The sequence below is a fragment of the Aristolochia californica genome, unplaced genomic scaffold (genome assembly GCF_029961685.1).
Source record: "Aristolochia californica isolate CCGP_79_NKW_82.1479 unplaced genomic scaffold, dmAriCali1.0.hap1 SCAF_1, whole genome shotgun sequence".
In the NCBI taxonomy this organism is placed as follows: domain Eukaryota; kingdom Viridiplantae; phylum Streptophyta; class Magnoliopsida; order Piperales; family Aristolochiaceae; genus Aristolochia; species Aristolochia californica.
In genome coordinates, this window is record NW_027181770.1 from 38,404,211 (window position 1) to 38,548,389 (window position 144,179).

A 144,179-nucleotide genomic window follows, 5' to 3' on the forward strand; every position below is an offset into this window, starting at 1 on the left:
ATCTATAGAGAGATATCGATATTTGAATGAGCGCAGGTCAGATTGCAAAAAGGTTCGAGTAGCACCAGCAATCTCCGGAATCCGAGGTATTTTTTGCTATCAAGAGCTAGAATTTATCTGGATAAATATATATCAAAATAAATATCTATAAGTCTATTCTTTTACCTATCTAACCAATTTTTTATCTAAGTTATCTACAAAGGCAAAATTCATATTTGAAGCAGCAAAGGTCAGATTTAAAAAGAGGTTTGAACGGCAGCAGAAAGCCTCAAATTCTGAGATATTTAATCCTATCAAGAAAGAGACTTTATATGGAGAATTATATAGCAAAAAAAAGATCTATAAGTCTATTTTATTACCTATTCAACCAATTCATGGTAATATTCTTTTATAAGGACATATTGATCATGGAAGAGTCAATGGTGGTTCTGGAAAAATAGGAGAAAAAAAACTTAGTTCCCCCATATGACAAAGACCGAAACCTATCAGAATATTTATTCTCTCATAATTATATTTTATGAAGAGATGTTATACTTGTATGAAATTAATTTAATTCTAGTTTCAGAATTAAAAACATTTCCAGTCAATCTGATCTATATTGAATGATACATTGGAATTAGAAGAATCAAAGGTCATGCTGGTGTCCAATTGTATTGAAAAATCCGAATTTATGCCGATTATTTTGCGTCATTTTTTCAGTTGATATATCAGGAAAATATCTCACTTGTCCCTTGTTTGAGGGCTTATTTACGAATCTCTATTATTTGGGAATATTGTTGCTTCTATGATATTTGGTTCAAGTTGGGATCATTGCCATTACCTCCCAGCTAGAGGGGGAGAAGTAGAAGAAGAACAAGCAAGTGGTATTTTATTCCTTAAGTTGTGGATAAGTTTATGTCACATAAATATTCAAGAAATGAGGAGCACAAAAGATGAAGCTTGTGCATAAAAGAAGAAATTTTTATATCAGAATATTTCATGGGTTCTTTGACAAAGTTTACTATTTCGTTCATGTTATATGAGTTGGAAGATGGTTGTGTTATATTCAGCTACAACTATTAGGTCTCTTTGGGGACATTATTATTGAATAAGAGGTGGCCTCATGTCATCATTTACTTCATCCCCATCAAAAAGATTAAAATTATTTGTGGTTGGGAGTCCATGATAGAGGAACTTCATCCCCGTCAAAAAGATGAAAATTATTTGTGGTTGGAAGTCCACGACAGAGGAACTTCATCCCGTCAAAAAGATAAAAATTATTTGGGGTTGGAAGTCCATGACGGAGGAACTTATGATCACATCTATGTTATCCCACCCTCCCCCTCCCCCCCCCCCCCCACGTAATGGTTTTTACGTCTCCTACCACTTGAGAATCATTGTCCTGTGGAGGGACACGATGGTGGACAGTTCAGAGCAATGCCGATAGACACACTACTGATCACAGTGGAGTGTGCCCTACATCCAGCATTAAGACAGGAGCATGAAGCAATTGCTTACCGGCTAGGAGATATTTTTACTCTCACTTATAATGCCACAGGGCCTCATTGAAGGAGGCAACAGCGTGAGGGGGAACGTTGGAAGATGAAGGTATATTGGAAGATGTGCCATTTTATACAAAAATATTTTATACATCATTTGTAGCAAGCTAGGAGTTCATGTTGTTCTCCTACCCCCAACTTGAGGGGAGTGTTGGAAGATAACATCAAGCCCAAACGACAAAGGAAGGCCCACATATGTAAGACTATTATTAGATGGGCCTAATGACCAAGGAAGGCCCAAGCCCAAAAGAAGTAGGACCCACAATGATTACCAAGAGCTGGCATCCTTATCACATTAGTGGGAAGATCAAGGACTCATAAAAGTATCTTTATCTTAGGGTCACAACAGATAAGAGTTTTAGTTCAAGTTATATTTTTCTTTTAACCAAACTTTAAGTTTTTGCTTTACTTTCATCCCGTAATCTAAAAAGGCAAATAGATCACAACAAAATAAAAGTTTTAGAGTTTATGTATGGTAAAAATTTAAAACAACAAAAATTTCAAGAAAAGGAAATTTATTCACACTCCTCAAATGAACACAAAAGTTTTGTTATCCATGTTTGGCAAGTTCCACTAGTTCAACCTAATAGCTTGGAATTTTATAAGAAAGAAATTTCTTCTACACATGTTTAAAAAATGGATATGCATGCTTAAAACATGTTAAAGATACAAATGACCTATGGATCCAAACCATTTAAAGAGAATAAAAAAGCTCATTAAATTTTCAAGTGAACATGCGGTGGGATATTAACCGGAGTCAAACAAGCCATTATTTGGCCCATTTACAAAAAGTAGACCTAACAATCATACATGATTGTAAAGTCACTTATGATGCGTAATGGGATATATATTTTTTGTAATAAATGACTTATGGATTGGGAGTTTACATTCAGTTAAAAATCCCCCGCCTCCCCCTTTTCCCGACGATAGCAAAACCTATTATATAAAAACTCAAAAGAGTTTACAATCCCAAAAAATTAAAGACAGTCTTTGGAATTATCTCTCTCTACTTTTGTGCATTGTGCATTTCCTATATAAAAACTTAAAAGAGTTTACAATCCCTAAAAATTAAAGACAGTCTTTGGAATTATCTGTCTCTACATATGTGCATTGTGCATTTCCATTTTAGATGTATACTTTTTTCTTAAATCAAAATTTTGAGTTTTCGCTCTCCCTTAATCCCGTAAACAAAAAATGCAAATAGAGCACAACAAAATGAAAATTCAAGAGTTTATGAGTGGAAAAAATTGAAAACAACAACAAATGTAAGTAAAGAAAATTTATTCACACACCACAAATGAATACAAAAGTTTTGTTATCCATGTTTGGGAAATTCCACAAGTTCAACCCTAATAGCTTGGAATTTTATGAGAAAGAGATTTCTTCTACACCAGTTTTAAAAATAGATACGCATGCTTGAAACATGTTAAAGATGCAAATGACCTATGGATCCAAACATTTTAAACAGAATAAAAAACGCTCATTAAATTCTCATGTGAACGTGAGGTAGGATATTTTCCCGAGTTAAACAAACCTTTATTTTGCCCACTTACAAAAAGCTGACCTAACAATCATAGATGATTGTAAAATGATTTATCATGCATAACAGGCTATATTTTTCTATGAAATGATTTATGGATTGGGAGTCAACACTCAGTTAAAAATCCCATGCCTCCCCCTTTTCCAGACGATTCCAAACCTAACATATAAAAACGAAAAAGAGTTTACAATCGCAAAAAATTACAGACACTCTTTGGAATTATCTCTCTCTTCATTTGTGCATTGTGCATTTCCATTTTAAATGTATACCTTTTTCTTAAATCAAAACTTTGAGTTTTCACTCTCCCTTCATCCCATAAAAAAAAAGGCAAATAGATCACAAAACATGTCAATTTTAGAGTTTAAGTATGGAAAAAATTTATAACAACAACAATTGTAAGTAAAGAAAATTTATTCACACACCACAAATGAACACAAAAGTCTTGTTATCCATGTTTTCGAAATTCCACTAGTTCAACCCTAATCGCTAGGAATTTTATAAAAAAGAAATTTCTTCTGCACATGTTTTAAAAATGGATATGCATCCTTGGAAGATGTAAAGATGCAAATCACCTATGGATCCAAACCTTTTCAAGAGAATAACAAAAACGCTCATTAAATTCTCAAGTGAACGTGCGGTGTGAAATTTTCCCTATTCAAACAATCCATTATTTTCCCATTTATAAAAAAGTTGACCTAACAATCATAGATGATTGTAAAATCATTTATCATGTGTAACGGGCTATATTAATTTTAATGAATAGACTTATGGATTGGGAGTCAACATTCAAGTAAAAATCTCCCGCCTCCCCCTTTTCCCAACGATAGCGAACCCTCATTTATAAAAACTAAAAAGAGTTTACAATCCCTAAAAATTACTGACACTCTTTGGAATTATCTCTCTCTACATTTGTGCATTGTGCATTTCACTTTTAGATGTATTCTTTTTTCTTAAATCAAAACTTTGAGTTTTCGTTCTCCCATAATCCCGTAAACAAAAAAAGGTAAATTGATCACATAAAAATTTAAATTTTAGAGTTTATGTATGGAAAAAATGGAAAACAAAAACAAATGTAAGTGAAGAAAATTTATTCACACACCACAGATGAATACAATAGTTTTGTTATCCAAGTTTGGGAAATTCCACTAGTTCAACCCTAATAGCTTGGGATTTTATATAAAAGAGATTTCTTCTATACCTGTTTTAAAAATACATATGCCTGTTTGAAACATGTTAAAGATGGGAATGACCTATGGATCCAAACATTTTAAAGAGAATAACAAATGCTCATTAAATTCTCAAGTGAACTTGCGGTGGGATATTTAACCGACTCAAACCAGAAATTATTTTGCCCATTTACAAAAAGCTGACCTAACAATCATAGATGATTGTAAAGTGATTTATCATGCGTAATGGGCTATATTTTTGTGAGGAATGACTTATGGATTGGGAGTCAACACTCAGTTGAAAATCCCTCGCCTCCCCCTTATATCGAAGATTCCAGAACCTAATATATTAAAACTAAAAAGAGTTTAGAATCCCTAAAAATCATAGACACTCTTTGGAATTATCTCTATCTACATTTGTGTATTGCACATTTCCATTTTAGATGTATACTTTTTTCAGGAATAAAAACATTAAGTTTTCGCTCTACCTTCATCCCGTAAAAAAACAAAAACAAATAGATTACAACAAAATGAAAATTTTAGAGTTTATGTAAGTAAAAAAATTAAAACAAAAACAAATGTAAGTTAAGAAAATTTATACTCGCACCACAAATGAAAACAGAAGTTTTGTTATCCAAGTGTGTGAAATTCCACGAGTTCAACCCTAATAGAATGGAGTTTTATAAGAAAAACTTTCTTGTACACATGTTTAAAAAATGGATATGCATGATTGAAACATGTTAAAGATGCAAATCACGTATGGACTGTGGGATATTTACCTGAGTCAAACAAGCCATTATTTTTCCCATCTACAAAAAGCTGACCTAACAATCATAGATAATAGTAAAGTGATTTATCATGCGTAACAGGCTATATATTTTTGTAAGAAATGACTTATGGATTGGGAGTCAACACTCAGTTAAAAATCCCCAACGTCCCCCTTTTCTTGACGATTGCAAAAACAAATATATAAAAACTAAAAAAAGTTTACAACACCTAAAAATTATAGAAACTCTTTGGAATTATCTCTCTCTACATTTGTGCAATTTGAATTTCCATTTTAGATGTATACTTTTTTCTTAAATAGAAACTTTGATTTTTCGCTCTACCTACATCCCGTAAGCAAAAAGGGCAAATAGATCACAACAAAATGAAAATTTTAGAGTTTATGTATGGAAAAAATTTTAAACAACATCAAATTTAACCAAAGAAAATTTATTCACACACCACAAATGAACACAAAAGTTTTGTTATCCAAATTTTGGAAATTCCACTAGTTCAACCCTTATATCTTGGAATTTTACGCTTTTTTAAAGAAATTTCTTCTACATATTTTTTAAAAAGGGATGCCCATGCTTGAAACATGTTAAAGATGCAAATGACCTATGGATCCAAACTTTTTATTGAGAATAAGAAACACTCCTAATTAAATTCTGAAGTGAACGTGCAGTGGCATATTTACCCGAGTCAAACAAGCCATTACTTTGTCAATTTACAAAAGCTGACCTAAAAGTCATAGATGATTGTATAGTGATTTATCATGCGTAACAAACTTTATATTTTTTTAAGAAATGACTTATGGATTGGGAGTCAACATTTAGTAAAAAATCCCCCGCCTCCCCCTTTTCCCATCAATTGTAAAACCTAATCTATAAAAACTAAAAAGAGTTTACAATCCCAAAAAATTACAAAGACTCTTTGCAATTATCTCTCTCTACATTTGTGCACTGTGCATTGCCATTTTAGATGTATACTCTTTTCTTAAATCAAAACTTTGAGTTTTCGCTCAACTTTCATCTCGTAAACTAAAAAGGTAAATAGATCACAACAAAATGAAAATTTTAGAGTTTATGTATGGAAAAAATTTAAAACAACAACAAATATATGTAAAAAAAAATTCATTCAACCACCACAAATGAAAAAAAAGGCTTTGTTTTCCAAGTTTGGGAAATTCCACTTGTTCAACCCTAATAGCTTGGAATTATATAAGAAAGAGATTCCTTCTACTCATGTTTTAAAAATGGATATGCAAACATGGAACGTGTTAAAGATTCAAATAACGTATGGATCCAAACCTTTTAAATAGAATAACAAACGCTCATTAAATTCTCAAGTGAACGTGCAGTGGCATATTTACCCGAGTCAAACAAGCCCTTATTTTGCCCATTTACAAAAAGCTGACCTAACAATCATACATGATTGTAAAGTGATTTATCATGCATAACGGGTAATATTTTTGTATGAAATTACTTAAGGATTGCTCGTCAATACTCTGTTAAAAATCTCCCGCCTCCCCCTTTTCCCGACGATAAATGCAAAAACTAATATATAAAAACTAAAAAGAGTTTACAATCCCTAAAAATTAAAAACACTCTTTGAAATTATCTCTCTCTACATTTGTGCATTGTGCATTTCCGTTTTAGATGTATTCCTTTTTCTTAAATCAAAACTTTAAGTTTTTGCACTCCCTTAATCCCGTAAACAAAAAAGGCAAATAGGTCACTTGAAAATTTAAACATTTGAGTTTAGGTATGGGAAAAATTGAAAACAATAACAAATTTAAGTAATGAAAATTTATTCACACACCACAAAAGAACACAAAAGTTTTGTTATCCATGTTCGGGAAATTTCACTAGTTCAACTCTTATATTTTGGAATATTATACGAAAGAGATTTCTTTTACACCTGTTTTACAAATGGATATGCATGCTTGAATAATGTTAAAAAAGCAAATGACTTATGGATCCAAACCTTTTTAAAGAGAATAACAAACGTTCATTAAATTCTCAAGTGAACGTGCAACGGGATATTTACCCGAGTCAAATAAGCCATTATTTTACCCATTTACAAAATGCTGACCTAACAATCATAGATTATTGTAAAGTGATTTATCATGCATAACGGGTTATATATTTTTGTAAGAAATGAGTTATGGATTGGGAGTCAACACTCAGTTAAACATCCCCCGCCTCCCCCTATTCCCGGCGATTGCAAAACCTAATATATAAAAATTAAAAAGAGTTTAAAATCCCTAAAAATTACAAACAGTCTTTGGAAGTTTCTCTCTCTACTTTTGTGCATTGTGCATTTCCATTTTTAATGTATACTTTTTTCTGAAATCAAAATTTTGAGTTTTCACTATCCCTTCATCCCGTAAATAAAAAAGGGAAATAGATCACAACAAAATGAAAATTTTAGAGTTTATGTAAGGAAAAAAATTAAAACAATAACAAATGTAAGTAAATAAAATTGATTCACACACCACAAATGAACACAAAAGTTTTGTTATCCAAGTTTGGGAAATTCCACGAGTTCAAACCTAATAGCTAGAAATTTTATAAGAAAGAGAATTCTTCTACACATGTTTTAAAAATGGATATGCATGCTTGAAACACGTTAAAGATGCAAATGACCTATCGTTCCAAACCTTTTAAAGAGAATAAAAGAAACTCATTAAATTTTGAAGTGAACATGCGGTGGGATATTTATCGGAATCAAACAAGCAATTCTTTTGCCCATTTACCAAAAGCTGTCCTAAGAATCATTGTTTTATAAAGTGATTTATCATGCGTAACAGGCTATATATTTTTGTAAGAAATGACTTATGGATTGGTTGTCAATACTCAGTTAAAAATCCCCCACGTCCCCCTTTCCTCAACGATTGCAAAACTTAATATATAAAAACTAAAAAGAGTTTACAATCCCTAAAAATTACAAACACTCTTTGGAATTATCTCTCACTACATTTGTGCATTGTGCATTTCCATTTTAGATGTATACTTTAATTTTAAATCAAATCTTTGAATTTTCGCTCTCCCTTCATCCCGTAGATAAGAAAGGCAAATAAATCACAACAAAATAAAAATTTTAGAGTTTATGTGTGGAAAACAATTTAAAATGTTGGAAGATAAGATCAAGCCCAAACGACCAAGGAAGGCCCACATATGTAATATTTTTATATGATGGGCCACATGACCAAAGAAGGAGCACAAGATGGGCCCAAGCCCATAAGAAGTAGGACCCACAATGATTACCAAGAGCAGGCATCCTTATCACATCATTTGGAAGATCAAGAAGGACTCACAAAAGTATCTTTATCTTAGGGTCATGACCAAGAAGGGTTTTTGTTTAGGTTATATTTGTCTTTTATCAATATTGAGTTACTTAATTTTGTTAGGACTTTCCTTAAGTGTTAGAGTTTGGGTGCAATTGGGACAAGGGTAGTATTATTGTAATTGGACTCTACTACCTTCCTCTATTATAAATAGAGGTTCATGTACTCTGATTAAAACAAGTTATTTATGTCGGTGAAGTATTTCACTTTTCCGTAAATTCAACATGGTATCAGAGCAGGTTCTGTGATTTGACATGGTCAACTCACAGAGGTAATGGGATCCTTTTCTCTAAACCCTAAACCATAAGTCTAGCTTCGTAGTTTTTTTTTTTGACCCTACACCTGTAGATTGCTTTGCTTTTTTTCCTCTGTACATAGTCTTTTATATTGAAAATTATATATTGACACAAATATATTTGAGTCTAATTTCCTAATAAATCCTATTTTTTCCATTCAGAGTTATCTATAGAGAGGTATCGATATTTGAATGAGCGAAGGTCAGATTGCAAAAAGATTCGAGCAGCAGCAGCAATCTCCCAAATCCGTGGTATTTTTTGCTATCAAGAGCTAGAATATATATGGATAAATATATATCAAAATAAATATCTGTAAGTCTATTATTTTACCTATCCAACCAATTTTTTATCTGAGTTATCTACAAAGGCAAAATCCATATTTGTAAAAGCAATGGTCAGATTTAAAAAGAGGTTCGAACGGCAGCAGAAAGCCTCAAATTCTGAGATATTTTATCCTATCAAGAAAGAGACTTTATATGGAGAATTATATAGCAAAAGAAAGATCTATAAGTCTATTTTATTACCTATTCAACCAATTCTTGGTAATATTCTTTTATAAGAACATATTGATCTTGGAAGAGTCAATGGTCGTTCTGGAAAAATAGGAGAAACAAAACTTAGTTCCCCCATATGACAAAGACCGAAACCTATCAGATTATTTATTCTCTGATAATTATATTTTATGAAGAGATGTTATACTTGTATGAAATTAATTTAATTCTAGTTTCATAATTAAAAAAATTTCCGGTCAATCTGACCTATATTGAAAGATATATTTGAAATAGAAGAATCAAAGGTCATGCTGGTGTCCAATTGTATTGAAAAATCCGAATTTATGCCGATTATTTTGCGTCATTTTTTCAGTTGATATATCAGGAAAATATCTCACTTCTCCCTTGTTTGAGGGCTTATTTACAAATCTCTATTATTTGGGAATATTGTTGCTTCTATGATATTTGGTTCAAGTTGGGATCACTGCCATTAGCTCCCAGCTTGAGGGGGAGAAGTAGAAGAAGAACATGAAAGTGGTATTTTATTCCTTAAGTTGTGGATAAGTTTATGTCACCAAAATATTCAAGAAATGGGGAGCACAAAAGATGAAGCTTGTGCATCAAAGAAGAAATTTTTATATCAGATTATTTCATGGGTTCTTTGAAAAAGTTTACTATTTCGTTCATGTTATATGAGTTGGAAGATGGTTGTGTTATATTCAGCTACAACTATTATGTCTCTTTGTCGACATTATTATTGAATAAGAAGTGGCCTCATGTCATCATTTACTTCATCCCCATCAAAAAGATAAAAATTATTTGAGGTTGGGAGTCCATGATGGAGGAACTTCATCCCCGTCAAAAAGATGAAAATTATTTGTGGTTGGGAGTCCACGACAGAGGAACTTCATCCCTGTCAAAAAGATAAAAATTATTTGTGGTTGGAAGTCCATGACGGAGGAACTTATGGTCACATCTATGTTATCCCCCTCCCTGTAATGGTTTTTACGTCTCCTACCACTTGAGAGTCGTTGTCCTGTGGAGGGACACGATGGTGGACAGTTCAGAGCAATGCCGATAGACACACTAATGATTGCAGTGGAGTGTGCCCTAAATGCAGCATTAAGACAGGAGCATGAAGCAATGCCTTACCGGCTAGGAGAGATTTTTACTCTCACTCATAATGCTACAGGGCCTCAATGAAGGACGCAACAACGTGAGGGGGAATGTTGGAAGATGAAGGTATATTGGAAGATGTGCCATTTTATACAAAAATATTTTATACATCATTTGTAGCAAGCTAGGAGTTCATGTTGTTCTCTCACCCCCAACTTGAGGGGAGTGTTGGAAGATAAGATAAAGCCCAAACGACCAAGGAAGGCCCACATATGTAAGACTATTATAAGATGGGCCACATGACCAAGGAAGGCCCAAGCCCAAAAGAAGTAGGACCCTCAATGATTACCAAGAGCTGGCATCCTTATCACATTAGTTGGAAGATCAAGAAGGACTCACAAAAGTATCTTTATCTTAGGGTCACGACAGATAAGAGTTTTAGTTCAAGTTATATTTTTCTGTTATCCAAACTTTAAATTTTTGCTTTACTTTCATCCCGTAATCTAATAAGGAAAATAGATCACGACAAAATAAAAGTTTTAGAGTTTATGTATGGTAAAAATTTAAAACAACAACAATTTCAAGAAAAGGAAATTTATTCACACACCTCAAATGAACACAAAAGTTTTGTTATCCAAGTTTGGGAAGTTCCACTAGTTCAACCTAATAGCTTGGAATTTTATAAGAAAGAAATTTCTTCTACACATGTTTAAAAAATGGATATGCATGCTTAAAACATGTTAAAGATACAAATGACCTATGGATCAAAACCATTTAAAGAGAATAAAAAAAGCTCATTAAATTTTCAAGTGAACATGCGGTGGGATATTAACCGGAGTCAAACAAGCCATTATTTGGCCAATTTACAAAAAGCAGACCTAACAATCATACATGGTTGTAAAGTCACTTATGATGCGTAACGGGATATATATTTTTCTAATAAATGACTTATGGATAGGGAGTCAACATTCTGTTAAAAATCCCCCGCCTCCCCCTTTTCTCGACGATAGAAAAACCTATTATATAAAAACTCAAAAGAGTTTAAAATCCCTAAAAATTAAAGACAGTCTTTGGAATTATCTCTCTCTACATTTGTGCATTGTGTGTTTCCTATATAAAAACTTCAAAGAGTTTACAATCCCTAAAAATTAAAGACAATCTTTGGAATTATCTCTCTCTACATATGTGCCTTGTGCATTTCCATTTTAGATGTATACTTTTTTCTTAAATCAAAATTTTGAGCTTACGCTCTCCCTTAATCCCGTAAACAAAAAACGCAAATAGAGCACAACAAAATGAAAATTCAAGAGTTTATGAGTGAAAAAAATTGAAAACAACAACAAATGTAAGTAAAGAAAATTTATTTACACACCACAAATGAATACAAAAGTTTTTTTATCCATATTTGGGAAATTCCACAAGTTCAACCCTAATAGCTTGGAATTTTATAAGAAAGAGATTTCTTCTACACCAGTTTTAAAAATAGATACGCATGCTTGAAACATGTTAAAGATGCAAATGACCTATGGATCCAAACATTTTAAACAGAATAAAAAACGCTCATTAAATTCTCATGTGAACGTGCGGTAGGATATTTACCCGAGTTAAACAAACCTTTATTTTGCCCCATTACAAAAAGTTGACCTAACAATCATAGATGATTGTAAAATAATTTATCATGCATAACGGGCTATATTTTTCTATGAAATGACTTATGGATTGGGAGTCAACACTCAACTAAAAATCCAATGCCTCCCCCTTTTCCAGACGATTCCAAACCTAATATATAAAAACGAAAAAGAGTTTACAATCGCAAAAAATTACAGGCACTCTTTGAAATTATCTCTCTCTACATTTGTGCATTGTGCATTTCCATTTTAAATGTATACTTTTTTCTTAAATCAAAACATTGATTTTTCACTCTCCCTTCATCCCATAAAAAAAAAGGCAAATAGATCACAAAACAAGTCAATTTTAGAGTTTATGTATGGAAAAAATTTATAACAACAACAATTGTAAGTAAAGAAAATTTATTCACACACCACAAATGGACACAAAAGTCTTGTTATCCATGTTTTCGAAATTCCACTAGTTCAACCCTAATAGCTAGGAATTTTATAAAAAAGAAATTTCTTCTACACATGTTTTAAAAATGGATATGCATCCTTGAAACATGTAAAGATGCAAATCACCTATGGATCCAAACCTTTTAAAGAGAATAACAAAAACGCTCATTAAATTCTCAAGTGAACGTGCGGTGGGATATTTTCCGTAGTCAAACAATCCATTATTTTCCCATTTATAAAAAAGTTGACCTAACAATCATAAATGATTGTAAAATCATTTATCATGCGTAACGGGCTATATTAATTTTTATGAATAGACTTATGGATTGGCAGTCAACACTCAAGTAAAAATCTCCCGCCTCCCCCTTTTCCTGACGATAGCAAAACCTAATTTATAAAAACTAAAAAGAGTTTACAATCCCAAAAAATTACTAACACTATTTGGAATTATCTCTCTCTAAATTTTTGCATTGTGCATTTCCATTTTAGATGTATTCTTTTTTCTTAAATAAAAACTTTGAGTTTTTGCTCTCCCATAATCTCGTAAAAAAAAAAGGTAAATTGATCACATAAAAATTTAACTTTTAGAGTTTATGTATGGATAAAATTAAAAACAACAACAAATGTAAGTGAAGAAAATTTATTCACACACCACAGATGAACACAAAAGTTTTGTTTTCCAAGTTTGGGAAATTCCACTAGTTCAACCCTAATAGCGTGGAATTTTATATAAAAGAGATTTCTTCTATACCTATTTTAAAAATGCATATGCCTGTTTGAAACATGTTAAAGATGGAAATGACCTATGGATCTAAACATTTTAAAGAGAATAACAAACGCTCATTAAATTCTCAAGTGAACGTGCGGTGGGATATTTAACCGACTCAAACCAGAAATTATTTTGCCCATTTACAAAAGGCTAACCTAACAATCATAGATGATTGTAAAGTGATTTATCATGCGTAACGGGCTATAATAATTTTTAAGAAATGAGTTATGGATCGAAAATCAACAATCAGTTAAAAATCCCCCGCTTCCCCCTTTCCCCGACGATTCCAAGTCCTAATATATAAAAACTAAAAAGATTTTACAATCCCTAAAAATTACTGATAGTCTTTGGATTTATCTCTCTCTACTTTTGTGCATTGTGTATTTCCATTTTAGATGTATACTTTTTTCTAAAATCATAACATTGAGTTTTCGCTCTCCCTTCATCCCGTAAACAGAAAAGGCAAATAGATCACAACAAAATGAAAATTTTAGCGTTTATGTAACGAAAAAAATTTAAAACAACAACAAATGTAAGTAAAGAAAATTTACTTACACGCCACATATGAACACACAAGTTTTGTTATCTAACTTTGGGACATTCCACGAGTTCAACCCTAATAGCTTGAATTTTTACATGAAAGAGATTTCTTCTACACATGTTTTAAAAATGGATATGCATCCTTGAAAGATGTTAAAGATGAAAATGATCTATGGATCCAAACCTTTTAAAGAAAATAAAAAATGCTCTGTAAATTTTTAAGTGAACCTGTGGTGGGATATTTACCTGAGCCAAACAAGCCATTATCTTGCCCATTTACAAAAAGCTAACCTAACAATCATAGATGATTGTAAAGTGATTTATCATGCGTAACGAGCTATATATTTTTGTAATAAATGACTTATGGATTGGGAGTCAACACTCAGTTAAAAATCCTCTGCATTCCCCTTTTCCCAACGATTGCAAAACCTAATATATAAAAACCAAAAAGAGTTTAAAATCCCTAAAAACTACAGACACTCTTTGGAATTATCTCTCTCTTCATTTGTGCATTGTGTGTTTCCATTTTAAATGTATACCTTTTTCTTAAATAAAAACTTTGAGTTTTTGTTCTCCCTTCATTCCGTAAACAAAAAAGGCAAATAGATCAAACAAAATGAAAATTTTAGAGTTTATGTAAGGAAAAAATTTAAAACACCAACAAATGTATGTAAATAAAATTGATTCACACACCACAAATGAACACAAAAGTTTTGTTATCCAAGTTTGGGAATTTCCACTAGTTCAACAACCCATTACGCTTGGAAGTTTATAAGAAAGAGATTTCTTCTATACATGTTTTAAAAATGGATTTGCATGCTTGAAACATGTTAAATATGCGAATGACCTATGGATCCGAACCTTTTAAAGAGAATTTCAACTGCTCTTTAAATTCTCAAGGGAACATGCGGTGGGATATGTACCCGAGTCAAACAAACCATTATTTTGCCCATTTACAAAAAGCTGACCTAACAATCATAGATGAATGTAAAGTGATTTATCCTGCAGAACGGGCTATATATTTTTGTAAGAAAAGACTAATGGATTCAGAGTCAACACTCTGTTAATAATCCTTTTCCTCCCTCTTTTCCCGACGATTGCAAAACCAGATATATAAAATATAAAAAGAGTTTACACTCCCTAAAAATTACAGACACACTTTGGAATTATCTCTCTCTACTTTTGTGCATTGTGCATTTCAATTTTAGATGTATACTTTTATCTTAAATCAAAACTTTGAGTTTTCGCTCTCCCTTCATCCCGTAAACAAAAAAGGTAAATAGATCACAATAAAATGAAAATTTAAGAGTTTATGTATGGAAAAAATTTAAAACAACAACAAATGTAAGTAAAGAAAATTCATTCGCATACCACAAATGAACTCAAAAATTTGGTTATCCAAGTTTGGGAAATTCCACTAGTTCAACCCTAATAGCTTGGAATTTTCTAAGAAAGAGATTTCTTCTACACATGTTTTAAAATTTGATATGCATGCTTGAAACAAGTTATAGATGCACATGACTTATGGATCCGAACCTTTTAAAGTGAATAACAAAGCTCATTAAATTCTGAAGGGAATATGCGGTGGGATATTTACCTGAGTCAAACAAGCAATTATTTTGCCCATTTACAAAAAGCTGACCTAACAATCATATTTGATTGTAATGTGACTTAACTTGCCTAACGGGATATATTTTTTTAAGAAATGGTTTATGGATTGAGAGTCAACACACAGTTAAAAATCCACTGCCTCCCCCTTTTCCCGACGTTTGATAAACTTAATATATAAAAACTAAAAAGAGTTTAGAATCCCGAAAAATTACAGACACTTTTTGGAACTATCTCCCTCTACATTTGTGCATTCTTCATTTCTATTTTAGATGTATACATTGTTCTTAAATCAAATCTTTGTGTTTTCGCTTTCCCTTCATCCCGTAAAACAAAAAAGGCAAATAGATCGCAATAAATGAAAATTTTTGAGTTTATGTAAGGAAACAATTTAAAAAACAAAAAATTGAAGTAAAGAAAATTTATTCACTTACCACAAATGAACACAAAAGTTTTGTTATCCAAGTTTGTAAAATTCCCTAAGTTCAACCCTAATAGCTTGAAATTTTGTAAGAAAGAGATTTCATCTACATATGTTTCAAAAATGGATATGCATGCTGGAAACATGATAAAGATGCAAATGACCAATGGATCCAAACATTTTAAAGATAATAACAAACGCTCATTAAATTCTCAAGTGACCGTACGGTGGCATATTTACCCGAGTCAAACAAGCCATTATTTTGCCCATTTACAAAAAGCTGACCTAACAATCATAGATCATTGTAAATTGATTTATCATGCATAATGGGCGATATTTTTTTAAAGAAATGACTTATGCATTGGGAGTGAACGTTGAGTTAAAAATCCCTTGCCTCCCTCTTTTAACGATGATTGTAAAACCTAATATATAAAAACTAAAAAGAGTTTACAATCCCTAAATATTACAGACACTCTTTAGTATTATCTCTCTCTACATTGGTGCATTATGCATTTCCATTTTACATGTATATTTTTTTTTAAATCAAATCTTGGAGTTTATGGATGGAAAAAATTTAAAACACCAAAAAATGTAAGTAAAGAAAATTGATTCGCACACCACAAATGAACACAAAAATTTTGTTATCCAAGTTTGGGAAATTCCGCTAGTTCACCCCTAATTGCTAGGAATTTTATAGGAAAGAGATTTCCTGTACACAGGTTTTAAAAATGGATATGCATGCTGGAAACATGTTAAAGATGAAAATCACCTATGGATCCAAACATTTTAAACAGAATTACAAACGTACATTAAATTGTCAAGTGAACGTGTGGTGGGATATTTACCCGAGTCAAACAAGTCATTATTTTGCCCATTTATAAAAAGCTGACCAAACAATCATAGATGACTGTAAAGTGATTTATCGTGCATAATGGGCTATATATTTTTGTAAAAAATGACTTATGGTTAGGGAGTCAATACTCAGTCAAAAATCCCTCGGCTCCCTCTTTTCCTGACTTTTGCAGCAACAAATTTATGTAAAGAAAATTGATTCACACACCACAAATGAACACAAGTTTTGTAATCCAAGTTTTGGAAATTTCACTAGTTCAACCCTAATAGCTTGGAATTTCATAAGAAAAAGATTTCTTCTACACATGTTTTAAAAATGGATATGCAAGCTTGAAACATATTAAAAATGCAAATGACCTATGGATTCGAACTTTTTAAAGAGAATAACAAACGCTCATTAAATTCTCAAGGGAATATGGGGTGTCATTTTCCTTGGTGTCTGGCCACACCATGGCTTCATCCTCCGTCTCATACTCCCACCGCCATAAGGCAGACGGCCTCGTCTGCAACCCCTGGCGATAGTCGGCCACCTCCTTTTCGAACTGCCATAACTCGGCAGCATCTTGCCATGTTGCCTCGCTTTCTGGTTGACCCAGCCACTTGACCAAGTATTGCGTCCTCCGGGGCTTGTCCCTTTGGCGGGATATTTACCTGAGTCAAAAGAGCCATTATTTTGCCCATTTACAAAATGCTGACCTAACAATCATATATGATTGTAATGTAATTTATCATTTATAACGGGTTTAATTTTTTCTAAGAAATAATTTATAGATTGGGAGTCAATACACAGTTAAAAATCCCCCGCCTTCCCCTTTTCAATACGATTCCAAAACCTAAGATATAAAAACAAAAAAGGGTTTACAATTCCAAAAAAATTAGCAACACTTTTTGGAATTGTCTCTCTCTACATTTGTGCATTGTGCATTTCCATTTTAGAAGTATTTCATTCTTAAATCAAAACTTTGGGTTTTCACTCTCCCTTCATCTCGTAAAGAAAAAAGGCAAATAGATCTCACCAAAATGAAAATTTTAGATTTTGTGTATGGAAAAAGTTTTAAACAACAACTAATGTAAGTAAAGAAAATTTATTCGCACACCACAAATGAACACAAAATTTTGCTATCGAAGTTATGGAATTTCCACTAGTTCAACCCTATCACCTTGGAATTTTATACAAAAGTGATTTCTTCTACACATGTTTTAAAACTGGATATGCTGGCATGAATCTTGTTAAAGATGCAAATGACCTATGGATCCAAACCTTTTAAAGAGAACAACAAACGCTCATTGAATTCTCATGTGAACGTGCGATGGGATATTTACCCGAGTCAAACAAGCCATTATTTTGCCCATTTACAAAAAGTAGAACTAACAATCATAGATGATTGTAAATTCATTTATGTTGCGTAACGGGCTATATTTTTGTAAGCAATGAATTATGGATTAGTAGTCAACGCTCAGTTAAAAATCCCCTTCTCCCCCTTTTCCAAACAATTGCAAAACCTAATATATAAAAACTAAAAAGAGTTTACAATCCCTAAAAATTACAAACACTCTTTGGAATTATCTCTCTCTACATTGCATTGTGCATTACTATTTTAGATATATACTTTATTATTAAATCAAAACTTTGAGTTTTTCGCTCTCCCGTCATCCCGTTAACAAAAAAGGCAAATAGATCACAACAAAAACAAAATTTTAGAGTTTATGTATGGAAAAAATTTAAAACAACAACAAATGTAAGTAAAAAAAATTTATTCGCACACCACAAATGAACTTAAAAATTTTGTTATCAAAGTTTGGGAAATTCCACTAGTTCAACCCTAATAGCATGGAATTTTATAAGAAAGATATTTCTTCTACACATGTTTTAAAAATGGATATGTGTGCTTGAAATATGTTAAAGATGCAAATGACCTATGGATCCAAAGCTTTTAATGAGAATAAAAAACGCTCATTAAATTCCCATGTGAACGTACGGTGGGATGTTTATCTGAGTCAAACAAGCCATTAGTTTGCCCATCTACAACAAGCTGACCTAATAATCATAGATGATTGTAAAGTGATTTATCATACATAACGGACTATATTTTTGTAGGAAATGACTTATGGGTTGGAAACCAACACTCAGTGAAAAATCTCTCACCTCCCCCTTTTCCTGACGATTGCAAAACCTAATATATAAAAACTAAAAAGAGTTTACAATCCTTAAAAACTATAGACACTCTTTCGAATTATCACTCTCTACATTTGTGCATTTTGCATTTCCATTTTAGATTTAAAATTTTTTATTTAAAAGAACCTTTGAATTTTTTGCTCTCCCTTAATCACGTAAAAAAATAGAAAGCAAATAGATCATAGCAAAATAAAAACTTTAGATTTTATGTATGGAAATAATTTAAAACAAAAACAAATCTAACTAAAGATAATTTATTTGCACAATAAATTTTAAAAATGGATATGCATGTTTGAAACATGTTAACGACGCAAATGACCTATGGATCCAAACATTTTAAAGAGAATAACAAATGCTCATTAAATTCTCAAATGAACGTACGGTGGGATATTGACCCGAGTCAAACAAGCCTTTATTTTGCCCATTTACAAAAAGTTGACCTAACAATCATAGATGATTGTAAAGTCATTTATCATGCATAACGAGCTATTTTTTGTTTTATAGAAATGAATTATGAATTAGGAGTCAACACTAACTTAAAAATCACCCGCCTCCCCCTTTTCACAATGATAGCAAAAACTAATATATAAAAACTAAATAGAGTTTACAATTCCTAAAAATTACAGACTCTCTTTGGAATTATCTCTCACTATATTTGTGCATTGTACATTTTCATTTTTGATGTATACTTTTTTATTAAATATAAACTTTGAGTTTTTGCTCTCCCTTCATCCCGTAAACAAAAAAGGCAAATAGATCACCACCCAATGAAAATTTTAGAGTTTATGTCTGGAAAACATTTTAAACAACAACAAATGTAAGAAAAGAAAATTTATTCACACACCACAAATGAACACAAAAGTTTTGTTATCCAAGTTCTTGAAATTTTACTAGTTCAATCGTAATAGCTTAGAATTTTTTAAGAAAGAGATTTTTTCTTCACATGTTTTAAAAATGGATATGCATACTTGAAACATGTTAAAGATGCAAATGACCTATGGATAGAAAATATTAAAGAGAATAACAAACGCTCATTAAATTCTCAAGTGAACGTGCGTTTGGATGTTTACCCTAGTCAAACAAGCCATTATTTTTCCCATTTATAAAAAGCTGACCTAACAATCATAGATGATTGTAAAGTGATTTATCATGCATAACGGGCAATATTTTTGTAAAATGATTTATCAAACGTAACGGGCTATATTTTTGTAATAAAAGACTTAGGAATTGGGTGTCAAGACTCAGTTAAAAATCCCCCACATCCCCTTATTCCTGATGATTGCAAAACCTAATATATAAAACCTAAAAAGAGTTTTCAATCCCTAAACTTACAGACACTCTTTGGACTTATCTCTTTCTACATTTGTGCATTGTGCATTTCCATTTTAGATGTTTTTTTTCCTCAAATCAAAACATTGTGTTTTCGCTCTCCCTTCATCCCGTAAACAAAAAAGGCAAATAGTTCACAAACAAAATGAAAATTTTAGAGTTTATGTATGGAACAAATTTAAAACAATAACAAATTTAAGTAAAGAAAATTTATTCACACACAACAAATGAACACAAAAGTTTTGTTATCCAGGTTTGGGAAATTTCACTAGATCAATCCTAATAACTCAGAATTTTATAAGAAAAAGATTTCTTCTACTCATGTTTTAAAATAGATATGCATGCTTGAAACATGTTAAAGATGAAAATGACCTATGGATCCAAACCTTTTAAAGAGAATAAAAAACGCTCATTAAATTCTCAAGAGAAAGCACGGTGGGATATTTACCCGAGTCAAACAAGCCATTATTTTTCCCATTTACAAAAGGCTGACCTACCAATCATAGATGATTGTATAGTGATTTATCATGCGTAACAGACTATATATTTTTGTAATAAATGCCTTATGGATTAGGAGTCAACATTTAGTAAAAAATCCCCCGCCTCCCCCTTTTCCCGACAATTGTAAAACCTAATCTATAAAAACTAAAAAAAGTTTACAATCCAAAAAGTTTACAAAGACTCTTTTCAGTTATCTCTCTCTACATTTGTGCATTGTGCATTTCCATTTTAGATGTATACTTTTTTCTTAAATCAAAACTTTGAGTTTCAGCTCTACCCTCATCCCGTAAACTAAAAAGGCAAATAGATCACAACATAATGAAAATTTTAGAGTTTATGTATGGAAAAAATTTAAAACAACAACAAATCTATGTAAAAAAATTTTATTCAACCGCCACAAATGAAAAAAGAAGTTTTGTTTTCCAAGTTTGGGAAATTCCACTTGTTCAACCCTAATAGCTTGGAATTATATAAGAAAGAGATTTCTTCTACTCATGTTTTAAAAATGGATATGCATACTTGAAACGTGTTAAAGATTCAAATAACCTATGGATCCAAACCTTTTAAATAGAATAACAAATGCTCATAAAATTCTCAAGTAAACGTGCGGTGGGATATTTACCCGAGTCAAACAAACCATTATTTTGCCCATTTACAAAAAGCTGACATAACAAGCATACATGATTGTAAAGTGATTTATCATGCATAACGGGCAATATTTTTGTATGAAATCACTTAAGGATTGCTCGTCAATACTTTGTTAAAAATCCCTTGCCTCCCCCTTTCCCCGACTATAGAAAAAACTAATATATAAAAACAAAAAAGAGTTTACAATCCCTAAAAATTAAAAACACTCTTTGGAATTATCTCTCTCTACATTTGTGCATTGTGCATTTCCGTTTTAGTTGTATTCCTTTTTCTTAAATCGAAACTTTGAGTTTTTGCTCTCCCTTATTCCCGTAAACAAAAAGGACAAATAGATCACTTAAAAATTAAAAAATATGAGTTTATGGATGGAAAAAATTGAAAAAAATAACAAATGTAAGTAATGAAATTTATTCACACACCACAAATGAACACAAAAGTTTTTTTATCCATGTTTGGGAAATTCCACTAGTTCAACTCTTATAGCTTGGAATTATAAGAAAGAGATTTATTTTACACCTGTTTTAAAAATGGATATGCATGCTTGAAACATGTTAAAGAAGCAAATGATGTATGGATCCAAACCTTTTAAAGAGAATAACAAACTTTTGTTAAATTCTCAAGTGAATGTGCCGTGGGATATTTACCCGAGTCAAAGAAGCCATTATTTTACCCATTTACAAAAAGCTGACGTAACAATCATAGATTATTGTAAAGTGATTTATCATGCATAACGGGTTATATATTTTTGTAAGAAATGACTTTTGGATTGGGAGTCAACACTTAGTTAAACATCCCCCACCACCCCCTTTTCCTAGCGATTGCAAAATCTAATATATAAAAACAAAAAAGAGTTTACAATCCCTAAAAATTACAGAAAGTTTTTGGAATTTTCTCTCTCTACTTTTGTGCATTGTGCATTTCCATTTTAGATGTTTACTTTTTTATGAAATCAAAATTTTGAGTTTTCACTGTCCCTTCATCTCGTAAATAAAAATGGAAATAGATCAGAACAAAATGAAAATTTTCGAGTTTATGTAAGGAAAAAATTTAAAACAACAACAAATGTAAGTAAATAAAATTGATTCACACTCCACAAATGAACACAAAAGTTTTGCTATCCAAGTTTGGGAAATTCCACGAGTTCAACCCTACTAGCTTGGAATTTTATAAGAAAGATATTTCTTCTACACATGTTTTAAAAATGGATATGCATGCTTGAAACATGTTAAAGATGCAAATGGGCTATGGATCCAAACATTTTAAAGCGAATAACAAAAACTCCATTAAATTTTCAAGTGAACGTGCGGTGGGATATTTACTCGAGTCAAACAAGCCATTATTTTGCCCATTTACCAAAAGCTGACCTAAGAATCATAGTTGATTGTAAAGTGATTTATCATGCGTAACGGGCTATATATTTTTGTAAGAAATGACTTATGGATTCGTTGTCAACACTCAGTTAAAAATCCCCCGCCTCCCCCTTTCCTCAACAATTGCAAAACCTAATATATAAAAACTTAAAAGAGTTTACATTCCCTAAAAATTACAAACACTGTTTGGAATTATCTCTCTCTATATTTGTGCATTGTGCATTTCCATTTTAGATGTATACTTTAATTTTAAGTCAAATCTTTGAGTTTTTGCTCTCCCTTCATCTGGTAGATAAAAAATTCAAATAAATCACAACAAAATGAAAATTTTAGACTTTATGTATGGAAAACAATTTAAAATGTTGGAAGATGAGATCAAGCCCAAACGACCAAGGATGGCCCACATATGTAATATATTTATATGATGGGGTACATGACCAAAGAAGGAACACAAGATTGGCCCAAGCCCATAAGAAGTAGGACCCACAATGATTACCAAGAGCTAGCATCCTTATCACATCATTTGGAAGATCAAGAAGGACTCACAAAAGTATCTTTATCTTAGGGTCACGACCGAAGAGTTTTTGTTTAAGTTATATTTGTCTTTTATCAATATTGAGTTACTTAATTATGTTAGGACTTACCTTAAGTGTTAGACTTTGGGTGTAATTGGGACAAGGGTAGTATTATTGTAATTGGACTCTACTACCTTCCTCTATTATAAATAGAGGTTCATGTACTCTGATTAAAACAAGTTATTTATGTCGGTGAAGTATTTCACTTTTCCATAAATTCAACATGGTATCAGAGCATGTTCAGTGAGTTGACATGGTCAACTCACAGAGGTAATGGGATCCTTTTCTCTAAACCCTAAACCCTAAGTCTAGCTTCGTAGTTATGTTTTTTTTCAGACCCTACACCTGTAGATTGCTTTGCTTTTGTTTCTTCTGTACATAGTCTTTTATATTGAATATTATATATTGACACAAATATATTTGAGTCTAATTTCCAAATAAAACCTATTTGTTCCAATCGGAGTTATCTATAGAGAGATATCGATATTTGAATGAGCGAAGGTCAGATTGCAAAAAGGTTCGAGCAGCAGCAGCAATCTCCGGAATCCGAGGTATTTTTTGCTATCAAGAGCTAGAATATATATGGATAAATATATATCAAAATAAATATTTGTAAGTCTATTCTTTTACCTATCTAACCAATTTTTTATCTGAGTTATCTACAAAGGCAAAATCCCTATTTGAAGCAGCAAAGGTCAGATTTAAAAAGAGGTTCGAACGACAGCAGAAAGCCTCAAATTATGAGATATTTTATCCTATCAAGAAAGAGACTTTATATGGAGAATTATATAGCAAAAGAAAGATCTGTAAGTCTATTTTATTACCTATTCAACCAATTCTTGGTAATATTCTTTTATAAGGACATATTGATCTTGGAAGAGTCAATTGTCGTTCTGGAAAAATAGGAGAAACAAAACTTAGTTCCCCCATATGACAAAGACCGAAACCTATCAGATTATTCATTCTCTGATAATTATATTTTATGAAGAGATGTTATACTTGTATTAAATTAATTTAATTCTAGTTTCAGAATTTTAAAAATTTCTGGTCAATCAGATCTATATTGAAAGATATATTTGAATTAGAAGAATCAAAGGTCATGCTGGTGTCCAATTGTATTGAAAAATCCGAATTTATGCCGATTATTTTGCGTCATTTTTTCAGTTGATATATCAGGAAAATATCTCACTTCTCCCTTGTTTGAGGGCTTATTTACAAATCTCTATTATTTGGGAATATTGTTGCTTCTATGATATGTGGTTCAAGTTGGGATCACTGCCATTACCTCCCATCTAGAGGGGGAGAAGTAGAAGAAGAACAAGAAAGTGGTATTTTATTCCTTAAGTTGTGGATAAGTTTATGTCACCAAAACATTCAAGAAATGGGGAGCACAAAATATGAAGCTTGTGCATCAAAGAAGAAAATTTTATATCAGATTATTTCATGGTTCTTTGACAAAGTTTACTATTTGGTTCATGTTAGATGAGTTGGAAGATGGTTCTGTTATATTCTGCTACAACTATTATGTCTCTTTGGGGACATTATTATTGAATAAGAGGTGGCCTCATGTCATCATTTACTTCATCCCCATCAAAAAGATGAAAATTATTTGAGGTTGGGAGTCCATGATGGAGGAACTTCATCCCCGTCAAAAAGATGAAAATTATTTGTGGTTGGGAGTCCACGACAGAGGAACTTTATCCCCGTAAAAAAGATGAAAAATTATTTGTGGTTGGAAGTCCATGATGGAGGAACTTATGATTACATCTATGTTATCGCACCCCCCCATCCCCCCCTCTAATGGCTTTTATGTCTTCTACCGCTTGAGAGTCGTTGTCTTGCGGAGAGACATGGTTGTGGACAGTTCAGAGCAATGCCGATAGACATATTACCGATAGCAGTGAAGTGTGCCCTATATCCAGCATTAAGACAGGACTATGAAGCAATGGCTTACCGGCTAAGACTGATTTTTACTCTCACTTATAATGCCATAGGGCCTCATGGAAGGACGCAACAACGTGAGGGGGAATGGTGGAAAATGAAGGCATACTGGAAGATGTGCCATTTTATACAAAAATATTTATACATCATTTGCAGCAAGCTAGGAGTTCAAGTTGTTCTCTCACCCCAGCTTGAGGGGGAGTGTTGGAAGATAAGATCAAGTCCAAATGACCAAGGAAGGCGACATATGTAAGACTATTATAAGTTGGGCCACATGACCAAGCAAGGCCACAAGATGGGCCCAAGCCCATAAGAAGTAGAACCCACATTGATTACCAAGAGCTGGCATCCTTATCACATCAGTTGGAAGATCAAGAAGGACTCACAAAAGTATCTTTATCTTAGGGTCACGACAAAGAAGTTTTTTAATTCAAGTTATATTTGTCTTTTATCAAAACTTTGAGTTTTTGCTCTACTTTCAACCCGTAATCTAAAAAGGCAAATAGATCGCAACAAAATAAAAGTTTTGGAGTTTATGTATGGAAAACATTTAAAAAAACATCAAATGTTTGTAAAAAAATTTATTCACACACCACAAATGAACAAAAAAATTTTGTTATCCAAGTTTGGGAAATTCCACTAGTTCAACCCTAATAGCTTGAAATTTTATAAGAAAGATATTTCTTCTAGTCATGTTTTAAAAATGGATATGCATGCTTGAAACGTGTTAAAGATTGAAATTACCTATGGATCCAAGCCTTTTAAATAGAATAACAAACGCTCATTAAATTCTCAAGTGAACATGCAGTGGGATATTTACCCAAGTCAAACAAGCGATTATTTTGCCCATTTAAAAAAGTTGACCAAACAATCATAGATGATTGTAAAATGATTAATCATGCATAACAGGTTATATATTTTTTTTAAGAAATGAGTTATGGATTGGGAATCAACACTCAGTTAAGAATCCCCCGCCTCCCCCTTTCCCGGACGACGCCAAATCCTAATATATAAAAACTAAAAAGAGTTTACAATCCTTAAAAATTACTGACAGTCTTTGGAATTATCTCTCTCCACTTTTGTGCATTGTGTGTTTCCATTTTAGATGTATATTTTTTATAAAATCATAACTTTGAGTTTTCGCTCTCCCTTGATCCCGTAAAAAGAAAAGGCAAATAGATCACAACAAAATGAAAATTTTAGAGTTTATGTAACGAAAAAATTTAAAACAACAACAAATGTAAGTAAAGAAAATTTACTTACACACCACATATGAACACAAAAGTTTTGTTATCTAACTTTGGGACATTCCACGAGTTCAACCCTATTAGCTTGGATTTTTACAAGAAAGAGATTTCTTCTACACAAGTTTTAAAAATGGATATGCATGCTTGAAAGATGTTAAAGATGAAATGATCTATGGATCCAAACTTTTTAAAGAAAATAACAAATGCTCTGTAAATTCTCAAGTGACAGTGTGGTGGGATATTTACCTGAGTCAAACAAGCCATTATTTTGCCTATTTACAAAAAGCTAACCTAACAATCATAGAGGATTGTAAAGTGATTTATGATGCATAACGGGCTATATATTTTTGTAAGAAATGACTTATGGATTAGGAGTCAACACTCAGTTAAAAATCCCCTGCAACCCCCTTTTCCCAACGATTGCAAAACCTAATATATAAAAAAAAAAGAGTTTAAAATCCCTAAAAACTACAGACACTCTTTGGAATTATCTCTCTCTTCATTTGTACATTGTGTGTTTCCATTTTAGATGTATATTTTTTATAAAATCATAACTTTGAGTTTTCGCTCTCCCTTCATCCCGTAAAAAGAAAAGGCAAATAGATCACAACAAAATGAAAATTTTAGAGTTTATGTAACGAAAAAATTTAAAACAACAACAAATGTAAGTAAAGAAAATTTACTTACACACCACATATGAACACAAAAGTTTTGTTATCTAACTTTGGGACATTCCACGAGTTCAACCCTATTAGCTTGGATTTTTACAAGAAAGAGATTTCTTCTACACAAGTTTTAAAAATGGATATGCATGCTTGAAAGATGTTAAAGATGAAATGATCTATGGATCCAAACTTTTTAAAGAAAATAACAAATGCTCTGTAAATTCTCAAGTGAAAGTGTGGTGGGATATTTACCTGAGTCAAACAAGCCATTATTTTGCCTATTTACAAAAAGCTAACCTAACAATCATAGAGGATTGTAAAGTGATTTATGATGTATAACGGGCTATATATTTTTGTAAGAAATGACTTATGGATTGGGAGTCAACACTCAGTTAAAAATCCCCTGCAACCCCCTTTTCCCAATGATTGCAAAACCTAATATATAAAAACAAAAAAGAGTTTAAAATCCCTAAAAACTACCGACACTCTTTGGAATTATCTCTCTCTTCATTTGTACATTGTGTGTTTCCATTTTAAATGTATACCTTTTTCTTAAATAAAAACTTTGAGTTTTTGTTCTACCTTCATCCCGTAAACAAAAAAGGCAAAATTTTAGAGTTTATGTAAGGAAAAAATTTAAAACAACAACAAATGTATGTAAAGAAAATTGATTCACACACCACAAATGAACACAAAAGTTTTGTTATCCAAGTTTGGGAAATTCCACTAGTTCAACAACCCTTTACGCTTGGAAGTTTATAATAAAGAGATTTCTTCTTCACATGTTTTAAAAATAGATATTCATGCTTGAAACATGTTAAATATGTGAATGACCTATGGATCCAAACCTTTTGAAGAGAATATCAAATGCTCGTTAAATTCTCAAGGGAACATGCGGTGGGATATGTACCCGAGTCAAACAAGTCATTATTTTGCCTATTTATAGAAAGCTGACCTAACAATCATAGATGATTTTAAAATGATTTATCCTGCATAACGGGCTATATATTTTTGTAAGAAATGACTAATGGATTCGGAGTCAACACTCTGTTAATAATCCTCTGCCTCCCCCCTTTCCGACGATTGCAAAACCTAATATATAAAATATAACAAGAGTTTACAATCCCTAAAAATTATAGACACTCTATGGAATTATCTCTCTGTACATTTGTGCATTGTGCATTTCCATTTTAGATGTATACTTTTATCTTAAATCAAAACTTTGAGTTTTCGTTCTCCCTTCATCCCGTAAACAAAAAAGGCAAATAGATCACACTAAAATGAAAATTTAAGAGTTTATGTATGGATAAAATTAAAACAACAACAAATGTATGTAAATAAAATTGATTCACACACCACAAATGAACACAAAAGTTTTGTTATCCAAATTTTGGTAATTCCACTAGTTCAACCCTAATAGCTTGAAATTTTCTAAGAAAGAGATTTCTTCTACACATGTTTTAAAATTTGACATGCATGCTTGAAACAAGTTATAGATGCAAATGACCTATGGATCCAAAACTTTTAAAGAGAATAACAAAGCTCATTAAATTCTGAAGGGAATATGCGGTGGGATATTTACCTGAGTCAAACAAGCCATTATTTTGCCCATTTTCAAAAAGCTGACCTAACAATCATATATGATTGTAAAGTGATTTATCATGCCTAACGGGCTATATTTTTGTAAGAAATGATTTATGGATTGAGAGTCAACACACCGTTAAAAATCCCCCGCCTCCCCCTTTTCTCGACGATTGCAAAACTTAATATATAAAAACTAAAAGGATTTTAGAATCCCGAAAAATTACAAACACTCTTTGGAACTATCTCCCTTTACATTTGTGCATTCTGCATTTCCATTTTAGATGTATACTTTGTTCTTAAATCAATTTTTTCTGTTTTTGCTCTCCTTTCATCTCGTAAAACAAAAAAGGCAAATAGATCGCAATAAAATTAAAATTTTAGAGTTTATGGATGGAAAAAATTTAAAAAACTAAAAATTGAAGGAAAGAAAATTTATTTTCTCTCCACAAATGAACACAAAAGTTTTGTTATCCAAGTTTGGAAACTTCCACAAGTTCAACCCTATTAGCTTGAAATTTTGTAAGAAAGAGATTTCTTCTACATATGTTTCAAAAATGGATATGCATGCTGGAAACATGATAAAGATGCAAATGACCAATGGATCCAAACATTTTAAAGATAATAGCAAACGCTCATTAAATTCTTAAGTGAACGTACGGTGGCATATTTACCCGAGTCAAACAAACCATTATTTTGCCCATTTACAAAAAGCTGACCTAACAATCATAAATGATTGTAAACTGATTTATCATGAATAATGGGCTATATTTTTTAAAGAAATGACTTATGCATTGGGAGTTAACGTTGAGTTAAAAATCCCCTGCCTCCCTCTTTTACCGACGATTACAAAACCTAATATATAAAAACTAAAAAGATTTTACAATCCCTAAATATTACAGACACTCTTTAAAAGTATCTCTCTCTACATTGGTGCATTGTGCATTTCCATTTTACATGTATACTTTTATTTTAAATCAAATCTTGGAGTTTTCACTCTCCCTTCATCCCGTAAACAAAAAAGGCAAATGGATCACAACAAAATGAAAATTTTAGAGTTTATGAATGAAAAAATTTAAAGCAACAAAAAGTTTAATTAAAGAAAATTTATTCGTACACCACAAATGAACACAAAAGTTTTGTTATCCAAGTTTGGGAAATTCCGCTAGTTCACCCCTAATTGCTAGGAATTTTATAAGAAAGAGATTTCAAGTACACATGTTTTAAAAAATGGATATGCATGCTGGAAACATGATAAAGATGAAAATGACCTATGGATCCAAACATTTTAAAGAGAATTACAAACGCACATTAAATTCTCAAGTGAACGTGTGGTGGAATATTTATCCGAGTCAAACAAGCCATTATTTTGCCCATTTACAAAAAGCTGACCAAACAATTATAGATGACTGTAAAGTGATTTATCGTGCATAATGGGCTATATATTTTTGTAAGAAATGACTTATGGATAGGGAGTCAGCACTCTATCAAAAATCCCCTGGCTACCCCTTTTCCTGACTTTTACAACAACAAATGTATGTAAAGAAAATTGATTCACACACCACAAATGAACACAAAAGGTTTGTTATCCATGTTTTGGAAATTTCACTACTTCAACCCTAATAGCTTGGAATTTCATAAGAAAGAGATTTCTTCCACACATGTTTTAAAAATGGATATGCAAGCTGGAAACATGTTAAAAATGCAAATGACCTATGGATTCGAACTTTTTAAAGAGAATAACAAACGCTCATTAAATTCTCAAGGGAAAATGAGGTTGGATATTTACCAGAGTCAAAAAAAGCCATTATTTTTCCCATTTACAAAATGCTGACCTAACAATCATATATGATTGTAAAGTGATTTATCATTTATTACCGGTTTCATTTTTTCTACGAAATAATTTATGGATTGGGACTTAACACTCAGTTAAAAATCCCCCGCATCCCGCTTTTCCATACTATTCCAAAACCTAAGATATAAAAAAAAAGGGTTTAGAATCATAAAAATTAGCGACACTCTTTGGAATTGTCTCTCTCTACATTTGTGCATTGTGAATTTCCATTTTAGAAGTGTACTTCATCCTTAAATCAAAACTTTGGGTTTTCACTCTACCTTCATCCCGTAAAGAAAAAAGGCAAATAGATCTCACCAAAAAGAAAATTTTAGAGTTTGTGTATGGAAAAAATTTAAAACAACAACTAATGTAACTAAAGAAAATTTATTCGCACACCACAAATGAACACAAAAGTTTTGCTATCCAAGTTTGGGAATTTCCACTAGTTCAACCCTATCACCTTGGAATTTTATAAGAAAGTGATTTCTTCTACACATGTTTTAAAACTGGATATGCTAGCATGAAACTTGTTAAAGATGCAAATGACCTATAGATCAAAACCTTTTAAAGAGAATAATAAAAGCTCATTGAATTCTCATGTGAACGTGCGGTGGGATATTTACCCGAGTCAAACAAGCCATTATTTTGCCCATTTACAAAAAGCTGACCTAACAATCATAGATGATTGTAAATTCATTTATCATGCATAACGGGTTATATTTTTGTAAGAAATAACTTATGGATTGGTAGTCAATGCTCAGTTAAAAATCACCGGCCTCCCCCTTTTCCAAACAATTGCAAAACCTAATATATAAAAACTAAAAAGAGTTTACAATTCCTTAAAATTATAGACACTCTTTGGAATTATCTCTCTCTACATTTGAACATTGTGCATTACCATTTTAGATATATATATTTTTTATTAAATCAAAACTTTGAGTTTTCGCTTTCCCTTCATCCCGTTAACAAGAAATGCAAATAGATCACAACAAAAACAAAATTTTAGAGTTTATGTATGGAAAAAATTTAAAACAGCAACAAATGTAAGTTAAGAAAATTTATTCGCACACCACAAATGAACTCAAAAATTTGTCATCCAAGTTTGGGAAATTCCACTAGTTCAACCCTAAAAGCTTGTACTTTTATAAGAAAGAGATCTCTTCTACACATGTTTTAAAAATGGATATGCATGTTTCAATCATGCTCAAAATGCAAATGACCTCTAGATCAAAACGTTTTAAAGAGAATAACAAATGCACATTAAATTCTCAAGTGAACGTGTGTTGGGATATTTACTCCAGTCAATCAAGCCATTATTTTGCCCATTTAAAAAAAGCTGACCTAACAATCATAGATGATTGTAAAGTGATTTATCATGTGTAATGGGCCATATTTTTGTAAGAAATGACTTATGGATTGGGAGTCAACACTCAGTTAAAAATCCCCCGCCTCCACCTTTTCCCGACGATTGCAAAACTTAATATATAAAAACTAAAAAGAGTTTACAATCCCTAAAAATTACAGACACTCTTTGGAATTATCTCTCTCAACATTTGTGCATTGTATATTACCATTTTAGATGTATAATTTTTTCTTCAATGAAAACTTTGAGTTTTTGCTCTCCCTTCATCCCGGAAACAAAAAAGGTAAATAGATCACCACAAAATGAAAATTTTGGAGCTTATGAAAGGAAAAAATTTAAAACAACTACAAAAGTAAGTAAAGAAAATTTATTCGTACACTTCAAATGAACACAAAAGTTTTGTTATCCAAGTTTGGGAAATTCCACTAGTTTAACCCTAATAGCTTGGAATTTTATAAGAAAGATATTAATTTTACACATATTTTAAAAATGGATATGCGTGCTTGAAATATGTTAAAAATGCAAATGACCTATGGATCCAAATCTTTTAATGAGAATAATAAACACTCATTAAATTCCCAAGTGAACGTACGGTGGGATGTTTATCTGAGTCAAACAAGCCATTAGTTTGCTCATCTACAACAAGCTGACCTAACAATCATAGATGATTGTAAAGTGATTTATCATACATAATGGGCTATATTTTTGTAGGAAATGACTTATGGGTTGGGAACCAACACTCAGTGAAAAATCTCTCACCTCCCCCTTTTTCCCGACGATTGCAAAACCTAATATATAAAAACTAAAAAGAGTTTATAATCCTTAAAAAGTACAAACACTCTTTGGAATTATCATTCTCTACATTTGTGAATTTTTTATTTCCACTTTAGATGTATACTTTTTTCTTTAATAGAACCTTTGATTTTTTTGCTCTCCCTTCATCACGTAAAAAAATAAATGGCAAATAGATCACAACAAAATAAAAATTTTAGAGTTTATGTTTTGAAATAATTTAAAACAAAAACAAATGTAACTAAAGATAATTAATTCGCCCAATAAATTTTAAAAATGGATATGCATGCTTGAAATAATGTAACGATGCAAATGACCTATGGATCCAAGCCTTTTATAGAGAATAACAAACGCTCATTAAATTCTAAAGTGAACGTGCGGTGGGATATTTATCTGAGTCAAACAAGCCTTTATTTTGCCCATTTACAAAAAGTTGACCTAACAATCATAGATGATTGTAAAGTCATTTATCATGCATAATGAGCTATATATTTTTTTGTATGAAATGACTTATGAATAAGGAGTCAACACGAAGTTAAAAATCCCCTGCCTCCCCCTTTTCACAACGATAGCAAAAACTAATATATAAAAACTAAATAGAGTTCACAATCCCTAAAAATTACAGACACTCTTTGGAATTATCTCTCACTACATTTGTGCATTGTGCATTTTCATTTTTGATGTATACTTTTTTATTAAATAAAAACCTTGAGTTTTCGCTCTCCCTTCATCTCGTAAAAAAAAAAAGGCAAATAGATCACAACCCAATGAAAATTTTAGAGTTTATGTGTGGAAAACATTTTAAACGACAACAAATGTAAGTAAAGAAAATTTATTCACACACCACAAATGAACAGAAAAGTTTTTGTTATCGAAGTTCTGGAAATTTTACTAGTTCAACTGTGATAGTTTGGAATTTTTTAAGAAAGATATTTCTTCTTCTGTTTTAAAAATGGATATGCATACATGAAACATGTTAAAGATGCAAATGACGTATGGATAGAAAATATTTAAAGAGAATAACAAACGCTCATTAAATTCTCAAGTGAATGTGCGGTGGGATATTTACCCGAGTCAAACAAGCCATTATTTTTCCCATTTACAAAAGGCTTACCTAACAATCATAGATGATTTTAAATTGATTTATCATGCGTAAAGGGTAATTTTTTTTAATAAATGACTTATGGATTGGGAGTCAACACTCAGTTAAAAATCCCCCGCCTCCCCCTTTTCCGACGATTGCAAAACCAAAAAATTATAGACACTCTTTGGAATTTCCTCTACTACATTTGTGCATTGTGCATTTACCTTTTTGATTAATTTTTTCTTAAATCAAAACTTTGAGTTTTCGCTCTCTCTTCATCCCGTATACAAAAAAGGCAAATAGATCACAACAAAATCAAAATTTTAGAGTTTATATATGGAAAACATTTAAAACAACAACAAATTTAAGTAAAGAAAATTTATTTGCACACCACAAATAAACACAAAAATTAAATTTATTCGCACACCACAAATAAACACAAAAATTTTGTTATCCAAGTTACGGAAATTCGACTACTTCAACCCTAATAGTTTTGAATTTTATAAGTAAGAGATTTCTTCTACACATGTTGTAAAAATGGAAATGCGTGCTTGAAACATGTTAAATATGTAAATAATCTATGGATCCAAACCTTTTAAAGACAATATAACAAACGCTTATTAAGTTCCCAAGTGAATGTATGGTGGGATATTTACCCGAGTCAAACAAGCCATTATTTTGCCCATTTACAAAAAGCTTACCTAACAATCATAGATGATTGTAAAGTGATTTATCAAGTATAACGGGCAATTTTTTTGTAAGAAATGACTTGTGGATTGGGAACCAACACTCAGTGAAAAATCCCTCACCTCCCCCTTTTCCCGATGATTGCAAAACCTAATATATAAAAACTAAAAAGAGTTTACAATCCTTAAAAACTACAGACACTCTTTGGAATTATCTCTCTCTTCATTTGAGCATTTTGCATTTCCATTTTAGATGTATACTTTTTTCTTTAATAGAACCTTTGAGTTTTTTGCTCTCCCTTCATCACGTAAAAAAATAAAAGGCAAATAGATCACAACAAAATAAAAATTTTAGAGTTTTTGTATGGAAAAAATTTAAAACATAAAAAATGTAAGTAAATTTAATTTATTCGCACAATACAAATGAGCACAAAAGTTTTGTTCTCCAAATTTTGGGAAATTCCACTAGTTCAACCGTAATAGCTTGGAATTTTACAAGAAAGAGATTTCTTATACACATGTTTTAAAAATAGATAGGCATGCCTGAAATATGTTAATGAATCAAATGACCTATGGATCCAAACCTTTTAAAGAGAATAACAAACGTACATTAAATTCTCATGTGAATGTGCGGTGTGATATTTACCAGAGTCAATCAAGACATTATTTTGCACTTTAACAAAAAGCTGACCTAACAATCATAGATGATTGTAAAGTGATTTATCATGCGTAACGGGATATATTTTTGTAGGAAATGACTTATGTATTGGGAGTCAACACTCAGATAAAAATCCCCCGCCTCCCCCTTTTCTCGTCGATTGCAAAGCCTAAAATATAAAAACGAAAAAAGAGTTTACAATCTCTAAAAATTACAGACACTCTTTGGAATTATCCCCCTCTACATTTGTGCATTGTGCACTTCCATTTTAGATGTATAATTTTTTCTTAAATCAAAACATTGAGTTTTCACTCTCCCTTCATCCCATAAACAAAAAATGCTAATAGATCACAACAAAATGAAAATTTTAGAGTATATGTATGGAAAAAACATAAAACAACAACAAATGCAAGTAGAAAAAAGTTTATTTGCACACAACAAATGAAGGCAAAAGTTTTGTTATCCAAATTTTGGAAATTCCACTAATTCAACCCTAATAGCTTGGAATTTTATAAGAAAGTGATTTCTTCTACACTTGTTTTAAAAATGGAAATGCATGCTTGAAACATGTTAAAGATTCAAATGACCTGTGGATACAAACCTTTTAAAGAGAATAACAAACGCTCATTAAATTCTCAAGTGAACGTGCGGTGGAATATTTACCGGAGTCAAACAAGCCATTATTTTGCCCATTTACAAAAAGCATACCTAACAATCATAGATGATTTTAAAGTGATTTATCATGCGAAACAGGCTATATTTTTGTAAGAAATGACTTATGGATTGGGAGTCAACGCTCTTTTAAAAATCCCCCGCCTCCCCCTTTTCCTGGCGATTGTAAAACCCAATATATAAAAATTAAAAAGATTTTACAATCCCTAAAAATTACAGACACTTTGTGGTATTATCTCTCTCTAAATTTGTGCATTGAGCACTTCCATTTTAGTTGTATACTTTTTTCTTATATGAAAACTTTGAGTTTTCACTCTCCCTTCATCCTATAAACAAAAAAGGCAACTAGATCACAACAAAATGAAAATTTTAGAGTTGATGTAAGAAAAAAATTTAAAACAACAAAAAATGTATGTAAAGAAAATTTATTCACACACCTCAAATGAACTCAAAAGTTTTGTCATCTATGTTTGGGAAATTCCACTAGTTCAACCTTATAGCTTGGAATTTAATAAGAAAGAAATTTCTTCTACACATGTTTTAAAAATGGATATGCATGCTTGAAACATGTTAACGATGTAAATGACCTATGTATCCAAACCTTTTAAAGAGAATAACAAACGCTCATTAAATTCTCAAGTGAACGTGCGGTGGGATATATACCCGAGTCAAACAAGCCTTTATTTTGCCCATTTACAAAAAGCTGACCTAACAATCATAGACGATTGTAAAGTCATTTATCATGCGTAATGAGCTATATATTTTTTGTAAGAAATGACTTATGAATTAGGAGTCAACACTAAGTTAAAAATCTCCTACCTCCCCCTTTTCACAACGATAGCAAAAACTAATATATAAAAACTAAAAAGAGTTTACAATCCCTAAAAAATACAGACACTCTTTGGAATTATCTCTCTCTACATTTGTGCATTGTGCATTTTCAATTTAGATGTATACTTTTTTAATTAATAAAAACTTTGAGTTTTCGCTCACCCTTCATCCTGTAAACAAAAAAGGCAAATAGATCACAACCAAATGAAAATTTTTGAGTTTATGTATGGAAAAAATTTTAAACAACAACAAATGTACGTAAAATAAATTTATTCACACACCAAAAAATTAACACAAAAGTTTTGTTATCCAAGTTTGGGAAATTTTACTAGTTCAACCATAATAGCTTGGAATTTTTTAAGAAAGAGATTTCTTCTACACCTGCTTTAAAAATGGATATGCATACTTGAAACATGTTAAAAATGAAAATGACCTATGGATAGAAAATATTTAAAGAGAATAAAAAACGCTCATTAAATTCTCAAGTGAACGTGCATTGGGATATTTACCCGAGTCAAACAAGCCATTATTTTTCCCATTTACAAAAAGTTGACCTAACAATCATAGATGATAATAAAATGATTTATCAAGTGTAACGGGCTATATTTTAGTAATAAAAGACTTATGGATTGGGAGTCAACACTCAATTAAAAATCCCCCGCATCCCCTTTTTCCCGACCTTTGCAAAACCTAACACATAAAACCTAGAAAGAGTTTACAATCAGAAAAAAATTATAGACACTCTTTGGACATATCTCTCTCTACATTTGTGCATTGTGCATTTCCATTTTAGATGTATACTTTTTTCCCAAGTCAAAACATTGTGTTTTCACTCTCCCTTCATCCCGTAAACAAAAAAGGCAAATAGATCACAACAAAATGAAAATTTTAGTGTTTATGCAAAGAACAAATTTTAAAAAATGACAAATGTAAGTAAAGAAAATTTATTCACACACAACAAATGAACACAAAAGTTTTGTTATCCAAGTTTGGGAAATTTCACTAGATCAATCCTAATAACTCGGAATTTTATAAGAAAAAAGATTTCTTCTACTCATGTTTTAAAATAGATATGCATGCTTCAAAAACATGTTAACGATGCAAAGGACCTATGGATCCAAACCTTTTAAAGAGAATAACAAATGCTCATTAAATTTTCAAGAGAACGTGTGGTGGGATATTTGCCCGAGTCAAACAAGCCATTATTTTTCCCATTTACAAAAGGCTGACCTAACAATCATAGATGATTGTAAAGTGATTTATAATACATAACAGTCTATTTTTTTTAATAAATGACATATGGATTGGGAGTCAACACTCAGCTAAAAATCCCCTGCCTCCCCCTTTTCCCGACTATTACATAACCTAAAAATTATAGACACTCTCTGGAATTTTCTCTCTCTACATTTGAGCATTGTGCATTTTCCTTTTAGATGTATACTTTTTTCTTAAATCAGAACGTTGAGTTTTCGCTCTCTCTTCATCCCGTATACAAAAAAGACAAATAGATCACAAAAAAATCAAAATTTTAGAGTTTATGTGTGGAAAAAATTTAAAACAACAACAAATGTAAGTAAAGAAAATTTATTCACACACCACAAATGAACTCAAAAATTGTGTTATCCCAGTTTGGGAAATTCCGCTAGTTCAACCCTAATAGCTTGGAATTTTATAAGAAAGAGATTTCTTCTACACATGTTGTAAAAATGGAAATACGTGCTTGAAACATGTTAAAGATGTAAATGACCTATGGATCCAAACCTTTTAAAGAGAATAAAAAACGCTTATTAAATTCCCAAGTGAACGTGCGGTGGGATATTTACTCGAGTCAAACAAGCCATTATTTTACCCATTTACAAAAAGCTGACCTTACAATCATACATGATTGTAAAGTGATTTATCAAGTGTAACGGGCAATTGCTTTGTATGAAATGACTTGCCGATTGGGAACCAAGATTCAGTGAAAAATCCCGCACCTCCCCCTTTTCCCGACGATTGCAAAACCTAATATATAAAAACTAAAAAGAGTTTATAATCCTTAAAAACTACAAACACTCTTTGGAATTATCTCCCTCTGCATTTGTGCATTTTCCATTTCCATTTTAAATGTATACTTTTCTTTAATAGAACCTTTAAGTTTTTTGCTCTACCTTCATCACGTAAAAAAATAAAAGGCAAACAGATCACAACAAAATAAAAATTTTAGAGTTTATGTATGGAAAAAATTTTAAAAAAAATGTAAGTAAAGATAATTTATTCGCACAATACAAATGAACACAAAGTTGTAATCCAAATTTGGGAAATTCAACTAGTTCATCCCTAATAGCTTGGAATTTTATAAGAAAGAGATTTCTTGTACACATATTTTATAAATGAATATGCATGCTTGAAATAGGTTAAAGAATCAAATAACCTATGGATCCAAACCTTTTAAAGAGAATAACAAATGCTCATTAAAGTCTCAAGTGAATGTGCGGTCGGATATTTACAAGAGTCAATCAAGTCATTATTTTGCACATTTAGAAAAAGCTGACCTAACAATCATAGATGATTGTAAAGTGATTTATCATGCGTAATGAGATATATTTTTGTAGAAAATGACTTGTGGATTGGGAGTCAATGCTCTGGATAAAAATCTCCCGCCTCCCCCTTTTCTCGTCGATTGCAAAACCTAATATAAAAAAAACTAAAAAGAGTTTACAATCCCTAAAAATTACAGACACTCTTCAGAATTATCCCTCTCTACATTTGTGCATTGTGCACTTCCATTTTTTATGTATACTTTTTTCTTGAATCAAAATATTGAGTTTTCACTCTCCCTTCATCCCATAAACAAAAAATGCTAATAGATCACAACAAAATGTAAATTTTAGAGTTTATGTATTGAAAAAACATAAAACAACCACAAATGTGAGTAAAAATAATTTATTTTCACACAAAAAATGAACACAAAAGTTTTGTTATCCAAATTTTGGAAATTCCACTAGTTCAACCCTAATAGCTTGGAATTTTATAAGAAAGTGATTTCAACTACACATGTTTTAAAAATGGATATGCATGCTTGAAACATGTTAAAGATACAAATGACCTATGAATCCAAAATTTTTAAAGAGAATAACAAACGCTCATTAAATATTCAAGTGAACTTGCGGTGGGATATTTACCTGAGTCAAACAAGCCATTATTTTGCCCATTTACAAAAAGCATACCTAACAATCATAGATGATTGTAAAGTGATTTATCATGCATAACAGGGTATATTTTTGTAAGAAATGACTAATGGATTTGGAGTCAACACTCTGTTAAAAATCCCCAGCCTCCCCCTTTTCCTGAAGATTATAAAACCCAATATATAAAAATTAAAAGGATTTTAAAATCCCTAAAAATTACAGACACTCTTTGGTATTATCTTTCAAAATTTTTGCATTGAGCACTTCCATTTTAGATGTATATTTTTTTCTTATATGAAAACTTTGAGTTTTCACTCTCCCTACATCCTATAAACAAAAAAGGCAACTAGATCACAAAAAAATGAAAATTTTAGAGTTGATGTATGGAAAAATTTTAAAACAACAAAAAATGTAAGTAAAGAAAGTTTATTCACACACCTCAAATGAAAACAAAAGGTTTTTTATCTATGTTCGGGAAATTCCACTAGTTCAACACTAATAGATTGGATTTTTATAAGAAAGTTATTTCTTCTACAGATGTTTTAAAAATGGATATGCAAGCTTGAAACATATTAAAGATTGAAATGACCTGTGGATCCAATCCTTTCAAAGAGAATAACAAACGCTCATTAAATTCTCAAGTGAATGTGTGGTGGGAGAGTTACCAGAGTCAAACAAGCCATTCTTTTGCCCATTTACAAAAACCTGACCTAACAATAATAGATGATTGTCAATTGATTTTTCATGTGTAAAGGGCTATATATTTTTTAAGAAAGGTCTTATGGATTGGGAGTCACCACTTAGTTTAAAATCCCCCGCCTCCCCATTTTCCCGACGATTGCAAAACCATATATATATATGAGTTTTAGCTCTACCTTCATCCCATAAAAAAAAAGGTAAAAAGATCACAAAAAAAGAAAATTTTAGAGTTTATGTATGGAAAAAATTTAAAACAACAAAAAATTTAAGTAAATAAAATTTATTCACACACCATAAATGAACGCAAAAGTTTTGTTATCCAAGTTTGGGAAATTCTACTAGTTCAACCCTAATAGTTTGGAATTTTATAAGAAAGAGATTTCTTCTACTCATGTTTTAAAAATGGATATCCATGCTTGAAACATGTTAAAGATGCAAAGGACATATGGATCCAAAGCTTTTAAAGAGAATAACAAACGCTCATTAAATTCTCAAGTGAACGTGGGGTGGGATATTTACCTGAGTCAAACAAGTCATTATTTTGCCCATTTACAAAAAGTTGTCCTAACAATCATAGATAATTGTAAAGTGATTTATTTTGTGTAACGGGCTATATATTTTTGTAAGAAATATTTTTGTAAGAAATGACTTATGGATTAGGAAACAACACTCAGTTAAAAATCCCCCGCCTCCCCCTTTTCCTGACGATTGCAAAACTTAATATAAAAACTAAAAAGAGTTTACTATCCACAAAAATTACAGACACTCTTTGGAATTATCTCTCTATACATTTCTGCATTGTGCATTTCCATTTTTTATGTATATTTTTTTCTTAAATGAAAACTTTGAGTTTTCAGTCTCTCTTCATCCCGTAAACAAATAAGGCAAATAGATCACTAAAAAATGAAAATTTAAGAGTTTATGTAAGAAAAAAATTTTGAAAAACATAAAATGTAAGTAGAGAAATTTTTTTCACACACCACAAATGAACACAAAAGTTTTGTTATCTAAGTTTTGGAAATTCCACGAATTCAACCCTAATAGCCTGGATTTTTATTAGAAGAGATTTCTTCTACAAAAGTTTTAAAAATGGATATCCATGCTTGAAACATGTTAAAGATGCGAATGACCTATGGATCCAAACCTTTTATAAAGAATAACAAAAGCTCATTAAATTCAACTAAAAAGGGTTTAAAATCCCTTAAAATTATAGACACTTTTGGAATGTCTCTCTCTACATTTGTGCATTGTGCATTTCCATTTTAGATGTATACTTTTTACTTAAATCAAAATTTTGAGCTTTTGCTCTCCCTTCATCCCGTAAACAAAAAAGACAAATCGATCAGAACAAAATTAAAATTTTAGAATTTTTTTTTGAAAAAAATTAAAACAACTGAAAATGTAAGTAAAGAAAATTTATTCGCATACTACAAATGAACAAAAAAGTTTTGTTATCCAAGTTTGGGAAATTCCACTAGTTCAACTCTTTTAGCTTGGAATTTTATAAGAAAGTGATTTGTTCTGAGCATTTTTTAAAAATGGATATGCATTCTTGCAACATGTTAAAGATGCAAATGATCTATGGATCCAAACCTTTTAAAAAGAATAAAAAAGGCTCATTGCATTCTAGAGTAAGCGTGCAGTGGGATATTTACCCGAGTCAAACAAGCAATTATTTTACCCATTTACAAAAAGCTGACCTAATAATCATAGATGATTGCAAAGTGATTTATCATGCGTAACTCACTATTGTTTTTTTAAGAAATGACTTATGGATTGGGAGTCATCACTCAGTTAAAAATCCCCCCTCCCTCCCCCTTTTTCCGACAATTGCAAAACCTAATATATAAAAACTAAAAAGAGTTTACAATCCCTAAAAATTACAGACACTCTTCAGAATTATCTCTCTCTATATTTGAGCATTATGCATTTCCATTTTAGATGTATACTTTGTTCATAAATCAAACATTTGATTTTTCATTTCGCCATCATACCGTAAAACAAAAAAGGCAAATAGATCACAACAAAATGAAAATTTTAGAGTTTATTTATGGAAAAAATTTAAAGCAACTACAAATGTAAGTAAAGAAAATTTATTCACACACCACAAATGAACACAAAAGTTTTGTTATCCAAGTTTGGAAAATTCCACTAGTTCAACCCTTATAGCTTGAAATTTTATAAGAAAGAGATTTCTTCTACACATGATTTAAAAATAGATATGGATGCTAGAAACATGTTAAAGATGCAAATGACCTATGGATACAAACCTTTTAAAGAGAATAACCAATGCTCATTAAATTCTCAAGTGAACATGCTGTAAGATATTTACCTGAGTCAAACAAGCCATTATTTTGCCCATATCCAAAAACCTGACCTAAAAATCATAGATGATTGTAAAGTGATTTATCATGCATAACGAGATAAATTTTTTTACGAAATAACTTATGGATTTGGAGTCAACGTTCATTTAAAAATCCCTCGCGTCCCCCTTTTCCTGACGATTCCAAAACCTAATATATAAAAACTAAAAAGAGTTTACATTATTTAAAATTACAGACAGTCTTTGGAATTCTCTCTCTCTACATTTGTATATTGGGCATTTTTATTTTAGATGTCTACTTTTTTCTCCAATCAAAACTTTGAGTTTTCGCTCTCTCTGTCATCCTGTAAACTAAAAGTCAAATTGATCACAACAAATTGATAATTTAAGAGTTTATGTATGGAAACAACTTTAAACAACTACAAATGTAAGTAAAGAAAGTTTATTCGCACACCACAAATGAACTCAAAAGTTTTGTTATTGAAGTTTGGGAAATTGCACTTGTTCAACCCAAATTGATTGGAATTTTATAAGGAAGAGATTTCTTCTACACATGTTTTAAAAATGGGTATGCATGCTTGAAACTTGTTAAAGATGCAAATGACCTAAGGATCCAAACCTTTACAAGAGAATAACAAATGCTCATTAAATTCTCAAGTGAACGTGCGGTGGGATATTTAGCCGAGTCAAACAAGCCATTATTTTGCCCATTTACAAAAAGTTGACCAAACAATCAAAGATGATTATAAAGTTATTTATCATGCATAAAGGGCTATATTTTTGTAAGAAATAACTTATGGATTGGGAGTCAACGCTCAGTTAATAATCCTCTGCCTCCCCTTTTCCCGACGATTGCAAAACTTAATATATAAAAACTAAATAGAGTTTACAATAACTAAAATTACAGATACTCTTTGGAATTCTCTCTCTCTACGTTTTTGCATTGAGTATTTCTATTTTAGAAGTACACTTTTTTATTAAATATGAACTTTGGGTTTTCTCCCTCCCTGCATCTCGTAAACGAAAAAGGCATATAGATCACAACAAAATGAAAATTTAAGATTTTATGTATTGAAAATATTTAAAACAACAACGAACGTAAGTAAAGAAAATTAATTCACACACCACAAATGAACAAAAATGTTTAGTTATCCAAATTCGTAAATTCCACTAGTTCAACCCTATTTGCATGGAATTTTATAAGAAAGAGATTTCTGCTACACATGTTTTAATAATGGATATGCATGCTTGAAACGTGCTAAAGATGCAAATGACCTATGGATCCAAGCCTTTTAAAGAGAATAACAAACGCTCATTAAATTCTCAAGTGAACGTACAGTGGGATATTTACCTGAGTCAAACAAGCCATTATTTGGCCAATTTACAAAAAGTTGACCTCACAATCATAGATGATTGTAAAGTGATTTATCATGCATAACATGCTATATATTTTTGTAAGAAATGACTTATGGATGGGGAGTCAACACTCAGTTAAAAATCCCCCTTTTCTCGACGATTGCAAAACCTAATATATAAAAAATAAAAAGAGTTTACTATCCCTAAAACTTACATACACTCTTTGGAATTATCTCTCTCTACATTTGTGCATTGTGCATTTCCATTTTAGATGTATACTTTTTTCTTAAATCCAAACTTTGAGTTTTCTCTCTCCCTTCATCACATAAACAAAACAGGTAAATTGGCTAATTTGTTCACCACAAAATGAAAATTTTTGATTTTTCGCTCTCCCTTTATCTTGTAAATAGATAAGGCATATAGATCACAACAAAAAGAAAATTTTACAGTTTGTTTATGGTAAAAAATTAAAACAACAACGAATGTAAGTAAAGAAAATTTATTCACATACCACAAATGAACACAAAAGTTTTGTTATCCAAGTTTGGGAAATTCCACTAGTTCAACCCTATTAGATTAGAATTTTATAAGAAAGTGATTTCTTCTACACATGTTTTAAAAATGGATATGCGTGCTTGAAACATGATCAAGATGCAAATGATCTATGGATCCAAACCTTTTAAAGAGAATAGAAAACGCTCATTAAATTCTAAAGTGAACGTGCGATGGGATATTTACCCGAGTCAAACAAGTCATTATTTTGCCCATTTACAAAAAGATGACTTAACAATCATTGATGATTGTAAAGTGATGTATCGTGAGTAACGGGACTATATATGTTTGTTAGAAATGACTTATGGATTGGAAGTCAACACTCACTTAAAAATCCCCCGCCTCCCCCTTTTCCTGACAATTGCAAAAACTAATAAATAAAAAACTAAAAAGAGTTTAAAATCGCTAAAAATTACAAAAAATCTTTGGAAATATCTCTCTCTACATTTGTGCATTGTGAATTTCCATTTTAGATATATACTTTTTTATTAAATTAAAACTTTGAGTTTTCAGTCTCAATTCATCCCGTATACAACAAAGGCAATTAGATTACAATAAAATGAAAATTTTAAAGTTTATGTAATGAAAAAATTTAAAACAAAAGCAAATGTAAGTAAATAAAATTTATTCACACACCACAAATGAACACAAAAGTTTTCTTATCCAAGTTTGGGAAATTCCACGAGTTCAACCCTAATAGCCTGGAATTTTATAAGAAAGAGATTTCTTCTACACATGTTTTAAAAATGGATATCCATGCTTGAAACATGTTAAAGATGCAAATGACTTATGGATCCAAGCCTTTTAAAGAGAATAATTAAAGCTCATTAAATTCTCAAGTGAACATGCGGTGGGATATTTACCCGAGTCAAACATGTCATTATTTTGCCCATTTACAAAAAGTTGACCTAACAATCTTAGAAGATTGTAAATTGATTTATCATGCATAACGAGCTATATATATATTTGTAAGAAATAACTTATGGATTGGGAGTCAACACTCAGTTAAAAATCCCCTGCATCCCTTTTCCCAACGATTGCAAAATCTAATACATAAAAACTAAAAAGTGTTTAAAATCCCTAAAATTACAGACACTCTTGGGAATTATCTCTCTCTAGATTTGTGCATTGTGTATTTCCATTCTAGATGTGTAGTTTTATTTTAAATCAAATCTTTGAGTTTTTGCTCTCCCGTCATCCCGTAAACCAAAAAGGCAAATAGATCACAACAAAATGAAAATATTAGAGTTTATGTATGGGAAAATTTTAAAACAACAAAAAATGTATGTAAAGAAAATTTATTCACACACCTAAAATAAACACAAAAATTTTTTTAACCAAGTTTTTGAAATTCTGCTAGTTAAACACTAATTGCTAGGAATATAAGAAAGAGATTTCTTGTACACATGTTTTAAATATTGATATGCATGGTTGAAATTTGTTAAAGATGAAAATGACCTATGGATCCAAACATTTTAAAGAGAATAACAAACTCTCATTAAATTCTCAAGTGAACGTGCAGTGGGATATTTATTCGAGTGAAACAAGCCATTATTTTGCTCATTTACAAAAGGTTGACCTTACAATCATATATGATTGTAAAGTCATTTATCATGCATAACGGGCTATATATTTTTGTAAGAAATGACTTATGGATTGGGAGTCAACACTCAGTTAAAAATACCTCGCCTCCCCCTCTTCTTGATGATTCCAAAACTGAACATGTAAAAACGGAAAAGAGTTCACAATCCTTAAATATTACAGACACTGTTTGGAATTATCTCACTCTACATTTGTTTATTGTGCATTTCTATTTTAGATGTATACTTTTTTCTTAAATCAAAACCTTGAGTTTCCGCTCTCCTTTCATCCCGTGAAAGAAAAAGGCAAATAGATCACAAAAAAAAGTAAATTTTTTAGTTTATGTATGAAAAAAATTTAAAACAACAACAAATGTAAGTAAAGAAAATTTATTCACACAACAAATGAACACAAATTTTGTTTTCATCCGTGTATGGGAAATTCCATTAGTTCAACCTTAATTTCTTGGCATTTTATAAGAAAGAAATTTCTTCAACTCATGTTTTAAAAATGGATATGCATGCTTGAAACACGTTAAAGATGCAAATGACCTATGGATCCAAAATTTTTAAAGAGAATAACAAACGCTCATTAAATTGTCAAGTGAAGGTGTGGTGGGATATTTACCCGAGTCAAACAAGCTATTTTTTTGCCTATTTAGAAAAATTTGACCTAACAATCATAGATGATTGTAAAGTGATTTATCATGCATAACAGGCTATATATTTTTGTAAGAAAGGACTTATGGATTGGGAGTCAACACTCAATTAAAAATCCCCATTTTCTCGACATTTGCAAAACCTAATGTTCAAAAACAAAAAAGTATTTACAGTCCCTAAAAATTACAGACAGTCTTTGGATTTATAATCTCTACATTTCTGCATTGTGCGTTTCCATTTTGGATGTATACTTTTTTCTTAAATGAAAACTTTGAGTTTTCGCTCTACCTTCTTCCTATAAACAAAAAAGGCAAATAGATCACAACAAAATGAAAATTTTAAAGTTTATGTATGGAAAAATTTTAAAACAACAAAAAATATAAGTAAAGAAAATTGATTCACACTCCACAAATGAACACAAAATTTTGTTATCCAAGTTTGGGAAACTCCGCTAGTTCAACCCTAATTGCTAGGAATTTTATAAGAAAGAGATTTCTTCTACACATGTTTTAAAAAAAGATATGCATGCTTGAAACGGGTTAAAGATGCAAATGGCCTATGGATCTAAATATTTTCAAGAGAATAATAAACCCTCAATAAATTCTAGAGTGAACGTCCGGTGGGATATTTATTTCCAGTCAAACAAGACATTATTAAAAATCGCCCGCCACTCCCTTTTCTATACGAAAACTAGAAAGAGTTTACAATCCCTAAAAACTGAAAACACTCTTTGGAATTACCTCTCTCTACATTTTTTCATTTTGCATTTCCATTTTAGATATACACTTTTAATTTAAATCAAAATTTTGAGTTTTCGCTCTCGCTTTATCACGAACACAAAAAATGTAAAAATATCACAACAAAACGAAAATTTTAGAGTTTGTTTATGGAAAAAAATTTAAACAAAAAAAATGTACGTAAAGACAATTTAATTGCACACCACTGATGAATACAAAAGTTTTGTTATCCAAGTTTGGGAAATTCCACTAGTTCAACCCTATTAGCTTGGAATTTTATAGGAAAGTGATTTCTTATACACATGTTTCAAAAATGGATATGCATGCTTCAAACATGTTAAAGATGCAAATGACCTATGGATCAAAACGTTTTAAAGGGAATAACAAAAGCTCATTAAATTCTTACGTGAATGTGCGGTGGGATTTTTACCCGAGTCAAACAAGCCATTATTTTTCCTATTTATAAAAAGCTAACCGAACAATCATAGATGATTGCAAAGTGATTTATCAAGCATAACGGGCTATCGTTTTTGCAAGAAATGACTTATGGATTGGCGGTAAACACTCAGTTAAAAATCTCCCCCTTCACCCCCCCCCCCCCCCCCCCCCCCCCCCTTCCCCTTTTTCCCGATGATTGTAAAACCAAATATATAAAAATTAAAAAGAGTTTACAATCCCTAAAAATTATAGACACTCTTTGGGATTATCTCTCTCTATATTTTTTCATTGTGCATTTCCTTTTTAGATTTATAATTTTTTCTTAAATCAATAATTTGATTTTTTGCTCTGCCATCATCCCGTAAAATAAAAAAGCAAATAGCTCACAACAAAATGAAAATTTAAGAGTTTATGTATGGAAAAATTTTAAAACAACAACAAATGTAAATAAAGAAAATTTATTCAAAGACCACAAATGAACACAAAAGTTTTATTATCCAAGTTTGGATAATTCCACTAGTTCTAACCTACTAGCTTGAATTTTTATAAGAAAGAGATTTCTTCTACTCATGTTTTAAAAATGGATATGCATGCTAGAAACATGTTAAAGATGAAAATGACCTATGGATACAAACCTCTTAAAGAGAATAACAAACGCTCATTAAATTCTCAAGTGATGTGCGGTGGGATATTTACCTGAGTCAAACAAGCCATTATTTTGCCAATTTACGAAAAACTGACCTAACAATCATAGATGATAGTATAGTGATTTATTATGCATAACGGGCTCTATTTTTGTAAGAAATGACTTATGGATTGGGAGTCATCGTTCAGTTAAAAATCCCCCATGTCCCCCTTTTCCCGACGATTCCAAAACCTAATATCTAAAAAGAGTTTACAATCCCAAAAAATTATAGACAGTCTTTTGAATTATCTCTCTCTACATTTGTGCATCGTGCATTTCCATTTGAGATGTATACTTTTTTCTTCAATCAAAACTTTGAGTTTTCGCTCACCCTTCATCCCGTAAACAAAAATGACAAATAAATCACAAAATATTGTTAATTTTAGAGTTTATGTATGAAAAAAATTTAAAACAACTACAAATGTAAATAAAGAAAATTTATTCGCTCACCACAAATGAACACATAATTTTTTTTATCCAAGTATTGGAAATTCCACTTGTTCAACCCAAAATGGGTAAGCATGATAGAAACATGTTAAAGATGCAAATGACCTAAGGATCCAAAACTTTTCAAGAGAATAATAAACGCTCATTAAATTCTCAAGTGAACGTGTAGTGGGATAATTACCAGAGTCAAACAAGCTATTATTTTGCCCATTTACAAAAAGCTGACCTAACAATCATAGATGATTGTAAAGTTATTAATCATGCATAACCGGCTATATTTTTTTAAGAAATGACTCATGGATTGGAGTCAACGCTCAGTTAAAACTCCCCCACCTCCCCCTTTTCCTGACGATTTCAAAACATAATATATAAAAAATAAAAAGAGTTTAAAATACCTCAAAATTAAAGACACTCTTTAGAATTATATCTCTCTACATTTTTGCATTGTGCATTTCCATTTTAAATGTGCACTTCTTTCTTAAATCAAAACTTTGAGTTTTAACTCTCCCAACATCCCGTAAACAAAAAAGGCAAATAGATCACAACCAAATGAAAATTTTAGAGTTCACGTATTGAAAAAATTTAAAACAACAACAAATGTAAGTAGAAAATATTTATTCACAAACCAGAACTGAACACAAAAGTTTTGTTATCAAAGTTTTGAAAATTCCACAAGTTCAACCCTAATAGCATGCAATTTTATAAGAAAGTGATTTCTTCTACACATGTTTTAAAAATGGATATCCATGCTTGAAACGTATTAAAAATGAAAATGACCTATGGTTCCAATCCTTTTAAAGAGAATAACAAACGCTCATTAAAGTCTCAAGTGAATGTGTGGTGGGATACTTACCTGAGTTAAACAAGCCATTATTTTTCCCATTTAAAAAAACCTGACCCAACAATCATAGATGATTGTAAATTTATTAATCATGCGTAACGGGCTATATTTTGGAATGAAAAGACTTATGGATTGGGAGTCAACACTCAGTTAAAAATCCCCCGCCTCCCCCTTTTCCCGATGATTGTAAAACCTGAGATATAAAAATTGAAAAGAGCTTACAATCCCTAAAAATTACAGACACTCTTTGGAATTATCTCTCTCTACATTTGTGCATTGTGCATCTCAATTTTAGATGTACCCTTTTTTCTTAAATCAAAACTTTGAGTTTTCGCTCTCCCTTCATCCCGTAAACAAAAAAGGCAAATAGATCACAACAAAATAAAAATTTAAGAGTTTATGTATTAAAAATATTTAAAACAACAACAAATGTAAGCAAAGAAAATTTATTCACACACCACAAATGAACACAAAATTTTGTTTATCCTAGTTTGGGAAATTCCATTGGTTCAACCGTTATAGCTTGAAATTTTATAAGAAAGTGATTTCTTCTTCACATGTTTTAAAAATGGATATGCATGCTTGAAATTTGTTAAAGATGCAAATGACCTATGGATCCAATCGTTTTAAAGAGAATAAAAAACGCTCATTAAATTCTCAAGTGAACGTGCAGTGGGATATCGACCGGAGTCAAACAAGCCATTATTTTGCCCATTTACAAAAAGCTGACCTAACAATTATAGATGATTCTAAAGTTATTAATCATGCATAACGGGCTATATTTTTGTAAGAAATGACTTATGGATTGGAGTCAACGCTCAATTAAAAATCCCCCGCCTCCCATTTTTCCCAATGATTTCATAACATAATATATAAAAACTAAATAGAGTTTCAAATCCCTTAAAATTACAGACACTCTTTGGAATTATATCTCTCTACATTTGTGCAATGTGCATTTCCATTTTAGATGTATACTTTTTTCTTAAATCAAAACTTTGAGTTTTCACTCTCCCTACATCCTGTAAACAAAAAAGGCAAATAGATCAAAACAATATGAAAATTTAAGAGTTTAAGTATTTAAAATAATTAAAACAACAACAAGTGTAAGTAAATAAAATTTATTCACACACGACAAATGAACACAAATGTTTAGTTATCCAAGTTTTGGAAATTCCACAAGTTCAACCCATATAGCTTTGAATTTTATAAGAAATAGATTTCTTCTACACATGTTTTGAAAATGGATATGCATGCTTGAAACGTGTTAAAGAGGCAAATGACCTATGAATCCAAACCTTTGAAAGAGAATAACAAACGTTCATTGAATTCTAAAGTGAATGTGCAGTGGGATATTTACCCGAGTCAAACAAGCTATTATTTTGCCCATTTACAAAAAGCTGACCTAACAATAATAGATGATTGTAAAGTGATTTATCATGTATAACGGGCTATATTTAGGTAAGAAATGACTTATGGATTGCGAGTCAACAGTCAGTTAAAAATCCCCTACCTCCCCCTTTTGCCGGCTTTGCAAAACCTATTATATAAAAACAAAAAAGAGTTTACAATGGCAAAAAATTACAGACACTCTAAGGAATTATCTCTCTCTATATTTGTGCATTGTGTATTTCAATTTTAGATGTATATTTTTTTCTTAAATCAAAACTTTTAGTTTTCGTTCTAACTTCATCCGTTAAAAAAAAAAGGCAAATTGATAACAACAAAATGAAAATTTTAGAGTTTATGTATGAAAAAAAATTTAAACAACAAAAAATGTAAGTAATGAAAATTTATTCACACAGCACAAATGAACACAAAATTTTTGTTATCCAAGTATGGGAAATTCCAATAGTTCAACCCTAAATGCTTGGAATTTTAAAAGAAAGAGATTTCTTCTACACATGTTATAAAAATGGATATGCATGCTTGAAACGTGTTAAAAATGCAAATGACCTATGGATGGAAAAATTTTAAAGAGAATAACAAACGCTCATTAAATTCTCAAGTGAACGTGCGGTGGGATATTTAACCGACGCAAACCAGAAATTATTTTGCCCATTTACAAAAAGCAGACCTAACAATCATAGATGATTGTAAAGTGATTTATCATACGTAACAGGCTATATTTTTGTGAGAAATGACTTATGGCTTGGGAGTCAACACTCAGTTGAAAATCCCTCGCCTCCCCCTTTTTCTGACGATTCCAAAACCTAATATATAAAAACTAAAAAGAGTGGTGGGATATTAACCCGAATTAAACAAGCCATTTTTTTACCATTTACAAAAAGTTGTTCTAACAATCATAGATGAATGTAAACTGAATTATCATGTGTAACGGGTTATATTTTTGTAAGAACTGACTTATGGATTGGGAGTCAACACTCAGTTAAAAATCCCTTGCCTCCCCATTTTTTCTACGATTGCAAAAAAGATTATATATATAAAAAAGAGTTTACAATCCCTAAAAATTACAGACACTCTTTGGAATTATCTCTCTCTACATTTGTGCATTGTGCATTTCAATTTTAGATGTTTACTTATTTCTGAAATCAAAACTTTGAGTTCTCACTCTCCCTGCATCCCGTAAACAAAAAAGGCAAATAGATCACCACCAAATGAAAATTTTAGAGTTTTGTATTGAAAAAAATTTAAATAACAACAAATGTAAGTAACGAAAATTTATTCACCAACCAAAAAAGAACACAAAACTTTTGTTATCAAGGTTTGGGAAATTCCACTAGTTCAACCCTAATAGCTTGGAATTTTATAAGAAAGAGATTTGTTCTACACATGTTTAAAAAATGGATATGTATACTTGAAATGTATTAAAGATGCAAATGACCAATGGATCCAATCCTTTTAAGGAGAGTAACAAATGCTCATTATATTCTCAAGTGACGTGCGGTGGAATATTTACCCGAGTAAAACCTGCCATTATTTTGCCCAATTACAAAAAGCTGACCTAACAATCGTAGATGGTTGTAAAGTGATTTATCATGCGTAACGGGCTATATTTTTGTAATAAATGACTTATGGTTTGGGAGTCAATACTCAATAGAAGATACCCCGTCACCCCCTATTCCCGACGAATGCAAAACCTAATATATAAAAACTAAAAATAGTTTATATTCTGTTAAAATTACAGACACTATTTTCAATTATCTCTCACTACATTTGTGCATTGTGCATTTCCATTTTAGATGTATACTTTTTTCTTAAATCAAAACTTTTAGTTTTCGCTCTTCCTTCATCCCGTAAACCAAAAAAGGCAAATAGTTCACAAAAAAATGAAAATTTACGAGTTTGTGTATGGAAATTTTTTAAAAAAACTACAAATGTAAGTAAAGAAAATTCATTCACACACCACAATTGAAAACAAAAGTTTTGTTATCCAAGTTTTGGAAATTCCACTAGTTCAACCCTAATAGCTTGGAATTTTATAAGAATGAGATTTGTTCTACACATGTTTGTAAAATGGATATGCATGCCTGAAACAAGTTAAAGATGCAAAAGAACTATAGATCCAAACCTTTTAAAGAGAATAACAAACTCTCTTTAAATTCTCAAGTCAATGTGCAGTGGGATATTTACCCGTGTCAAACAAGCCATTATTTTGTCGATTTAAAAAAAGTTGACCTAAATATCTTAGATGATTTTAAAGTGATTTATCATGCGTAACAGGCTATATTTCTGTAAGAAGTGACTTAAGGATTGGGAATCAACACTCTGTTGATAATCCCCCGCCTCCCCTTTTCTCGATAATTGCAAAACCTAATATAAAAAAATAAAAAAGATTTTGAAATACTTAAAAATTACAGAAACTATTTGGAATAATTTCTCTCTACATTTGTGCATTGCGCAATTCAAGTTTTGATGTTTACTTTTTTTTGAAACCAAAACTTTCAGATTTCGCCCTCCCTGCATTCTGTAAACAAAAAAGGCAAATAGATCACAACAAAATGAAAATTTTAGAATTTATGGAATGAAAAAATTTTAAACAATAAAAAATCTAAGTAAAGAAAATTTATTCACACACCGAAAATGAACACAAAAGTTTCCTTACCCAAGTTTGGTAAATTGCACTAGTTCAACCCTAATAGCTTGGAATTTTATAAGAAAGTGATTTCTTCAACACATGTTTTAAAAATGGATATGCATGCCTGAAATGTGTTAAAGATGAAAATGTCCTATGGATCTAAACCATTCAAATAGAATAACAAACGTGCGGTTGGATATTTACCCAAGTCAAACAAGCCATTATTTTGCCCATTTACCAAAAACTGACCTACAATCATAAATGACTGTAAATTGATTTATCATGCATAACGGGCTATATATTTTTGTAAGAAAGGAATTTTGGATTGGGAGTCAACATGCAGTTAAAAATTCCCTCCTCCCCCTTTTCCCGATGACTGCAAAACCAAATATAAAAAACTAAAAAGAGTTTACAATCCCTAAAAATGACAGACAATCTATGGAATTATCTATCTACATTTGTGCGTTGTGCATTTCCATTTTTGCTCTCCCTTCATTCCATAAACAAGAAAGGCAAATAGATCTCAACAAAATGAAAATTTAGAGTTTATGTTTGGAAATAATTTATTCACACACCACAAATGAACACAAGTTTTGTTATCCAAGTTTGGGAACTCCTCTAGTTCAACCCATATAGCTTGGAATTTTATAAGAAAGAGATTTCTTCTACACATGTTTTAAAAATGGATATACATGCTTGAAACATGTTAAAGATGCAAATGACTTGTGGATCTAAACCTATCATAGATAATAAAAAACGCTCATTAAATTCTCAAATGAATGTGCGGTGGGATATTTACCCGAGTCAAACAAGCCATTATTTTGCTTGTTTACATAAAGCTGACTTGACAATCATAGATGATTGTTAAGTGATTTATCATGCATAACGGGCTATATTTTTGTAAGAAATGATTTATGGATCGGGAGTCAACACTTAGTTAAAGATCCCCTTCCTCCCCCTTTTCCCGACTATTGTAAAACCTAATATATCAAAATTAAAAAGGGTTTACAATCCCTAAAAATTACAGACACCTATGGAATTGTCTCTCTCTACATTTTTCCATTGTGCATTTCAAATTTAGAAAGATACTTTTTGCTTAAATAAAAATTTTGAGTTTTCGCTCTTCCTTTTTCCCGTAAACAAAAAAGGCAAATAGATCACAAGAAAATGAAAATTTTAGAGTTTGTTTAAGGAAAAAAATTAAAAAAACAACAAATGTAAGTAAAGAAAATTTATTTGCACACCATAAATGAACACAAAAGTTTTGTTATCCAAGTTTCGGAAATTCCACTAGTTCAACCCTATTAGCTTGGAATTTTATAAGAAAGTGGTTTCTTTTACACATGTTTTAAAAATGGGTATGCATCCCTAAAACATGTTAAAGATGCAAATGACCTAAGGATCCAAACCTTTTCAAGAGAATAAGAAACGCTCATTAAATTCTCAAGTGAACGAGCAGTGGGATATTTACCCGTGTCAAACAAGCCATTATTTTGCCCATTTAGAAAAAGCTGACCAAACAATCATAGATGATTGTAAATTGATTTATCATGTGTAACGGGCTATATTCTAGTAAGAAATGACTTATGGATTGGGAGTCAACACTCAGTTAAAAAACACCCGCCTCCCTCTTTACCCTACAATTGCAAAACATAATATATATGAACTAAAAAGAGTTTACAATCCCTAAAAATTACAGACACACTTTGGAATTATCTCTCTCTTCATTTGTGCATTGTGCATTTCAATTTTAGATGTATACTTCTTTCTTAAATCAAAACTTCTAGTTTTCGCCTTCACTTCATCCTGTAAACAAAAAAGGCAAAAAGATCACAACAAAATGAAAATTTTAGAGTTTATGTATGGAAAAAATTTAAAACAAGAACAAATGTAAGTAATGAAAATTTATTCACACACCACAAATTAACCCAAAATTTTTGTTATCCAAGTATGGGAAATTTCAATAGTTCAACCCTAAGAATGAGATTTTTTCTACACATGTTTTAAAAATGGATATGCATGGTAGAACATGTTACAAATGCAAACGACCTATGGATGCAAACCTTTTAAAGAGAATAACAAACACTCATTAAATTCTCAAGTGAACGTGCGGTGAGATATTTACCTGAATTAAACAAGCTTTTATTTTGATCATTTACAAAAAGTAGACCTAACAAACATAGAAGATTGTACACTGAATTATCATGCGTAACGGGATTGGGAGTCAACACTCAGATAAAAATCCCCCTCCTCCCCCTTTTCTCGACGATTGCCAAACCTAATATATTAAATCTGAAAAGAGTTTACAATCTCTAAAAATTACGCACACTCTTTGGAATTATCTCTCTCTTTATTTGTGCATTATGGATTTATATTTAGATGTCTAATTTTTTCTTAAATCAAAACTTTGAGTTTTTGCTCTCCCTGCATCCCATAAACAAAAAAGACATATAGATCTGAACCAAATGAAAATTTTAGAGTTTATGTATTGAAAAACTTTAAAACAACAACAAATGTAAGTAAATTTATTCACACACAACAAATGAACACAAAACGTTTTTTATCCAAGTTTGGGAAATGCCACTAGTTCAACCCTAATAGTTTGGAATTTTATAAGAAAGAGATTTCTTGTACACATGTTTTAAAAATGGATGTGCATGCTTGAAACATGTTAAAGAAGTAAATGAACTATGGATCAAAACCTTTTAAAGAGAATAACAAACGCTCATTAAATTCTCAAGTGAACGTGCAGAGGGATATTTACCCGAGTCAAACAAGCCATTATTTTGCCCATTTAGAAAAAGCTGACCTAACAATCATAGATGATTTTAAAGTTGTTTATCTTGCCTAACGGGCTATATTTCTGTAAAATGCTACTTATGGATTTCGAAACAACACTCTGATAAAAATCCCCCTTTTCTCGACAATTGCAAAACCAAATATATAAAAAATAAAAAGAGTTTACAATCTATAAAAATTACAGACACTCTTTGGAATTATCTCTCTCTACATTTGTGCATTGTGCATTTCATTTTAGATGTATACGTTTTTCTTAAATCAAAAATTTGAGTTTTCGCTCTCTCATCATCTCGTAAAATAAAAAGGCAAATAGATCACAACAACAAATTTAACTAAATAAAATTTATTCACACCCCACAAATGAACACAAAAGTTTTGTTATCCAAGTTTGGGAAATTCCAATAGTTCAAACCTAATTGCTTGGAATTTTATATGAAAGAGATTTCTTTTACACATGTTTTAAAAATGGATATACATGCTAGAAACATGTTAAAGATGCAAATGACCTATCGATACAAACCTTTTAAAGGGAATAAAAAACGCTAATTAAATTCTCAAGTGCACGTGCGGTAGGATATCTACCCGAGTCAAACAAACCATTATTTTTCCCATATAAAAAAATCTGACCTAACAATCATAGATGATTGTAACGTGATTTATCATGCATAAAGGGCTCTATTTTTTTAGGAAATGACTAATGGATTGGAAGTCAACGTTCAGTTAAAAATCCCCCGCATCCCCCTTTTCCTAACAATTCCAAAACCTAATATATAAAAACTAAAAAGAGTTTACAATCCCTAAAAGTTACAGATAGTCTTTGAAATTATCTCTCTTTACATTTGTGGATTGTGCATTTCCATTTGAGATGTATACTTTTTTCTTCAATCAAAACTTTGAGTTTTTGCTCTCCCTTCATCTTGTAAACAAAAAAGACAAATGGACCACAACAAATTGGATAATTTTAGAGTTTATGTATGGAAAAAATTTAAACAACTACAAATGTAAGTAAAGAAAATTTATTCGCACTCCACAAATGAACACAAAAGTTTTGTTATCCAAGTTTGGGAAATACCACTTGTTCAACCCAAATTCAATCAAATTTTATCAGAAAGAGATTTCTTCTTAAAATGTTTCAAAAATGGTTAAGCATTCTTGAAAGATGTTAAAGATGCAAATGACCAAAGGATCCAAACCTTTTCAAGAGAATACCAAACGCTCATGAAATTCTCAAGTGAACGTGCGGTAGGATATTTACCTGAGTCAAAGAAGCCAGGATTTGGCAATTTAGAAAAAGCTGACCTAACAATCATAGATGATTGTAAAGTTATTAATCATGCGTAATGGACTATATTTTTGTAAGAAATGACTTATGGATTGGAGTCAACGCTTAGTTATAAATCCCCCGCCTCCCCCTTTTTCCGACAATTTCAAAACATAATATATAAAAACTAAAAAAATTTTACAATCCCTAAAAATTACAGATACTCTTTGGAATTATATCTCTCTACATTTGTGCATTGTGCATTTCCATTTTAGATGCATACTTTTTTCATAAATCAAAACTTTGAGTTTTCACTCTCCCTACATCCCGTAAAAAAAAAAAGGCAAACAGATCAGTACAAAATGAAAATTTAAGATTTTATGTATTGAAAATATTTAAAACATAAAAAAATGTAAGTAAATAAAATTTATTCACACACAAAAAGTGAACACAAATGTTTTGTTATCAGAGTTTGGAAAATTCCACTAGTTCAACCGTAATAGCTTGAAATTTTATAACAATGAGATTTCTTCTACATCTGTTTTAAAAATGGATATGCATGCTTGAAACGTGTTAAAGATGCAAATGACCTATGGATCTAAACCTTTTAAAGTGAATAACAAATGCTCATTAAATTCTCAAGTGAACGTGCGGTGGGATATTTACCCAAGTCAAACAATCCATTATTTTGCCCATTTACAAAAAGCTAACCTGACAATAATAGAAGATTGTAAAGTGATTTATCATGCATAATGGGCTATATTTTTTTAAGAAATGACTTATGGATTGCGAGTCTACACTCCGTTAAAAACCCCCCGACTCCCCCTTTTCCTGACTTTGCTAAACCTAATATATAAAAACTAAAAAGAACATACAATCGCTAAAAATTACAGACACTCTAAGGAATTTTCTCTCTCTACATTTGTACATTGTGCATTTCCATTTTAGATGTATACTTTTTCCTTAAATCAAAACTTTTACTTTTCGCGCTCACTTTATCCTGTAAACAAAAAAGGCAAATAGATCACAACAAAATGAAAATTTTAGAGTTTATGTATGGAAAAAATTTAAAACAACAACAAATGTAAGTAATGAAAATTTATTCACACACCACAAATGAACAGAAAAGTTTTGTCATCGAAGTATAGGAAATTCCAATAGTTCAACCCTGAAAGCTAGGAATTTTATAACAAAGAGATTTCTTCTACACATGTTTTAAAAATGGATATGCATGCTTCAAAAGTGTTAAAAATGCAAATGACCTATGGATGCAAACCTTTTAAAGAGAATAACAAACGCTCATTAAATTCTCAAATGAACGTGCAGTGGGATATTTACCCGAGTTAAACGAGTCAATATTTTGACCATATACAAAAAGTTGACCAAACAATCATAGATGATTGTAAAATAAATTATCATGCATAACGGGTTATATTTTTTTAAGAATCGACTGATGGATTGGGCGTCAACACCTAGTTAAAAATCCGCCCCCCCCCCCCTCCCCTCCCCCTTTTCCCTACGATTCAAAAGCTAATATATAAAAACTAAAAAGAGTTTACAATCCCTAAAAATTACAAACACTCTTTGCAATTATCTCTCTCTTCATTTGTACAATGTGCATTTCCATTTTAGATGTTGACTTTTTTCTTAAATCGAAACTTTGAGTTTTCGCTCTCCCTACATCCCGTCAACAAAAAAAGCAAATAGATCACCACCAAATGTAAATTTTAGAGTTTATGTATTGAAAAACATGTAAAACAACAGTAAATATAAGTAAAGAAAATTTATTCATACACCACAAATGAACACAAAAGTTTTCTTATCCAAATTTGGGAAATTCCACTTGTTCAACCCTAATAGATTGGAATTTTATAAGAAAGTGATTTCTTCTACACATGTTTTAAAAATGGATATGCATGTTTGTAACGTGTTAAAGAAACAAAGAACCTATGGATCCAAAACTTTTAAAGAGATTAACAAACGCTCATTAAATTCTCAAATGAACATGCTATGGGATATTTACCCGACTCAAACAAGCCACTATTTTGCCCATTTACAAAAAGCTGACCTAACAATCATAGATGATTGAAAAGTGATTTATCAAGTGTAACGGGCCATATTTTTGTAAGAAATGACTTATGGATTGGGAGTCAAAACTCAGTTAAAAATCCCCCGCCTCCCCCTTTTTTTGACTTTGCAAAACCTAATATATTAAAACTAAGAAAAGTTTACAATCGCTAAAAAATACAGATACTCTAAGGAATTATCTCCCTCTACATTTGTGCATTTCCATTTTAGATGTAAACTTTTTCCTAAATTAAAACTTTTAGTTTTCGCTCTCACTTCATCCCGTAAACAAAAAATGCAACTAGATCTCAACAAAACGAAAATGTTAGAGATTATGTGTGAAAAAAATTTAAAACAACAACAAATGTATGTAATGAAAATTTATTCACATGCCACAAATGAACACAAAAGTTTTGTTATCCAAGTATGGGAAATTCCAATAGTTGAACCCTGAAAGCTAGGAATTTTATAAGAAAGAGATTTCTTCTACACTTGTTTTAAAAATGGATATGCATGCTTGAAAGATGTTAAAAATGGAAATGACCTATGGATGCATACCTTTTAAAGAGAAAAATGAACGCTAATTAAATTCTAAAGAGAACGTGCAATGGGAAATTTACTCGACTTAAACATGCCATTATTTTGACCATTTACAAAAATGTTACCTAACAATCATAAATGATTGTAAACTAAGTTATCTTACGTAACGGGTTTTATTTTTGTAATAATTGACTTATGGAATGGGAGTCAACACACAGTTAAAAATACCTGCCTCCCCCTTTTCCCTACGATTGCAAAACCTAATATATAAAAACCAAAAAGAGTTTACAATCCATAAAAATTACAGACACTCTTTGGAATTATCTCTCTCTACATTTGTACATTGTGCATTTCAATTTTAGATGTTTACTTTTTTCTTAAATCAAAATTTTGAGTTTTCACTCTCCCTGTATCCCGTAAACAAAAAAGACAAATAGATCACCACCAAATGAAAATTTTAGAGTTTGTGTATTGGAAAAATTTAAAACAACAACAAATGTACGTAATGAAAATTTATTCACAAACCACAAAAGAACACAAAATTTTTGTTATCCAAGTTAGGGAAATTCCACTAGTTCAACCCTAATAGCTTGGAATTTTATAAGAAAGAGATTTCTTCTACACATGTTTTAAAAATGGATATGCATGCTTCAAAACTTGTTAATGATGCAAATGACCAATGGATCCAATCCTTTTAAAGAGAATAACAAACACTCATTATATTCTCAAGTGAACGTGCGGTGGGATATTTACCCGAGTCAGACAAGCCATTATTTTGCCCAATTAGAAAAAGATGACCTAACAATCATAGATGATTTTAAAGCGACTTATCATGCGTAATGGGCTATATTTTTGTAAGAAGTGACTTATGGATTGCGAGTCACCCCTTTTATTGACGATTGCAAAACCTAAAAAATAAAAACTAAAAAGAGTTTACTATCCCTCAAAATTACAGACACTCTTTGGAATTATCTCTCCCTACTGTGGTGTATTGTGCATTTCCATTTTAGATGTATACCTTTTTCTTAAATCAAAACCTTTAGTTTTCGCTCTCACTTCATCCCGTAAACAAAAAAGGCAAATAGATCACAACAAAATGAAAATTTTAGTATATGGAAAAAACTTAAAACAACAAGAAATTTAAGTAATGAAAATTTATTCACACACCACAAATGAATACAAAAGTTTTGTTATCCAAATATGGGAATTTCCAATAGCTCTACCCTAAATGCTAGGAATTTTATTAGAAAGAGATTTCTTCTACACATGTTTTAAAAATGGATATGCATGCCTTTTAAAAAGAACAACAAACACATTAAATTCTCAAGTGAATGTGCGGTGAGATATTTACTCGACTTAAACAAGCCATTGTTTTGACCATTTACAAAAAGTTGACCAAACAATCATGGATGATTGTAAACTGAATTATCATGCATAATGGGTTATATGTTTTTAATAATTGACTTATGGATTGGGAGTCGACACTAAGTTAAAAATCCCCCACCTCCCCCTTTTCTCAACGATTGCAAAACTTAATATATAAAAACTAAAAAGAGTTTACAATCCCAAAAAATTACAAACACTCTTACGAATTATCTCTCTCTACATTTGTACATTGTGCATTTCAATTTCAGATGTTTACTTTTATCATAAATAAAAACTTTAAGTTTTCGCTCTCTCTGCATCCCGTAGACAAAAGAGGCAAATAGATCACCACCAAATGAAAATTTTAGAGTTTATGTATTGAGAAAATTTAAAACAACTAAAAATGTAAGTAAAGAAAATTTATTCACAAACCACAAAAGAACACCAAAGTTTTGTTATCCAAGTTTGGGAAATTTCACTTGTTCAACCCAAATAGCTTGGAATTTTATAAGAAAGTGATTTCTTCCACACATGTTTTAAAAATGGAAATGCATGTTTGAAACGTGTTAAATATGCAAATGACTTATGGATCCAATCCTTTTAAAGGGAATAACAAACGCTCATTAAATTCTCAAGTGAACGTGCAGTGGGATATTTACCCGAGTCAAATAACCATTATTTAGCCCATTTAGAAAAATCTGACCTAACAATCATAGATGATTGTAAATTTATTAATCATGCGTAAACGGCTATATTTTTGTAAGAAATAACTTATGGATTGGAGTCAACGCTCAGTTAAAAATCCCTTGCCTCCTGCTTTTCCCGATGATTTCAAAACATAATATATAAAAACTAAAAAGAGTTTAGAATCCCAAAAAATTACAGACACTCTTTGGAATTATATCTCTCTACATTTTGCATTGTGGATTTCCATTTAAGATGTATACTTTTTTCTTAAATCAAAACATTGAGTTTTCGCTCTCCCTACATCCCGTAAACAAAAAAGGCAAATAGATCACAAAAAAATGAAAATTTATGAGTTTACGTATTGAAAATATTTAAAACAACAACAAATGTAAGTTAAAAAAAATTATTCACACGCCACAAATGAACACAAAAGTTTTGTTATCCAAGTTTGGGAAATTCCACTAGTTCAACCCTAATAGCTTGGAATTTACAAGAAAGAAATTTCTTCCACACATGCTTTAAAAATGGATATGCATGTTTGAAACATGTTAAAGATTCAAATAACCTATGGATCCAAAGTTTTTAAAGCGAATAACATACGCTCATTAAATTCTCAAGTGAACGTGCGGTGGGATATTTACCCGAGTCAAACAAACCATTATTTTGCCCATTGCCAAAAAGCTGACCTAACAATCATAAATGATTGTAAAGTGATCATGGGTGACAGGATATATTTTTGTAAAAAATGACTTATGGATTGGGAGTCAACACTCAGTTAAAAATCCCCCCCCGCCTCCCCCTTTTCCCGACGATTGCAAAACCCTAGATATAAAAACTAAACAAAGCTTACAATCCCTAAAAATTACAGACACTCTTTGGAATTATCTCTCTCCACATTTGTGCATTGTGCATTTCAATTTTAGATATTTACTTTTTTCTTTAATCAAAACTTTCAGATTTCGCCCTCCTTGCATCCCGTAAATAAAAAAGGCAAATAGATCACAACAAAGTGAAAATTTTATAGTTTATGTGTGGAAAAAATTTAAAACAACAACAAATTTAAGTAATGAAAATTTATTCACACACCACAAATAAACACAAAAGTTTAGTTATCCAAGTATGGGAAATTCCAATAGCTCAACCCTAAAAGCTAGGAATTTTACAAGAAAGAGATTTCTTTTACAATTTTTTTAAAAATGAATAGGCATGCTTGAAACGTGTTAAAAATCCAAATGACCTATGGATTCAAAACTTTTAAAGAGAATTAAAAACACTCATTAAATTCTCAAGTGAACGTGTGGTCGGATATTTACCCGAGTTAAACAAGCCATTATTTTGAAAATTTACAAAAAGTTGACCAAACAATCATAGATGATTGTCAACTAAATTATCATGCATAACGGGTAATATTTTTGTAAGAATTTAAAAATTCCCCGCCTCCCCCTTTTCCCTACAATCGTAAAACCTAATATACAAAAACTAAAAAGAGTTTACAATCCCTAAAACTTATAGACACTCTTTGGAATTATCTCTCTCAACATTTGTACATTGTGCATTTCAATTCTAGATGATGACTTTTTTCTGAAATCAAAACTTTGAGTTTTCGCTGTCCCAGCATCCTGTAAACAAAAAAGGCAAATAGATCACAACCAAATGCAAAATTTTAGAGTTTATGAATTGAAAACATTTAAAACAACAACAAATGTAAGTAAAGAAAAATTATTCACATACCACAAAAGAACACAAAAGTTTTCTTATCCAAGTTTGGGAAATTCCACTACTTCAACCCTAATAACTTGGAGTTTTATAATAAAGAGATTTCTTCTACACAGGTTTTAAAAATGGATATGCATGCTTGAAACGTGTTAAAGATACAAATGACCTATGGATCCAATCCTTTCAAAGAGAATAACAAACGCTCATTAAATTCTCAAGTGGACGTGCGGTGGGATATTTACCCCTATCAAACAAGCAATTATTTTGCTCGTTTACATTAAGTTGACCTAACAATCGTAGATGATTGTTAAGAGATTTATCATGCATAACGAGCTATATTTTTGTAAAAAATGATTTATGGATTGGGAATCAACACTCAGTTTAAAATCCCCTACCTCCCCCTTTTCCCGAATATTGCAAAACCTAATATATCAAACTAAAAAGGGTTTACAATCCCTAAAAATTACAGACACATATCGAATTGTCTCTCTCTACATTTGTGCATTGTGTATTTCCATTTTAGATATCTACTTTTTACTTAAATCAAAATTTTGAGTTTTCGCTCTCCCTTCATCCTGTATACAAAAAAGGCGAATAGATCACTACAAAATGAAAATTTTAGACTTTGTTTAAGGAAAAAATTAAAACAACAACAAATATAAGTAAAGAAAATTTATTCACACAACACAAATGAACACAAAAGTTTTGTTATTCAATTTTGGGAAATTCCACTAGTTCAACCCTATTTGCTTGGAATTTTATAAGAAAGTGATTTATTCTACACATGTTTTAAAAATGGGTGTGTGTCCTTAAAACTTGTTAATGATGCAAATCATCTAAGGATCCAAACCTTTTCAAGATAACAACAAACGCTCATTAAATTCTCAAGTGAACGTGCGGTGGGATATCTACCTGAGTCAAACAAGCCATTATTTTGTCCATTTGGAAAAAGCTGACCAAACAATCATAGATGATTGTAAGCTGATTTATCATGTGTAACGGCCTATATTTTAGTTAGAAATGACTTACGGATTGCGAGTCAACATGCAGTTAAAAATCACCTGCCTCGCCCTTTTCCCTACAATTGCAAAACATAATATATTTAAACTAAAAAGAGTTTACAATCCCTAAAAATAATAGAGACAATTTGGAATTATCTCTCTATACATTCGTGCATTGTGCATATCCATTTTATATGTATACTTTTTTCTTAAATCAAAACTTTTAGTTTTCGCTCTCACTTCATCCCGTAAACAAAAAAGGCAAATAGATCACCACAAAATGAAAATTTTAGAGTTTATGGATGGAAAAAATTTAAAACAAGAACAAATGTAAGGAATGAAAATTTATTTACACACCATAAGTGAGCACAAAAGTTTTGTTATCCAAGTATGGGAAATTTCAATAGTTCAACCCTAAAAGCAAGGACTTTTATAAGAATGAGATTTTTCTACACATGTTTTAAAAATGGATATGCATGCTAGAAACGTGTTAAAAATGCAAATGTACAGTGGATGCAAACCTTTTAAAGAGAATAAAAAACGCTTATTAAATTCTCAAGTGAACATGTGGTGGGATATTTACCCAAATTAAACAAGCCTTTATTTTGACCATTTACAAAAAGCTGACCTAACAATCATAGATGATTTTAAACTGAATTATCATTCATAATGGGTTATATTTTTGTAGGAAATGACATATGGATTGGGAGTCAACACTCAGTTAAAAATGCCCCACCTCCCCCTTTTTTCGACAATTTCAAAACCTAATATATTTAAACTAAAAAGAGTTTACAATCCCTAAAAATTACAGACACTCTTTGGAATTATCTCTCTCTTCATTTGTTCATTGTGGATTTCAATTTTAGATTTTTACTTTTTTTTAAATCAAAACTTTGAGTTTTCGCTCTCCCTGCATCCCGTAAACAAAAAAGGCTAATAGATCACAACCAAATGAAAAATTTAGAGTTTATGTATTGAAAAAATTTAAAACAACAACAAACTTAAATAAAGAAAATTTATTCACACACCTCCAATAAACACATAAGTTTTCTTATCCAAGTTTGGGAAATTCCACTAGTTCAACCCTAATTGCTTGGAATTTCCTAAGAAAGAGATTTCTTCTACACATGTTTTAAAAATGGATATGCATGCTTGAAACATGTTAAAGATGCAAATGACCTATGGATCCAATCCTTATAAAGAAAATAACAAACGCTCAATATATTCTCAAGTGAACGTCCATAGGGATATTTACTCGAGTCAAACAAGCCATTATTTTGCCCATTTACAAAAAACTGACCTAACAATCATAGGTGATTGTAAAGTGATTTAACATGCACAACGGGCTATGTTTTTGTAAGAAATAACTTATGGATTGGGAGTCAACACTCAATTAAAAATCCTCTGCCTCCCCCTTTTGCCAACGATTACAAAACCTAATATATAAAAACTAAAAAGAGTTTACAATCCCAAACAATTATAGTGACTCTTTGATATTATCTCTCTCTGCATTTGTGAATTGTACATTTCCATTTTAGATGTATACTTTTATCTAAAATAAAAACTTTTAGTTTTCGCTCTCCATTTATCCCGTAAACAAAAAAAGGCAAAAAGTTCACAACAAAATGAAAATTTTAGAGTTTATGTATGGAAAAAATTTAAAACAACTACAAATGTAATTAAATAATTTTTTTTACACACAACAAATGAACACAAAAGTTTTGTTATCCAAGTTTTGGAAATTCCACTCGTTCAACCCTAATAGCTTGGAATTTTATACGAAAGAGATTTCTTCTACAAATGTTTGAAAATGGATATGCATGCTTGGAACATGTTAAAGTTCCAAATGTACTACGGATTCAAACCTTTTCAAGAAAATAACAAACACATTAAATTCTCAAGTGAGCGTGCAGTGGGATATGTACTCAAGTCAAATAAGCCATTATTTTGCCTATTAAGAAAAAGCTGACTTAACAATCATAGATTATTGTAAAGTGATTTATCATGCTTAACGGGCTATATTTTCGTAAGAAGCGACTTATGGATTGCGAGTCAACACACTGTTAAAAATCCCCCGCCTCCCCCTTCTCCCAACAATTGCAAAACCTAATATATAATAACTAAAAAGAGTTTACAATTGCTAAAAATTACAGACACTCTGAGGAATTATCTCTCTCTACATTTGTGCATTGTACATTTCCATTTTAGATGTACACTTTTTTCTTAAATCAAAACTTTGAGTTTTCGCCCTCCCTTCATCCCGTAAACAAATAAGGCGAATAGATCACAACAAAATGAAAATTTTAGAGTTTATGTATGGAAAAAAATTAAAACAACAACAAATGTAAGTACAGAAAAGTAATTCACACACCACCAATGAACACAAAAGTTTAGTTATCGAAGTTTGGGAAATTCCAATAGATCAACCCTAAGAGCTAGAAGATTTATAAGAAAGAGATTTCTTCAACACATGTTTTAAAAATGGATATGCATGCTCGGAACATGTTAAAAATGCAAATGTCCTATGGATGCACGAAAAAGGCAAATAGATCACAACAAAATGAAAATATAAGAGTTCATGTATGGAAAAAATTTAAAACAACAAAAAATGTAAGTAAAGAAAATTTATTCACACACCACAATTGACACAAAAGTTTTTTATCCAAGTTTGGAAAATTCCGCTAGTGCAACCCTAAATGCTAGGAATTTTATCAGAAAGAGATTTCTTCTACACATGTTTTAAAAAAGGATATGCAGCTTGAAACATATTAAAGATTCAAATGACCTATAGATCCACACCTTTTTAAGAGAATAATAAATGCTCATTAAATTCTCAAGTTTGGGTGCGGAGGGATATTTACCCGAGTCAAACAAGCCATTATTTTGTCCATTTACAAAAAGTTGAGCCAACAAACATAGATGATTGTAAAGTAATTTATCATGCGTAACGGGCTTTATATTTTTGTATGAAATGACCTATGGATGAGGAGTCAGTGCTCAGTTAAAAATCCCCCGCCTCCCCTTTTTCCCGATGATTGTTAAACCTAATATATAAAATCTAAAAAAAGTTTACAATCCCTAAAAATTACACACAGTCTTTGGAATTAGCACACTCTACATTTGTGCATTGTGCATTTCCAGTTTAGATGTATACGTTTTTCTTAAATCAAAACTTCGAGTTTTCACACTCCTTTCATCAGGTAAACGACAAAGGTAAAAAGATCACAACAAAATGAAAATTTTAGAGTTTATTCGTGTAAAAACTTTATTCACACACCACAAATGAACACAAAAATTTTGTTATCGAAGTATGGGAAATTCAACAAGTTCTACACTAATAGCTTGGAATTTTATGAGAAAGAAATTTCTTGTACACATGTTTTAAAAATGGATATGCATGCTTGAAACAAGTTAAATATTCAAATGACCTATGGATCCAAATATTTTAAAGAGAATAACAAACGCTCATTAAATTCTCAAGTGAATGTGCGGTGGGATATTTACCAGAGTCAAACAATCCATTATTTTGCCCATTCACAAAAACCTGACCTAACAATCATAGATGATTGTAAAGTGATTTATCATGCGTAACAGGCTATAGTTTTTTGTGAAAAATGACTTTTGGATTGGAGTCAACGCTCAGTTAAAAATCCCCTACCTTCCCCTTTTACCGACGATTGTAAAACCTAATATATAAAAACTAAAATAAGTTTACTATCCCGAATAATTACTAACACTCTTTGGAATTATCTCTCTCATCATTTGTGCATTGTGCATTTCCATTTTAGATGTATACTTTTTTCTTAAATCAAAACTTTGAGTTTTTAGTCTCCCTTCATCCTGTAAACAAAAAAGGCAAAAAGATCACAATAAAATGAAAATTTTAGAGTCTATGAAAAGAAAAAATTTAAAACAACAATAAATGGAAGTATAGAAAATTTATTCACACACCACAAATGAACACAAAAGTTTTGTTATCCAAGTTTGGGAAATTCCACGAGTTCAATGCTAATATCCTAGAATTTTATAAGAAAGGGATTTCTTCTACACATGTTTTAAAAATGGATATGCAAGCTTGAAACATGTTAAAGATGCAAAAGACCTATGGATCCAAACCTTTTAAAGAGAATAACAAATGCACATTGAATTCTCAAGTGAACGTGTGTTGGGATATTTACCCGAGTCAAACAAGCCATTATTTTGCCCAGTTACAAAAAACGAACCAAGCAATCATAGATTATTGTAAAGTGATTTATCATTTGTAATGGGCTAAATATTTTTGTTAGTAATAACTTATGGATTGGGAGTCAACACTCAGTTAAAAATTCCTCGCCACCCATTTTTCTAAGATTGCAAAACAAAATATGTAAAAACTAAAAAGTGTTTAAAATCCCTAAAAATTACAAAAACTCTTTGGAATTATCTCTCTCTACATTTGTGCATTGAGCATTTCCATTTTAGATGTATACTTTTATTTTAAATCAAATCTTTGAGTTTTTGCTCTCCCTTCATCTCGTAAACGAAAAAGGCAAATAGATCACAACAAAATGAAAATATAAGAATTTATGTATGGAAAAAATTTAAAACAACAAAAAATGTAAATAAAGAAAATTTATTCACACACCACAATTGACACTAAAGTTTTTTTATCCAAGTTTGGGAAATTCCGCTAGTGCAACCCTAAATGCTAGGAATTTTATCAGAAAGAGATTTCTTCTACACATGTTTTAAAAAAGGATATGCATGCTTGAAACATGTTAAAGATGCAAAAGACCTATGGATCCAAACCTTTTTAAGAGAATAATACATGCTCATTAAATTCTCAATTTTGGGTGCGGTGGGATATTCACCCGAGTCAAACAAGCCATTATTTTGTCCATTTACAAAAAGTTGAGCTAACAAACATAGATGATTGTAAAGTAATTTATCATGCGTAACGGGCTATATATTTTTGTATGAAATGACTTATGGATGTGGAGTCAGCGCTCAGTTAAAAATCCCCACCCTCCCCTTTTTCCTGACTATTGCTAAACCTAATATATAAAATCTAAAAAGAGTTTACAATCCCTAAAAATTACAGACAGTCTTTGGAATTAGCTCACTCTACATTTGTGCATTGTGCATTTCCAGTTTAGATGTATACTTTTTTCTTAAATCAAAACTTCAAGTTTTCGTACTCCCTTCATCAGGTAAACGAAAAAGGAAAAAAGATATCAACAAAATGAAAATTTTAGAATTTATGTGTGGAAAAAATTTATTCACACACCACAAGTGAAAACAAAAATTTTGTTATCCAAGTATGGGAAATTCGACAAGTTCAACACTAATAGCTTGGAATTTTATAAGAAAGAAATTTCTTCTACACATGTTTTAAAAATGGATATGCATGCTTGAAACATGTTAAAGATTCAAATGACCTATGGATCCAAATATTTTAAAGAGAATAACAAACATTCATTAAATTTTCAAGTGAACGTGCGGTGGGATATTTAATAAAGTCAAACAATCCATTATTTTGCCCATTTACAAAAACCTAACCTAACAATCATAGATGATTGTAAAGTAATTTATCGTGCATAATAGACTATATTTTTTTTTTAAGAAATGACTTATGGTTTCGGATTCAACATTCAGTTAAAAATCTCCCACCTCCTTTTCCCGACGGTCGCAAAATCTAACATATAAAAACTAAAAAGAGTTTAAAATCCCTAAAACTTACAGACACTCTTTGGAATTATCTCTCTCTACATTTTTGAATTGTTCATTTCCTTTTTAGATGTATACTTTTATCTTAAAACAAAACTTTGAGTTTCACTCTCCCTTTATCCCATAAACAAAAAAGACAAATAGATCACAAAAAATTGATTATTTTAGAGTTTATGTATGGAAAAAATTTAAAACAACTACAGATGTAAGTAAAGAAAATTTATTCACACTCCACAAATGTACACAAAAGATTTAGTGTCCAAGTTTGGGAAATTCCACTAGTTCAACCCAAATTGCTTGGAATTTTATAAGAAAAATATTTCCTCTACACTTGTTTTAAAAATGGGTATGCATGCTTGAAACATGATAAAGATGCAAATGACCTAAGGATCCGAACCTTTTCTAGAGAATAACAAACGTTCATTCAATTCTCAATTGAATGTGGGGTGGGATATTTACCCGAGTCAAACAAGCCATTTTTTTCCCATTTAGAACAAGCTAACCTAACTTTCCTAGAAGATTGTAAAGTGATTTGTCATGTGTAACGGGCTATATTTTTTTAAGATACGACTTATGGATTGGGAGTCAACTCTCAGTTAAAAATCCCACGCCTCCCCCTTTTCCCCACAATTTCAAAACTTAATACATAAAAACTAAAAAGAGTTTACAATCCCTAAAAATTACAAACACTCTTTGGTATCATCTCTCTCAACATTTGTGCATTGTGCATTTTCATTTTAGATTTAAACTTTTTTCTTAAATGAAAACTTTGAGTTTCGCTCTCCCTTCTTCTCATAAACAAAAAAGGCATAAATATCACAACAAAATGAAAAAAATTCAGTTTATATATGGAAAAAAATTAAAACAACTACAAATGGAAGTAAAGAAAATTTGTTCGCACACCACAATTGAACACAAAAGTTTTGCTATCCAAGTTCTGGAAATTCCACTAATTCAACCCTAATAGCTTGGAATTTTATAAGAATTAGATTTCTTCTACACATGTTTTAAAAATGGATATGCATGCTTGAAACATGTTAAGAGTTCAAATGACCTATGGATCCTATGCTTTTAAAGAGAATAAAGAACACTCATTAAATTCTCAAGTGAACATGCGGTGGGATATTTAACCGAGTCAAATAAGCCATTATTTTTCCCATTTAAAAAAGCTGGCCTAACAATCATAGATGATTGTAAAGTGATTTATCATGCGTAACTGGCTATATTTTTTGTATGAAATGACTTATGGATTGGGTGTCAGCACTTAGTTAAAAATCCCACCTCCCCCTTTTTCCGACGATTGCAAAACCTGAGATATAAAAACTAAAAAGAGCTTACAATCCCTAAAAATTACAGACACTCATTGGAATTATCACTCTCTACTTTAGTGCATTGTGCATTTCATCTTAGATGTAAACTTTTTTCTTCAATCAAAACTTTGAGTTTTCGCTCTCCCTTCATCCCATAAAAAAAAGTAAATGGATGACAACAAAATGAAAATTTTAGAGTTTATGTACAGAAAAAAATTAACACATTAAAAAATTTAAGTAAAGAAAATTTTTACATACACCTCAAATGAACACTAAAGTTTTGTTATCATAGTTTGGGAAATTCCATTACTTCAACCCTAATAGCTTGGAATTTTATATGCAAGCTTGAAATATGTTAAAGATGCAAATGACCTATGGATCCCAAACTTTTAAGGAGAATAAAAAACACTCATTAATTTCTCAAGTGAACGTGCGGTGGGATATTTAGCCGAATAAAACAAGCCATTATTTTTCCTATTTGCAAAAGGCTGACCTAACAATCATGGATGATTTTAAAGTTATATATCATATGTAAAGGGCTATATTTTTGTAATAAAGGATTATAGATTGGGAGTCAACACTCAGTTAAAAATTCCCTCCCCTCCCCCTTTTCCCGACGATTGCAAAACCTGAGATATTTAACTAAAAAAAGCTTACAATCCTAAAAATTATAGACACTCTTTGGAATTATCTCTCTCTACTTTTGTGTATTGTGCATTTCCATTTCAGATGTACACTTTTTTCTTAAATCAAAACTTTGAGTTTTCGCTCTCCCTTCATCCCAAAAACCAAAAAGCTAAATAGATGACAAGAAAATGAAAATTTTATTGTTTATCTACAGAAAAAATTTAACACTACAAAAAAATTTAGTAAAGAAAATTTATACACACACCTCAAATGAACACTAAAGTTTTGTTATCCTAGTTTAGGAAATTCCATTAGTTCAACCCTAATAGCTTGGAATTTTATAAGAAAGAGATTTCTTGTACACATGTTTTAAAAATGGATATGCATGTTTGAAACATGTTAATGATGCAAATGACCTATGGATCCAAAGCTTCCTAAGAGAATAACAAACACTCATTAAATTCTCAAGTGACCATGTAATGGGATATTTACCCAAGTAAAACAAGCCATTAATTTGCTTATTTGCAAAAATATTACCTAACAATCATGGATGATTGTAAAGTGAAATATCATGCATAACGGGCTATATTTTTTAAAGAAATGACTTATGGATTGGGGGTCAACACCCAGTTAAAAATCCCTTACCTCCCCCTTTTCCCGATGATTGACAAACCTGAGATATAAATACTAAAGAGAGCTTACAATCCCTAAAAATTACAGACACTCTTTGGAATTATCTCTCTCTACATTTGTGCATTGTTCATTTCCATTTTAGATGTAGACTTTTTTCTTAAATCAAAACTTGAGTTTTCGCTCTCCCATCATCTCGTAAACAAAAAAGGCAAATAGATCACAACAAAATGAAAATTTATGAGTTAATGTAGAGAAAAAATTTTAAAAAATAACAAATGTAAGTAAAGAAAATTTATTCACACACAACAAATGAACACAAAAGTTTTGCTTTTCAAGTTTAGGAAATTCCACTAAATCAACCTTAATAGCTTGGAATTTTATAAGGAAGAGATTTCTTCTACACATGTTTTAAAAATGGATATGCATTCTTGAAACATTTTAAAGATGCAAATGACCAATGGATCCAAAGCTTTTAATGAGAATAACAAAAGCTCATAAAATTCTCAAGTGAAAGTGTGGTGGGATATTTACCCGAGTAAAACAAGCCATTATTTTGCCCATTTGCAAAATACTGTCCAAACAATCATGAATTAGTGTAAAGTGATTTATCATGCAAAATGGGATATATTTTTGTAAGAAATGAATTATGGATTGGGAGACAACACTCAGTTAAAAATCCCATGCCTCTCCCTTTTCCAGACGATTGCAAAACCAGATATATAAAAACTGAAAAGAGCTTACAATCCTAAAAAATTACAGACACTCTTTGGAATTATCTCTATCTACATCTTTGGAAATTGCTTTTCCAATTTTGATGTACACTTTTTCCTTAAAGAAAAATTTTAAGTTTTCAATCTCCCTTCATCCCGTAAACAAAAGAGGCAAATAGATCACAACAAAATGAAAATTGTAGAGTTTATGTATGGAAAAAATTTAAAACAACAACAAATGTAAGTAATGAAAATTTATACACACACCACAAATGAACATAAAAGTTTTGTTATCCAAGTTTGAGAAATTCATCTAGCTCAACCCTAATTGCATGGAATTTTATAAGAAAGAGATTTATTCTACACATGTTTTAAAAGTGGATATGCATGCTTGAAACATGTTAAAGATGCAAATAACCTATGGATCCAATGCTTTGAAAGATAATAACAAACGCTCATTAAATTATGAAGTGAACATGCGGTGGGATTTTTACCCGAGTAAAACATGCCATTATTGATCCCTTTTTCCAAACGCTGACCTACAAATCATAAATGATTGTAAAGTGATTTATCATGCATAACGACCTTTATTTTGTAAGAAATGACTTATGAATTGGGAGTCAACACTCAGTTAAAAATCCCCCAGCTCCCCCTTTTCCAGACCATTGCAAAACCTGAGATCTAAAAACTAAACAGAGCTTACAATCCCAAAAAATTACAAACACACCTTGGAATTATCTCTCCCCACAGTTTTGCATTGTGCATTTCCATTTTAGATGTACAGTTATTTCTTAAATAAAAAATTTCAGTTTTCATTGTCCCTTCATCCCATAAACAAAAAATGTAAATAGATCACAACAAAATGAAAATTTTAAAGTTTATGTATGGAAAAAATTTTAAACAATAAAAAAAGTAAGTAAAGAAAATTTATACGCATACCACAAATGAACACAAAAGTTTTCTTTTCCAAGTTTTGGAAAATCCACTAGATCAACCCTAATTGCTTGGAATTTTATAAGAAAAAGATTTCTTCTACACATGTTTTAAAAATTGATATGTATGCTTGAAACACGTTAAAGAATCAAATGACCTATGGATCCAAAGCTTTTAAAGAATAACAAACGCTCATTAAATTCTAAAGTGAACTTGTGGTGGGATATTTACCCAAGTCCAACTTGCCATTATTTTGCTCATTTTCGAAAAGCTAACCTAACAATCATAGATTGTTGTAAAGTGATTTATCATGAGTAACGGGCTATATTTTTGTAAGAAATGACTTATGGATTGGGAGTTAACACTCAGTTAAAAATGCCCCGCCACCCCCTTTTCCCGGCGACTGCAAAACATGAGATATAAAAACTAAAAAAAGCTTAAAATCCCTAAAAATCACTGACACTCTTTGGAATTATCTCTCTCTAAATTTGTGCATTGTGCCTTTCCATTTTAGATGTACACTTTTTTCTTAAATCAAAACTTTGAGTTTTCACTCTACCTTCATCCTGTAAACAAAAAAAGGCAATTAGATCACAACAAAATAAAAATTTTAGAGTTTATGTATGGAAAAATTTTTAAACAATAACAAATGTAAGTAAAGAAAATTTATACACACACTATAAATGAACACAAAATTTTTGTTATCCAAGATTGGGAAATTGCTCTAGTTCAACTCTAATAGCTCAGAATTTTATAAGAAAGAGATTTCTTCTACACATGTTTTAAAATTGGATATGCATGCTTCAAACATGTTAAAGAAGCAAATGACCTATGGATCCAAAGCTTTCAATGAGAATAACAAACGCTCATTAAATTCTCAAATGAACGTGCGATGGGATATTTACCTGAGAAAAACAAGCCATTATTTTGCCCATTTGCAAAAAGCTGACCAAACAATCATGGAAGTTCGTAAAGTGATATATCATGCATAATGGCCTATATTTTTGTAAGAAATGACTTATGGATTGGGAGTCAACACTCAGTTAAAAATCCCCCGCTTCCCCCTTTTTCTGACCATTGCAAAACCTAAGATATAAAAACTAAAAAGAGCTTACAATCCGTAAAAATTACAGACACTCTTTTGAATTATCTCTCTCAAAATTTGTGCTTTGTGCCTTTCCATTCTGAGATGTACACATTTTTCTTCAATCGACACTTTGAGTTTTCGTTCTCCCTTCATCCTGTAAAAAAAAAGGCAAAAAGATCACAACAAAATAAAAAATTTAGAGTTTATGTATGGAAAAAATTATAAACAATAACAAATGTAAGTAAAGAAAATTTATACACACACCCCAAATGAACACAAAGGTTTTGTTATCCAAGTTTGGGAAATTCCACTAGTTCAACCCTAATAGCTTGGAATTTTATAAGAAAGAGATTTCTTCTACACATGTTTTAAAAATGGATATGCATGCTTGAAATATGTTTAAGATGCAAATGACTAATGGATCCAATGCTTTTAAAGAGAATAACAAACTCTCATTAAATTCTCAAGTGAATGTGCGGTGGGATATTTACCTGAGTAAAACAATTCATTATTTTGCCCATTTGAGAAAAGCTGACCTAACAATCATATATGATTGTAAACTGATTTATCATGCGTAACGGGCTATATTTTTGTAAGAAATGACTTATGGATTGGGAGTCAAAACTCAGTTAAAAATCCCCCACCATCCCCATTTCCCTACGATTGCAAAACCTGAGTTAAAAAAACTAAAGAGCTTACAATCCCTAAAAAATATAGACACTTTTTGGAATTATCTCTATCTACATTTGTGCGTTGTGCATTTCCATTTTAGATGAAACTTTTTTCTTTAATCAAAACTTTGAGTTGTCGCTCTCCCCTCAACGCGTAACCAAAAAAGGCAAATAGATCACAACAAAATAAAAATTTAAGAGTTTATGAATGAAAAAAAATTAAAACAATAAAAAATTTAAGTAAAGAAAATTTATTCACACACCACAAATGAACACAAAATTTTTGTTATTCAAGTTTGGGAAATTCCACTAGTTCAACCCTTATAGCTTGGAATTTTATAAGAAAGAGATTTCTTCTTCACATGTTTTAAAAATGGATATGCATGCTTGAAACATGTTAAAGATGAAAATGACCTATGGATCCAAAGCTTTTAAAGAGAATAACAAACACTCATTAAATTCTCAAGTGAACGTGCGGTGGGATATTTACGCAAGTCAAACAAGCCATTATTTTGCCCATTTACAAAAAGCTGACTTAACAATGATAGAAGATTGTAAAGTGATTTATCACGCATAACAGACAATATTTTTGTAAGAAATTACTTATGGATTAGAAGTCAACACTTTGTTAAAATACCCCGCCTCCCCCTTTTTTCTGACAATTGCAAAACCTGAGATATAAAAACTAAACAAAGCTTACTCCCTAAAAATTATAGACCCACTTTAGAATTATCTCTCTCATCATTTGTGAATTGTGCATTTCCATTTTAGATGTACACTTTTTTCTTAAATCAAAACTTTAAGTTTTCGCTCTGCCTTCATCCCGTAAAAAAAAAAGGCCAATATCATTTAAAAATGATAATTTTAGATATAATGTATGAAAACAATTTAAAAAAATAACAAATGTATGTAAAGAAAATTCCACTAGTACAACCCTAATAGCTTAGAATTTTATAAGAAAGAGATTTCTGCAACACAAGTTTTAAAAATGGATCTACATGCTTGAAACATGTTAAAGATGCAAATGACCAATGGATCAAATGATTTTAACGAGAATAAAAAACGCTTATTAAATTCTTAAATGAACGTGGGGTGGGATATTTACCCGAGTAAAACAAGCCATTATTTTTCCTATTGGCAAAAAACTGACCAAACAATCATGGATTATTGTAAAGTGATTTATCATCCGTAATGAGCTATATTTTCGTAAGAAAAGACTTATGGATTGGGAGTCAACACTCAGTTAAAAATCCCCCACCTCCCCCTTTTCCCGACCATTGAAAAACATGAGATATAAAAACTAAACAGAGCTTACAACCCCTAAAAATTATAGACACTCTTTGGAATTATCTCTCACTATATTTTTGCATTGTGCATTTCCATTTTAGATGTACATATTTTTCTTAAATCAAAACTTTGAGTTTCCGCTCTCTCTTCATCCCGTAATCCAAAAAAGGTAAATAGATAACTACAAAATGAAAATTTTAGAGTTTATGTATGGAAAATATTTAAAAAAATAACAAATGTAAGTAAAGAAAACTTATACACACACCACAAATGAACAGAAAAGAGTTCTTATCTAAGTTTGGGAAATTCATCTAGTTCAAGCCTAACTACTTGGAATTTTATAAGAAAGAGATTTCTTCTACACATGTTTTAAAAATGGATATACATCCTTGAAACATGTTAAAGATACAAATGACCTATGGATCCAAAGCTTTTAATAAGAATAACAAACGCTCATTAAATTCTCAAGTGAACGTGCGGTAAGATATTTACCCGAGTCAAATAAGCCATTATTTTGCCCATTAACAAAGAGCTGACCTAACAATCATAGATGATTGTAAAAAGTGATTTATAATACATAACTGGCTATATTTTTGTAAGAAATGACTTATGGATTGGGAGTCAACACTTAATAAAAAAGCCCCCGCCTCCCTCGTTTCCCGACGATTGCAAAACCTGAGATATAAAAACTAAATAGAGCTTGCAATTCCTAAAAATTATAGACACACTTTGGAATTATCTCTCTCTACATTTGTGCATTGTGCATTTCCATTTTAGATGTATACTTTTTTCTTAAATCAAAACTTTGAGTTTTCGCTCTCTCTTCATCTCGTAAACAAAAAAGGCAAATATATCACATAAAAATGATAATTTAAGAGTTTACGTATGGAAAAAATTTTAAACAATAACAAATGTAAGAAAATAAAATTTATTCACAGACCACAAATGAACACAAAAGTTTTGTTATCCAAGTTTGGGAAATTCCACTAGTTCAATCCTAATATCTTGGAATTTTATAAGAAAGAGATTTCTTCAACACATGTTTTAAAAATGGATATGCATACTTGAAACATGTTAAAGATGCAAATGACCAATGGATCCAATGGTTTTAATGAGAATAACAAATGCACATTAAATTTTCAAGTGAACATGCGACGGGATATTTACCTGAGTCAAACAAGCCATTATTTTGCCCATTGACAAAGAATTGACCTAACAATCATAGATGATTGTAAAGTGATTTATCATGCTTAACGGGCTATATTTTTTTAAGAAATGACTTATGGATTGGGAGTCAACACTCTACTAAAAATCCCCCACCTCCCTCTTTTCCAGTTGATTGCAATACCTGAGAAATAAAAAATAAAAAGTGCTTACAATCCCTAAAAATTATAGTAACTCTTTGCAATTATCTCTCTCTAAATTTCTGCATTGTGAATTTCCATTTTAGATGTACACTTTGTTCTTAAATCAAAACTTTGAGTTTTCGCTCAGCCTTCATTCTGTAAACAACCAAGGCAAATAGATCACAACAAAATGAAATTTTAGAGTTGATGTATCGAAAACATTTATAAAAATAACAAATGTAAGTAAAGAAAATTTATTCACTCACAACAAATGAACAAAAAAGTTTTGTTTTCCAATTTTTGGAAATTCCATTAGTTCAACCCTAATAGCTTGGAATTTTTTAAGAAAGAAATTTCTTCTACATATGTTTTAAAAATGGATATGCATCCATGAAACATGTTAAAGATGCAAATGACCTATGGATCCAAAGCTTTTAAAGAGAATAACAAACACTCATTAAATTCTGAAGTGAACGTGCAGTGGGATATTTACCCGAGTAAAACAAGCTATTATTTTGCCCATTTACAAAAAGCTGACCTAACAATCATAGTTGATTGTAAAGTGATTTATCATGCATAACGGGCTATATTTTTGTAAGACATGACTTATGGATTGGGAGTCAACACAAAGTTAAAAATCCCCCACCTCCCCCTTTTCACGACTATTGTAGAACCTGAGATATAAAAACTATAAAGAGCTTACAATCCCTAAAAATTGAAAACACTCTTCTAAACTATCTCTCTCTACATTTGTGCATTGTGCATTTCCATTTTAGATGTACAATTTTTACTTAAATCAAAACTTTGAGTTTTCACTCTCTCTTCATCCCGTAAACATAAAAGACAAATAGATCACAACAAAATGAAAATTTTACAATTAATGTATGGAAAAAATTTAATACAATAAAAAATTTAAGTATAGAAAATTTATTCACACACCAAAAATGAACACAAAAGTTTTGTTATCCAAGTTTAGGAAATTCCAAGAGATCAACCCTAATAGCTTGGAATTTTATAAGAAAGAGATTTCTTCTTCACATGTTTTAAAAATGAATATGCATGCTTGAAACATAATAGAGATGCAAATGACCTATGGATCCAAAACTTTTAAACAGAATAACAAGCACTCATTAAATTCTCAAGTGAATGTGCGGTGGGATATTTACCCGAGACAAACAAGCCATTATTTTGCCCATTTACAAAATGCTGACCTAACAATCATAGATGATTGTAAAGTGATTTATCATGTGTAACGGTCTATGTTTTTGTAGGAAATGACTTATATATTGGGAGTCAACACACTGCTAAAAGTCTCCGGCCTCCCCCTTTTCCCTACGATTGCATAACCTAAGATATAAAAACTAAACAAAGATTGCAATCCCTAAAAATTAGAGACAAATTTGGAATTATCTCTCTCTACATTTGTGCATTGTGCATTTCCATTATATATGTACACTTTTTTCTTAAATCAAAACTTTCATCCCTTCATCCCCTAAATCAAAAAGGTAAATATATCACATAAAAATGAAAATTTAAGAGTTTATGTATGGAAAAAATCTTAAACAATAACAAATATAAGTAAAGAAAATTTACTGACACACTTGAAATGAACACAAAAGTTTTGTTATCCAAATTTGGGAAATTCCACTTGTTTGCAATTTTACATTAAAGAGATTTCTTCTACACATGTTTTAAAAATGGATATCCATGATTGAAACATGTTAAAGATGAAAATGACTTATGGATCCAAAGATTTTAATGGGAATAACAAACTCTTATTAAATTCTCAAGTGAATGTGCGGTGGGATATTTACCCGACTCAAACAAGCCATTATTTTACCCATTGACAAAGTGTTGACCTAACAATCATAGATGATTTTAAAGTGATTTTTCATGTGTAAAATTACTAATGGATTGGGAGTCAACACTCAGTTAAAAATCCCCTACCTCCCTATTTTCCTGACAATTGCAAAACTAGAGATATAAAAACAAAAAAAAGCTTACAATCCCAAAAAAATTAAAGAAACTCTTTGCAATTGCCTCTCTCTACATTTGTGCATTAAGAATTTCCATTTTAGATGTACACTTTTTTCTTAAATCAAAACTTTGAGTTTTCGCTCTCCCTTCATCCAGCAAACAACAAAGGCAAATAGATCACAACACAATGAAAATTTTAGAGTTTATGTAAGGAAAAAATTTATAACAATAAAAAATATAAGTATATAAAATTTATTCACATACCACAAATTAACAAAAAAGTTTTGTTATCCAAGTTCGGGAAATTCCACTAGTTCAACCCTAATGGCTTGGAATTATATGAGAAAGATATTTCTTCTACACATGTTTTAAAAATGGATATGCATACTTGAAACATGTTAAAGATGCAAGATTTTATAGAGAATAACAAACTCTCATTAAATTCTCAAGTGAACGTGCAGTGGGATATTTACCCGAGAAAAAAAGACATTATTTTGACCATTTACAAAAAGCTGACCTAACAATCATAGATGATTGTAAAGTGATTTATCAAGCATAACGGGCTATGTTTTTGTAAGAAATGACTTCTGGATTGAGAGTCAACACTCAGTTAAAAATCCCCTGCGTCCCCCTTTTCACGACGATTACAGAACCTGAGATATAAAAACTAAAAAGGGCTTACAATCGCTAAAAATTATATATACTCTTCTAAATCATCTCTCTCTACAGTTGTACATTGAGCATTTTCATTTAAGATCTACACTTTTTTCTTAAATCAAAACTTTGAGTTTTCGCTCTCCCTTCTTCCCGTAAATAAAAAAAGGCAAATAAATCACAAAAAAATGAAAATTTTAGAGTTTATGTATGGAAATTTTTTTAAAAAATAACAAATTTAAGTTAAGAAAATTTATTCTCACACCAAAAATGAACACCAAAGCTTTTTTATCCAAGCTTAGGAAATTCTACGAGATCAACCCTTATAGCTTGGAATTTTATAAGAAAGAGATTTCTTCTACACATGTTTTAAAAATGGTATGCATTCTTGAAACATAATAAAGATGCAAATGACCTATGGATCCAAAGCTTTTAAAGAGAATAACAAGCACTCATCAAATTCTCAAGTGCACGTGCAGTGGGATATTTAACCGAGTGAAACAAGCCATTATTTTGCCCATTTACAAAAAGCTGACCTAACAATCATAGATAATTGTAAAGTGATTTATCATGTGTAACGGGCTATATTTTTGAAAGAAATGACTTATGGATTGGGAGACAACACTCAGTTAAAAATCCCCCGCCTCCTCCATTTCCCGATGATTGTAGAACCAGAGATATAAAAACTAAAAAAATCTTACAATCCCTAAAAATTACAAACACTCTTTGAAATTATCTCTCTCTACATTTGTGCAATGTGCATTTCAATTTTAGATGTACACTTTTTCCTAAATCAATACTTAGTGTTTTTCGTTCTCCCATCATCCCGTAAACAAATAGGTAAATAGATCCCAACAAAATGAAAATTTTAGAGTTTGTGTATGGAAAAAATTTAAAATAATAACAAATGTAAGTAAATAAAATTTATTCACACACCACAAATGAACACAAAAGTTTTGTTATCCAAGTTTAGGAAATTCCACTTGTTCAAACGTAATAACTTGGAATTTTATAACAAAGAGATTTCTTCTACATATGTTTTAAAAATGGATATGCATGCTTGAAACATGTTAAAGATGCAATTGACCAATGGATCCAAAGCTTTTAAAGACAATAACAAACGCTCATTAAATTCTCAGGCGAACGTGCGGTCGGATATTTTTACGAGTCAAGAAAGCCATTATTTTGCTCATTTAAGAAAAGCTGACCAAACAATCACAGATGATTGTAAACTGATTTATCATGCGTAACGGGCAATATTTTTTTCAGAAGTGACTAATGGATTGGGAGTCAACACTCCGTTAAAAATCCCCCGCCTCTTCGTTTTCCCGACGATTGCAAAACCTGAGATATAAAACCTAAAAAGAGCTTACAATCCCTAAAAGTTTCAGCCACTCTTTGGAATTATCTCTCTCTACATTTTTACATTAAGCATTTCCATTTAAAATGTTCACATTTTTCTTAGATCATAACTTTGAGTTTTCGCTCTCCCTTCATCCCGTAAACAAAAAAGGCAAATAGCTCACAACTAAAAGAAAATTTTAGAGTTTATGTATGAAAAAAATTTAAAACAATAACAAAATGTAAGTAAAGAATATTTATTCACACACAAGAAATGAACACAAAAGTTTTGTCATCCAAGTTTGGGAAATTCCAATAGTTCAACCGTAATGGCTTGGAATTTTATAAGAAAGAGATTTCTTCTACACCTGTTTTAAAAATAGATATGCATGCTTGAAACATGCAAAAGATGCAAATGACCCATGGATCCAAAGCTTTTAAAGAGAATAACAAATGCACATTAAATTCTCAAGTGAACGTGCAGTCGGATATTTAACTGAGTCAAAAAAACCATTATTTTGCCCATTATAAAAAAAGCAGACCTAACAATCATAGATGATTGTTAAGTGAGTAATCTGGCGTAACGGGCTATATTTTTTTAAGAAATGACCTATTGATTGGGAGTCAACACTCAGTTAAAAATCCCCGCCTCCCCCTTTTCTTGACGATTGCAAAACCTGAGATATAAAATCTAAAAAGAGCTTACAATCTCTAAAAGGTACATACACTCTTTGGAATTATCTCTCTCTACATTTGTGCATTGTTCATTTCAATTTTGGAAGTAAACTTTTTTTTTCAATCAAAACTTTGAGTTTTTGCTCTCCCTTCATCCCATAAACAAAAAGGGCAAATAGATCACATCAAATGAAAATTTTAGAGTTTATGTATGGAAAAAATAAAAATAATAACAAATGTAAGCAAAAAAAAATTATTCACAAACCAGAAATGAACACAAAAGTTTTGTTATCCAAGTTTGGGAAATTCGACTAGTTCAACACAAATAGCTTGGAATTTTATAACATAAAGTGATTTATCATGCGTAACGAGCTATATTTTTGTAGGAAATGACTTGTGGATTGGGAGTCAGCACTCTATTAAAAATCCCTCAGCTTCCCCTTTTTCCCAATGATTGCTAAACCTGAGATATAAAAATTAAAAAGAGTTTTTCATCCCTAAAAATTACAGACACTCTTTGGAATTGTCGCTATCTACATTTGTGCATTGTGCATTTCCATTTTAGATGTACATTTTTTTAAAATCAAAACGTAGAGTTTTCACTCTCCCTTTATCCCATAAATTAAAATGCAAAATAAATCACAAGAAAATGAAAATTATACAGTTTATGTATGGAAAAAAATTAAAAAAAAAACAAATGTAAGTGAAGATAATTTATTCACACACCACAGATGAACACAAAAGTTTTGTTATCCAAGTTTTGAAAATTCCACTAGTTCAACCCTAATAGCTTGGATTTTTATAATAAAGAGATATCTTCTACACATGTTTTAAAAATGGAAATGCATGGTCGAAACATGTTAAAGATGCAAATGACCTATGCATCCAAAGCTTTTAAAGCGAATAACAAACGCTCATTAAATTCTCAAGCGAACGTGCGGTGGGATATTTACCAGAGTCAAACAAGTCATTATTTTGCACATTTAAAAAAAGCTGACCTAACTATCATAGATGATGGAAAAATTATTTATCAAGGATCACGGGCTATATTTTTGTAAGAAATGACTTATGGATTGGGAGTCAAATCTCAATTAAAAATCCCTTGCTTCCCCCTTTTCCAAACGATTGTAGAACCTGAGGTATAAAAAACAAAAACAGTTTAGAATCCTTAAAAATTACAGACACTCTATGGAATTATCACTCTCTCAATTTTTGCATTTTGCATTTCCATTTTAGATTTACACTTTTTTCTTAAATCAAAAGTTTGAGTTTTTGCTCTCCCTTCATCCTGTAAACAAATAAGGCAAATAGATCACAACAAAATAAAAATTTTAGAGTTTATTGGAAAAAATTAAAACAATAACAAATGTTAGTGTAGAAAATTTATTCACATACTACAAATGAACACAAAAGTTTAGTTATCCAAGTTTGGGAAATTCCACTAGTTCAACCCTAATAGCTTTGATATGCTTACTTCTACACATGTTTTAAAATGGATATGCTTGCTTGAAACATGTTAAAGATGCAAATGAGCTATGGATTGGGAGTCAACACTCAGTTAAAAATCACCCGCCTCCCCCTTTTCTCGACGATTACAAAACCTGAGATATAAAAACTAAAAAGAACTTACAATCCGTAAAAGGTACAAACACTCTTTTGAATTATCTCTCTCTACATTTGTGCATTGTTCATTTCCATTTTGGACGTAAAATTTTTTCTTAAATCAAAACTTTGAGTTTTCGCTCTCCCTTCATCCCATAAATAAAAAATGCTAATAGATCACAACAAAATGAAAATTTTAGAGTTTATGTATGGAAAAATTTTAAAACAATAACAAATGTAAGCAAAGAAAATTTATTCACACAACAGAAATGAACACAAAAATTTTGTTATCCAAGTTTGGGAAATTCCACTTGTTCAACACTAATATCTTGGAATTTTGTAAGAAAGAGATTTCTTCTACACATGTTTAAAAAATGGATATGCATGTTTGAAACATGTTACAGATGCAAATGACCTATGGTTCCAAAGCTTCGAAAGAGAATTAGAAACACTTATTAAATTCTCAAGCGAATGTGCGTTGGAATATTTACCCCGAGTCAATCAACCCATTATTTTGCCCATTGACATAAAGCTGCTTACAATCATATATTATTGTAAAGTGATTTATCATGCGTAACGGGCTATATTTTTGTAGGAAATGACTTGTGGATTGGGAGACAACACTCTTTTAAAAATCCCCCGCCTCCCCCTTTTCCCAACGATTGCAAAACCTGAGATATAAAAACTAAAAATAGCTTACAATCTCTATAAATTCCAGGCACTCTTTGGAATTTGTGCATTGTGCATTTCAGTTTTAGATGTACACTTTTTTGTTAAATCAAAACTTTGAGTTTCATCTCGTAAACAAAAAAGGAGACTAGATAACAACAAATGAAAATTTTAGAGTTTATGTTTGTAAAAAATTTAAAACAATAACAAATGTAAGTAAAGAAAATTTATTCACACACCACAAATGAACACAAAAGTTTTGTTATCAGGAAATTCCAGTAGTTCAGCCCTAATAGCTTGGAATTTTATAAGAAAGAGATTTCTTCTTCACTTGTTTTAAAAATGGATAATCAAGCTTGAAATATGTTAAAGATCCAAATGTCCTATGGATCAAAAGATTTTAATGAGAATAACAAACGCTCATTAAATTCTGAAGTGAACGTGCGGTGGGATATTTACCCGAGTCAAACAAGCCATTATTTTGCCCATTTACAAAAATTGTACGAAATGATTTATGGATTGGGAGTCAACGTTCAATTTAAACACTGCCGTCTCCCCATTTTTCCGACGAATGCAAAACCTGAGATATAAAAAAAAAAAAAAGAGCTTACAATCCCTAAAAATTTCAGACACTCTTTGGAATTATCTCTCTAAATTTGTGCAATATGCATTTCCATTTTAGATATACACTTTTTTATTAAATAAAAACTTTGAGTTTTTCGCTCTCCCTTCATCTTGTAAAAAAAAAAAAGGCAAATAAATCACAATAAAGAGAAAATTTTAGAGTATATGTATGGAAAAAATTTAAAACAGTAACAAATGAAGAAAAAAAAAATTCTATACACACCACAAATGAACAACAAAGTTTTGTTTTCCAGGTTTCAGAAATTTCACTAATTCAACCCTAATAGCTTGGAATTTTTTAAGAAAGAGATTCTTCTATAGATGTTTTAAAAATGGATGTGCATGTTTGAAACATGTTACAGATGCAAATGACCTACGGATCCCAAGCTTTTAATGAGAATAACAAACACATTAAATTCTCAAGTGAACGTGCGGTGGGATATTTACCCGAGTCAATCAAGCCATTATTTTTCCCACTTACAAAAAGCTGGCCTAACAATCATAGATGATTGTAAAGTGATTTGTCATGCGTAACGGGCTACATTTTTTTGTAACCTATTGGCGCCCAAAGGTACTCTTTGTTCTCTTCAAATAAAGGCGGTGGGCTCGAATAAGTTGAAAAACCTTTTGGAGGTGCTGCAAATGGTCTGGCCAGGACTTGCTGAATATGAGAATGTCATCAAAAAATACAAGAACAAATTTGTGGAGATAATCTGTAAATACCTCGTTCATCAATGCCTTTAATGTGGATGGGGCGTTAGATAGGCTGAATGGCATGACAAGAAACTCGAAGGGCCAGTGATGAGTACGGAAGGCTGTTTTCTGAATATCTGGACAAAACATACGGACTTGATGATACCCCGAGCGCAAATCTAACTTTGTGAAAAATTGGGCCCCAAATAATTCATCTAACAATTCATCAACCACCGAATAGGGAATTTGTCCTTGACCGTCTTGGAATTGAGTTCTCTGTAATCCACACAAAATCTCCAGGTCTGATCATGTTTCTTGACAAGGAGGACTGGAGATGAAAAAGGAGACGTACTCCTCCTGATGATTCCCTGTTCTAGCATAAGCTTACATTGTCGCTCAATTTCATCTTTCTGTGAATGAGGGTAGCGATAGGGCCTCACTACTACCACCTCAGAGCCTGCCTTCAAACAAATCCTGTGGTCACTTCTTCGTAGTGGAGGAAGTCCCGTAGGTTCCTGGAAAACATTTGAATAGTGCTCCAGTAAATCTTCCAATGACGCTGTCTAGGGGGGTTGTTTCTAGAGTAGATGCATTTGCGGGTGAAAATCTGCCTTGCTCCCCTGTAACTGTAATTGTTTGTCTACCCACTCAAACGTCATGGTTAATGTGGTGAAGTCCCACCAGATTGGTCCCAAGGTTTGCAACCACTTAATGCCAAGAACCATGTCAAAGCCAACTAATGGAATAATTAAAAATTCTGCTTCAAACTGAGTACCTTCACAGAGAATAAGACAGCCTTGCTGATTCCATAACTCGGAAGTCTCTCCCCATTGGCCACTAACACGGAGGTCATAGGGCGAGGCTGCACGTGCAATTGTAGTTGCTGCTGCACTACTACTAATGAAGTTATGGGTGCTCCCGGAATCAACCAAACTGAGGAGAGGCTGATCATTGATGATGACGCGCAACTGCATAGTTTTAGTAGATTGGCATGTTATCGCGTGCAGTGAAATTTCAGGTTCCGGTTCGTCGTCTACCTGTTCTGTGGAAATGGGTTCTTCCTCCTCATTATCTTTCCCTTCCAACCAGAATAGTTTCTGGCATTGATGCCCAAAGGTATACTTCTCATCACAGTTATAACACAACCCCCATGATCTGCTGTCTTCCATTTCTGCTCTAGATAATTTTTTAATAAATCCCGGCGTAGGCTGAGCAGCCTTAGGCACTGGAGAAGAGCCTGCAGTGGTGCTGGATCGCCATGTGCTGCTAGGGGCCGACCTGTTGTTTGACCAAGGTTTACGATTCTGGATTTTCTATTTTGCCTCTAGAGTGCGGGCTAAGTTCATTGCTCGGGCTAAATCAGGGGGAGCGAGGAGCTCAACCTCCAACCTCAGTGATTCTAATAAACCAGCAGTAAATAACCCCACCTGTTGGTCCACCCGGACTATCTTACTGGCTCTACTGTGCCCGTCTGATGCAGCAGGACTAGGTCCCCTAATGGATTACTCTGAGCAGGCAACCAAATCGAATCGTGCATGATTCCTTAAATTCCTCCCAGTCGATGTTCGGAATTTCCATTTCAAGTTTATGGCCCCATAGCTGGGCTTCATCGAGCATGTGGAATGTGGCTATTCGAACCTTCTCAGTTTCCACCGTTCTTTGATGGGAGAAAATTTCTCGCATCTGTATAACCAAATTAAGGGGTCCTCGGATCCCTTGAACATAGGAAAATCCAACTTAGTGTATCTAGGGATGGTCCCACCCCCAGACCCCGAGCTCACACCATTCTCTGTGTGATCACTGCGACCCATACAGTGGTCTCCCTGCCTTGCCGCAGGGCTCCTCCTTTGTCCACGAGGAGTAGGGTTTCTTAACCCCAATAACTCATCGAGTTTTTCAGAAATCTGTTGGATTTGAGCATTTACCTGAGATCCTCTGCTGTCCATCCAAATTGCCAGACGTCCCTCAGTTTCGTCCTGGCTCGCTTGAATCATGCTTCTGACGGTAGATACTCAATTTTCGCTATTCAATGGTTCTCCCATTTTGGCCTGCTCTGATACAAAGCTGTTGTGTTCCCGGGCCCTAGCTCAAGTTACAAGCTGAAGGGAGGGATCACCTTGTTGTTTCAGAGTCGAATCTGGCCACCGAGACCTCCCGGGACAACCTATGGTGTCGATTTGAGGAGATGAAGGTCGGGAAAGGTTTTACGGAAAGTCAAAAAGGGATGATGGAAGACAAACGCCACCAGAGGAGGCCGGAGAGTGATTAGGGCTCGTCGTCGGGAGCCGTCACCGGGGGTTCCAGGGGAACGCCGACCCTGGTTCGAAAGGGAGAACTCAGATCCCGATTAATTCTTCCTTTTCTTCATTCATTCCACGGACCTTAAGTTAAGTCCGAAAATTCCAATTATTACAATGTTTCCCTATGGCTTCCATATGCATGACTGAAAATAATTTAAATTACAATTACACCCAAGTCCCTTTTCTGGCCCCTAATTCCCATGCATTTTATGTCTGAGTCAACTCACCTCGTCGCCTCTAGGTGACCCGTCCTGCTATCGAGTCCACAACATAATCATAGATGATTGTAAAGTGATTTATCATGAGTAACGGGCTATTTTTTTTAAGAAAGGACTTATGGATTGGGAGTTAACACTCAGTTAAAAATCCTTTGCCTCCCCCTTTTCCTGACGATTGCAAAATCTGAGTTATAAAAACTAAAAGAGCTGACAATCCCTAAAAATTAAAGACTCTCTTTGGAATTATCTCTCCCTACATTTGTGCATTGTGCATTTCCATTTTAGATTTACACTTTTTTCTTAAATAAAAACTTAGAGTTTTCACTCTACCTTCCTCCCGTAAACAAAAAAGGCAAATATATCACAACAAAATGAAATTTTTAGAGTTTATGTAGAGAAAAAAAATTAAACAATAAAAAATGTAAGTAAAGAAAATTTATACACACACCACAAATAAACATAAAAGTTTTGTTATCCAAGTTTTGGAAATTCCACCAGTTCAACCCTTATAGCTCAGAATTTTATAAGCAAGAGATTTCTTCTACACTTGTTTTAAAAATGGATATGCATGCTTGAAACATGTTAAAGATGCAAATCACCTATGGATCCAAAGCTTTTAATGAGAATAACAAACGGTCATTAAATTCTCAAGTGAACATGCGGTGGGATATATACCTGAGTAAAACAAGCCATTATTTTGCCCATTAACAAAAAGCTAAGCAAACGATCATGGAAGAATGTAAAGTGATTTATCATTGGTAATGGCCTATATTTTTGTAAGAAATGACTTACGGATTGAGAGTCAACACTCAGTTAAAAATCCCCCGCCTCCCCCATTTCCCAACCATTGCAAAACCAGAGATATAAAAATTAAAAAGAGCTTAAAATCCCCAAACATTACTTACACTCTTGTGAATTATCACTCTCAAAATTTGTGCATTGTGTATTTCCATGTTACATGTACACTTTTTTCTTAAATCAAAACTTTGAGTTTTCGCTCTCCCTTCATCCTGTAAACAAAAAAGGCAAATAAATCACAACAAAATGAAAATTTTAGAGTTTATGTAACGAAAAAATTCAAAACAATGACAAATGTAAGTAAAGAAAATTTATTCACACTCCACTATTGAACACAAAAGTTTTGTTATCCAACTTAAGGAAATTCCACTAGTTCTACCGTAATTGCTTGGAATTTTATAAGAAAAAGATTTCTTCAACACATGTTTTAAAAATGGATATGCATGCTAGAAACATGTTAAAGATGCAAATGACCTATGGATCCAAATATTTTAAAGATAATAACAAATGCTCATTAAATTTTCAAGTGAACGTGCGGTGGGATATTTACCCGAGTCAAACAAGTCATTATTTTTCCCATTTACAAAAATCTGACCTAACTATCATAAATGATTGTAAATAGATTTATCGAGCGTAACGGGCTATATTTTTGTAAGAAACGACTTAAGGATTGGGAGTCAACACTCAGTTAAAAATCCCCCACCTCCCCCTTTTCCCGATGATTGCAGAACCTGAGATATAAAAACTAAAAAGAGCTTACAATCCCTAAAAATTACAGACACTCTATGGAATTATCTCTCTCTGCATTTTCACATTGTGCATTTCCATTTTAGATGTACACTTTTTTCTCAAATCAAAACTTTGAGTTTTCGCGCTCCCTTCATCCTGTAAGCAAAAAAGGCAAATAGGTCACAACAAAATGAAATTTTTAGAGTTTATGTATGGAAAAAATTTAAAACAATAACAAAGGTAAGTAAAGAAAATTTATTCACACACTACGAATGAACACAAAAACTTTGTTATCGAAGTTTGGCAAATTCCACTAGTTCAACCCTAATAGCTTGGAATTTTATAAGAAAGAGATTTCTTCTACACATGGTTTAAAATGGATATGCATGCTTGAAAAATGTTAAAGGTGCAAATGACCTCTAGATCCAATGTTTTAAAAGAGAATAACAAACGCTCATTAAATTCTCAAGCGAATGTGTGGAGGGAAATTTATCTGAGTCAAACAAGCCATAATTTTGCCCATTTACAAAAAGTTGACCTAACAATCATAGATGATTGTAAAGTGAGTAATCATGTGTAACAGGCTATATTTTTGTAAGAAATGACTTATGGATTGGGAGTCAACACTCAGTTAAAAATCCCTACCTCCTCCTTTTCTCGACGATTGCAAAACCTGAGATATAAAAATTAAAAAGAGTTTACAAGCCCTAAAAGTACAAACACTCTTTGGAATTATCTTTCTCTACATTTGTCCATCGTTCATTTCCATTTTGGATGTACACTTGTTTCTTAAATCAAAACTTTGAGTTTTCCCTCTCCCTTCATCCTGTAAACAAAAACGACAAATAGATCACAACAAAATAAAAATTTTAGAGTTTATGTATGGAAAAAATTTTAAACAATAACAAATGTATGCATAGAAAATTTATTTACACACCAGAAATGAACACAAAAGTTTTGTTATCCAAGTTTGGGAAATTCCACTAGTTCAACACAAATAGCTTGGAATTTTATAACATAGAGATTTCTTGTACACATGTTTTAAAAATGGATACGCATGCTTGAAACAAGTTAAAGATGCAAATGACCTATGGATCCAAAGCTTTTAAAGAGAATAACAATCGCTCATTAAATTCTCAAGCGAACGTGCAAGGGGATATTTACCCAAGTCAATCAAGCCATTATTTTGCCTGTTTACAAAAAATTCACCTAACAATCATAGAATATTTTAAAGTGATTTATCATGAGTAGCCGGCTAAATATTTGTACGAAATGAGTTGTGGATTGGGAGTCAACACTCTGTTAAAAATCCCCCGCCACCCCCCTTTCCTGACGATTGCAAAACCTGAGATATAAAAACTAAAAAGAGCTTACAATTCCTAAAAATTATAGACACACTTTGAAATTATCTCTCTCTAAATTTTTGCATTGTGCATTTCTGTTTTAGATGTACATTTTTTCTTAAATCCAAATTTAGAGTTTTCGCTATCCCTTCATCCCGTAGAAAAAACATAAATAGATAACAACAAAATGAAAATTTTAGAGTTTATGTATCGACAAAATTTAAAACAATAACAAATGTAAGAAATGAAAATTTATTCACACACCACAAATTAGCACAAAAGTTTTGTTATCCAAGTTTGGGAAATTCCACTAGTTCAACCCTAATAGCTTGGAATTGTATGAGAAAGAGATATCTTCTACACATGTTTCCAAAATGGATATGCAAGCTTGAAACATGTTAAAGAAGCAAATGACCTATGGATCCAAAGCTTTTAAATAGAATAAAAAACGCTCATTAAATTCTCAAGTGAACGTGCGGTGGGATATTTACCCGAGTTGAACAAGCCGTTATATTCCCCATTTACAAAAAACTGACCTAACAATCTTAGATGATTGTAAAGTGATTTTTCATGCGTAACAGGCTATATTTTTGTAGGAAATGACTTATGGATTGGGAGTAAACACTCTGTTAAAAATCCCCCGCCTCCCCCTTTTCCCGACGATTGGAAAACCAGAGAAATAACAACTAAAAAGAGCTTACAATCCCTAAAAATTACAGACACTCTTTGGAATTATCTCTCTCTTCATTTGTGCATTGTGCATTTCAATTTTAGATGAACATTTTTTTCTTAAATCAAAAGTTTGAGTTTTTTACACTCCCTTCATCCCGTAAACAAAAAAGGCAAATAGATCACAATGAAAAGAAAATTTTAGAGTTGATGTATGGAAAAAATATAAAACAGTAACAAATGAAAGTAAATAAAATTTATACACACACCACAAATGAACACAAAAGTTTGTTTATCCAAGTTTGGGAAATTCCACTAGCTCAACCCTAATAGCTTGGAATTTTAAAAGAAAGAGATTTCTTCTACTCATATTTTAAAAATGGATAAGCATGCTTGAAACATGTTAAAGATGCAAATGACCCATGGATCCTAAGCTTTTAAAGATAATAACAAATGCTCATTAAATTCTCATGTGAACGTATGGTGGGATATTTACCTGAGTCAAACAAGCCATTATTTTGCCCATTTACAAAAAGCTAGCCTAACAATCATCGATGACTGTAAAGTGATTTATCATGCATAATGGGTTATATTTTTTGTAAGAAATGAATTATGGATTAGGAGTCAACACTCGGTTAAAAATACCCTGCCACCCTCTTTTCCCGACGATTGCAAAACCTGAGAAATAAAAACTAAAAAGAGCTTACAATCCCTAAAAAATACAGACACTCTTTGGAATTATCTCTCTCTACTTTTTTGCATTGTGCATTTTCATTTTAGATCTACACTTTTTTGTTCAATCAAAACTTTGAGTTTTCCCTATCCCTTCAACCCGTAAAACATAAGGGCAAAGATAACAACAAAATGAAAATTTTAGAGTTTATGTAAGGAAAAAAATTCAAAACAATAAAAAATGTAAGTAAAGAAAATTTATTCACACAATACAAATGAAGACAAAAGTTTTGTAATCAAAGTGTGGGAAATTCCAGTAGTTCAACCTTAAAAGCTTGGAATTGTACATGAAAGAGATTTTTTCTACACATGTATTAAAAATGGATATGCATGATTGAAACATGTTAAAGATGAAAATGACCTATGGATCCAAAGCTTTTAAAGAGAATAACAAACTCTCTTTGAATTCTCAAGTGAACGTGAGGTGGGATATTTACTCAAGTCAAACAAGTCATTATTTTGGCCATTTGCGAAACGCTGATCTAACAATCATAGATGATTTTAAAGTGATTTATCATGAGTAACAGGCTATATTTTTGTAAGAAATGACTTATGGATTGGGAGTTAACACTCAGTTAAAAATCCCCCGCCTCCCCATTTTTCCGACGATTTGAAACATGAGATATAAAAACTAAAAAGAGCTTACAATTCCTAAAAATTACAGACACTCTTTGGAATTATCTCTCCCTACATTTGTGCATTGTACATTTCCATTTTGGATGTACATTTTTTTCTTAAATAAAAACTTTGAGCTTTCACTCTACCTTCATCCCGTAAACAAAAAAGGCAAATAGATCAGAATGAAATGAAAATTTTAGAGTTTATGTATGGAAATTATTTTAAAAAAAAAATGTAAGTAAAGAAAATTTATACACAAACCACAAATGAACACAAAAGTTTTCTTATCCAAGTTTTGGAAATTCCACTAGTTCAACCCTAATAGCTCGGTATTTTATAAGGAAGAGATTTCTTCTACACATGTTTTAAAAATGGATATGCATGCTTGAAACATGTTAAAGATGCAAATGACCTATGGATCCAAAGCTTTTAATGAGAATAACAAACACTCATTAAATTCTCAAATGAACATGCGGTAGGATTTTTACCTGAATCAAAACAAGCCATTATTTTGCCCATTTTCAAAAAGCTTACCAAACTATCATGAAAGATTGTAAAGTGATTTATCATGCGTAACGGCCTATATTTTGGTAAGAAATGACTTAAGGTTTGGGAGTCAACACTCAGATAAAAATCCCCCGCCTCCCCCTTTTCCCGTCCATTGCAAAACATGAGATATAAAAACAAAAAAGAGGTTACAATCCCAAAAAATTACTGACAGTCTTTTGAATTATCTCTCTCAACATTCGTGCATTGTGCATTTCCATTTTAGATGTACACTTTTTTCTTTCATCGAAACTTTGACTTTTTGCTCTCCCTTCATTGTATAAACAAAAAAGCAAATAGATCACAGCAAAATGAAAATTTTAAAGTTTATGGGTGGAAAAAATTTAAAAAAATAACAAATGTATGTAAAGAAATTTTATTTTCACACCACAAATGAACACAAAAGTTTTCTTATCAGAGTTTGGGAAATTCCACCAGTTCAACACTAATAGCTTGGAATTTTATAAGAAAGAGATTTCTTCTTCACATGTTTTAAATATGGATATGCATGCTTTATACATGTTATAGATTCAAATGACCTATGGATCCAAAGCTTTAAAAGAGAATAAAAAACTCTCATTAAATTCTCAAGTGAATGTGTGGTGGGATATTTACCAGAGTCAAACAAGCTCTTATTTTGCCCATTTACAAAAAGGATGACCTAACAATCATAGATGATCTTAAAGTGATTTATCATGCGTAATGGACTATATTTTTGTAAGAAATGACTTACGGATTAGGAGTCAAGCCTCAGTTAAAAATCCCCCGCCTCTCCCTTTTCCCAACGATTGTAAAACTTGAGATATAAAAACTAAACAGAGCTTACTCCCAAAAAATTATAGACATACTTTGGAATTATCTCTCTCCAAATTTGTACATTGTGCATTTCCTTTTTAGATGTACACTTTTTTCTTAAATCAACACTTTGAATTTTTTATTTTCCTTCATCCCATAAACAAAAAAGGCAAATAGATCACAACAAAAACAAAATTTTAGAGTTTATGCATGGAAAAAATTTAAAAGTAAACAAAAAATGCCAATATCACTTAAAAATGAAAATTTTTGAGTTTATGTAAGGAAAAAATTTAAAACAATACAAATTTAAGTAAAGATAATTTATTCACACACCACAAATGAACACAATTTTTTTGTTATCCATGTTTGGGAAATTCTACTATTACAATCCTAATAGCTTGGAATTTTATAAAAAGAGATTTCATCTACATATGTTTTAAAAATGGATATACATGTTTGAAACATGTTAAAGATGCAAATGACCAATGTATCCAAAGCTTTTAATATGAATAACAAATGCTCATTAAATTCTCAAATGAACGTGCGGTAGGATATTTACCCGAGTAAAACAAGCCATTATTTTGCCCATTTGCAAAAAACTGACCAAGTAATCATGGATTATTTAAAAGTGATTTATCATGTGTAACGGGCTATATTTTTGTAAAAAATGACTTATGGATTGGGAGTCAACACTCAGTTAAAACTCCCCAGCCTCTCCCTTTTCCAGACGATTGCAAAACCTGAGATATAAAAACTAAAAAGAGCTTACAATCCATAAAAATTGTAGACACGCTTTGGAATTATCTCTCTCTAAATTTGCGCATTGTGCATTTCCATTTTAGATATACATTTTTTTCTAAAATCAAAGGTTTTAATTTTCGCTCTCCTTTCATCCCATAAACAAAAAAGGAAAATAGATCACAACAAAAATAAAATTTTAGAGTTTATGCATGGAAAAAATTAAAAAGTTTAACAAATGTAAGTAAAGAAAATTTATACACACACCACAAATGAACACAAAAGTTTTGTTATCCAAGTTTGGGAAATTCATATAGTTTAACCCTAATTGCATGGAATTTTTTAAGAAAGAGATTTCTTCTACACATGTTTTAAAAATGGATATGCATGCTTGAAACATGTTAAAGATGCAAATGACCTTGAGATTCAATGCTTTTATAGAGAACAACAAACGCTCATTAAATTCTCAAGTGAACATACGGTGGGATATTTACCCGAGTAAAACAAGCAATTAATTATCCCATTTCCAAACACTGACATACAAATCATAAATGATTGTAAAGTGATTTATCATGCGTAATGACCTATATTTTTATTACAAATGACTTATGAATTGCGAGTCAACACTCAGTTAAAAATCCCCCACCTCCCCCTTTTCCCAACCATTGCATGACCTGAGATATAAAAACTAAATAGAGCTTACAATCCCTCAAAATTACAGACAATCTTTGGAATTATCTCTCTCTACAGTTCTGCATTGTGCATTTCCATTTTAGATGTACACTTATTTCTTAAATCAAAACATTGAATTTTCGCTCTCTCCTCATTCTGTAAACAAACAAAGTAAAAAGATCAGAACAAAATGAAAATATTAGAGTTTATGGATGGAAAAAATTTAAAAAAATAATAAATGTAAGTAAAGAAATTTTATATACACACCCCAAATGAACACAAAAGTTTTCTAATCCAAGTTTGGGAAATTCCACTAGTTCAATCCTAATAGCTTGGAATTTTATAAGAAAGAGATTTCTTTTACACAAGTTTTAAAAATGGATATGCATGCTTGAAACATGTTAAAGATGTAAAATGAACTACGGATCCAAAAATTTTAATGAGAATAACAAACGCTCATTAAATTCTCAAGTGAACATGCGGTGTGATATTTACCCGAATAAAAGAAGCCATTTTTTTGCCCGTTTGTGAAATTCTGACCTAAAAATCATAGATGATTGTAAAGTGATTTATCATGAGTAACGGGCTATATTTTTGTAAGAAGTGAGTTATGGATTGGGAGTTAACACTCAGTTAAAAATCCCCTGCCTCCCCCTTTTTCCTGATGATTGCAAAACGTGAGATATAAAAACTAAAAAGAGCTCACAATACCTAAAAATTATAGACACTCTTTGGAATTATCTCTCTCTACATTTGTACATTGTGCATTTCCATTTTAGATGTACACTTTTTTCTTAAATAAAAACTTTGAGTTTTCACTCTACCTTCATCCCGTAAACAAAAAAGGCAAATAGATCACACCAAAATGAAAATTTTAGAGTTTATGTATGGAAAAAATTTTAAACAATAAAAAATTTAAGTATAGAAAATTTATTCACACACCACAAATGAACACAAGTTTTGTTATCCAAGTTTTGGATATTCCAGTAGTTCAACCGTAACAACTCGGAATTTTATCAGAAAGAGATTTCTTCTACACATGTTTTAAAAATGGATATGCAGACTTGAAACATGTTAAAGAAGCAAATTACCTCTGAATCCAAAGCTTTTAATGAGCATAACAAACGCTCATTAAATTCTCTAGTGAACATGTGGTGGGATATATACCTGACTAAAATAAGCCATTATTTTGCCCATTTGGAAAAAGCTGACCAAACAATGACGAAAGATTGTAAAGTGATTTATCATGCGTAATAGACTATATTTTTGTAAGAAATAACTTATGGATTGAGAGTCAACCCTCAGTTAAAAATCCCCTGCCTCCCCCTTTTCCCGACCATTGCAAAACCTAGGATATAAAAACTAAAAAGAGGCTAAACTCCCGAAACATTACAGACACTCTTGTGAATTATCTCTCTCACAATTTGTGCACGGTGCATTTCCATTTTAGATGTACACTTTTTTCTTAAATGAAAACTTTTAGTATACATTCTCCCTTCATCCCATAAAAAAAATGGCAAAAAGATCACAACAAAATGAAAATTTTCAATTTTATATACGGAAAAAATTTAAAACAATAACGAAGGTAAGTAAAGAAAATTTATACACACGCATCAAATGAACAAAAAGGTTTTGTTATCCAAGTTTGGGAAATTCCACTAGTTCAACCCTAATAGCTTGGAATTTTATAAGAAAGAGATTTCTTCTACACATGTTTTAAAAATGGATATGAATGCTTGAAACATGTTAAAGATGCAATTGACCTATGGATCCAAAGCTTTTAAAGAGAATAGTAAATGCTCATTAAATTCTCAAGCGAACGTGAGGTGGGATATTTACTCTAGTCAACAAGCCAATTTTTACCCATTTACAAAAAGCTGACCTAACAATCATAGATGATTGTAAAGTGATTTATCATGAGTAACGAGCTATATTTTTGTAAGAAATGATTTATGGATTGGGAGACAACACTCAGTTAAAAATCCCATGCCTCTTCTTTTTCCCGTCGATTGCAAAACCTGAGATATAAAAACTAAAAAGAGCTTAGAATCCTAAAAAATTACAGACACTCTTTGGAATTATCACTCTCTACATTTGTGCATTGTGCATTTCCAGTTTAGATGTACATTTTTTGTTAAATCAAAACTGAGGGTTTTCGCTCTCCCTTCATCCAGTAAACAAAAAAGGAGAACAGATCACAACAAAATGAAACTTTTAGAGTTTATGTAAAGAAAAAATTCAAAACAATAACAAATATAAGTAAAGAAAATTTATTCACACATCACAAATGAACAGAAAAGTTTTGTTATCTAAGTATTGGAAATTCCACTAGTTCAACCGTAATCGCTTGGAATTTTATAAGAAAGAGAGTTCTTCAACACATGTTTTAAAGAGGGATATGCATGCTTGAAACATGTTGAAGATGCAAATGACCTATGGATCAAAATCTTTTAAAGATAATAAAAAACGCTCATTAAATTCTCAAGTGAACGTGCGGTGAGATATTTACCTGAGTCAAACAAGTCATTATTTTGCCCATTTACAAAAAGCTGACATAACTATCATAGGTGATTGTAAATTGATTTATCAAGCATAATGGGCTATATTTTTTATAAGAAATGACTTATGGATTGGGAGTCAACACTCAGTTATTAATCCCCCGCCTCCTCCTTTTCTCGACGATTGTAGAACTCCAGATATAAAAACTGAAAAGAGCTTACAATCCCTAAAAATTACCGACACTCTATGGAATTATCTCTCTCTCTGTTTGTGCATTGTGCATTTCCACTTTAGATGGACACTTTTTTCTTAAATCAAAACTTTGAGTTTTCCCTTTCCCTTTATCCCGTAAAAAAATGGCAAATAGATCACAACAAAATGAAAATTTTAGAGTTTATGTATGGAAAAAATTTAAAAAAATAACAAATGTTAGAAAAGAAATTTTTTTCACACACTACAAATGAACACAAAAGTTTTGTTATCCAAGTTTTGAGAATTCCAATAGTTCAACCCTAATAGCTTCGAATTTTATAAGAAAGAGATTTCTTTTACGCATGTTTTAAACTGGATATGCATGTTTGAAACATGTTAAAGGTGAAAATGACCTATGGATCCAAAGCTTTTAAAGATAATAACAAAAGCTCATTAAATTCTCAAGCGAACATGCGATGGGATATTTTCTCGAATCAAACAAGCCATTATTTTGCCCATTAACAAAAAGCTGACCTAAAAATCATAGATGATTGAAAAGTAACTAATCATGCATAACGGGCTATATTTTTGTAAGAAATGACTTATGGATTGGGAGTCAACACTCAGTTAAAAATCCTTGCCTCCCCCTTTTCTCGACGATTGCAAAACCTGAGATATAAAAACTAAAAAGTGTTTACAATCCCTAAAAGGTGTAGACACTCTTTGGAATTATATCTCTCTACATTTGTGCATTGTGCATTTCCATTTTAAAATTATACTTTTTTCTTAAATCAAAACTTTGAGTTTTCTCTCTTCTCTCATCCCGTAAAAAAAAAAGGCAAAAAGATCACAACTAAATGAAAATTTTAGATTGTATGTATGGTAAAAAATTTAAAACAATAACAAATGTAAGCATAGAAAATTTATTCACACACCACAAATGAACAAAAAAGTTTTATCATCCAAGTTTGGGAATTTCCACAAGTTCAACCCCAATAGCTTGGAATTTTACTTGAAAGAGATTTCTTCTACACATGTTTTAAAAATGGATATGCATGCTTGAAACATGTTAAAGATGCAAATGACCTATGGATCCAAAGCTTTTAAAGAGAATAAAAAACGCACATTAAATTCTCAAGCGAACGTGCGGGGTGATATTTACCCAAGTCAATCAAGCCATTATTTTGCCCGTTTACAAAAAGCTGACCTAACAATCATAGATTATTGTAAAGTGATTTATCATGCGTAATAGGCTATATTTTTGTACAAAATGACTTATGGATTGGGAGTCAACACTCTGTTAAAAATCTCCCACCTCCCCCCTTTCTCGACGATTGCAAAACTTGCGATAAAAAAACTAAAAGGGGCTTAGAATCCCTAAAAATTACCGACACTCTTTGGAATTATCTCCCTCTACATTTTTGCATTGTGCATTTCCATTTTAGGTGTACATTTTTTCTTAAATCAAAACGTAGAGTTTTCTCTCTCCCTTCATCTCGTAAACAAAAAACGCAAATAGATTACAACAAAATGAAAATTTTAGAGTTTATTTATGGACAAAATTTAAAACAATAAGAAATGTAAGAAAAGAAAATTTATTCACACACCACAAAGGAGCAGAAAAGTTTTGTTATCCAAGTTTGGGAAATTCCACTAGTACAACCCTAATAGCTTGGAATTTTAAAAGAAAGATTTTGTTCTACACATGTTTCAAAAATGGATATGCAAGCTTGAAACATGTTAAAGATGCAAATGACCTATGGATCCAAAGCTTTTAACGAGAAAACCAAACGCTCATTAAATTCTCAAGTGAGCATGCGGTGGGACATTTACCAGAGTCAAACAAGCCATTATTTTGCCCATTTACAAAAAAATTGACCTAACAATCATAGATGATTGTAAAGTGATTTATCTAGCGTAACGGGCTATATTTTTGAAAGTAACGATTTATGGATTGGGAGTCAACACTCAGTTAAAAATCCCCTGCCTCCCCCTTTTCTAGATGATTGAAAAACCTAAGATATAAAAAATAAAACAGTTTACAATCCCTAAAAGGTACATACACTCTTTGGAATTATCTCTCTCTACATTTTTGCATTGTTCATTTCCATTTTGGATGTACACTTTTTTCTTAAATCAAAACTTTGAGTTTTCCCTCTCCCTTCATACCATAAACAAAAAAGGCAAATAGATCACAAAAAAATGAAAATTTTAGAGTTTATGTATGGAAAAAATTTAAAACAATAACAAATGTAGGCAAAGAAAATTTATTTAAACACCAAAAATGAACACAAAAGTTTTGTTATCCAAGTAATGGAAATTCCACTAGTTCAACACTAATATCTTAGAATTTTATAACAAAGAGATTTCTTCTGCACATGTTTTAAAAATGGATATGCATGCTTGAAACATGTTCAAGTTGCAAATGACCTATGGATCCAAAGCTTTTAAAAATATTAACAAACACGCATTAAATTCTAAAGCGAACGTGTAGTGGGATATTTACTCTAGTCAAACAAGCCATTTTTTGCCTATTTACAAAAAGCTGAACTAACAATCATAGATGATTGTAAAGTGATTTAACAAGCGTAATGAGCTATATTTTTGTAAGAAATGACTTATGGATTGGGAGACAACACTCAGTTAAAAATCCGCCACCTCCCCCTTTTCCCGACGACTGGAAAACCTGAGATTTAAAAACAAAAAAAAGCTTTCAATCCCTAAAAAATACAGAGACTCTTTGGAATTATCTCTCTCTACATTTGTGCATTATGCATTTCCATTTTAGATGTACACTTTTTTCTTTCATCAAAACTTTGAGTTTTCGTTCTCCCTTCTTCGTGTAAAAAAAAAAGGCAAATAGATCGCAACAAAATGAAAATTTTAGAGTTTATGGATGGAAAAAATTTAAAACAATAACAAATGTAAGTAAATAAAATTTATTCAGACACCACAAATGAACACAAAAGTTTTGTTATCCAAGTTTGGGAAATTCCACCAGTTCATTCCTAATAGATTGGAATTTTATAAGAAAGAGATTTTTTCTTCACATGTTTTAAAAATGAATATGCATGCTTTATACATTTTGTAGATGCAAATGATCTATGGATCCAAATCTTTTAAAGGGAATTAAAAAATCTCATTAAATTCTCAAGTGAAAGTGCGGTGGGATATTTACCCGAGTCAAACAAGCCATTATTTTGCCCATTTACAAAAAACTGACCTAACAATCATAGATGATTGTAAAGTGATTAATCATGCATAACGGACTATATTTTGGTAAGAAATGACTTATGGATTTGGAGTCAACACTCAGTTAAAAATCCCCCGCCTCCCCCTTATCCCGACGATTGCAAAACCTGAGATATAAAAACTAAACAGAGCATACTCCCTAAAAATTACATACATAGTTTGGAATTATGTCTCTCCACATTTTTGCATTGTGCATTTCCATTTTATATGAACACTTTTTTCTTAAATCAAAACTTTGAGTTTTTGCTCTCCCTTCATCCCATAAACAAAAAAACGCCAATATCACTTAAAAAAGAAAATTTTAGAGTTTATGTATGGAAAAAAATTAAAACAATACAAATGTAAGTAAAGAAACTTTTTTCACACACCACAAATGAACACAAAAGTTTTGTTATCCAAGTTTGGGAAATTCCACCAGTACATTCCTAATAGCTTGGAATTTTACAAGAAAGAGAGATCTTCTACATATGTTTTAAAAATGGATATACATGCTTGAAACATGTTAAATATGCAAATTACCAAGCAATCCAAAGCTTTTAATGAGAACAACAAACGCTCATTAAATTCTCAAATGAACGTGCGGCACGATATTTACCCGAGTAAAACCAGCCATTATTTTGCCCAATTGCAAAAAACTGAAACAACCATGTATTATTGTAAAGTGATTTATCATGCATAGCAGGCTATATTTTTTTAAGAAATAACTTATGGATTGGAAGTCAACACTCAGTTAAAAATCCCCCGCCTCTCCCTTTTCTAGACGATTGCAAAACCTGAGATATAAAAACTAAAAAGAGCTTACAATCCTTAAAAATTACAGACACTCTTTGGAATTATCTCTCTCTACATTTGTGCATTGTGCATTTCCGTTTTAGATGTATATTTTTTTCTTAAATCGAAACTTTGAGTTTTCGCTCTCCCTTCATCCCGTATGAAAAAAAGCAAATAGATCACAATAAAATTAAAATTTTAGATTTTATGCACGGAAAAAAATTAAAAAAAATAACAAATGTATGTAAAAAAAATTTATACACACACCATAAATGAGCACGAAACTTTTGTTATCCAAGTTTGAAAAATTCCACTAGTACAATCCTAATAGCTTGGAATTTTATAAGAAAGAGATTTCTTCTACACATGTTTTAAAAATGGATATACATGCCTGAAACATGTTAAAGATGCAAATGACCAATGCATCCAAAGCTTTTAATGAGAATAACCAACGCTCATTAAATTCTGAAATGAATGTGTGGTAGGATATTTACCCAAGTAAAACAAGCCATTATTTTGCCCATTTGCAAAAAACTGACCAAACAATCATGGATTATTGTAAAGTGAATTATCTTGCGTAACAGGCCATATTTTTGTAAGAAATGACTTATGAATTGGGAGTCAACACTCAGCTAAAAATCCCTCGCATCTCCCTTTTCCAAACGATTGCAAAACCTGAGATATAAAAACTAAAAAGAGCTTACAATCCTTAAAAATTACAGACACGCATTGGAATTATCTCTCCGTACATTTGTGCATTGTCCATTTCCATTTTACATGTACGTTTTTTTCTAAAATCAAAACTTTGAATTTTCTCTCTCCCTTCATCCCGTGAACAAAAAAGGCAAATAGATCACAACAAAATTAAATTTTTAGATTTTATTCATGGAAAAAATTTAAAAGTATAACAAATGTAAGTTAAGAAAATTTATACACACACCACAAATGAACACAAAAGTTTTGTTATCGAAGTTTGGGAAATTCATCTAGTTCAACCCTAATTTCTTGGAATTTTATAAGAAAGATATTTCTTCTAAACATGTTTTAAAAATGGATATGCATGCTTGAAACATGTTAAAGATGCAAATGACCTTTGGATCCAATGCTTTTAAAGAGAATAACAAACACTCATTAAATTCTCAAGTGAATGTGCGGTGGGATATTTACCCGAGTAAAACAAGTCATTATTTATCCCATTTGCCAAACGTTGACATACCAATCATAGATGATTGTAAAGTGATTTATCATGCATAACGACCTTTATTTTTATAAGAAATGACTTATGAATTGCGAGTCAACACTCAGTTAAAAATACCCCACCTCCCCTTTTCCCGACCATTGCATAACCTGAGATATAAAAACTAAACAGAGCTTACGATCCCTCAAAATTACAGACACTCTTTGGAATTATCTCTCTCTACATTTGTTCATTGTGCATTTCCATTTTAGATGAACACTTATTTCTTAAATCAAAACTTTGAGTTTTTGCTCTACCTTCATCCTGTAAACAAAAAAGGCAAATAGATAAGAACAAAATGAAAATTTTAGAGTTTATGTATGGAAATTTTTTTAAAAAATAACAAATGTAAGTAAAAAAAATTTAGACACACACCACAAATGAACACAAAAGTTTTGTTATCCAAGTTTTGGATATTCCACTAGTTCAACCCTAACAACTCGGAATTTTATAGGAAAGAGATTTCTTCTACACACGTTTTAAAAATGGATATCCAGGCTGGAAACATATTAAAGATGCAAATCACCTATGGATCCAAAGCTATTAATGAGAATAACAAACACTCATTAAATTCTCAAGTGAACGTGAGGTGGGATATATACTTGAGTAAAACAAGCAATTATTTTGCCCATTTGGATAAAGCTGACCAAACAATCATGGAATATTGTAAAGTGATTTATCATGCGTAACGACCTATATTTTTGTAAGAAATGACTTATGGATTGAGAGTAAACACTCATTTAAAAATCCCCTGCCTCCCCCTTTTCCCCACCATTGCAAAACCTGAGATATAAAAACTAAAAAAAGCTTAAAATCCCCAAACATTACAGACACTCTCTTGAATTATCTCTCTCAAAATTTGTGCATTGTGCATTTCCATTTTAGACATACACTCTTTTCTTAAATCAAATCTTTGAGTTTTCGCTCTCCCTTCATCCCGTAAACAAAAAAGGTAAATAGTTCACAACAAAATGAAAATTTCAGATTTTATGTATGGAAAAAATTTAAAACTGTAACAAATTTAAGTAAAGAAAATTTATACACACGCCACAAATGAACACAAAGGTTTTTGTAATCCAAGTTTAGGAAATTCCACTAGTTCAACCCTAATAGCTTGGAATTTTATAAGAAACAGATTTCTTCTACACATGTTTTAAAAATGGATATGCATGCTTGAAACATGTTAAAGATGCAATTGACCTATGGATCCAAAGCTCTTAAAGAGAATAACAAACGCTTATGAAATTCTCAAGCGAACGTGCGGTGGGATATTTACTTCAGTCAAACAAGCCATTTTTTGCCCATTTACAAAAAGCTGACATAACAATCTTAGATGATTATAAAGTGATTTATCATGCATAACGGGCTATATGTTTGTAAGAAATGACTTATGGATTGGGAGTCAACATTCAATTAAAAATCCCTAGCTTTCCCTTTTCCCGTCGATTGAAAAACCTAAGGTATAAAAACTAAAAAGAGCTCTCAATCCCAAAAAATTATAAACACTCTTTGGAATTATCTGTCTCTACATTTGTGCATTGTGCATTTCCATTTTAGATGTACATTTTTTGTTAAACCAAAACTTACGGTTTTCGCTCTCCCTTCATCCCGTAAACAAAAAAGGAGAACAGATCACAACAAAATGAAAATTTCGGAGTTTATGTAAGGAAAAAATTCAAAACAATAACAAATGTAAGTAAAGAAAATTTATTCACACACAACAAATGAACACAAAAGTTTTGTTATCTAAGTTTTGGAAATTCCTCTAGTTCAACCCTAATCGCTTGGAATTTTATAAGAAAGAGATTTTTCTACACATGTTTTAAAAATGGATATGCATGCTTCAAACAAGTGAATGATGCAAATGACTAAAGATAATAACAAATTCTCATTAAATTCTATAATGAACATGCGATGGGATATTTACCCTAGTAAAACAAGTCATTATTTTTCCCATTTACAAAAAGCTGACAAAACTATCATAGATGCTTGTAAATTGATTTATCAAGCGTAACGGGCTATATTTTTGTAAGAAATGATTTATGGATTGGGAGTCAACACTCAGTTAATAATCCCCCACCTCCTCCTTTTATTGACGATTGCAGAACCCGAGATATAAAAACTAAAAAGAGCTTACAATCCATAAAAAGTACCGAGACTCGATGGAATTATCTCTCTCTCCATTTGTGCATTGTGCATTTCCATTTTAGATATACACTTTTTTCTTAAATCAAAACTTTGACTTTTTCGCTCTCCCTTCATCCCGTAAAAAAAATGGCAACTAGATCACAACAAAATGAAAATTTTAGAGTTTATGTATGGAAAAAATTTAAAACAATAAAAAATATTAGTAAAGAGAATTTTTTTGCACACTAAAAATGAATACAAAACTTTTGTTATCCAAGTTTGGGAAACTCCACTAGTTCAACCCTAATAGCTAGAAATTTTATAAGAAAGAAAATTCTTCTACGCATGTTTTAAAATGGATATGCATGCTCGAAACATCTTAAAGGTGAAAATGACCTATGGATACAAAGCTCTTATAGAGAATAACTAACTCTCATTAAATTCTCAAGCGAACGTGCGGTGGGATATTTACCCGAGTCAAACAAGCCATTATTTTGCCCATTTACAAAAAGCTGACCTAACAATCATAGATGATTGAAAAGTAACTAATCATGCATAACATGCTATATTTTTGTAAGAAATGACTTATGGATTGGGAATCAATACTCAATTAAAAATCCTAGCCTCCCCCTTTTCTCGACAATTGCAAAACCCGAGATATAAAAATTAAAAAGTATTTACAATCCCTAAAAGGTACAGACACTCTTTGGAATTATCTCTCTCTACATTTGTGCATTGTGCATTTCAATTTTAGATGTACACTTTTTTCTTAAATGAAAACTTTGAGTTTTCCCTCTCCCTTCATCCCGTAAACAAAAAGGGCAAATAGATCACAACAAAATGAAAATTTTATGTATGGAAAAAAATTTTAAAAAATAACAAATGTAAGCATAGAAAATTTATTCACACACCACAAATGATAAAAAAATTTTTGTTATCCAAGTTTGGAAAATTCCACTAGTTCAACCCTAATAGCTTGGAATTTTATTTGAAAGAGATTTCTTCTACACATGTTTGGAAAATGGATATGCATGCTTGAAACATGTTAAAGATGCAAATGACCTATTTATCCAACATTTTTAAAGAGAATAACAAATGCACATTAAATTCTCAAGTGAACGTGCGGGGGGATATTTACCCAAGTCAATCAAGCCATTATTTTGCCCGTTTACAAAAAGCTGACCTAACAATCATAGATAATTTTAAAGTGATTTATCATGCGTAATGGGCTATATTTTTGTACGAAAGGACTTGTGGATTGGGAGTCAACACTCTGTTAACAATCCTCCGCCTCCCCCCTTTCCCGACGATTGCAAAACCTGAGATATGAAAACTAAAAAGAGTTTACAATCCCTAAAAATTACAGACACTCTTTCGAATTATCTCTCCCTACATTTTTACATTGTGCATTTCCATTTTAGATGTACATTTTTTCTTAAATCAAAACGTAGAGTTTTCGCTCTCCCTTCATCCCATAAACAAAAAAGGCAAATAGATCACAACAAAATGAAAATTTTAGAGCTTATGTATGGACAAAATTTAAAACAATAAAAAATGTAAGAAAAGAAAATTTATTCACACACCACAAATGAGCAGAAAAGTTTTGTTATCCAAGTTTGGGAAATTCCACTAGTTCAACCCTAATAGCTTGGAATTTTATCAGAAAGATATTTGTTCTACACATGTTTCAAAAATGGATATGCAAGCTTGAAACATGTTAAAGATATGAATGACCTATGAATCAAAAGCTTTTAAAGAGAATAACAAACGCTCATTAAATTTTCAAGTGAACGTGCGGTGGGATATTTACCCGAGTCAAACAAGCCATTAGTTTGCCCATATACAAAAAATTGACCTAAAAATCATAGATGATTGTAAAGTGATTTAACATGCGTAACGGGCTTTATTTTTGTAAGAAACTATTTATGGATTAGGAGTCAACACTAAGTTAAAAATCCCCCGCCTCACCCTTTTCTAGATGATTGCAAAACCTGAGATATAAAAAATAAAAGAGCTTACTATCCCTAAAAGGTACATACACTCTTTGGAATTATCTCTCTCTACATTTTTGCATTACACATTTCCATTTTGGATGTACACTTTTTTCTTAAATAAAAACTTTGAGTTTTCCCTCTCCCTTCATCCCATAAACAAAAAAGGCAAATAGATCACAACAAAATGAAAATTTTAGAGTTTATAAATGGAAAATATATAAAAAAATAAAAAATTTATGTTAAGAAAATTTATTCACACACCACAAATGAGCAGAAAAGTTTTGTTATCAATGTTTGGGAAATTCCACTAGTTCAACCCTAATAGCTTAGAATTTTATAAGAAAGATATTTGTTCTAGACATGTTTCAAAAATGGATAGGCAAGCTTGAAACATGTTGAAGATGCAAATGACCTATGGATCCAAAGCTTTTAAAGAGATTAACAAACGCTCATTAAATTCTCAAGTGAACGTGCGGTGGGATATTTGCCCAAGTCAAACAAGCCATTATTTTGCCCATTTACAAAAAACTGACCTAACAATCATAGATGAATGTAAAGTGATTTATCATGCGTAATGGACTATATTTTTGTAAGAAACGATTTATGGATTGGGAGTCAACACTCAGTTAAAATACCCTGGGCTCCCCCTTTTCTCGATGATTACAAAATCTAAGATATAAAAAATAAAAGAGCTTACTATCCCTAAAATGTACATACACTCTTTGGAATGATCTCTCTCTACATTTTTGCATTGTTCATTTCCATTTTGGATGTACACTTTTTTCTTAAATCAAAACTTCGAGTTTTCCCTCTCCCTTCATCCCTTAAAGAAAAAAGGCAAATAGATCACAAAAACATGAAAATTTTAGAGTTTATGTATGGAAAAACTTTAAAACAATAACAAATGTAAGCAAAGAAAATTTATTCACACACCATAAATGAACACAAAAGTTTTGTTATCCAAGTTTGGGAAATTCCACTAGTTCAACACTAATATCTTGGCATTTTATAACAAAGAGATTTCTTCCACACATGTTTTATAAATGGATATGCATGCTTGAAACATGTTAAAGATGCAAATGACCAATGGATCCAACGCTTTTAAAGAGAATAACAAACGCTCATTAAATTCTCAAGCGAACGAGCGGTGTGATATTTACCCGAGTCAATCAAGCCATTATTTTGCCCGTTTACAAAAAGTTGAGCTAACAATCATAGATTATTTTAAAGTGATTTATCATGCGTAACGAGCTATATTTTTGTCAAAAATTACTTGTGGATTGGGAGTCAACACTCTGTTAAAAATCCCCCGCCTCCCCCTTTTCCAGACGATTACGAAACCTGAGAAATAAAAACTAAAAAGAGCTTAAAATCCATAAAAATTACAAACACTCTTTGGAATTAGCTCTCTCTACATTTGTGCTTTGTGCATTTCATTTTAGATGTACATTTTTTGTTAAATCAAAACTTAGAGTTTTTGCTCTCCCTTCATCCCATAAACAAAAAAGGAGAATAGATCACAACAAAATGAAAATTTTAGAGTTTATGTATGGAAAAATTTAAAAACAATAAAAATTGTAAGTAAATAAAATTTATTTACACACCATAAATGAACACAAAACTTTTGTTATCCAAGATTGGGAAATTCCACTAGTTCAACCCTAATAATAGCTTGGAATTTTATAAGAAAGAGATTTCTTCTTCACTTGTTTTAAAAATGGCTATGCATGCTTGAAACATGTTAAATACGCAAATGACCTATGGATCCAAAGCTTTTAAAGTGAATAACATACACTCATTAAATTCTATAGCGAACGAGCGGTGGGATATTTACCCGAGTCAATCAAGCAATTATTTTGCCCATTTACAAAATGCTGACCATAAAAGCATAGATGATTGTAAAGTGTTTTATAATGTGTAAACGAGCTATATTTTGTTTGTAAGAAATGACTTATGGATTGGGACTCAACACTCAGTTAAGACTCCGTTGTCTCCCCCTTTTCCTGACGATTGCAAAACCTGAGATATAAAAACTAAAAAGAGCTTACAATCCCTAAAAATTTCAGACACTCTTTGGAATTAACTCTCTCTACATTTGTGCATTGTGCATTTCCATTTCAGATGTACAATTTTTTCTTATATCAAAAGTTTGTGTTTTTCACTCTCCCTTCATCTCGTAAACAAAAAACGCAAATAGATCACAATGAAAATAAAATTTTAGAGTTTATGTATTGGAAAATTTTAAAACAGTAAGAAATGAAAGTAAATAAAATTTATGCACACACCACAAATGAACACAAAAGTCTTGTTATCCAAGTTTGGGAAATTCCACTAGTTCAACCCTAATAGCTTGGTTAAAAAAGAGATTTCTTCTACACATGTTTTAAAAATGGATATGCATGCTTGAAACATATTAAAGATGCAAATGACCTATGCATCCTTAGCTTTTAAAGAGAATAAAAAATGCTCATTAAATTTTCAAGTGAACGTGTGGTGGGATATTTATCCGACTCAAACCAGCCATTATTTTGCCCATTAACAAAAAGTTGGCCTAACAATCATAGATGGCTTTAAAGTGATTTATCATGCAATCCCTTGCCTCCCCCTTTTCCCGACGATTGCAAAACCTGATAAATAAAAACTAAAAAGAGGTTCCAATCCTTAAAAATTACAGACACTCTCTGGAATTATTTCTGTCTACTTTGTGCATTGTGCATTTCCATTTTAAATGTACACTTTTTTCTTAAATCAAAACTTTGAGTTTTCGCTCTTCCTTCATCCTATAAAAAAAAAGGCAAATAGGTAAAAAAAAATGAAAATTTTAGTTTTTATGTTAGGAAAAAAATTCAAAACAATAACAAATGTAAGTAAAGAAAATTTATTCACACACCACAAATAAACACAAAAGTTTTATTATCCAACTTTGGGAAACTCCACTAGTTCAACCCTAATAGCTTGGAATTTTACATGAAAGAGATTTCTTCTACACATGTTTTAAAAATGGATATTCTTACTTGAAACATGTTTAAGATGCAAATGACCTATGGATCCAAAGCTTTTAAAGAGAATAACAAACGCTCATTAAATTCTCAAGTGAACAAGCGGTGGGATATTTACCATAGTAAAACAAGTTATTATTTTGCCCATTTACAAAAAGCTAACCCAACTATTATAGATGATTGTAAATTGATTTATCAAGAGTAACGGGCTATATTTTTTTAAGAAATGACCAATGGATTGGGGGTCAACACTCGATTAAAAATCCCCCGCCTCCCCCTTTCCCGATGATTAAAAAACCTTAGATATAAAAACTAAAAAGAGCTTATAATCCCTGAAAATTACAGATACTCTTTGGAATTATCTCTGTCAACATTTGTGCATTGTGCATTACTATTTTATATGTACATTTTTTCTTAATTCAAAAATTTGAGTTTTCGCTCTCCCTTCATTCTGTCAACAAAAATGGCAAATAGATCACAACAAAATGAAAATTTTAGAATTTATGTATGGAAAAAATTTAAAACAGTAAAAAATGAAAGTAAAGAAAATTTATCCACACACGACAAATGAACACAAAAGTTTGGTTATCCAAGTTCGGGAAATTCCACTAGTTCAATCCAAATAGCTTGGAATTTTGTAAGAAAGAAATTTCTTCTACACATGTTTTAAAAAATGATATGCATGCTTCAAACATGTGAAAGATGCAAATGACCTATGGATCCAAAGCTTTTAAAGAGAATAACAAGCGCTCATTAAATTCTGAAGTGAACATGAGGTGGGATATTTACCCAAGTCAAACAAGCCATTATTTTGCCCATTTAAAAAAAGTTGGACTAGGAATCATTGATGACTGTAAAGTGATTTATCATGCGTACTGGGCTATAATTTTTGTAAGAAATGACTTCTGGATTGGGAGTCAACACTCAGTAAAAAGTCCCCAGCCTCCCCCTATTCCCGACGATTACAAAACCTGAGAAATAAAAACTAAAAAGAGCTTACAATCCCTAAAAATTAAAGACACTTTTTGGAATTATCTCACACTACTTTTGAGCATTGTGCATTTCCATTTTAGATGTACACTTTTTTCTTCAAACAAAACGTTGAGTTTTCGCTCTCCCTTCATCCTATAAACAAAAAAGGTAAATAGATAACAACAAAATGAAAATTTTAGAGTTTATGTAAGGAAAAAATTCAAAACAATAGAAAATGTAAGTACAGAAAATTTATTCACACACTACAAATGAACACAAAAGTTTTGTTATCCAAGTTTTTGGAAATTCCACTAGTTCAACCCTAATAGCTTCAAATTTTATAAGAAAGACATTTCTTCTACACATGTTTTAAAAATGGATATGCATGCTTGAAACATGTTAAAGATGCAAATGACGTATGGATCCAAAGATTTTAAAGAGTATAACAAATGCTCATTAAATTCTCAAGTGAACGTGCGGAGGGATATTTACCCGAGTCAAACAAGTCATTATTTTGCCAATTTACAAAAAGCGGACCTAACTATCATAGATGATAGTAAATTGATTTATCAAGAGTAACAGACTATATTTTTTTAAAAAATGACTTATGGATTGGCAATCAACACTCAGTTAAAAATCTCTCGCCTCTCCCTTTTCCTGACGATTATAGAACCTGAAATATAAAAACTAAAAAGAGATTACAATCCCTAAAAATCACTAACTCTCTATGGAATTTTCTCTCTCTCCATTTGTGCATTGTGCTTGTCCATTTTAGATATACACTTTTTTCTTATATCAAAACTTTAAGTTTTCGCTCTCCTTTCATCCCATAAACAAAAAAGGCAAATCGGTCACAACTAAATGAAAATTTTAGAGTTTATGTATGGAGAAAATTTAAAACAATAACATATGTAAGAAAAAAAAATTTATTCACATACCAAAAATGACCACAAAAATTTTGTTATCCAAGTTTGGGAAATTCCACTAGTTCAAACCTGATTGCATGGAATTTTATAAGAAAGAGATTTCTTCTACACATGTTTTAAAAAAGGATATGCATGCTTGAAACATGTTAAAGATGCAAACGACGTATGGATCCAAAACTTTTCAAGATAATTACAAACGCTCAGTAAATTCTTATGTGAACGTGCGGTGGGATATTTACCAGAGTCGAACAAGCCATTATTTTTCCCTTACACAAAAAGCTGAACTAACAATCATAGATGATTGTAAATTGATTTATCATGTATAACGGGCTATATTATTGGAAGAAATGACTTATGGATTGGGAGTCAACACTCAGTTACAAATCCCCTGCCAACCTGTTTTCCCAACGATTGCAAAATCAGAGCGATAAAAACTAAAAAGCGCTTACAATCCCTAAAAATTACAGACACTCTTTTGAATTATCTCTCTCCACATTTGTGCATTGTGCATTTCCATTTTAGATGTACACGTTTTTCTTAAATCAAAACTTTGAGCTTTTGCACTCACTTCATCCAGTAAACAAAAAAGGCAAATAGATCACAACAAAAATGAACATTTCACAGTTTATGTAGGGAAAAATTTAAAACAAACAGAAATGATAGTAAAGAAAATTTATTCACACACGACAAATGAACACAAAAGTTTTGTTATCCAAGTTTGGGAAATTCCATTAGTTCAACGTTAATAGCTTGGAATTTATAACAAAGAGATTTCTTCTACACATATTTTAAAAATGGATATGCTTGCTTGAAACCTGTTGAAGATGCAAATGCCCTACGGATCTAAAGCTTTTGAAGAGAATAACAAACGCTCATTAAATTCTCAAGCGAACGTGCGAAGGGATATTTACTCGAGTCAATCAAGCCATTATTTTTCCCACTTACAAAAAGCAGACCTAACAATCATAGATCATTGTAAAGTTATTTATCATGCGTAACAAGTTATATTTTTGTAGGAAATGACTTAAGGATTGGGAGTCAACACCGAGTTAAAAATCCCCGCCTCCCCCTTTTCTTAGTGATGGCAAAACCTGAGATATAAAAACTAAAAACTGCTTACAATCCCTAAAAATTACAGACATTTTCTTAAATCAAAACTTAGATATTTTGGTATGACAACTAGGCAAATAGATCACAACAAAATGAACATTTTAGAGTTTATGTATGGAAAAATTTTAAATAATAAAAAATCTAAGTAAAGAAAATTTATCCACACACCACAAATGAACACAAAAGTTTTGTTATCCAAGTTTGGGAAATTCCACTAGTTCAACCCTAATAGCTTGGAATTTTATAAGAAAGAGATTTCTTCTACACATGTTTTAAAAATGGATATGCATGCTTGAAACATATTAAAGATTAAATTGACCTATGGATTTAAAGCTTTTAAAGATAATAACAAACACTCATTACATTCTCAAGTGAACACGGTGGGATATTTATTCGAGTCAAACAAGCCATTAATTAGCGCATTTACAAAAAGCTGACCTAGCTATCATAGAAGATTGTAAATTTATTTGTCATGCATAACAGACTATATTTTTGTAAGAAATGACTTGTGGATTGGGAGTCAACACTCAGTTAAAAATCCCTCGCCTCCCCCTTTTCCTAATGATTGTTGAACCCGAGATATAAAAACTAAAAAGAGCTTTCAATCGCTAAAAATTACAGACATTCTTTGGAATTATCTCTCTCCACATTTTTTCTATTGTGCATTTCCATTTTAGATGTACACTTTTTCCTTAAATTAAAACTTAGAGTTTTCGCTCTCCCTTCAACGTGAAAACAAAAAACGACAATAGATCACAACAAAATGAAAATTTTAGAGTTTATGTATGGAAAAAATTTAAAATAATAGCAAATGTAAGTAAAGAAAATTTATCCACACACCACAAATGAACACTAAAGTTTTTGTTATCCAGGTTTGGGAAATTCCACTAGTTCAACCCTAATAGTTTGGAATTTTATAAGAAAGAGATTTCTTCTACTCATGTTTTAAAAAGGGATATGCATGCTTGAAACATGTTAAAGATGCAAATTATCTATGTATTTAAAGCTTTTCAAGAGAATAACAAACACTCATTCAATTCTCAAATGAATGTGCAGTGGGATATTTACTTTTGTCAAACAACCATTAATTAGCCCATTTACAAAAAGCTGACCTAACTATCATAGATGAGTGTAAATTGATTTATCAAGCGTAACGGGCTATATTTTTTGTAAGAAATGACGTGTGGATTGGGATTCAACACTCAGTTAAAAAACCCCCACCTCCCCCTTTTCCTGACGATTGCAGAACCTGAGATATAATAACTAAAAAGAGCTTACAATCCCTAAAAATTACAAACATTTTTTTTGGATTTATCTCTCTTTACATTTGTTCATTGTGCATTTCCATTTTAAATGTACACTATTTTCTTAAATCAAAACTTTGAGTTTTCGCTCTCTCTTCATCCCGTAAACAAAAAAGGCAAATAGATCACAACAAAATGAAAATTTTAGAGTTTATTTATGGACAAAATTTAAAACAATAAGAAATGTAAGAAAATAAAATTTATTCACACACCACAAATGAGCAGAAAAGTTTGGTTTTCCAAGTTTGGGAAATTTCACTAGTTCAACCCTAATAGCTTGGAATTTTATAAGAAATATATTTGTTCCACACATGTCTCAAAAATGGATATGCAAGCTTGAAACATGTTAAAGATGCAAATGACCTATGGATCCAAAGCTTTTAAAGAGAATAACAAACGCACATTAAATTCTCAAGTGAATGTGCGATGGGATATTTACCCGAGTCAAACAAGCCATTATTTTGAAAATTTACAAAAGACTTACCTAACAATCATAGATGATCATATAGTGATTTATCCTGCGTAACGGGCTATATTTTTGTAAGAAACGATTAATGGATTGGGAGTCAATACTTAGTTAAAAATCCCCCGCCTCCCCCCTTTCTAGATAATTGCAAAACCTAAGATATAAAAAATAAAAGAGCTTACAATGCCTAAAAGGTACATACACTCTTTGGAATTATCTCCCTCTACATTTTTGCATTGTTCATTTCCATTTTGGATGTACAGTTTTTTCGTAAATAGAAACTTTGAGTTTTCCCTCTCCCTTCATCCCGTAAACAAAAAAGGCCAATAGATCACAACAAAATGAAAATTTTAGAGTTTATGTACGGAAAAAATTTAAAACAATAACAAATGTAAGCAAAGAAAATTTATTCACACACAAGAAATGAACACAAAAGTTTTGTTATCCAAGTTTGGGAAATTCCACTAGTTCAACACTAATATCTTGGAATTTTATAACAAAGAGATTTCTTCCACACATGTTTTAAAAATGGATATGCACGCTTGAAACATGTAAAAGATGCAAATGACCTATGGATCCAACACTTTTAAAGAGAATAACAAATGCTCATTAAATTCTCAAGCGAACGAGCTGTGGGATATTTACCCGAGTCATCAAGCCAATATTTATCCCGTTTACAAATAGCTGACCTAACAATCATAGATTATTTTAAAGTGATTTATCATGTGTGACAAGATATATTTTTGCAGGAAATTACTTGTGGATTGGGAATCAACACTTTGTTAAAAATTCTTCGCCTCCCCATTTTTCGAACGAGAAATAAAAACTAAAAAGAGCTTACAATCCCTAAAAATTACAAACACTCTTTGGAATTATCTCTCTCTACATTTGTGCATTGTGCATTTCATTTTAGATGTACATTTTTTGTTTAATCAAAAATTATAGTTTTCACTCTCCCTTCATCCCATAAACAAAAAAGGAGAATAGATCACAACAAAATGAAAATTTTAGAGTTTATGTATGGAAAAAATTTAAAACAATAACAAATGTAAGCAAAGAAAATTTATTCACTCACCACAAATGAACACAAAAGTTTTGTTATCCAAGATTGGGAAATTCCACTAGTTCAACCCTAATAGCATGGAATTTGATAAGAAAGAGATTTCTTCTTCACTAGTTTTAAAAATGGATGTGCATGCTTGAAACTTGTTAAAGATACAAATGACCTATGGATCCAAAGAATTTAAAGAGAATAACAAACGCTCATTAAATTTTCAAGCGAACGAGCGGTGGGATATTTACCCGAGTCAATCAAGCAATAATTTTTCCCGTTTACAAAAAGCAGACCTAACCATCATAGATTATTGTAAAGTGATTTATAATGCAAAACAAGCTATATTTTTTTAGGAAATTACTTGTGGATTGGGAGTCAACAGTCTGTTAAAAATCCCCTGCCTCCCCCTTTTCCCGACGATTGCAAAACCTGACAAATAAAAACTAAAAAGAGCTTACAATCCCTAAAAATTACAGACACTCTTTGGAATTATCTCTCTCTAAATTTTTGCGTTGTGAAATTCATTTTAGATGTACATTTTTTGTTAAATCAAAACTTAGAGTTTTCGCTCTCCCCTCATCCCGTAAACAAAAAAGCAGAATATATCACAACAAAATGAAAATTTTAGATTTTATGTATGGAAAAAATTTTAAAAAATAAAAAATGTATGTAAATAAAATTTATTCACACACCGCAAATTAACACAAAAGTTTTGTTATCCAAGTATGGGAAATACCACTAGTTCAACCATAATAGCTTGGAATTTTATAAGAAAGAGATTTCTTCTTCACTATTTTTAAAAATGGATATGCATGCTTGAAACATGTTAAAGATGCAAATGACCTTTGGATCAAAAGCTTTTACAGAGAATAAGATACGCTCATTAATTTCTCAAGTGATCGTGCGGTGAGATATTTACCCGAGTCAAACAAGCCTTTATTTTGCCCATTTACAAAAATCTGGCCTTAAAATCATAGATCATTGTAAAGTGTTTTATAATGTGTAAACGGGCTATTTTTTTTGCAAGAAATGACTTATGGATTGGGAGTCATCACTCAGTTAAAACTCCTTCGTCTCCCCCTTTTCCTGTCGATTGCAAAACCTAAGATATAAAAACTAAAAAGAGCTTACAATCCCTAAAAAGTTCAGACAATCTTTGGAATTAACTCTCTCTACATTTGTGCATTGTGCATTTCCATTTTAGATGTAAACTTTTTGCTTAAATCAAAAGTTTGAGTTTTTCGCTCTCCCTTCTTCCCGTAAACAAAAAAGGAAAATCGATCACAATGAAAAGAAAATGTTAGAGTTTATGTATTGGAAAAATTTAAAATAGTAACAAATGAAAGTAAAAAAAATTTATACACACACCACAAATGAACACAAAAGTTTTGTTATCCAAATTTGGGAAATTCCACTAGTTCAACCCTAATAGCTTGGAATTTTATAAAAAAGAGATTTCTTCTACACATGTTTCAAAAATGGATATGCATGCTTGAAACATGTTAAAGAAGCAAATGACCTATGGATCCTTAGCTTTTAAAGAGAATAACAAACGATCATTAAATTCTCAAGTGAACGTGCGGTGGGATATTTACCCGAGTCAAACAAGCCATTATTTTGCCCATTTAGAAAAAGTTGGCCTAACAATCATAGATGACTGTAAAGTGATTTATTATGCAATCTCCTGCCTCCCCCTTTTCTTGACGATTGCAAAACCTAAGAAATAAAAACTAAAAAGGGCTTCCAATCCCTAAAAATTACAGACACTCTTTGGAATTATCTCTCTCTACTTTTGTACATTGTGCATTTCAATTCTAAATGTACACTTTTTTCTTCAATCAAAAATTGGAGTTTTCGCTCTCCCTTCATCCCGTAAAACAAAAAGGCAAATAGGTCACAACAAAATGAAAATTTAAGAGTTTATGTAAGGAAAAAAATTCAAAACAATAACAAATGTAAGTAAAGAAAATTTATTGACACACCACAAATAAACACAAAAGTTTTGTTATCCAAGTTTGGGAAATTTCACTAGTTCAACCGTAATAGCTTGGAATTTTATAAGAAAGAGATTTCTTCTACAGATGTTTTAAAAATGGATACGCATGCTTGAAACCTGTTAAAGATGCAAATGACCTATGGATCCAAAGCTTTTAAAGAGAATAACTTACACTCATTAAATTCTCAAGTGAACGTGCGGTGGGATATTTACCCGAGTCAAACAAGTCATTATTTTGCCCATTTACAAAAAGCTGACTTAACAAATCATAGATGATTGTAAAGTGATTTATCGTGTGTAGTGGGCTATATTTTTGTAAGAAATGACTTATGGATTGGGAGTCAACACTTAGTTCAAAATCCCCCACCTCCCCCTTTTCTTGATGATTGCAATACCTGAGACATAAAAACTAAAAAGAACTTACAATCCCTAAAAATTACAGACACTCTTTGGAATTATCTCTCTCTTCATTTTTGCATGGTGCATTTCCATTTTAGATGTGCACTTTTTTCTTAAACTAAAACTTTGAGTTTTCGCTCTCCCTTCATCCCGTAAAGAAAAAAGCCAAATAGATCACAACAAAATGAAAATTTTAGAGTTTATGTATGGAAAAAAATTAAAACAATAAAAAATGTAAGTAAATAAAATTTATTCACACACCACAAATGAGCACAAAATTGTTGTTGTCCAAGTTTGGGAAATTCCACTAGTTCAACCCTAATAGCGTGGAAGTTTATAAGTAAGATATTTCTTCTACATATGTTTTAAAAATGGATATGCATTCTTGAAACATGTTAAAGATGCAAATCACCTATGGATGCAAAGCTTTTATAAATAATTACAAACGCTCAATAAATTCTCAACTGAACGTGGGGTGGGATATTTACCCGAGTCGAACAAGCCTTTATTTGCCCATATACAAAAAGCGGACCTAACAATCATCGATGATAGTAAAGCGATTTATCATGCTTAACGAGCTATATTTTTGTAAGAAATGACTTGTGGATTGGGTGTCAACACTCTGTTAAAATGCCCTCCCCCCTCCATCTTTTCCCGACAATTGAAAAATCAAAGATATAAAAACTAAAAATAGCTTACAATCCCTACTAATTACAGACACTCTTTGGAATTATCTCTCTCTACATTTGTGCCTAGTGCATTTCCATTTTAGATACACACTTTTTTCTTAAATAAAAACTTTGAGTTTTCGCTCTCCCTTCATCCCGTAAAAAAATGCAAATGGATCACAACAAAATGAAAATTTTAGAGTTTATGTTGGGAAAAATTTAAAAAAAAAAAATGTAAGTAAATAAAATTTATTACACACCACAAATGAACGCAAAAGTTTTGTTATCCAAGTTTGGGAAATTCCAACAGTTCAACCCTATTAGCTGGAGTTTAATAAGAAAGAGATTTCTTCTACACATGTTTTAAAAATGGATATGCATGCTAGAAACATGGTAAAGATGCAATTGACCTATGGATCCAAATTTGTAAAGAGAATAACTAAAGCACATTAAATTCTCCACTGAACGTGTGGTGGGATATTTATCCGAGTCAAACAAGCCATTATTTTTCCCATTTACCACAAGCTAACCTAACAATCATAATTGACTGCAAAGTGATTTATCATGCGTAACAGGCTATATTTTTTTAGGAAATGACTTATGGATTGAGAGTCAACACTCAGTTAAAAATCCCCCGCCTATCCCTTTTCCCAACGATTGCAAAACCAGAGATATAACTTACAATCCCCAAAAATTATAGAAACTCTTTGGAATTATCTCTCTCTACATTTGAGCATTGTGCATTTCCATTTTAGATGTACACTTTTTTCTTAAATCAAAACTTTAAGTTTTCACTCTCCCTTCATCCCAAAAACAAAAAAGGCAAATAGATCACAAAAAAATGAAAATTTTAGAGTTTATGTATGGAAAAAATTTAAAACAATAAAAAATGTAACTAAAGAAAATTTGTTCACACACCACAAATGAACACAAAAGTTTTGTTTTCCAAGTTTGTGAAATTCCACTAGTTCAACCATAATAGTTTGGAATTTTATAAGAAAGCGATTTCTTCTACACATATTTTAAAAATGGATACGCATGCTTGAAACTTGGTAAAGTTGCAAATGACCTATGGATCCAAAGCTTTTAAAGAGGATAACAAACGCTCTTTAAATTCTCAAGTGAACGTGCGGTGGAATATTTTTCTGAGACAAACAAGCCATTATTTTACCCATTTACAACAAGTTGACCTAACATTCATAGATGACTGTTAAATGATTTATCATGCCTAACGGGCTATATTTTTGCAAGAAATTACTTATGGATTGGGAGTCACCGCTCAGTTAAAAATCTCCCACCTCCCCCTTTTCCCCACGATTGCAGAACCTAGGATATAAAAACTAAAAAGAGTTTACAATCCCTGAAAATTACAGACACTCTTTGGAATTATCTCCCTCTACTTTTGTGCATTGTGCATTTCAATTTTAGATGTACGATTTTTTATTAAATCAAAACTTTGAGTTGACGCTCTCCCTTCATCCCGTAAAAAAAAAGGCAAATGGATCACAACAAAATGAAAATTTTAGAGTTTATGGAAAAAAATTAAAACAATAAAAAAATTTAAGTAAAGAAAATTTATTCGCAGACCACAAGTGAACACAAAATTTTTGTTATCGAAGTTTGGGAAATTCCACTAGTTCAACCCTAATAGCTTGGAAATTTATAAGAAAGAGATTTCCTCTACACATGTTTTAAAAATGAATATGCTTGCTTGAAACATGTTAAAGATGCAAATAACTAATGGATCCAAAGCTTTTATAGAGAATAAAAAATGCTCATTAAATTCTCAAGCGAACGTGCGGTGGGATATTTACCCGAGTCAAACAAGCCATTATTTTGCCCATTTAGCAAAACAAGCCCAACAATCATCGATGATAGTAAAGTGATTTATCATGCGTAACGGGCTATATTTTTGTAAGAAATGACTTATGGATTGGGAGTCAACACTCAATTAAAAATCCCCCGCCTCCCTCTATTCCCGACGATTGCAAAACCTGAGATATAAAAACTGAAAAGAGCTTACAATCCCTAAAAATTACCGACACTCTTTGGAATTTTTTCTCTCTACATTTGTGCATTGTGCATTTCCATTTTAGATGTAAACTTTGAATTTTTGCACTCCTTTCATCCCTGAAACAAAAAAGGGAAATAGATCACAACAAAATGAAAATTTTAGAGTTTATGTATGGAAAAAATTTAAAACAATAAGAAATGTATGTAAAGAAAATTTATTCACACACCACAAATTAGCACAAAAGTTTTTTTTATCCAAGTTTGGGAAATTCCACTAGTTCAACCCTAATAGCGTGGAAGTTTAAAAGAGAGACATTTCTTCTACACTTGTTTTGAAAATGGATATGCATGCTTGAAACATGTTAAAGATGCAAATGACCAACGGATCCAAAGCTTTTAAAGAGAATAAAAAACGATCATTAAATTCTCAAGCAAACGTGCAGTGGGATATTTACCCGAGTCAAACAAGCAATTATTTAGCTCATTTACAAAAATCTGACCTAACAATCATAGTTGACTGTAAAGTGAGTAATAATACGTAACAGAATGTATTTTTGTAAGAAATGACTTATGGATTGGGAGTCAACACTGAGTTAAAAATCCCCCGCATCCCCCTATTCTCGACGTTTGCAAAACCTGAGATATAAAAACTAAAAAGAGCTTACAATCCCTAAAATTTACAAACACTCTTTGGAAGTTTTGCTCTAAATTTTTGCATTGTGCATTTCCATTTTTATATGTACCATTTTTTTTAAATCAAAACTTTGAGTTTTCGCTCTCCCTTCATCCTGTAAACAAAAAAGGCAAATAGATCACAATAAAGTGAAAATTTTAGAGTTCAAGAAGGGAAAATTTTAAAACAATAAAAAATTTAAGTAAATAAATTTATTACACACCACAAATGAACACAAAAGTCTTTTTATCCAAGTTTGGGAAATTCCACTAGTTCAACCCTAATAGCTTGGAATTTTATAAGAGAGAGACTTCTTCTACACATGTTTTAAATATGGATATGCATGCTTGAAACATGGTAAAGATGCAAATGACCAATGGATCCAAAGCTTTTAAAGAGAATAACAAACGCTCTCTAAATTCTCAAGTGAATGTGCGGTGGGATATTTTCCCGAGTCAAACAAGCCATTATTTTACCCATTTACAATAAGTTGACCTAACAATCATAGATGGCTATAAAATGATTTATCATACGTATCGGGTATATTTTTGTAAGAAATGACTTATGGATTGGGAGTAACCACTCATTTAAAAATCCCCCGCCTCCCCCTTTTCCCGACGATTGCAGACCCTGAGATATAAAAACTAAAAAGAGTTTACAATCCCTGAAAATTATAGACACTCTTTGGAATTATCTCTCTCTACATTTGTGAATTGTGCATTTCAATTTTAGATGTACACTTTTTCGTAAATCAAAACTTTGAGTTGTCGCTCTCCCTTTATCCAGTAAACAAAAAAGGCAAATAGATCACAACTAAAAGGAAATTTTAGAGTTTTGTATGGAAAAAATTTAAAACAATAAAAAAATGTATGTAAATAATATTTATTTGCACACCATAAACGAACACAAAAATTTTGTTATCCAAGTATGGGAAATTCCACAAGTTCGACCCTAATAGCTTGGAATTTTATAAGAAAGAGATTTCTTCTACACAAGTTTTAAAAATGGATATCCATGCCTGAAACATGTTAATGATGTAAATGACCAATGGATCCAAAGCTTTTAAAGAGATTAAAAAACACTCTTTAAATTCTGAAGCAAATGTGAAGTGGGATATTTACCCGAGTCAAACAAGCCATTATTTTTCCCATATACAAAAAGTATACTTAAATTTAATAGATGACTGTAACGTGATTTATCATGCGTAGCGGGCTATATTTTTATAAGAAATGACTTATGGATTGGGATTCCACACTCAGTTAAAAATCTCCAGCCGCCCCCTTTTCCCGACGATTGCAAAACCTGAGCAATAAAAACTAAAAAGAGCTTACAATCCCTAAAAATTAAAGTCACTCTTTGGAATTTTCTCACTTGACATTTGTGCATTATGCATTTCCATTATAGATGTACATTTTTTTCTTAAATCAAAACTTTTGAGTTTTTGCTCTCCCAATATCCAATAAGCAAAAAAGGCAAATAAAACACAAAAAAAAAAATTTAGAGTTTATGTGTTGAAACAATTTAAAATAAAAAAATAAAGAAAAAAATTTTATTCACATACCACACATGAACACAAAAGTTTTGTTATCCAATTTTGGAAATTCCACTAGTTCAACCCCAATAGCTTGGAATTCTATAAGAAAGAGATTTTTTCTACACATGTTTTAAAAATGGATATGCTTGCTTGAAACATGTTAAAGATGCAAATGACCTATGGTTCCAAAGCTTATAAAGAGAATAACAAACGCTCATTAAATTCTCAAGTGAACGTGCGGTGGGATATTTACCTGAGTCAAACAAGCCATTATTTTTCCCATTTACAAAAGTTGATGATTGTAAAGTGATTTATCATGCGTAACGGGCTATATTTTTGAAAGAAATGACTTATGGATTGGGAGGCAACACTCAGTTAAAAATCCCCCGCCTCCCCCTTTTCCAGACGATTACAATCCCTAAAAATTACATACACTTTTTGGAATTATCTTTTTCTTCATTTTTGCATTGTGCATTTCCATTTTAGATGTACACTTTTTTCTTAAATCAAAACTTTCAGTTTTTCGCTCTCCCTTCATCCCCTAAACAAAAAACTCTAATAGATCACAACAAAATGAAAGTTTTAGAGTTTATGTATGGAAAATATTTAAAACAATAAAAAATGTAAGTAAAGAAAATTTATGCACACAAGACAAATGAACACAAAATTTTTAAAAATGGATATGCATGCATGAAACATGTTAAAGATGCAAATGACCTATGGATCCATAGCTTTTAAAGATAATAACAAATGCTCATTAAATTCTCAAGTGAACGTGCGGTGGGATATTTACCCGCGTCAAACAAGCCATTATTTTACCAATTTAATAAAAGCTGACCTAACAATCGTAGATGATTGTATAGTGATTAATCATGTGTAACGGGCTATATTTTTGTAAGAAATGACTTATGGATTGGGAGTCAACACTCAATTAAAAATTCCCCGCCTCCCCCTTTTCCCAATGATTGCAAAACCTGAGATATAAAAACTAAAAATAGCGTTCAATCCCTAAAAATTACATACACTCTTTGGAATTATCTCTCTCTACATTTGTACATTGTGCATTTCCATTTTAGATGTACATTTTTTTCTTAAATCAAAACTTTGAGTTTTCGCTCACCCTTCATCCCATAAACAAAAAAGGCAAATAGATCACAACAAAATAAAAATTTTAGAGTTTATGTATGGAAAAAATTTAAAACAATAAAAAATGTAAGTAAATAAAATTTATGCACACACCACAAATGAACACAACAGTTTTAAAAATGGACATGCATACTTGAAACATGTTAAAGATGCAAATGACTTATGGATCCATAGGTTTTAAAGAGAATAACAAACGCTCATTAAATTATCAAGTGAACGTGTGGTGGGATATTTACCCAGGTCAAAAAAGCCATTATTTTGCCAATTTACAAAAAGCTGACCTAACAATCATAGATGATTGTAATGTGATTAATCATGTGTAACGGGCAATATTTTTGTAAGAAATGACTTATGGATTGGGAGTCAAAACTCAGTTAAAAATCCCCCGCATCCCCATTTTCCCGACAATTGCAAAACCTGAAATATAAAATCTTAAAGAGCTTACAATCCCTAAAAATTACAGACACTCTTTCAAATTATCTCTCTCTACATTTGTGCATTGTGCATTTCCATTTTAGATGTACAAATTTTTCTTAAATCAAAACTTTGAGTTTTCACTCTCCCATCATCTAGTAAACAAAAAAGGTAAATTGATCACAACAAAATGAAAATGTTAGAGTTTAGGTATGGAAAAAATTCAAAACAATAAAAATTGTAAGTAAAGAAAATTTATACACAGACCACACATGAACACAAAATTTTTGTTGTCCAAGTTAGGGAAATTCCACTAGTTCAACCCTAATAGCTTGGAATTTTATAAGAAAGAGTTTTCTTCTACACATGTTTCAAAAATGGATATGCATGCTTGAAACATGTTAATGGTGCAAAGGACCTAAGGATCAAAACCTTTTAATGAGAATGACAAACGCTCATTAAATTCTCAAGTGAACGTACACTGGGATATTTACCCGAGTCAAACAAGCCATTATTTTGCCCATTTCCAAAAAGTTGACCTTACAATCATAGATGATTTTAAAGTGATTTATCATACATAACAGGCTATATTTTTGAAAGAAATGACTAATGGTTTGGGAGGCAACACTCAATTAAGAATTCCCTGCCTCCCACTTTTCCCGACGATTACAAAACTTGACGCATAAAAACTAAAAAGAACTTACAATCCCTAAAAATTACACACACTCTTTGGAATTATCTCTCTCTACATTTTTGCATAGTGCATTTCCATTTTAAATGTACTTTTTACTTAAATCAAAACTTTGAGTTTTCTCTCTCCCTTCATCCCGTAAACAAAAAGACACATAGATCACAACAAAATGAAAGTATAAGAGTTTATGTATGGAAAAAATTTAAAACAATAAAAAATTTAAGAAAAGAAAAATTATTCACAAACCACACATGAACACAAAAGTATTGTTATCCAAGTTTGGGAAATTCAACTAGTTCAACCCTAATAGATTTGAATTTTATAAAAAAGAGATTTCTTCTACACATGTTTTCAAAATGGATTTGAGTACTTAAAACAAGTTAAAGATTCATATGACCTATGGATCCAAATCTTTTAAAGAGAATAACAAACGCTCATTAAATTCTCATGTGAACCTGCGGTGGGATATTTACTTGAGTCAAACAAGCCATTATTTTGCCCATTTACAAAAAGCTGACCTAACAATCATAGATGATTGTAAAGTGATTTATCATGCGTAACGAGCTATGTTTTTGAAAGAAATGACTTATGGATTGGGCATCAACATTCAGTTAAAAATCCCCCGCCTCTCCCTTTTCTCTACCATTGCAGAACCTGAGATATTAAAGCTAAAAAGATCTTTCAATCCCTAAAAAATACAGACACTCTTTGGAATTATCTCTCCCTACATTTGTGCATTGTGCATTTCTATTTTAGATTTACACTTTTTTCTTAAATCAAAACTATGAGTTTTCGCTCACCTTCATCCCGTAAAAAAAAAGGCAAATAGATCACAGCAAAATGAAAGTTTTAAAGTTTATGTATAGAAAATTTAAAACAATAACATATGTAAGTAAATAAAATTTATTCACAAACCACAAATGAAAACAAAAGTTTTGTTATCGAAGTTAGGGTAATTCCAATAGTTGAACCCTAATAGCTTGGAATTTTATAAGAAAGAGATTTCTTCTACAAATGTTTTAAAAATGGATATGCATGATTAAAACATGTTAAACATGCAAATGACCTATGGATCGAAAGCTTTTAAAGAGAAGAAAAAACGCTCATTAAATTCTCAAGTGAACGTGCAGTGGGATATTTACTCGAGTCAAACAAGCCATTGTTTTGACCATTTAGAAAAAACTGACCTAACAATCATAAATGATTGTAAAGTGATTTATCATGCGTAACGGGCTATATTTTTGTAAGAAATGATTTATGAATATGGAGTCAACACTCCGTTAAAAATCCCCCGCCTCGCCGTTTTCCCGACGATTGCAAAACCTAAGATATAAAAACTAAAAAGAGCTTACAATCCCTTAAAGTTATAGACACACTTTGGAATTATCTATCTTTACATTTTTGCAATGTGCATTTCTATTTTAGATGTACCTTTTCTTTGTTAAATAAAAAACTTAGAGTTTTCGCTCTCCTTTCATCATGTAAAAAAAAAAAAAGCAAATAGATCACAACAAAATGAAAATTTTAGAGTTTATGTATGGAAAAAATTATAAAAAATAAAAAATTTAAATAAAGAAAATTTATTCACATACAAGATATGAACACAAAAGTTTTGTTATCCAAGTTTGGGAAATTTCACTAGTTCAACCCTAATAACTTGGAATTTTATAAGAAACAGATTTCTTCTACACATGTTTTAAAAATGGTTATGCATGCTTGAAACATGTTAAAGATGCAGATTTCCTATGGAACCAAAGCTTTTAAAGAGAATAACAAAATGCTCATTAAATTCTCAAGTGAATGTGCGGTGGCATATTTACCCGAGTCCAACAAGCCATTATATTGCCCATTTACAAAAAGCCAACCTAACAATCATAGAAGATTGTAAAGTGATTTATCATGCGTAACGGGCTATATTTATGTAAGAAATTACTTATGGATTGGGAGTCAACACTCAGTTAAAGATCCCCCACCTCTCCCTTTTCCTGACGATAGTGAAACCTGAGATAAAAAAAAACTAAAAACAGCTTACCATCCCTAAATATTACAGACACTCTTTCGTATTATCTCTCTCTACATTTGTGCATTGTGCATTTCCATTTTAGATGTACACTTTTTTCTTAATTAAAAGCTTTGAATTGTTAGTCTCCCTTCAACTCGTAAACAGAAAGGGCAAATAGATCACAACAAAATGAAAATTTTAGAGTTTATGTATGGAAAAAATTTAAAACAATAAAAAATGTAAGTAAATAAAATTTATTCACACACCACAAATGAGCACAAAATTTTTGTGATCAAAGTTTGGGAAATTCAACTAGTCCAACCAAAAATTCTAGGAATTTTATAAGAAAGAGATTTCTTCTCCAAATGTTTTAAAAATGTATTTGCAAGTTTGAAACAGGTTAAAGATGCAAATGACCTATGCATCCAAAGCTTTTAAAGAGAATAACAAACGCTCAATAAATTCTCAAGTGAACGTGCGGTGGGATATTTAACCAAGTAGAACAAGCCATTATTTTACCCATTTACAAAAAGTTGACCTAACAATCATAGATGATTGTAAAGTGATTTATATTGCGTACCGGGCTATATTTTTGAAAGAAATGACTTATGGATTGGGCGTCAACACTCAGTTAAAAATTTCCCACCTCCCCCTTTTCCCGATGATTGCAGAACTTGAGATATAAAAACTAAAAAGAGCTTACAATCCCTAAAAATTACATACACTCTTTGGAATTATCTCTCTCTACAGGTTTGCATTGTGCATTAACATTTTAGATATACACTTTTTTATTAATTCAAAACTTTGAGTTTTCGCTCTCCCTTCATCCCGTAAACAAAAAAAGGCAAATAGGTCACAAAAAAATGAAAAGTTAGAGTTAATGTATGGAAAAAATTTAAAACAATAACAAATGTAAGTAAAGAAAATTTATTCACATACCACAAATGAACACAAAACTTTATTATCCATGTTTGGGAAATTCCACTTGTTCAACCCTAATAGGTTGGAATTTTAAAAGAAAGAGATTTCTTCGACACATTTTTTAAAAATGGATATGCATGCTTGAAACATGTTCAAGATGCAAATGACCTATGGATCCAAAGCTTTTCACGAGAATAATAAATGCTCATTAAATTCTAGAGTGAACTTGCGGTGGGATATTTACCCGAGTCAAACTAGCCATTATTTTCCCCATTTACAAAGAGCTGACTTAACAATTATAGATGATTGTAAAGTGATTTATCATGCATAACAGGCTATAATTTTGTATGAAATGACTTATGGATTGGGAGTCAACACTCAGTTAAAAACCCCCTCCTCCCCCTTTTCCCCTCGAATGCAAAACCAGGGACATAAAAACTAAAAAGAGCTTACAGTCCCTAAAAATTACAGACACTCTTTAAAATTATCTCTCTCTACATTTGTGCGTTGTGCATTTCCATTTTAGATGTACACTTTTTTCTTAAAACAAAACTTTGAGTTTCCTCTCTCCCTTCATCCTGTAAACAAAAAAGGCAAATAGATTACAACAAAATCAAAATTTTAGAGTTTATGAATGGAAAAAATTTCAGACAATAACAAATGTAAGTAAATAAAATTTATTCACACATGGCAATTGAACACAAAAGTTTTGTTATCCAAGTTTTGGAAATTCCACTAGTTCAACTCTAATAGCTTGGAATTTTATAAGAAAGAGATTTCTTTTACACATGTTTTAAAAATGGATATGCATGCTTGAAACATGTTAAAGATTCAAATGACCTATGGATCCAAAGCTTTTAAAGAGAATAACAAATGCTCATTAAATTCTCAAGTGAACGTGTGGTGGGATATTTATCCGAGTCAAACAAGCCATTATTTTGCCCATTTAGAAAAAGTTAACCTAACAATCATAGATGAATGTAAAGTGATTTATCATGTGTAACGGGACATTTTTTTATGAAATGAATTAAGGATTGGGAGTCAATACTAAGTTAAAAATCCCTTGCCTCCCCCTTTTCCTGACGATTGCAAAACCTACGATTTAAATACTAAAAAGAGCTTACAATCCCTTAAAGTTACAGACACTCTTTGGAATTATCTCTCTCTACATTTGTGCATTGTGCATTTCCATTTTTTAAGTTAACTTTATTCTTAAATAAAAAATTTGAGTTTTCACTCTCCCTTCATCCTGTAAACAACAAAGGAAAATAGATCACAACAAAATGAAAATTTTAGCGTTTATGTGTGGGAAAAATATAAAACAATAAAAAATGTAAGGAAAGTAAATTTATTCACACACCACAAATGAACACAAATGTTTTGTTATCCAAGTTTTAGAAATTCCACTAGTTCAACTCCAATAGCTTGGAATTTTATAAGAAAAAGTTTCTTCTACACATGTTTTAAAAATGCATATGCATGCTTGAAACATGTTCTAGATGCAAATGACCTATGGATCCAAAGCTTTTAAAGAGAATAACAAACGCTCATTAAATTCTCAAGATAGTGCAGTGGGATATTTACGCGAGTCAAACAAGCCATTATTTTGCCCTTTTACAAAAAGCTAACCTAACAATCAGAGATGATTGCAAAGCTATTTATCATGCGTAATGGTCTATATTTTTATAAGAAATGACTTATGGATATGGAGTCAACAATAAGTTAAAAATCCCCGCCTCCCACTTTTCCTGACGATTGCAAAACCTGGGATATAAAAACTAACAAGACCTTACAATTGCTAAAAATTATAGACACTCTTTGGAATTATCTCTCTCTACATTTGTACACTGTGCATTTCCATTTTACATGTAAACTTTTTTCGTAAATAAAAACTTTGAGTTTTCGCTCTCCCTTTATCCCGTAAAAAAAATGCAAATAGATCACAACAAAATAAAAATTTTAGAGTTTATATATGGAACAAATTTAAAACAATAACTAATGTAAGTAAAGAAAATTTATTCACACACTTCAAATGAGCACAAAAGTTTTTTTATCCAAGTTATTGAAATTCCACAACTTCAACCCCAACAGCTTGGAATTTTATAAGAAACAGATTTCTTCTACACATGTTTTAAAAAGGGATATGCATGCTCGAAACATGTTCAAGATGGAAATGACCTATGGATCCAAAGCTTTTCAAGGGAATAAAAACCGCTCCTCAAATTCTCTAGTGAACGTGCGGTGGGATATTTACCCGAGTCGAACAAGCCATTATTTTGCCCATTTACAAAAAGCTCACCTAACGATCATAGTTGATTCTAAAGTATTTATCTTGTGTAATGGGTAATATATTTGTAAGAAATGACTTATGGTTTGGGAGTCAACACGCAGTTAAAAATCCTCCGCCTCCCACTTTTCCCGATGAGTGCAAAACCAGAGATATAAAAACTAAAAATAGATTGCAATCCCTAAAAATTAAAGACACACTTTGGAATTATCTCTCTCTTCAATTGTGCATTGTGCATTTCCATTTTATATGTACATTTTTTTCTTCAAACAAAACTTTGAGTTTTCGCTCTACCTTCATCCCGTAAACAAAAAAGGCAAATAGATCATAACAAAATGAAAATTTTAGAGTTTATGTAAGGAAAAAAATTTAAAACATTAACAATGTAAGTAATGAATATTTATTCACACACCACAAATGAACACAAAATTTTTGTTATCCATGTTTGGGAAATTCCACTAGTTCAACCCTAATAGCTTGAAATTTTATAAGAAAGAGATTTTTTCTACACTTGTTTTAAAAATGGATATGCATGCTTGAAACTTGTTCAAGATGCAAATGATCTATAGATCCAAAGCTTTTGTAGAAAATAATAAACGCTCATGAAATACTCAAGTGAACGTGTGGTGGGATATTTACCTGAGTCGAACATGTCATTATTTTGCCCATTTACCAAAAGCTGACCTACCAATCATAGATGATTGTAAAGTGATTTCTCTTGTGTAACGGGCTATCTTTTTGTAAAAAATAACTTCTGGATGTGGAGTTAACACTCAATAAAAAATCCCCCGCCTCCCCCTTTTCCCCACGATTGCAAAACCTGAGATATAAAAACTAAAAAGAACTTACAATCCCTAAAAATTACAAATACTCTTTGGAATTATCTCTCTCAACATTTGTGCATTATGAATTTCCATTTTAGATGTAGACTTTTTTCTTTAATCAAAACTTTGAGTTTTCGTTCTCCCCTCATCCCATAAAAAAAAAGGTAAATAGATCACAACAAAATGAAAATTTTAGAGTTTATGAATGTAAAAATTTTTATACAATAACAAATGTAAGTAAAGAAAAGTTATTCACACACAACAAATGAACACAAAAGTTTTGTTATCCAAGTTTGGGAAATTCCACTAGTTCAACCCTAATAGTTTGGAATTTTATAAGAAAGAGATTTCTTCTACACATGTTTTAAAAATGGATATGCATGCTTGAAACATGTTAAAGATGCAAATGACCTATGGATCCAACGATTTTCAAGAGAATAACAAACGCTCACTAAATTCTCAAGAGAACGTTGATGCAGAATTTAATTACATCGGCTTTTATACCTCGCAAGCATACGAATCGTTCATGTAATCTAGTGGGAAGCGAGGGTCATATCCACAGGGAGGGAGGACTGAATTTTGTGTATTCTTCAGTCAACTAGCCTAACCAAATATGATGAATTAATCTAAAATAAACACTAATTATATCCTAAATTATCAAGCCATCATCTAGTTAATTACTTCCACAACAGGAAACGTCAACTCTGGATTTTACATTGATACGTGCCTCTCTCGAGCGCCACATAAACACGAATCCGGATTCTCAATCCTAGTGTCTAGCCCCTCTCGGGCGCCTAGAGTTAATGACAGAGATCGGATTAAAATAGAATGCAGATAATCAATTTCCTATTGTGATGGTACTAAAATTATCAACTCTGGATTTTACTGTGATTCGTGCCTCTCTCGAGCGCCACGTAACCACAGATCCGATTTCTCAATCCTTGCGTCTAGCCCCTCTCGGGCGCATAGAGTGAAAGACAGAAATCAGATTAAAATACCAAAATCCAACCTAAATTATAATCCTACCCTAACTATTTAATTTAATCAAATATCGGGAAAAAAATATTCAATAAACATTAATTATCAAATCACATTTAATAAACATTCAAAACCTAAGTTCAAACTATGGAAAAAATTTAATTCAAAAATGACGGATTACTCCCCTTCTCCTTCCTCTCGCTCGGGCAGCAGACTCGTTCTCACGGGTGCTGCAATTTCCCTAAATTGATGGCTTCGGTAGCAAGAGCGAGTAGCCGGAGGTAGAGACGACGCCGTAGAAGAATGATAGAAGCCGACGAACGGAGGTGACAACCGGCGGACGACAGAATGAAGCTGAAATCCTCTACCCGGCTCTCTCGACTCTCGGTCTGAGTTGAAATAGCTTCAAAAATGGGTAATCGACGCCGGAGGATGGTCGGAATGCGGAATCGGTGCCGGAGGAGCCCTCTCGGGTCACCTCTCTGCCTGGCAAGCAGAGAATGGCAGCATTGAACTCGCCGCGATGGAGACTCTCTCGAGCTCTCCTCGGGTCTGTTCTCGGTTGCCGGATGGTGGTGGACGACGGTGATGAATGCCGTTCGGAGGGAGCCCTCTCGGGTCTCACCTCCGAACGGTCGGCAGCCTCCCCTGTTTCTCTCTTCTTACCGATTAACGGCCCCCCTGTTTCCGTCAACGGGCTCTCGTTTTAATACGATTTGCCCTAAAAAATCACCTCCCTTTCACTAAGGGTATTTTGGTAAATATTTCCTTCTCCACCAAAATTCTCCTGAAATTCCATAATTAAATCCATAAAAATCATTTCAAGAAGAAATAAACCCTAAAAGGAATGAAATATCATTCAGGAGAGAAAAATATGCAATATAAGCAATGATTAATGTCAAAATCTGGCATCTATCACACCCCTAAACCTATGTCTTTGCTAGTCCCTAGCAAAACAACAACATAACAAAAATTAAGCCTAGGAAAACAAAATGCCACTTTCGTAGGGAACACGATTGCATTTAGCGCATGCAACAAGCCGTTAAACCCCTACTTTACAGTAGTGGACGAGTTGTGTCTCGTGAGGGTTTGCATGGAATTTACCCACAAAATTCATCTAAATCAACAATATAAAAAGAAAACTAAAGAAAATTTACTCCTCATTAGCATATGACTAATACTTAGTATCGTAAAATATCTGAAAATCATATGAAATCCTGCTCAATTTGTAAACCTGTGTAAAATATAACACATTATCAATCCAAATACACTCATTGTTACTCCACCTGAACCAATATGACCCATAAGCAATTACTTCAACAGAACAAAGAGGCAACAAATAACAATAAAATCCTGGTCATATGACAATTAAGAGAAAATAGTAGAGTAAGCATGTTGTTTGACAATCTCACAAAAGAAATATACCAATTTCAATTTTGACCTGCAACTTCTTTCAAATTACAATTCATCATCAAAGTTAAGGAAACTCATTGCTTCCAGATTTAAACCCATTTTACGCTATTACCAGCGCACTTTTGCTATTACCAGTGTAATTTTTGTTTCACTGAATACTTTTGGTATTATCACCATTTTGTATTCGTCTTCACTGCAAATGCACTTATTTTTAAGTAACCGACTGTTCCAGTGCATGTCCCTGGGTTTGCCCAGGCTGTTTCTGAAGTTATCTATCTTTTGCAAGCAAGAGCATTTCCATTTGCCTTCATACATTACAACAAGGAATTTCACTGAGGTATAAAAAGGAATGATTCCAAACAGGCATACAAGACTATTCAGACTAACATAGGTCAACACTAGATGTTCTCTTTTGCAACTAAGTTCCAAGTCTAATGCAATAGTAAGTTATCCCACTGAATTCTCGTGGATCACAACAAATGATATCAGATTTTTAATAGGCATATTCTACACAGTTTTACGAAAAGTTTTGAAACACATTTGAGCAACTTATTTTAACTCTACTAACATTAACCACATACTAAGAGGAGTAATTTGAAAACCACGAACAAAAATCAAAAGAAAATCATTGTTAAGATATAAAAGAGCCGTTCCCCAACCCCCCCCCCCCCCCCCCCCCCCCTCAAACCTAAACCTGACATTGTCCTCAATGGGGAAAAGTTAAAACACTAGAACGACTACAAAAAGAAAGGGTTAAGCTCCCTCAGCGCTCCTAAATCCATAGGTGGGACCATATGTGTTTGGTCATCAACAATAATACCGAAGAGTCAATAAAGACCCCCAGGAATGATACATAGTCTCCCTCGAAGAAGGTTTACTCGTATCAGCCATACCCATAGGTAATCATCCATAGATGAAACCGCTATCCCAGATCACACTTTGAAGAAATCTCCGTTTGAATAGCCACTGAAGGCAGCAGGAATCACGCGTTGAACACAAGTCCTTGAGTTACTCACCATAAGGTTTTCATTCAATACTTCAAGATCGAACTGGTCAATCCCAGAACGGTTGTTTGAGTACAGATCTCTCAAACTAGGGACCAAAAGTCTGGTCATCGACTATCGGAGCCATTTATGCTCTCAACCGGCAAGAGAGTACCCTGAGTCCATGAAGGGGCCGGCTTCGCCGGGGGACCTCCAATCAATCAAGACCAGAGTACACCAAAGGTTATCCCAATAAGAATGAATAAACAAAAAATAAAAACTGTAATGTACAAAAGGATAGAAACGTGGGGATTGCCCACAATGTGCTAAGTTTATAGTCATAAGCAAGACTCTGATGCATTCAAGATGAATGGACAGGTTCCTCCAGGAAAATCACCATCACCTCCTCCGGTGTGGGAACATTCTCAAGATACAGTTTGAGCCTCTAACCGTTAACTTTGAAGGCTGACCCGTCTCCGCGATTGCAGATCTCATCAGCGCCATGAGGAAACACATGTGCAACCTCAAATGGACCGGACCACCTAGATCTCAGCTTCCCTGGAAACAAATGCAATCGTGAGTTATAAAGTAAAACATTCTTCCCAACAGTAAAAGACTTACGAAAAATAGATTTATCATGTAAAATCTTTGTTCACTCCTTGTACAATTTGGCATTCTCATAAGCATCATGACGTATCTCCTCCAACTAATTCAATTACAATTTCCTCTCCTCACCCGCTTGAGCCAAATCAATATTCAAAGCCTTAATGGCCCAATAAGCTCTATGCTCAAGCTCAACAGGTAGATGACATGCTTTGCCGGACACTAGGTGAAATAGAGACATCCCAATAGGAGACTTAAGCACGTTTTTTAATTTTTTTTAATGTTTTTTAATTTTTTTTTTTTTTTTTTATCCTAACCTTAGACCATGGAGAACAAAGAAATACACTTAATACGTGCCTCCCCGGCAACGGTGCCAAAAACTTGATGCAGAATTTAATTACATCGGCTTTTATACCTCTCAAGCGTACGAATCGTTCATGTAATCTAGTAGGAAGCGAGGGTCATATCCACAGGGAGGACTGAATTTTGTGTAATCTTCAGTCAACTAGCCTAACCAAATATGATGAATTAATCTAAACTAAACACTAATTATATCCTAAATTATCAAGCCATCATCTGGTTAACTACTTCCACAACAGGAAACGTCAACTCTAAATTTTATCGTGATACGTGCCTCTCTCGAGCACCACGTAACCACGAATCCGGATTCTCAATCCTGGTGTCTAGCCCCTTTCGGGCGCCTAGAGTTAATGACAGAGATTGGATTACAATAGAATGCAAATAATCAATTTCCTATTGTGATGATACTAAAATTATCAACTCTTCATTTTACTGTGATTCGTGCCTCTCTCGAACACCACGTAACCACGGATCCGATTTCTCAATCCTTGCGTCTAGCCCCTCTCGGGCGCATAGAGTGAAAGACAGAAATCGAATTAAAATACCAAAATCCAACCTAAATTATAATCCTACCCTAACTATTTAATTTAATCAAATATCGGGAAAATAAATATTCATTAAACATTAATTATCAAATCACATTTAATAAACATTCAAAACCTAAGTTCAAATTATGGAAAAAATTTAATTCGAAAATGACAGATTACTCCCCTTCTCCTTCCTCTCGCTCAGGCAGCAGACTCATTCTCGCGGGTGTTGCAATTTCCCGAAATTGATGGCTACGGGTAGCAAGAGCGAGTGGCCGGAGGTAGAGACGACGCTGGCGAAGAAGGATAGAAGCCGATGGACGGAGGTGACGACCGGCGGACGACGGAATGATGCCAAAATCCTCTGACCGGCTCTCTCGAGTCTCCGTCTGAGTCGAAATAGCTTCGGAAATGGGTAATCGACGCCGGAGGATGGTCGGAATGCGGAATCGGCACCGGAGGAGCCCTCTCGGGTCACCTCTCGGCCTGGTGAGCAGAGAATGGCAGCGTCGAACTCACCACGATGGAGACTCTCTCGAGTTCTCCTCGAGTCTGTTCTCGGTTGTCGGATGGTGGTGGACGACGGTGACGAACGCCGTTCGAAGGGAGCCCTCTCGGGGCTCCCCTTCGAACGGTCGGTAGCCTCCCCTATTTCTCTCTTCTTTTTGGTTAACGACCCCCCTGTTTTCGTCGACGGGCTCTCGTTTTAATACGATTTGCCCTAAAAAATCACCTCCCTTTCACTAAGGGTATTTTGGTAAATATTTCCTTCTCCACCAAAATTCTCCTGAAATTCCATAATTAAATCCATAAAAATCATTTCAAGAAGAAATAAACCCTAAAAGGAATGAAATATCATTCAGGAGAGAAAAATATGCAATATAAGCAATAATTAATGTCAAATTCAATAAATGCACGTTTCAAGCGAAAACCGATAAATAACCACCTATAACACAATTATAAAGGGTTATTCAATTATAATTAACCTAGTTCTCATGTCAGAATCTGGCATCTATCAAACATCCGGTGGGATATTTACTCTAGTCAAACAAGCCATTATTTTGCCCATTTACAAAAAGCTGACCTAACAATCATAGATGATTTTAAGGTGATTTATCAAGCATAACGGGCTATATTTTTGTGGGATATGACTTATGGATTGGGAGTCAACACTCAGTTAAAAATCCCCCGCCTCTCCCCTTTCCCTACGATTGCAAAACCTGAGATATAAAAACTAAAAAGAGCTTACAATCCACAAAAAATACAGACACTCTTTGGAGTTATCTCTCTCTACATTTGTGCATTGTGCATTTCCATTTTAGATGTATACTTTTTTCTTTATTCAAAACTTTGAGTTTTCACAATCCCTTCATCCCGTAAATGGCAAATACATCACAACAAATTGAAAATTTTAGAGTTTATGTATGGAAAAAATTTAAAACAATAACAAATGTAAGTAAAGAAAATTTCTTCACGCACAACAAATGAACGCAAAAGTTTTGTTATCCAAGTTTGGGAATTCCACTAGTTCATCCCTAATAGCATGGAATTTTATAAGAAAGAAATTTCTTATACACATGCTTAAAAAATTGGATATGCATGCTTTAAACATATTAAAGATGCAAATGACCTATGGGACCAAAGCCTTTAAAGAGATTAACAAATGCTCATTAAATTCTCAAGTAAACCTGCGGTGGGATATTAACACGAGTCTAACAAACAATTATTTTGCCCTTTTACAAATCCTGACCTAACAATCACAGATGATTGTAAAGTGATTCATAATGCGTAACGGGCTATATTTTTCTAAGAAATGACATATGGATTGGGAGTCAACACTCAGTTAAAAAGCCCCCGCCTCCCTCTTTTCCCGACCATTGCAAAACCTATGACAAAAAAACTAAAAAGAGCTTACAATCTCTAAAAAATACAATCACTCTTTGGAATTATCTCTCTCTACATTTCTGCATTGTGCATTTCCATTTTAGATGTACACTTTTTTCTGAAATCAAAACTTTGTGTTTTGGCTCTCCCATAATCCCATAAACAAAAAAGGAAAATCAATCACAAAAAAATGAAAATTTCAAAGTTTAAGTATGAAAAAAAATTTAAAGAATTAAAATTTTTAGTAAAGAACATTAATTCACACACCACAAATGAACACAAAAGTTTTAGTTATCCAATTTTTGGAAATTCCACAAGTTCAACCCTAATAGCTTGGAATTTTATAAGAAAGAGATTTCTTCTGCACATGTTTTAAAAATGGATATGCATACTTGAAACATGTTAAATATGCAAATGACCTATGGATTCAAAGCTTTTAAACAGAATAACAAATGCTCATTAAATTCTCAAGCAAACATGTGGTGGGATATTTACCCGAGTCAAGCATGCCATTTTTTTGCCAATTTAAAAAAAGCTTAACTAACAATCATAGATGATTGTAAAGTGATTTATCATGTGCAACGGTCTAGATTTTTGTAAGAAATGACTTATGGATTGGGAGTCAACACTCAGATAAAAATCCCCCGCCACTCTTTTTCCCAACAATTGCAAAACCTGAAATATAAAAACTAAAATGAGCTTACAATCCCTTAAAATTACAGACACTCTTTGGAATTATCTCTCTCTACGTTTTTGTTTTGTGCATTTACATTTTAGATGTACACTTTTTTCTAAAATCAAAACTTTGAGTTTTCGCTCTCCCTTCATCTTGTAAACAAAAAAAGGCAAATAGATAACAAAAAAATGAAAATTTAAAAAGAATAACAAATGTAAGTAAAGAATTTTTATTCACACACCACAAATGAACACGAAAGTTTTGTTATCGAAGTTTGGGAAATTCCACTTGTTCAACCCTAATAGCTTGGAATTTTATAAGAAAGAGATTTCTTCTACACATGTTGTAAAAATGGACATGCATGCTTGAAACATGTTAAAGATCCAAATGACCAATGGATCCAAAGCTTTTAAAGAGAATAACAAACGCTCACTAAATTCTCAAGCGAACGTGCGGTGGGATATATACACGAGTCAAACAAGCCATTATTTTTCCCATTTGCAAAAAGTTGACCTAACAATCATACATGATTGTAAAGTGATTTATCATGCGTAACGGGCTATATTTTTGTAAGAAATTACTTATGGATTGGGTGTCAACACTTAGTTAAAATTCCCCCGTCTCCCCCTTTTCCCGACGATTGCAACACATGAGATATAAAAACCAAAAAGATCTTACAATCTTTATAAATCATAGATTCTCTTTGGAATTATCTCTCTCTACATTTGTGCATTGTGCATTTCCATTTTAGATGTACACTTTTTTCTAAAATCAAAACTTAGAGTTTTTGCTCTCCCTTCATCTCGTAAACAAAAAAGGCAAATAGATCACAACGAAATGAAAATTTTAGATTTTATGTATGGAAAAAATTTAAGACAATAAAAAATGTAAGAAAATTAAAGTTATTCACACCCCACAAATGAACAAAAAAGTTTTTGTTGTCCAAGTTTGGGAAATTCCACTTGTTTAACCCTAATAGCTTGGAATTTTATACGAAAGAGATTTCTTCTACACATGTTTTAAAAATACATATGCTTGCTTGAAAGATGTTAAAGATGGAAATGATCTATGGATCCAAAGATTTTAAAGATAATAACAAACGCTCATTAAATTATGTAGTGAACATGCGGTGAGATATTTACCCTAGTCAAACAAGCCATTATTTTGCCCATTTACAAAATGTTGACCAAACAATCATATATGATTGTAAAGTAATTTATCATGCGTAACAGGTAATATCTTTGTAAGAAATGACTTATGGATTGGGAGTCAACACTCATTTAAAAATCCACCACCTCCCTCTTTTTCCCATGATTTCAAAACCTGAGATATAAAAACTAAAAAGAGCTTACAATCCCTAATAACAAAAGACACTCTTTGGAATTATCTCTCTCTACATTTGTGCATTGTGCATTTCCATTTTAGATGTACACTTTTTACTTAAATCAAAACTTTGAGTTTTCGCTCTCCCTTCTTCCTGTAAACAAAAAAAAAACGCAAATAGATAACAACAACAAGAAAATTTTAGAGTTTATGTACGGAAAAATTTTAAAACAAGAACTAATGTAAGAAATGAAAAGTTATTCACACACCACAATTGAACACAAAAGTTTGGTTAACCCTAATAGCTTGAAATTTTATAAGTAAGAAATTTCTTCTACACATGTTTTAAAAATGGATATACATGCTTGAAACATCATAAAGATGCAAATGACCTATGGATTTAAATATTTTAAAGAGAATAACAAACCCTCACTAAATTCTCAAGCGAACGTGCGGTGGTATATTTACACGAGTCAAACAAGCCATTATTTTGCCTATTTAGAAAATGTTGACCTTACAAACATAGATGATTGTAAAGTGATTTATCATGCGTAACGGGCAAGATTTTTGTAAGAAAGGCTTATGGATTGGGTGTCAACACTCAATTAAAATTCCCCCGCCTCCTTTTTTTCCCGACGATTGTAAAACATGAGATATAAAAAAAAGATCTTACAATCTGAAAAAATCAAAGACACTCTTTGGAATTATCTCTTTCTACATTTGTGCATTGTGCATTTTCATTTTAGATGTACCCTTTTTTCTTAAATCAAAATTGTGAGTTTTTGGTCTCCCTTCATCTCGTAAACAAAAAAGGCAAATAGATCA